This window comes from Neoarius graeffei, chromosome 24, assembly GCF_027579695.1.
Source record: "Neoarius graeffei isolate fNeoGra1 chromosome 24, fNeoGra1.pri, whole genome shotgun sequence".
NCBI lineage: Eukaryota > Metazoa > Chordata > Actinopteri > Siluriformes > Ariidae > Neoarius > Neoarius graeffei.
The window spans coordinates 14,345,210-14,465,307 of NC_083592.1; the positions used below are offsets into that span (position 1 = coordinate 14,345,210).

Consider the following 120,098-nt stretch of genomic DNA (forward strand, 5'->3'; position numbering starts at 1 on the left):
TAAATTGATTAAATTTTCTTTTTGTCCCCTATTCCAGATAATAAGCCATAATGACAAAGTAAGAACATGTTTTTAGATATTTTTTGCAAATTAATTTTTTTTTAAAAATGAAACATTCATTAGACCCTTGGCTAAGGCACATTTGTTAGAGAAAACAGGTAGATTAGAGATGGATGTATTCACAGAAAGAGAGTCTTTATTATAAAAGGCACACATGCATATAGTCCAAAACAGCAGGCTGAATCAAAAATGAATAAATAGACAAAGGGTCCGGTGAGGCCCAAACAGGCTAAACTGGGTGAGACAAGATCCGAATCAGAACACAGGACAAGAGTCAGGAAACCAAGAAGACAACATGATAAACAAAGGCTCTGTAATGGTGATTAGCAACACAATACTTCATAAAATCTAATTGTGTGCATTGTCCTTATATGTGCGCATTAATGGCGCCTTAATCCAAGGCAGGTGCTAGTCATTAGAGGGCAGTGCACCCATGGGTGAAAGTCTGTTGCACGTGCCAATGCAGACAGATGTGACAGAACCCCCTAAAGAGCTCTCTTCAGGGGCTAAAACCCATGTTTGATGGCCCCAGGGATGAGGGCCTGGCGCTGGATGTTGTGCCACTGGCGACCCGCTCTGGCTCTGGGTGGACATGGCACCGGATTCTCGGCTCAGGTGGGGGCTTGGGTTGGGCCTTGAATAGATGCAAGGACACAGACGGAGGCTTAGGTTCAGGACTAGACTTGGGCTTGGGCTCTGGACAGGACCTGGACTTAGGACAGGACTTGGGCTCCGGACTGGACATGGCTTCTGGGCAGAACTTGTGCTTTGGACTGGACATGGGCTTAAGGCAGGACATGAGTTTCAGCTCTAGACAGAACTTGGGTCCTGAATAGGCATGGACTCTGACATGGACTTGAGCATGGACCCTGACATCGGCCTAGGTGCAGGTGTTGGCATGGGCTCAGGGACAGGCATAGGTTTTGTCTGAGCACCAATCTTGTCCTTGCTGAAGCCGGGCAGCATGTTGGCAATTTCTTCCTCAAAGGTGGAATGGTGGCGACGTCTTCAAATCCAGGTGTCGGGATGTCTTCAAAGCAAGGTAGCAGGATGATGTCTTCAAAGCCGGGCGGCAAGAATAAGAACTCATCTGCACTGAAATCTGGAGCAGAGGCCACCTTGTCGGCCCCTGGCACAGGCTCGATAACTGGCAGTGGAGCAGAGGCCGTCCTGTCGGCCTCTGGCGCTGGCTCTGGAACTGGCTGTGGAGCAGAGGATAACCTATTGGCCTCTGGCACTGGCTCTGGAACTGGCAGTGGAGCAGAGGCCACCTTGTCAGCCTCTGGCGCAGGCTCTGGAACTGGCAGTTAAGCATAGGTCGCCCTGTCAGCCTCTGGTGCAAGTTCTGGAACGGGCAGTGGAGCAGAGGCCATCCTGTCAGCCTCTGGAGCAGGCTCTGGAACTGGCAGTGGAGCATAGGCTGCCCTGTCAAGCTCTGGCGCAAGTTCTGGAACTGGCTGTGGAGCAGAGGATATCCTATTGGCCTCTGGCGCAGGCTCTGGAACTGGCAGTGGAGCATAGGTCGCCCTTTCAGCCTCTAGCGCAAGTTCTGGAACTGGCTGTAGAACAGAAGATATCCTATTGGCCGCTGGTGCTGGCTCTGAACTTGGCAGTGGAGCAGAGGCCATCCTGTCAGCCTCTGGCGCTGGCTCTGGCAGTGGAGCAGAGGCCGCCCTGTCAGACTCTGGTACTGGCTCTTGAACTGGCAGTGGAGCAGAGGCCGTCCTGTTGGCCTCTGGCACTGGCTCAGGAACTGGCAGTGGAGCAGAGGCTGCCCTGTCAGCCTGTGGCACGGGCTCTGGAACTGGCAGTGGAGCAGAGGATATCCTGGTGGCCTCTGGTGCTGGCTCTGGAACAGGCAGTGGAGCAGAGGCCATCCTGTCAGCCTCTTGCGCTGGCTCTGGAACTGGCAGTGGAGCAGAGACAGCCTTGCCGGCCTCTAGCACTGGTTCTGGAACTGGCAGTGTAGCAGAGGCCGTCCGGTCAGCCTCTGGCACTGGCTCTGGAACTGGCAGTGGAGCAGAGGCCGTCCTGTCAGCCAATGGCACTGGCTCTGGAACTGGCTGTGGAGCAGAGGATATCCTGTCAGCCTCTGGCACTGGCTCCGGAACTGGCAGTGGAGCAGGGGCCACCTTGTCAGCCTCTGGAGCAGGCACTGGAACTGGCAGTGGAGCATAGGCTGCCCTGTCAACCTCTGGCGCAAGTTCTGGAACTGGCAGTGGAGTAGAGGCCGTCCTGTCAGCCTTTGGGGCTTGCTCTGGAACTGGCTGTGGAGCAGAGGCCACCTTCTCAGACTCTGGCACAAGTTCTGGAACTGGCATTGGAGAAGAGGCCGCCTTGTCAGCCTCTGGCACTGGCTCTGGAACTGGCAGTGGAGCAGAGGCTGCCCTGTCAACCTCTGGCGCTGGCTCTGGAACTGGCAGTGGAGCAGCGGCCGTCCTGTCAGCCTCTGGCGCTGGCTCTGGTACTGGCAGTGGAGCAGAGGCCACCTTCTCAGACTCTGGCACAAGTTCTGGAACTGGCATTGGAGAAGAGGCCGCCTTGTCAGCCTCTGGCACAAATTCTGGAACTGGCATTGGAGCAGAGTCCACCCTGTTAGCCTCTGGTACTGACTATGGAACTGGCAGTTGAGCAGAGGCCGTCTTGTCAGCCTCTGGCGCTGGCTCTGGAACCGGCAGTGGAGCAGAGGCCGTCCTGTCGGCCTCTGGCGCTGGCTCTGGAACTGGCAGTGGAGCAGAGGCCACCTTCTCGGCCTCTGGCATTGGCTCTTTAACTGGCTGTAGAGCAGAGGCTGTCCTGTCGGCCTCTGGCACTGGCTGTGGGGTAGAGGCTGCCCTGTCGGCCTCTAGTGCTGGCTTTGGAACTGGCTGTGAAGCAGAGGCCGCCCTGTCTGCTTCTGGCACTGGAACTGGCTGTGGAGCAGAGGATATCCTGTTGGCCTCTGGCGCTGGCTCTGGAACGGGCAGTGGAGCAGAGGCCATCCTGTCAGCCTCTGGAGTAGGCTCTGGAACTGGCAGTGGAGCATAGGCTGCCCTGTCAGGCTCTGGCACAAGTTCTGGAACTGGTTGTGGAGCAGAGGATATCCTATTGGCCTCTGCCACAGGCTCTGGAACTGGCAGTGGAGCATAGGTCACCCTGTCAGACTCTGGCGCAAGTTCTGGAATGGGCAGTGGAGCAGAGGCCATCCTGTTAGCCTCTGGAGCAGGCTCTGGAACTGGCAGTGAAGCAGAGGCCGTCCTGTCAGCCTCTGGCGCTGGCTCTGGAACTGGCAGTGGAGCAGAGGCCACCTTCTCAGACTCTGGCACAAGTTCTGGAACTGGCATTGGAGAAGAGGCTGCCTTGTTGGCCTCTGGCGCTGGCTCTGGAACGGGCAGTGGAGCAGAGGCCATCCTGTCAGCCTCTGGAGTAGGCTCTGGAACTGGCAGTGGAGCATAGGCTGCCCTGTCAGGCTCTGGCACAAGTTCTGGAACAAGCTGTGGAGCAGAGGATATCCTATTGGCCTCTGCCGCAGGCTCTGGAACTGGCAGTGGAGCATAGGTCGCCCTGTCAGACTCTGGCGCAAGTTCTGGAATGGGCAGTGGAACAGAGGCCATCCTGTCAGCCTCTGGAGCAGGCTCTGGAACTGGCAGTGAAGCAGAGGCCGTCCTGTCAGCCTCTTGCGCTGGCTCTGGAACTGGCTGTGGAGCAGAGGATATCCTATTGGCTTCTGGTGCTGGCTCTGGACTTGGCACTGGAGCAGAGGCCATCCTGTCAGCCTCTGGAACTGGCAGTGGAGCAGAGGCCGCCCTGTCAGCCTCTGGCACTGGCTCTTGAACTGGCTGTAGAGAAGAGGCCGTCCTGTCAGCCTCTGGCACTGGCTCCGGAACTGGCAGTGGAGCAGAGGCCACCTTCTCAGACTCTGGCACAAATTCTGGAACTGGCATTGGATCAGAATCTGCCCTGTCAGCCTCTGGTAATGACTCTGGAACTGGCAGTTGAGCAGAGGCCGCCTTGTCGGCCTCTGGCGCTGGCTCTGGAACCGGCAGTGGAGCAGAGGCCGTCCTGTCGGCCTCTGGCGCTGGCTCTGGAACTGGCAATGGAGCAGAGGCCACCTTCTCGGCCTCTGGCATTGGCTCTTTAACTGGCTGTAGAGCAGAGGCTGTCCTGTCGGCCTCTGGCACTGGCTGTGGGGTAGAGGCTGCCCTGTCAGCCTCTGGTGCTGGCTTTGGAACTGGCTGTGAAGCAGAGGCCGCCCTGTCTGCTTCTGGCACTGGAGCTGGTTGTGGAGTAGAGGATATCCTGTTGGCCTCTGGCGCTGGCTCTGGAACTGGCAGTGGAGCATAGGCTGCCCTGTCAGGCTCTGGCACAAGTTCTGGAACTGGCTGTGGAGCAGAGGATATCCTATTGGCCTCTGCCACAGGCTCTGGAACTGGCAGTGGAGCATAGGTCGCCCTGTCAGACTCTGGCGCAAGTTCTGGAATGGGCAGTGGAGCAGAGGCCATCCTGTTAGCCTCTGGAGCAGGCTCTGGAACTGGCAGTGAAGCAGAGGCCATCCTGTCAGCCTCTGGCGCTGGCTCTGGAACTGGCAGTGGAGCAGAGGCCACCTTCTCAGACTCTGGCACAAGTTCTGGAACTGGCATTGGAGCAGAGGCCACCTTCTCAGACTCTGGCACAAGTTCTGGAACTGGCATTGGAGAAGAGGCCGCCTTGTTGGCCTCTGGCACTGGCTCTGGAACGGGCAGTGGAGCAGAGGCCGTCCTGTCAGCCTCTGGCGCTGGCTCTGGAACGGGCAGTGGAGCAGAGGCCATCCTGTCAGCCTCTGGAGTAGGCTCTGGAACTGGCAGTGGAGCATAGGCTGCCCTGTCAGGCTCTGGCACAAGTTCTGGAACAGGCTGTGGAGCAGAGGATATCCTATTGGCCTCTGCCGCAGGCTCTGGAACTGGCAGTGGAGCATAGGTCGCCCTGTCAGACTCTGGCGCAAGTTCTGGAATGGGCAGTGGAACAGAGGCCATCCTGTCAGCCTCTGGAGCAGGCTCTGGAACTGGCAGTGAAGCAGAGGCCGTCCTGTCAGCCTCTTGCGCTGGCTCTGGAACTGGCTGTGGAGCAGAGGATATCCTATTGGCTTCTGGTGCTGGCTCTGGACTTGGCAGTGGAGCAGAGGCCATCCTGTCAGCCTCTGGAACTGGCAGTGGAGCAGAGGCCGCCCTGTCAGCCTCTGGCACTGGCTCTTGAACTGGCTGTAGAGAAGAGGCCGTCCTGTCAGCCTCTGGCACTGGCTCCGGAACTGGCAGTGGAGCAGAGGCCACCTTCTCAGACTCTGGCACAAGTTCTGGAACTGGCATTGGAGAAGAGGCCGCCTTATCGGCCTCTGGCACTAGCTCTGGAACGGGCAGTGGAGCAGAGGCCACCTTCTCGGCCTCTGGCAGTGGCTCTTGAATTAGCTGTAGAACAGAGGCCGTCCAGTCAGCCTCTGGCACTGGCTCTGGAACTGGCAGTGGAGCAGAGGCCACCATGTCAGCCTTTGGAGCAGGCACTGGAACTGGCAGTGGAGCATAGGCTGCCCTGTCAGCCTCTGGCGCAAGTTCTGGAACTGGCAGTGGAGCAGAGGCCGTCCTGTCAGCCTCTGGCGCTTGCTCTGGAACTGGCTGTGGAGCAGAGGATATCCTGTTGGCCTCTGGCACTGGTTCTGGAACTTGCAGTGGAGCAGAGGCCACCTTCTCAGACTGTGGCACAAGTTCTGGAACTGGCATTGGATCAGAATCTGCACTGTCAGCCTCTGGTAATGACTCTGGAACTGGCAGTTGAGCAGAGGCCGCCTTGTCGGCCTCTGGCACTGGCTCTTGAACTGGCAGTGGAGCAGAGGCCGTCCTGTCAGCCTCTGGCACTGGCTCTGGAACTGGCAGTGGAGCAGAGACCATCCTGTCAGCCTCTGGCACTGGCTCTGGCAGTGGAGCAGAGGCCACCTTCTCAGACTCTGGCACAAGTTCTGGAACTGGCATTGGATCAGACGCCACCTTCTCAGATTCTGGCACAAGTTCTGGAACTGGCATTGGAGAAGAGTCCACCTTGTCAGCCTCTGGCACTGGCTCTGGAACGTGCAGTGGAGCAGAGGCCGTCCTGTCAGCCTCTGGCGCTGGCTCTGGAACTGGCAGTGGAGCAGAAGCCACCTCCTCGGCCTCTGGCAGTGGCTCTTGAATTGGCTGTAGAACAGAGGCCGTCCTGTCGGCCTCTGGCACTGGCTCCGGAACTGGCAGTGGAGCAGAGGCCACCTTGTCAGCCTCTGGAGCAGGCACTGGAACTGGCAGTGGAGCATAGGCTGCCCTGTCAGCCTCTTGCGCAAGTTCTGGAACTGGCTGTGGAGCAGAGGATATCCTGTTGGCCTCTGACACTGGCTCTTGAACTGGCAGCGGAGCAGAGGCCGTCCTGTCAGCCTCTGGAACTGGCAGTGGAGCAGAGGCCGCCCTGTCAGCCTCTGGCACTGGCTCTTGAACTGGCTGTAGAGAAGAGGCCGTCCTGTCAGCCTCTGGCACTGGCTCCGGAACTGGCAGTGGAGCAGAGGCCACCTTCTCAGACTCTGGCACAAGTTCTGGAACTGGCATTGGAGAAGAGGCCGCCTTATCGGCCTCTGGCACTAGCTCTGGAACGGGCAGTGGAGCAGAGGCCACCTTCTCGGCCTCTGGCAGTGGCTCTTGAATTAGCTGTAGAACAGAGGCCGTCCAGTCAGCCTCTGGCACTGGCTCTGGAACTGGCAGTGGAGCAGAGGCCACCATGTCAGCCTTTGGAGCAGGCACTGGAACTGGCAGTGGAGCATAGGCTGCCCTGTCAGCCTCTGGCGCAAGTTCTGGAACTGGCAGTGGAGCAGAGGCCGTCCTGTCAGCCTCTGGCGCTTGCTCTGGAACTGGCTGTGGAGCAGAGGATATCCTGTTGGCCTCTGGCACTGGTTCTGGAACTTGCAGTGGAGCAGAGGCCACCTTCTCAGACTGTGGCACAAGTTCTGGAACTGGCATTGGATCAGAATCTGCACTGTCAGCCTCTGGTAATGACTCTGGAACTGGCAGTTGAGCAGAGGCCGCCTTGTCGGCCTCTGGCACTGGCTCTTGAACTGGCAGTGGAGCAGAGGCCGTCCTGTCAGCCTCTGGCACTGGCTCTGGAACTGGCAGTGGAGCAGAGACCATCCTGTCAGCCTCTGGCACTGGCAGTGGAGCAGAGGCCACCTTCTCAGACTCTGGCACAAGTTCTGGAACTGGCATTGGATCAGACGCCACCTTCTCAGATTCTGGCACAAGTTCTGGAACTGGCATTGGAGAAGAGTCCACCTTGTCAGCCTCTGGCACTGGCTCTGGAACGTGCAGTGGAGCAGAGGCCGTCCTGTCAGCCTCTGGCGCTGGCTCTGGAACTGGCAGTGGAGCAGAAGCCACCTCCTCGGCCTCTGGCAGTGGCTCTTGAATTGGCTGTAGAACAGAGGCCGTCCTGTCGGCCTCTGGCACTGGCTCCGGAACTGGCAGTGGAGCAGAGGCCACCTTGTCAGCCTCTGGAGCAGGCACTGGAACTGGCAGTGGAGCATAGGCTGCCCTGTCAGCCTCTTGCGCAAGTTCTGGAACTGGCTGTGGAGCAGAGGATATCCTGTTGGCCTCTGACACTGGCTCTTGAACTGGCAGCGGAGCAGAGGCCGTCCTGTCAGCCTCTGGCGCTGGCTCTGGAACTGGCAGTGGAGCAGAGGCCAGCTTCTCAGACTCTGGCACAAATTCTGGAACTGGCATCAGAGCAGAGTCCACCCTGTTAGCCTCTGGTACTGACTATGGAACTGGCAGTTGAGCAGAGGCCGCCTTGTCGGCCTCTGGCACTGGAACTGGCAGTGGAGCAGAGGCTGTCCTGTCAGCCTCTGGCGCTGGCTCTTGAACTGGCAGTGGAGCAGAGACCGTCCTGTAAGCCTCTGGCGCTGGCTCTGGAACTGGCAGTGGAGCAGAGGCCAGCTTCTCAGACTCTGGCACAAATTCTGGAACTGGCATCAGAGCAGAGTCCACCCTGTTAGCCTCTGGTACTGACTATGGAACTGGCAGTTGAGCAGAGGCCGCCTTGTCGGCCTCTGGCACTGGAACTGGCAGTGGAGCAGAGGCTGTCCTGTCAGCCTCTGGCGCTGGCTCTTGAACTGGCAGTGGAGCAGAGACCGTCCTGTCAGCCTCTGGCGCTGGCTCTGGAACTGGCAGTGGAGCAGAGGCCACCTTCTCAGACTCTGGCACAAGTTCTGGAACTGGCATTGGATCAGAGTCTGCCCTGTCAGCCTCTGGTAATGACTCTGGAACTGGCAGTTGAGCAGAGGCCGCCTTGTCGGCCTCTGGCACTGGCTCTTGAACTGGCAGTGGAGCAGAGGCCGTCCTTTCAGCCTCTGGCACTGGCTCTGGAACTAGCAGTGGAGCAGAGACCGTCCTGTCAGCCTCTGGCGCTGGCAGTGGAGCAGAGGCCACCTTCTCAGACTCTGGCACAAGTTCTTGAACTGGCATTGGAGAAGAGTCCACCTTGTCAGCCTCTGGCACTGGCTCTGGAACGTGCAGTGGAGCAGAGGCCACCTCCTCGGCCTCTGGCAGTGGCTCTTGAATTGGCTGTAGAACAGAGGCCGTCCTGTCAGCCTCTGGCACTGGCTCCGGAACTGGCAGTGGAGCAGAGGCCACCTTGTCAGCCTCTGGAGCAGGCACTGGAACTGGCAGTGGAGCATAGGCTGCCCTGTCAGCCTCTTGCGCAAGTTCTGGAACTGGCTGTGGAGCAGAGGATATCCTGTTGGCCTCTGGCGCTGGCTCTGGAACTGGCAGTGGAGCAGAGGCCGCCTTGTCGGCCTCTGTGCACTGGCTCTTGAACTGGCAGCGGAGCAGAGGCCGTCCTGTCAGCCTCTGGCGCTGGCTCTGGAACTGGCAGTGGAGCAGAGGCCAGCTTCTCAGACTCTGGCACAAATTCTGGAACTGGCATCGGAGCTGAGTCCACCCTGTTAGCCTCTGGTACTGACTATGGAACTGGCAGTTGAGCAGAGGCCGCGTTGTCGGCCTCTGGCACTGGAACTGGCAGTGGAGCAGAGGCTGTCCTGTCAGCCTCTGGCGCTGGCTCTGGAATTGGCAGTGGAGCAGAGGCCACCTTCTCAGACTCTGGCACAAGTTCTGGAACTGGCATAGGAGAAGAGTCCGCCCTGTTAGCCTCTGGTACTGACTCTGGAACTGGCAGTCGAGCAGAGGCCGCCTTGTCGGCCTCTGGCGCTGGCTCTGGAACTGGCAGTGGAGCAGAGGCCATCCAGTCAGCCTCTGGCGCTGGCTATGGAACTGGCAGTGGAGCAGAGGCCACCTTCTCAGACTCTGGCAAAAGTTCTTGAACTGGCATTGGAGCAGAGTCTGCCCTGTCAGCCTCTGGTACTGACTCTGGAACCGGCAGTTGAGCAGAGGCGGCCTTGTCGGCCTCTGGCACTGGCTCTTGAACTGGCTGTAGAGCAGAGGCCGTCCTATCGGCCTCTGGCACTGGCTGTGGGGTAGAGGCTGCCCTGTCGGCCTCTGGTGCTGGCTTTGGAACTGGCTGTGGAGCAGAGGCCGCCCTGTCTGCTTCTGGCACTGGCTCTGGAACTGGCTGTGGAGCAGAGGATATCCTGTTGGGCTCTGGCGCTGGCTCTGGAACTGGCAGTGGAGCAGAGGCGGCCTTGTCGGCCTCTGGCACTGGCTCTTGAACTGGCAGTGGAGCAGAGGCCGTCCTGTCAGCCTCTGGCACTGGAACTGGCAGTGGAGCAGAGACCATCCTGTCAGCCTCTGGCACTGGCTCTGGCAGTGGAGCAGAGGCCACCTTCTCAGACTCCGGCACAAGTTCTGGAACTGGCATTGGAGCAGACGCCACCTTCTCAGATTCTGGCACAAGTTCTGGAACTGGCATTGGAGAAGAGTCCACCTTGTCAGCCTCTGGCGCTGGCTCTGGAACTGGCAGTGGAGCAGAAGCCACCTCCTCGGCCTCTGGCAGTGGCTCTTGAATTGGCTGTAGAACAGAGGCCGTCCTGTCAGCCTCTGGCATTGGCTCCGGAACTGGCAGTGGAGCAGAGGCCACCTTGTCAGCCTCTGGAGCAGGCACTGGAACTGGCAGTGGAGCATAGGCTGCCCTGTCAGCCTCTTGCACAAGTTCTGGAACTGGCTGTGGAGCAGAGGATATCCTGTTGGCCTCTGGCACTGGCTCTTGAACTGGCAGCGGAGCAGAGGCCGTCCTGTCAGCCTCTGGCGCTGGCTCTGGAACTGGCAGTGGAGCAGAGGCCAGCTTCTCAGACTCTGGCACAAATTCTGGAACTGGCATCAGAGCAGAGTCCACCCCGTTAGCCTCTGGTACTGACTATGGAACTGGCAGTTGAGCAGAGGCCGCCTTGTCGGCCTCTGGCACTGGAACTGGCAGTGGAGCAGAGACCGTCCTGTCAGCCTCTGGCGCTGGCTCTGGAACTGGCAGTGGAGCAGAGGCCACCTTCTCAGACTCTGGCACAAGTTCTGGAACTGGCATTGGATCAGAGTCTGCCCTGTCAGCCTCTGGTAATGACTCTGGAACTGACAGTTGAGCAGAGGCCGCCTTGTCGGCCTCTGGCACTGGCTCTTGAACTGGCAGTGGAGCAGAGGCCGTCCTTTCAGCCTCTGACACTGGCTCTGGAACTGGCAATGGAGCAGAGACCGTCCTGTCAGCCTCTGGCGCTGGCTCTGGCAGTGGAGCAGAGGCCACCTTCTCAGACTCTGGCACAAGTTCTGGAACTGGCATTGGAGAAGAGTCCACCTTGTCAGCCTCTGGCACTGGCTCTGGAACGTGCAGTGGAGCAGAGGCCACCTCCTCGGCCTCTGGCAGTGGCTCTTGAATTGGCTGTAGAACAGAGGCCGTCCTGTCAGCCTCTGGCACTGGCTCCGGAACTGGCAGTGGAGCAGAGGCCACCTTGTCAGCCTCTGGAGCAGGCACTGGAACTGGCAGTGGAGCATAGGCTGCCCTGTCAGCCTCTTGCGCAAGTTCTGGAACTGGCTGTGGAGCAGAGGATATCCTGTTGGCCTCTGGCTCTGGCTCTGGAACTGGCAGTGGAGCAGAGGCCGCCTTGTCGGCCTCTGTGCACTGGCTCTAGAACTGGCAGCGGAGCAGAGGCCGTCCTGTCAGCCTCTGGCGCTGGCTCTGGAACTGGCAGTGGAGCAGAGGCCAGCTTCTCAGACTCTGGCACAAATTCTGGAACTGGCATTGGAGCAGAGTCCACCCTGTTAGCCTCTGGTACTGACTATGGAACTGGCAGTTGAGCAGAGGCCGCCTTGTCGGCCTCTGGCACTGGCTCTTGAACTGGCTGTAGGGCAGAGGCCGTCCTATCGGCCTCTGGCACTGGCTGTGGGGTAGAGGCTGCCCTGTCGGCCTCTGGTGCTGGCTTTGGAACTGGCTGTGGAGCACAGGCCGCCCTGTCTACTTCTGGCACTGGCTCTGGAACTGGCTGTGGAGCAGAGGATATCCTGTTGGGCTCTGGCTCTGGCTCTGGAACTGGCAGTGGAGCAGAGGCCACCTTCTCAGACTCTGGCAAAAGTTCTTGAACTGGCATTGGAGCAGAGTCTGCCCTGTCAGCCTCTGGTACTGACTCTGGACCCGGCAGTTGAGCAGAGGCCGCCTTGTCGGCCTCTGGCACTGGCTCTTGAACTGGCTGTAGAGCAGAGGCCGTCCTGTCGGCCTCTGGCACTGGAACTTGCAGTGGAGCAGAGGCCGCCCTGTCACCTGGCTCTTGAACTGGCTGTAGAGAAGAGGCTGTCCTGTCAGCCTCTGGCGCTGGCTCTGGAACTGGCAGTGGAGCATAGGCCACCTTGTTGGCCTCTGGCAGTGGCTCTTGAACTGGCTGTAGAGCAGAGGCTGTCTGCTGGCCTCTGGCGCTGGCTCTGGAACTGGCTGTGGAGCAGAGGCCTCCCTGTCTGCTTCTGGCACTGGATCTGGAACCCGCTGTGGAGCAGAGGCTGTGTTGTCAGCCTCTGCCACTGGCTCTGGAACTGGCAGTGGGGCAGAGGCCACCCTGTCTACCTCTGGCACTGGTTCTTGAACTGGCTGTGGAGCAGAGGCTGCCCTGTCAGCCCCTGGCATGTGCACTGGCTGTAAAGATGCAGTGTCCTCCGCTGCGCTGGCCTCTGGAAGGAGCTCTGGCACGAAGGCCCCCTCTTCTGCCACTCTTTTAGCCTCTGGCAGGAACTCTGTAGCAAAGGCCTCCTCCTCTGCTGCTGTGTTGGCCTCTGGATTGAGCTCTGGAATGAATGCCTCCTCCTCTGCCTCTGTGTCAGCCTCTGGAGAAAGCTCTGTAGTAAAGGCCTCCTCTTAGCCTCTGGAGGAAATTCTGGAACAAAGGCCTCCTCCTCTGCCACTACTTCAGCCACTGGAGGGAGCTCTTGAGCGAAGGCCTCCTCTTCTGCCACTGCTTCAGCCACTGGAGGGAGGTCTGGAATGACAGCCTCCTCTGCTGCCACTGTATCGGCCTCTAGCGTCTTAGCCTCATCTCATCTCATTATCTCTAGCCGCTTTATCCTGTTCTACAGGGTCGCAGGCAAGCTGGAGCCTATCCCAGCTGACTACGGGCGAAAGGCGGGGTACACCCTGGACAAGTCGCCAGGTCATCACAGGGCTGACACATAGACACAGACAACCATTCACACTCACATTCACACCTACGGTCAATTTAGAGCCACCAGTTAACCTAAACTGCATGTCTTTGGACTGTGGGGGAAACCGGAGCACCCGGAGGAAACCCACGCGGACACGGGGAGAACATGCAAACTCCACACAGAAAGGCCCTCGCCGGCCCCGGGGCTCGAACCCAGGACCTTCTTGCTGTGAGGCGACAGCGCTAACCACTACACCACCGTGCCGCCCACGTCTTAGCCTCCCCCCAAAAAAATTTCATGGGGATCCTCCTTCTCTAGAGCCTGAAACAGGTGCCAGAGCACGACACCAAATAACTGTGAGTTTCTGAGGCATGGGTGCTCCACTTGGATCAGGTACCCAGCCCATCTGTGTGCTCATCCCATGAGCCAGTGAATCATTCAACCGACCCAGACGTGCTCTAAAGGCTTGGGATCCAGCAAGTCAGAATAAAAGAACACACACTGTAGTAGGAGCCTATTTGGGGGATACTCCACCCCATCATAGGGTACCGGGATGTCCAACCCTAACTGCTGCAGGAAAAAATACTGTTCCAAGTAGAGGCACGGAAACCCAGGCACTGTGTTGGTTCTCTTCCATTACATCCATGGGTTGGCAGAGTATTATCTCAGAGAAGGCAGGTAGATTAGAGATGGATGTATTCACAGAAAGAGAGTCTTTTTTTAATAAAAGAAGCACACTTGCATATAGACCAAAATGGCAGGCTGAATCAAAAACAAATAAACAGGTAAAGGGTCAGGCGAGGCACAAACAGGCTAAACAAGATCAGAATCAGAACACAGAACAAGAGTCAGGAAACCAGGAAGACAACATGATAACAAAGGCTCGGTCATGGTGATTAGCAATGCAATACTTTGCAAAGTCTAGTTATGTGCAGCGCCTTTGTGTGTGCACATACTGATTGTGCCTTAATCTGAGGCAGATGCTAGTCATTAGAGGCGCGCGCTGTACAGAACGTGCATGAGTGAAAGTCTGTTGCATGCGCCAATTTGTGCAGATGTGACATAAAATTTCGCTCAGATGCCTGTTTGCTTTGCAAAAAAAAAAATAGCCATGAACTGTGAATTAACTTTCAATAGATCTCCACAAGGTCTGGGCAAGAGTATAAATCCATTTCTAAGATGAAGAAGAAACCTTTATTCGTCACATGCACACTTCAAGCACAGTGAAATTCATCCTCTGCATTTAACCCATCTGAAGCAGTGAACACACGCATACACACCCAGAGCAGTGGGCAGCCCAGAGTGCCCGGGGAGCAGTCAGGGGTTCGGTACCTTGCTCAAGGGCGCCTCAGCCCAAGGCCACCCCACATCAACCTAACTGCATGTCTTTGGATTGTGGGGGAAACCGGAGCACCCGGAGGAAACCCATGCAGACACGGGGAGAACTCCACACAGCAAGGCCCTCGCCAGCCGCTGGGTTCGAACCCGGAACCTTCTTGCTGTGAGGCAACCGTGCTAACCACTACACCACTGTGCCGCCCATTTCTAAAGCTTTGTAAGTTTTTGTGAAATGGAAAAACTTTGGAACCACCAGGACTGTTCCAAGGGCTGCCCGTCTGGCCAAACCCAGTCACTGGGATAGAAAAGCCTTTGTCAGGGAGATGGCCAAGAACCCAAAGGCCATTCTAACAGCGCTTCAGTGATTCTCCACAAAGACAAGAGAACCAATCAGAAAAACCCCTATCTAAGAAATCCTTCATCAATAAGGCCTTGATGATAGAATGGTTAAATAGAAGCCACATCTTAGTAAAAGGCATCTGGCAGGCACTTAAAGGACTCTGACTGCATGAGAAAAAAGATTACCTGGTTTGATAAGAATTTAACTTGTTGGACTGAAATCTATGTCTGTAAAAAAAAATAATAAAAAACATGTACTGCTAATATCCTCTCTAAAGTGAAGCATAGTGGTGGCAGCATCATGCTATGGGACAACAACAACCTCAAGGCCACAGCCAAGACAACACTGGAGTGGCTTCGGGACCAGTCTCTGACTGCCCTAGAGTGGGAGAAATTGCCCCAGTCCAGGTGTGCAAAGCTTGTGGCAACTTATTCAAGATGACTCCAAGCTGTAATTGCTGCCAAAAAGGCTAACAAAGTTCTAAATAAAGGGTCTAAATACTGATGTAAATGAGTTTTCAGTTTTTGATTTTCAATAAAAGAAAAGATTTGTGTTCATGGATTATTATAAAGTCAATGTGTCTATGAATGACCAAAAAAGCCAATTTAGTTGTTTGTAATTTATGACAATATATTGTGAAAGGGTCTGAATATGTTCTGAACCCACTCGACTTCTTCTGCATGTATTTCTGTACAGAGTTGTGCTCCTGTGTTGTGTTTATCTGGTGAGCTGAGTAAAACAGCCAAATGTAGCTTTTTTTTTTTAATGCGGTAATGTTGATGCTGCGTGATATGCAATATGACATCAGTCTACCATACACTTGTTTTATTGTAAAACACCATTGCTGATTTATTCTGCAATCAAATGTGTATAAAATCAACCATCACTGCATTTCATTTCTGTGGGTAGTTTGGAGTCAGTCATCTGGTACTTTATTCTATTTTCATGTTGGTTGGAGCTTATTTACTGAATCACTTTGCACTGGGAGCATTTTACATAAAGACATAAAGCAAGGACCATTATTGAGAAGTTCTGTGAGATACCACACACACACACACTTTTTAATTGCTGCGTGTGTGTGTGTGTGTGTGTGTGTGTGTGTGTGTGTGTGTGTGTGTGTGTGTGTGAGAGAGAGAGAGTGTGTAATTTGGTGCTCTTTTCTTCCACCATTTTTCAAGGTGACACTGTGGGGTCCTTCAGGGCTTTCTTTCCAATCCTTTTTGGGATTGAAATTATGATGGAGTAATTTTTCCACCGAAAATTGCCTCTGTCACTTGTGGTCGGTATCTCTCTATATATTTCTCAAGTGGATTTCTCTCTCTCTTTCCCTCTTTCTGTCTGATACTATGGCAATTCATTTCTACTCATTAATTCTTAGTATGATGTTGCCAGAGATAAGTTGATTTATCATGCAGCTTTTATAACATTATGGGTCTTTACACTGATTCTGAATAGCTCAATTATTCCTGACTGACTGATAATCAAAAAAAACAAAACAGAAAGGTGCTAAAGAAAAAAAAAACTCATACATGTGACATCAAATCTTACATGGGGAAAAAAAAGAAAGAAAAAACGTTTTGCTTGCAAATACACTTGCTTGTTTCCAGTGTAAAATAAAAAAAGGGTTGTGTCATTAGAGATTTACGGGCTGATTCCTCTGAGGAAACGTGCCCTCATTTTTATTTTCAATAGAAACTTCTCTAATTATATTGAAGTTAACTTCCTAGTGGTCGATTCAAGGGCAAAAGTGTTACAGGAGTGTGGTTTTACCTTAAAAACAAGGCTAGGTGAAATATTTCTGCTGCTATTTTTAGCACATGGTAGTATAATCACTGAACAAGCATGCCAATTCATGATGCAGTTGACAGTTACATGGGATTAAACAAATAAGAAATCATATCACGTTTAGACTGCAAGTGAAATGAAGGAAATAAGAGCATTTGACAGAGAATATAAAAATACAGAAAAGTAAAAAAGCTGAGATAGAGTAAAATGAAGAGAACAGTGACAAAAGATAAAAACAGAAGAAAAAAGATGATAAACTGTGAGAAAACAATGGCTGATAAACATACAGGAGTGTCAGAATGGATCATGGACAAGATTGAGACAATATGATGATAAGAAAAAAATATAAAAAGAGATTCTTGAAAACAACTAAAAGAAGAGAAGAGAAGGGAAGGGAAGGGAAGGGAAGAGAAGAGAAGAGAAGAGAAGAGAAGAGAAGAGAAGAGAAGAGAAGAGAAGAGAAGAGAAGAGAAGAGAAGAGAAAGCGCTTGGGTTTTAGTCAGTACAATAAAGCCTTTAGCCACTACAGACTTCTTTCTGCTTCAGGGTTTTTAGACACCATATGGCGCTGAGAGATGAATCATTCATCTCCCACTGTAATTCTGTAGTTCTGCTTCGCGTATGTAACCCTGGACAAATATTTTCATACAGCTCCTGACCTGCACGTATGGACTTTTTAGTCATTTTAGTCATTTGTACCCAGGTTTGTTGTGAATACACATACAAACTTGAATGAACACATCAAATTCACACAGCCATCCAAAACATAACTTTTTGACTTTGCAGGTGAGCTGACACAGATTTTTTTTTTTTTTGCCCTTTTGAATAGGAATACAAAAAGCTCCTTATTTTATCCAGCATGAGACCGTCTGCCCTGTCCAGCATACGTCCATTTGTCTGCTCTGGCTTATTGTCCTGCCTGCTTGCTTTGGTCATTACATCACATTTATGAGGGGAAAAAAGGAAACGGATGGAAAAAAAGAGAGAGATAGAGAGAGAGAGAGAGAGAGAGAGAGAGAGAGGGAAAAGACAGAAATTTAGGTCAGTGGAGATGAGCTCGCGGCGATCTGTCTACCATGGGAGGAGTATACACACACACACACACACACACACACACACACACACACACACACACACACGAGAAGGGTCACTCACTCGCATCCTTTCCTCTTTAATGAGACATAACTGATTACAAGTCCTTACTATACGATAATTGTCCATCATGGGCTGTAAAATAATTTCACTTAAAGCATTACAGAGTCTGCTTTCCTTAATGACTTGACTGTAACTAAACAGGAAGTGAATTTCCCAGGACCGATCAGTGTGTCAAGACTTACTGTACATCTCTCACGCTTCTCCGTCAATACATTATTTTCTTATTATTTTCACTGCAGTTATTGAATAATTCATAGTGGCTACTGAATAATATGCTTTAAAATGAATAACTGAGAAATAATTGAAAATTTAACATGTAAATTTACAGATTATATTAACAAGGCTTGAGATTAGATTTGGCACTGGCAGGTAGGTGACTTACCTTACAGTGCCACTTAACCATAGTATATGAAAAAAAAAAGTGTGTGTGTATTATAATCTGTGTTGAAGCACATCTCCTTATGAATGGTGCACATTTTCTTTGCTCATACTGAACCTTCTCCATCTGCTTTAACTCATAGCTATATATGGAATCTGTGATTTCTACCCCAGAGAGAGTTTAGTCAGGTCAATCGTGGCACTGCGCAGTCGTTTGAACACATCGGGTCAAACAGTGACAAAGCAGACAGTGAAAGATGAAAAAAGAGTGTGATGGAGACAAGTGAAAGCACAAGTTTTTTATGACTGTCAGGGTACAAATAAAGTAAAAATAAGGCTTGGTCAGAGCAGAATGCAAGTGAATGTTAATCTTGTTTTAAATAAACAACAAAAATCATCTATAAAACTGGCATAACTCTTTTCCATTTCTCTTTGGATTAATGCTATGTAACATCACTATTATCAATATTCTTTTTTTATTCCATCCATATTTGAGGTCATCTTGGATCTGTTTTAAGTTCTTCATGTTAAAGAAAAACATAATTGTGGAAGAGCAAGTGTGAGAAGGTGGTTATGTAGAAATGCATCATGCAACTTTACCTTCCATTAGTAATTCAGTTAAATGTTTATAGGTTAAACCTTCAGAAAAGGCAAAGGAAACAAATATGGATATTCCTTTAAAAAACAACAACAACAACAGAAACACAGCTGAGATTTACCTTCTTGTGGGCATGTGCACTCATGGTGAGACTCTCCAACAAGTCACAGAGTGACATATGATGCGGTATTTGCAATAAATCCTGTGGTCATGCAACTTACCTTTTTCCTGGAATCGTCTTTTTGTGTTCTTGCCATATCAGCTTTTTCTAAATGACAAGGTACTGGAGAACAATGTTCCAGTGGTCACATGGGGCTCATAGAACCACAATTAAATACGTAACCAGGGGTAGTGAGAACCACCTGGATCAACAATGTCAAGACGAACAGGACTAACCAAAAAGGTGCTCAGAAATGATCATGTTACCTTGTACAACCTGGAGAAGGTACAAGATGATGCCTAGGAAGCAGCAGTGCTGAACTTTTGGAGCTGAACACCTAAAAAGAAGGGATGCTCCTCATAAAGCTGCATTTGTCTGGCCCATTACAGGCTATGGCACTGATGTCCACCACCCAGTGGGAAACACACTGATTAAATGTAATAATAAATTTTTATGACTGATATACAGTATCTTGTTTGTTCAAAATACAGTGCATTTTTAAAAATGAAAAATGATGCATAATCAACGTCCTTTATCAATTTGAGCTAACATAGTCATACGTACGTTTTTTGCCAACACTGATATAACCATGTAATAAACATGTTGTATATAATGACATTTAACTTTTCTTGCATGCATTACCCAAATGTGTTTGCATTAACAATTTAATGCAAGAGTCGGAATGACGTTAGATTTCATGTGTACACTGTCAGAAATAGGGGTACAGTAGGAGTCCATTTCTGTCCCCCAAGGTACAATCTAAACTAATGTACCCCTTAGGCTCATTATTGGACTCCAAGGTAACAATGGTAACCTTTTTAGGGTCAAAAAGGTACATGTATGTTCCCAAGGAGTACATAAATGGGACAAATAAGTACCTTAGACGGTACTGCCCCAGTGACAAGCCATTGTACCCCTAAAGGTACAATGACACTTTATTTTCTGAGAGTGTACAGCAAAAGACAACACTAAAAATATTATTTAAAAAATATTCTTATTGACATTATATTACCACAAAAAATAGTGTGCTAAATTATAAAATAAAGTAGTATTTTACATAAACTATTAGTCAAAATTTTAGATAAATCTACTTACAGAATTTTTAAAACACTACTTTTCACATTAAAAAAAGAAAGAAAGAAAGAAAAAAAACAACTTGACATCTAACCGGGGGTTTAGCATGCATGGACTTATATATGCAGAGAAAAAAAAAAGTTTTGATCAAATCACAACAGGTTTGTCAGTTCTGTGAGTGTCATTTGAAGGAAGTTAAATATTTTAGAAACCTGTAAATACATTTGACTACAATTTCACTTTTATATGATGGCGCTGATGTTACATTTTTCTATTTATTTTATAATGGAAATAAATTTGAAGTCTGAAGCACAAAATATCTCAGATTTTTAGAAGATTATATTCTAATCTAGTTTTAAAAAAACCTAAAGAAACTATAAATAAAATAAACAAACAAACAAGCTGTTGTATAATATTATTTGTTCGGGACGCGCTTTGCGTAAGTAATTCACCGGAGTAATCGGAGAGGGGCGTGGCTTAGTGTCCGCCTGAGAGTGGGCGGGGCCGTGAGCGTCGGTCCAATCAGAGGCGCGCTCGCGTGGTGCCTCGCGCCCGGCGCGGTGAAAACCTCCCGGCCGCAGGTGTCATGTGAAACGCCGCATGCTCGCTGTGACCGGAGCAGCGATTGGGAAATGTTTCTGTTCTCGCGCCTCTCTACCGGACAGTGACAGCAGGCCAAAACTTTACATCCGGGGATCTTGGTTTTGTCTTTTTCTTTTCTGTTGTTACTTGTTTCTTTACCCTCGTGTTAGTGTGAGTGTGTGTGAGAGTGTGTGTGAGAGTGTGTGTGTGTGTGTGTGTTTCTTCATGCCTGCCGCGTCCGGGAGCGAGTCGCCACCACTATGCGAGGTAAGAACCCGGAGTGAGTGAGTGAGTGCGCGCGCGCTCCGTGTGTATTAACGGATAATTAATTATAGAGCAGATTCAAATGAATCAGGAATCATGATTCATTTGCACAGTGTTTGTTTATTTTCTCCTGTGTGTTTTGTAAACATGTTTACATTCACCGCCGCAGTGAATAACACACTTACTGTATGTAGTTCTAGTTATATAGATATATAATTATTTACTGCAGCACTATAACAGTGTTAATTCACTTCAACACTTTCAGTTTAATGATGAATCACCATACAACAGATTTTTACATGCGGTCAGATGAAAAAAAAAAAACACCGTGACTATAATTTATTATTTTATTTTCATTATCACCGGATTGTATTTTAATAGATGTAAGGGTTTATTATATTGGTGCCACATGCTGATTTGTACAGAAAGAAAGGCATTGTTTAAAGTTTAATATTAATAAACAGGTCATTCTGAGAGAAAATAATGAGCAGGTGTTATTTGAGGGATTACGTGTTAAGGAGTTATTGGTTTAAGTGTTAATTAATCGTTCACTGAGATGACTGTACACACTGTAGAGTAAACAAACAAACCCGCCTCTGAGAGAATGATGATGATGATATCGATGCTAACCGTCTTTAGCTTTCGTTTTTGCACTCTTCATGGCCTTACTCACTGTCTTTATAAACTTTTTCAGCTTTAATACAGTTGTTTACTTCTCCAACTACTTTATTTCCTACTTGTTTTTAATTCCTAGTATCTTCATTCTTTTCTTTTCGAGCCCAGAAACTAACCGTTAGCAGTTGCTAACTGACTGTGTTTATCCGCAGTGATATAACGCGCTGATGGAGAATGAACACAAACGGACAGTTTCATTTCACAAAAGTATAACTGTGAGGGGAGACACTGAAATATGGTACAAGAATATAACAAGATATTTATTATCTGTACTCACCGTCGGAAAACTTACCTCAAAACTCAGCTGAGATGTCGGGAAACAGCGGTGGCATGGTGATGTTGTCCACAAGGCGCCGCTTCGCGCCCAAATTCCTCACTGCAGCTTCCGGTCCGCCGCTTCCTCTCTACTTTAATCACTTTTCCTGCACTTTCAGTGCTGTATAATCACTTCTTCTGCTTTGTAGGTGTTTTGTCTGACGGTTTTTCTACATATAAACTGCGTTAGAATTATTCAGAAAAGCACACTGGGTTTATTTATTGATTTATTTTTAAGTCTCGCTCATTTCTGAGCCGCGTGGAAGGACACCAGATCAACACAGCAGTGATTCGGTTCATTTTCCTCAGAGCTCCCATCCATCCATTATCTGTAGCCGCTTATCCTGTTCTACAGGGTCGCAGCTATCCCAGCTGACTATGGGACAAGTCGCCAGATTATCACAGGGCTGATACAGAGACAAACAACCATTCACACTTACATTCACACCTACGGTCAATTTAGAGCCACCAATTAGCCTAACCTGCTTGTCTTTGGGGGAAACCGGAGCACCCGGAGGAAACTCTGCACAGAAAGGCCCTCACCAGCCGCTGGGTTCGAACCCAGAACCTTCTTGCTGTAAGGTGACAGTGCTAACCACTACACCACCACCGTGCCGCCCCCTCAGTTAAATGAAATGAAATGTCTCATTATCTCTAGCCGCTTTATCCTGTTCTACAGGGTCGCAGGCAAGCTAGAGCCTATCCCAGCTGACTACGAGCGAAAGGCGGGGTACACCCTGGACAAGTCGCCAGGTCATCACAGGGCTGGCACATAGACACAGACAACCATTCACACTCACATTCAAACATGCAAACGCTGCACAGAAAGGCCCTCGCCGGCCACAGGGCTCGAACCCGGACCTTCTTGCTGTGAGGCGACAACGCTAACCACTACATCACCGTGCCGCTCTTGAAATGAAATGGTCAGCCTGAATTCATAAACAACCAACGCATATGTTTTTTTATTTCTATCAAATTGAGCCAGACTAATTATCACTTTATCACTTAGAAACCTTATTACACTGTTCTATTTCAGCATACACACACTAAAACAACAACAAACAACCCCATATTCAGTATTATCCCAGACATCATTGTTTCAGGTTACAAATATACACTAATGAATGGTGAAGTTAAAAAGGGAAAGTCAAAATCTACAACAGCTCCAGCTTTCTTTTAACGTAAAAAAATGTGTTAAAACATAATAAGAGCTATGCTTTATTACAGTATTTTTAAATTATGGAGTTAGTATGATATTAGTGTGATCATCACAGTACTAAAGTAATACTAAAGATAAACCCTCAGTACAAGGGTGCTAAACAGGACCTTTCCTTATCCTTGAGGTGGTACCTGGGGTGCGTACATTGTAATGTTAATGTTTATGTGGTGTACCATAAATGATTTACGGTGCATATTCAAACCTTAAGGGTCACCCTTGTACCTTTAACCACCTCTTGAACCACCTCAATGATGAGGAAAGGTACACTTTAGTACCTTTTACCTGAAAACAACAGCACTGTGACACTAAGACAAAGATGGATCTGTCATAGCAGATGAAATAAAATGAAGGTGAATATCGTCAATGACAAGCTACAGTGCTGTGCAAAAGTCTTAGGCACTCTTTTTGTTCATATAAACTTTGTTATAGATTTCTATTTTATGACTTCTACATTATCGAGTCAGCACAAAAACATTTTAGAGTTCCAAACATTCATTTTCCAGCACAAAATTAAATGTTACAGAAAAAAATAGTTTGTATCTGAGCAGCATATTCCATAAGAGAGCACTTTTCAGATTAAAATAGAAAACATAATGAAGGCTACTGGGTTTTGGTGCAAAATTAAGAAGCAAGTGTGACAGTCAAAGTGTCTAGAAGAACTGTAAGATGCTCAGTAAAACCTACTGTACAGCTCATTTCCTTAGAAACCACTGTACCTGAGACTACTGTTTTTTTTAACCAAAGGGTCATCTCATACCAAATATTGACTTTGTTTCATTTATTATGGCTTATTGATTACAGTTTATAATTTTTTTTTTTAAATGTTGAAACATTTCATTTCATTATTTTAAGCCATTTTTGGTCTACAGCATTTCTTTACACATGCCTGAGTCTTTTGCACAGGACTGTAACATTGTTAAATCCTATATTTTTTCCCTTTTCGTATTCTGTAATATTGATTGCAACACTCTAAACATCAGCATAAATAAACCATAATCGATACTTTTTTTAAAAATTTCATCTGTCTCTTACACTTTTTCCTATAGTGCAAAAACCTTTGCAAGCTATAAAAATGATTTTCTGACGTATACAGAGAATCAGTTTGCATTCAGTTGTCTGTAAGGAGCCAATTATTTTTTGGCACAGGGATTTTTTTTCTTCTGCTTCTTAAAAAATGTATACATAACGTGAGCTTGGTGGTGTTTTATTTAATAATCACACCAATGAATTTATCTTTCAACGATTATTTTTATTAGTTACCATATTAGCTTTATAACTGACATAAGGATTGAGTGTAAATCTGTAAGTGAACAAAACCATTGTAATAAATTAAAATTAATGTGCAGCTTCTGACCCAGTGATTAAAATACGAGCAGCCTATAAAGTTTTTGAAGCACTTGCCATTCTAACATGTGTGAATATAGAGCTTGTTATGTGATTAGACATGAACTGAAGATTGATCTTTGTAAGGTTTTGGCGTAAAGTTGGCCGTTATTATATTTGTATGTTCAACATTATGATCATGAACTGACCGTTTAACTCATGGCTGTCTCAGAGTTTTTGCTATCGTTTGGTGGGAAGCTGGTAAAGCTTTATATGTGATTGATAACTATATTGTTGGTGATGTATTACATGGTGCTGTGAGTTGTACACATACATATAGTCAACATGTTTAGTATGTATTAGCACTTGTGTTGCATTTGTGTATTTATGATTGTGAGGTGTATTCGCTTGTGAAAAATCCTGAACAGTGTTCCTCTGTACAGCTTTTGCCTATCAGTCATGCTGCAGCCATTTGAGCGTGTTGTATAGTAGGAGACTCACATGTTTCAGTGTTCTGCAAGAATCAAAAGCTTTCTCTGGTTGCCAGATTGATTAAAAGTACACCGAAACAGCATCCGATCTTGTAACTCGAGAGCCAACTGCCTTCCAAAAGCCTTTCTCCATTTCACCAGGATGTAATGCTTATACAGAGAGAGAGAGAGAGAAAGAGATACACACAAAGAGATATTTGGAAATAATTGCAGGGGTGGTAAAAAAAAATGCAAGTGTTTTCTTTCTCCAAAGTTTCTTCCTCCAGATCAGGTGAAAGTGGGGAAATCTTTTTTTTTCTGATTCCACCAAACACTGAAGACCGAAACATCTTTGTTGGGCAATACAACACATGTAGACAGGACAAAAATTAATTCTATACAGTTATAAAGAAAATATGAGCTTCATTTGATATTAGATTTTTTTTTTTATTGGTTCTCATTGAGTTCTCAACAGTAACAGTGTTTAGGTAATGAACTTGCTCCTGGTCCTGGATCTTTGTATCAGAACTAAGAACTTAAGCACTGTGATCAGCGCAGGGTGTGCAAACTGAGAAACTTGCCAGTAGATTGTTATTTCTTTGAAATGTCACATTGAAACACATTGAACACATTGAAATGTGTTGTAGCAAATAAAGTAATCCAAAATAAATCAATCAAATACTGTCACTCAAGTCGACTATTTGACATTAAAGTCCTAAAGCAAAGGATGAATCATTTCAGAAATGAAGCCTGATCTTTATTTCTAACTGACATGTTTTTACGACAGAACTTTTTGGAATAAAAGTTCTCATTGGTGATTCTTATATCATGCAGAAAGTTCAGGAAGAGAAATAGTTTGTGTGAGGTTGTGACTGTTTATTCCCCATAATTTTTTTTACTGTTTCCAATTTTATATGACATTGACATGCAGTTTTATTTAATAGTGAAACCAATGAAATTGTATTTCAAGAATCTTTCATGTTACAACAAGGGCATTGGATTTCAATAATGGAATAATGATGTTTTCAAAGTACTGAGTCTCTTATTTGAGGCCAGAAATGTTCCACACATTCGCTAAATCTGGCTTTGAAATGTAGAGACGTGCATTACTTTTGATCACAGGATGAATTAATAACCACTTATTTAATCAGTATAATCAGGATCAATCAACAACAATGTTTCGTGTCTCAGTGTGGGATTAGGATTTAACTGGTTAATTATTTCTCTTTATTTTTCAGTTTCGACAAAAGAAATTATGACATTTAGTTTGTCCGGGATCAAAGATTTTGGTTTCTTCGTTAGAAATATTGTGATGTAGTATGTTTTAAAATATTATTCCAACTAAAAACACAATTATACCACTTCAAAAGCTTGCATCTTTCTGAATCTAATTCTCGTACTTTCTAGTCACTTTGTGAGGTACGTTTTCCCCTTTTTACCCAGAAATCATAGCAACGGAAACCTTTGCTCACAGGTCTATGATTTCTTATCTGCATGAAATGGCTAAACAAGGCAAAATAAATAATGTGCTTTTTCCACCTTCGGTCACTGCTCACTGTACATTAGCCATACGTGTGTGCATGAGTTTCCCTCAGCGTTGAACAAGAATGCGTAGCCGAGTGTTCATCTGCAGTTCAACTTCCACAAGAGTCGGGCTCAGAGAGGAAAAGGAAAAGCACGTTTGCTTCTTCGAGCAGGCGTGACGGAGGCTTTAGTCTCTGAAGCAGCTCCTGTGCTAATACAACGCTGTACATGCATGATCGTTTACCTGTGATGCTCTGGGAGGATGGGTTTCACCTATGGGAGCTGTTTCAGGCGATAGAAAGAATACAGAAGAATGCATACCTGTGCTGTGTGTTAACCTCAGAGTGCTATATAGTTTCTGTGGCGGTCTAAAGTTTCCACGATGCCACAGGAGTAGCTGAGAATAAGTGAAGGGGGGGTTGTACTTGAAGGAAAGTGGACAATCATGGTGATCATGTTGTGCGAGTAGAAACATGAGAGTTTTGTGTACAACTCAAATATGCATGGTTTGGAAACTTAGTTAAAGTAATACTACTAAAGGTACATTGAGTTCACTGAGATTAAAGTGAGAGAAAGAGAGCATTAACACTTTTATAACTGTCTAGAGGAGGCCATCCAATAAAATTCAGTGACTGGATAAGCAGGGAATTAGCCAGAGAAGCAAGCGAGAGGCTATCAGTATGATGCTGGCATCACCATGCTTCACCAGCCGCACTGTGGTAATTAAGGTGAGGGATTCCAATTAAATCTATTTTAGTTCCAGGTTCTAACACTAAAAAAATGTGAAAAAAAAACCTACAAAGGGGATCAGTACTTATGCAAGACACTGTAACTCAGAAATAATTTCCTGAGCTTTTGCACTTGAGCACTCTGTGTGACTTCCTTGTACCGCCTTCACTGTACACTTTCAATCCATTAACACACAATCCATAAACATTACTCGCATCCTTTCGCATACTCGTGATTATCCAAGATCCCTGGCACACGAAGACGTGGCTAAATATCTTTACGCATTCAATAAGAAGTTCCCGGCACGGATTGTGTTGTAAACCATAATCATGTTATAGAACAGTGTAAATATCGACGGGTCTGAAAGCGAACTGCTTTCAGCCAGGGTGTGTGTCCATTTACGTTTTTTGTCTGCGTGAAAGTGAGATCCGTAAATAGATTCCAAAGAAGGGTGTGAATGATGGGAGAGAAAGGGATAGATAAGCAGAGCCTAGGGAGAGGAGGAAGAAAGAGATGTTAGAGAAACACTCGGTAGATAAGAGTGTTAAGGTAGAACAAGGATGTGTGTGAAAGAGAAAGACAGCCAAAGATGTGAGAGGACACCAAAGATAGATGAGAATGTAAAGAAAGGCCAACGTGTGTGAAAGCATGAGAGAGAGAGAGAGAGAGAGAGAGAGAGCGCTCACGGGTGAAGAGATGTCTGTGATCGTTTTGCGTCAGGCTCATGGGGCCACTTTGGGGAAAAACCTCGTTATCCTGAATCAAATTGTGGCCCGAGGCGAGCTATTAACATTCTGCCCTGGGAGAGAAAGCGCACACAAGCACGCACACACTGATATTCGCTCACACACACACACTTTCTGCAAACCAGGTCCTTGTTCAGGTGTATTCTCAGCTGATGGTTGTTGATGATATTCTGCAAATAACAGTAATGTTTAACACCTAATGCTTTAATATGGCACCACTGAAGAATGGAAAAAAGAGAAAGGAAGGAAGAGAGGGAGGAAGAAAAATGAAACAGTTAAGCAAACATAAAAACATAAGAAAGAAATATAGGAAGGAAGAAAACAAACAAAAAGAGAGGGAGGAAGAAAGAAAGAAGGAAAGAGAAAAAGAAGAAACAGTAGAAACAAGAAGGAAGGAAGAAAAGCAAAAAGAGGGAGGGTGGGAGAAATCAGGGTTGGGTATTATTTAAATTTTATTGATTTCATTTCTGCTTATCGATTTCAGTTCTTAATGATCCCCTGTTTCGATTCCGAAATGGAAAAAAAAGGGCCAAATGTTTGGATAACAAAAATATCTTTTTTCTTTCAAGCATTAGCTGAACATTCACAAAGTAAATAGTTGTAGCAGTGCATCCTTCACGCTGTTCTGAGGTTAGCCATGGACGTTAGCTCGTGTCTAAACAGATGGACACACTGCTGCATTGAAGTGTGACGCAGATATGGAGCAGCTGTTTCCAATATTAGTTTTATCGCATTTAGAAACCGATAAACAGAATCAACATTTAAGGTTTTTACGTTTACCCAGTACTTGGCATTTTGGATTTGGTTCTAATTTGGAACTGAGTTTTGTATCGGAACCCTAGAAGAAGGGAGGTGAGGAAGGAAGGAAGGAAGGAAGGAAGGAAGGAACACAAAAACAAAAACTAACTAACCAAACAAAAAAGAGGGAAGAAGAAAAAGAAACAAACAAATAAACAAACAAAAATAAAAGATGGGGGAAAGAAAGAAACACAAAAACCAACTAACCAAACAAAAACATAGGAAAGAACAGACAGAAAGAAAGAAACAAACAAATAAACAAAGACCAACCAAACAAAAAGATAGGAAAGAAGAAAAAGAAACAAACAAAAACCAAAAAACCCAAACAAAAGATAGGGGAAAGAAAGAAAAAAAACACAAAACCCAACTAACCAAACAAAAAGAGAGAGAAGAGAAAGAAAGAAACAAAAAACAACCAACCAAACAATAACATAGGGAAGAACAGAATGAAAGAAAGAAACAGACAAATAACATAGGGAAGAACAGAATGAAAGAAAGAAACAGACAAACAAACCAAACAAACAAAAAGAAAGAAACAAACAAACAAACAAAGATAGGGAAGAAGAAAAAGAAAGAAACAAACAAAAACCAAAAAAAAAAAGATGGGGAAAGAAAGAAAGAAAGAAAGAAAGAAAGAAAGAAAGAAAGAAAGAAAGAAAGAAAGAAAGAAACCAACTAACCAAACAAAAACATAGGGAAGAACAGAAACAAAAAAAAATAAACAAACAAAACCAACCAACAAACAAAAAGAAAGAAAGAAAGAAAGAAAGAAAGAAAGAAAGAAAGAAAGAAAGAGATAGGAAAGAACAAAAAGAAAGAAGGAAACAAACAACCAAATTAACAAAGAAACAAAAACCCAACAAACAAACAAAAAGATAGGAAAGAAAGAAAGAACTTGGGCAGTTTGGATAAACACGCAAGAAAGAACCATAATGAAATTTAAAAGCAAGAATAAATATTTAAAAAACATGAACAACAAAATGGGAGGAATAAGAAAAAGGGAAAGGTAGAAAGAGGAAGAAAGAAAGAAGTAATTCCTCAGTGTTAATTTTCTCCCCTTCTTCTCACATGTCATCATTCACATCTCTCGTGTGTTAAACCTGAACACTGTAGAACGCTGTGTGTGTTGAACAGATGACATCATCTCCACATGTTCACGATGCAGAGAGTGAAATCGAGTTATGGGTTAAATAGTTAAATCCTGCTGCTGTAATGTGGAGTAACAGCAGAGTCGCAGCTTTTGCTTGTGATCTTTATCTAAATATAAAAGCTCTGGTGTGCTCAGGCTCTGGTATGTCAGCATGTGCCAGGAAGTGATTAATATTATTATCATAGCCATTTTAAAACATCACCACTACCCTGTTCCACTTAAGTCTAGGCTGTTTGGTTGGACATCTGCCAGCATTCGTGCTTCTGATAAAGACTGATTAAATCGCGAGGGAGCCGAAGGACAGCTTTCTTGTTCTTTTTGGACAAACCCAGATGTGTCCTTCAGAATTTCAAAGATAGTTTAAAAAGACAGAGGGACAGAACTGTCATCGTCTTCCTAATATTGGATAACGGTTTGTACCGAGGAGCATTTATTAATCAAAGCATGGAGTCTTTTATTTTCTGGACCAACATGGAGCGTTATGTAATGTTCATTTTTCTCTGGGGACCAAACGCCCTGATATAATTAGAATATGTGTCAGGTTGGATGCCCTGGGTGGTTGGTGCCCATGACAAAACTTTTTCTTTTTTTTTTTTTAGTTAGAAAAATAAACAACCAAAAAGATTTCCTTCGACTGTGTCAGTTCTCAAGTTGTATGTGTGTGTGAAAGAGAGAGAGAGGATGCTGTCCCACAAACATCCAGTTATGACACTGTTGTACCACCTCGAGGCAAGTGTCTTACTAACCTACTTAAACAGTTTACCCCCCCAACACACACACACAAATGCGCACACACACACACACACACACACACACACACACACACACACACACACACACACACACACACTATTTCAGTGAGGCAGGATGATATAGCATAGCCTTTGACATAGCCTCAAGCAAATTTAAGTCAAGAGGCTAGTATCACAATTAAGCTACTATTTAGTGAATTGTTCAAGTAACCCTGTAATAGGCAGTTTGGACTACCTTCAGTCATCCAGCGTACAGTATATCGGCTTGTTTTGTGAATTTTAAGACGTACCTTTGTTCAACTGTGTGATTTCAGCAAAAATGTTTTCCGTCTAGGCCACTGAAACAAGCCCAAAACATCAAGATGGTGTAAAAGGTCACTATAGTACACACGCATTTGTGATGGACAGATTGTCCACTCCATAATTCTCCCAGTCTTCTCAGTCTTCTCAACACATCTTACAGCAGGAATGGTTCTGTACATCATCGACACACTGTCTGCACTTTGTTTAGGCCGTGCTCACACTCCAGCTCACGATGGGTTTACAAATACTTGGCCATGAAAAATTGGTCGCATTGCCACCAATCATACGATGCATGGCGAACATTCTCTGAGCTACGCGAGTTGTTTTTTGGTGTGTTGCCGCCTTGTGAGTGGACAGAAACATTGCGAAAAATTTCAGTGCATGTATTGAAATCTGGTGGTGATGTTTTCGTTGGCAAACTAAGCAGCAAATACTTACAGATGGGTTTGGGAATACTTTGACACCAAAACACCTCATTTTCATCAATAACTCATCGCAAAGCATCACGAGCTGTAGTGTGACTTCAGCCTTTGATTTCATGTGAATCATTTGCTAGAAAACAAACTCTTAGTAGGCATATCAGATGCTCACTGGCCGTGCTGTGAAAATTGTGCATGCAGATGCTCAACTGAGTTTCCAAATCTGTCATTGCTTAACTCTTGAATATTTTCTATCGTGAATACTATCATTAAAAAGCGTATAATCTCTTCTTTCCAAATAAATTCAACTGGTTAAGATCTGTTCAGTACTTTGGGAGTAACAGTAGGTTGAAGTCGGTACAACAGAGTAAAAACTCTGCTCGTGTGACGTTGGGAAACCGCTAGTGCTTTCTGAGTCACGGGAAAGTGTTCAGGCTCTCTCTTCTGATCGGTTTCCGACTGGATTACTCGTGAATATCAATCAGATAACTTTTATAGGGATGTTCTCTCGCTCTCACTGTTTCTGATGAAGTATTCAGCAAAATTTTCCATCTGCTAGTTTTGATGTTACGATTCACGGGAGACTTTGAAGTGAGTTTTCATAGCTTTACCCACGTATTTTTTCAAATCAAACTGATTCATGTAAATAAATAACTATTTTAGAATATAACTGGAGTTATTTTGATGAAAAATATTGAGATCTTAGTGGTCGGGATGATATTTTAAAAAAACGGAAGTCAGAAAGGCGAGCATCGATTTCAGTTCAGTTAGTGTGAATTGTTTATTGAATGTGGATCACACAGTTTTTTCAAGGTTCGCCTTGAAAGCTGTGAACATTATCATTTATTTTATTTAATATAAACAGGAGTACACAGCAAATTCCCCAGTGTTGAATTAACACTTTCAGAGTTCATTTGTGTCCAATTGGACACATATAAGCACAGTAAGGTGTTAAATCAATACTCTGGGTGTTAATTCAACACTGGGGATTTTGCTGTGTAGGCCCTACTTTTGAGAAATACAAAAGCCTACAGAGCACAAAGAGGGTATTAGAAATAATATTTTATTACTTTTTTTTTACTGAGTGTACCGTTTAACGTTTTTACCTAATTAGCATAATTAATACTAATGAAATACTAATTTACATAATTTGTTTTTACTAATTTTTTTAACTTTGTATTCAGTATACAGCCATCCGTGTTCCTGCCAATTCCCATGTAAATATCTTGAAAATAGAAACATTATTAAGAAAAAACATTTGATCTCATTGGTTAATGAGGTCCATTTTGGACCATGTGATCCTCATACAGAGTATTACGGCAGTTTTCTAAAAATTAAGCCTTTTTTTTGAGTATGTTTAGCATTCAATTCTGAATTTAATGAGAGCCGTTTCAAGCAATTTGAATTGAATTTGAATTTTCACTTGATATGCCTAATCTTAGTGGTGGCAGAGAATTTTTAAAACTAGCCCCATTTGGCAAGCCTGTTATTAACTATCCTGTCCTCTCAACCTTCTTGTCTGAAAATATTCATAGTGTGAGCATGGGGCAGTGTGACTTCTGCCCCAATGGGCCTCTATTAGTGCTTGTTGTAGTAATAACTCTATAGCATGAAAAGGCCAGTGAGCACTCTGCCTGAGGATTGCACAACATCTAGAAAAGTAAGCAAATCAATTGAAATAACACTATCCAGTACAGTATGTCAAATTAACAACATTTTTTCAGTCATTAGTCACCTAAAACAGATTGATAACATTTCTATGGAGTTGTAAATGAGAATTTTATGAAGATGAACATCTGTCAAACAGCTGATATAATAGTGGGGCTCTGTCTCACCTCTGTCTATGGATGAGGCAACTATATAGTTTTCACTTTCACAAAATAATCTTCAGATAATTGCTTGTTAATCTTATGGAACACACAGGCCATATCCAAAACTCCACTATCAGAGAGTTTAATTCATTAGTTATCACTTAATTCGTATCACTAATATCAGTGAAAAAGTGTGGGGGGGGTTGTGTTACACGTTATAAATATCTCATAGAGGACATACATGTGCTACTGTTAACCCTCTGAACCCGACTGACGCAAATTTCATCCAAATTCACATCCCCTTCACATTCTCGGTTGAACTACTTACGAAGTCTTCATTGCAGTAAGATGGATCACATATCCACATGAAACTGGACGACTTGATCTTTCCAATGATGCTAGTTACTTGTCTATGTGACAAGTGTTAGCGAGAAAAATAATTTTACATTTACATCAAATTTAATTCTAGTTAGAACCTACCTACAGTTCTGTGTTCATCTGTTCTTGTTTGAAATACTCATGAGCTTGTCACTGCATAGATACGAAGCACGTATAGCAAGAAAGAGCAGAACCGACGCTTTGTAATGATCCTAGTCATTTTTGTACAGTATCTGAAGTAATAGCAATATAATACTGATCATACTTCTGCAAAGTAATACACTGCAACCACGTTATAATGAACTCTTTCTACAAACTTTCGCATCTAACGAACTAAGTTTGTGTCCCGCACCTTTAATGACAATGAATCGGAGTCTTCAAAAAAACCATCACTGAGCCTCTGTGTTCCTTTTCCCACCAGAAACAAACAAGAAGTAATCAAGTCTGTAGTCAAGTGAACAATACGTGTTAACGCCATCAAACAAAGGCTTAACTAGCCTCGCTTAGGTGTCAGTCACTAACAGGTATTGAGGACGGTGATCATTGACTTAAAAAAAATCCATTAAAAGGACTTTATTTTACAAGGTGAAAGCAGTTTTGGTAAAGCAGTCTTTACTCCATAAGCATTGTTGCCATGGCTACTCATAAACGTAAGATACTCTCTGTCAGAAAATGCAGGTGATAGATGGATGCAATTGCTGGAAGAGTTTTATTTTAAAACAGATCCAAACAGTAATCAAAAATCAGAGTCGAGAAACAGGCAATGGTCAAGTGAGGCCCAGACAGGATATCAAAGGCAGAGACAAAGGGCAAAATACAAAACAGAGTCGGAAACCAGAACATCAACATAGTGCTACAAAAAGGCTTGGTAATGTGAGACACAAAGGAGTGCGTGTATACATTATAAAGTCTGTGTGCAGTGAGAGTCCTTATAAGCGTGCTGTGATTGTGCTCTAATCTGGAACAGGTGCATGGTAATTAGTCGTAATGGTGGAACAAACAGTAGAACATACAGTACTTTTTTCCAAAATACTTGTTAGGCCATTATTAAAAAATGTTCTGTTTCCAGTCCACCGGCCGGGTGAGTGCCGTTTGTGCGGGTGAAATTTTTTTTTTAACGCCGGTTTTTCGACATTTTTTTCGGGCTCGTAAATCTAAACTCGAACTTGACATTTACGCATTCCCAGGGCTTTCCACTAAGGCTCATACTGCCTCCGCCGAGTGCGCGCACACACTACTGCCTCCGCCGAGTGCGCGCGCACACTACTGCCTCCGCCGAGTGCGCGCGCACACTATTGCCTCCGCCGAGTGCACGCGCACACTACTGCCTCCGCCGAGTGCGCGCGCACACTACTGCCTCCGCCGAGTGCGTGCACACACCGCATGTCGGGGCCGCGGATGAGTTACTCTCCCCTGATCAACGAAGTTGGCGGGGAATTTGTGGTTATTATCGGTACAAACAGCGCGAATCACAACTTAAATGAGTGCGGTTCAGTTTGACATTATTGTCAGTCCGTTAGATAAACATTTAATTTTATTAAAATCGAAAATTAATATTTAGAGCCTGTGGACTACAAAAATAGTCATTAAAGTAGCCGGCTGGACTTAATTGCGTGGCCGCAGCCGGCGCTTGTGGAAAGCCCTGTCGAATCAGCTCTGCGCATGCGCCGTGCGGCACAAAAAAATGGCAGCCACCATGAAGGAAGGAGATCCGGAGTTTTCAAACATTTGCTTAAGTGTGAAATCGCAAAATGGTATTCTAGCGAACAACAAAATAGTAAAGATTCAGAAAAACAAATCATTCAGTGATCATTTTAATAGTGTAATTTCATCCGAACTAGGCCTAATGGTCGATTTAGAACTACAAAAAGTCCATGTGTCGGACATTTTAAGTACCTTTGTAAAAGTTTTGCAAATGTTGCAGTCAGCATTTAAAATACTAACTTACAGTTTTTGTACAAGTTTCAGTTGATTAAACTGTCATATTGTATTAAATGTGTCTGCTTTTGTAATAAAAAAGTACTGAAAGAAAAAGCAAACACAGCATTGCAATTTCTTATCCATCCATATATAATAAAAAAAAAGTAAAAAAAAAATCCCTCCCTCCCGACTGAAAATTTTTTTGCTCACCCGGTGGACAGGAAACGGATTTTTTTTTAAGGATGGCCTTATTTCTCTGTGCACAAAGCATTGTCAAGTAACCTGGTTCTGAATTTACAGCAAATAAAACAATCACATTTATTAACATTGGGCACTAAAGACATCCATCCATTATCTGTAACCACTTGCCCTGTGCAGGGTCACAGGCAAGCTAGAGCCTATCCCAGCTGACTATGGGCAAGAGGCAGGGTACACCCTGGACAAGTTGCCAGATCATCACAGAGCTGACACATAGAGACAAACAACCATTCACACTCACACCTACAGTCAATTTAGAGCCACCAATTAGCCTAAACTGCATGTCTTTGGACTGTGGTGGAAACCAGAACACCCGGAGGAAACCCACGCAGACACAGGGAGAACATGAAAACTCCACACAGAAAGGCCTCTGTTGGACACTGGGCTCGAACCCAGAACTTTCTTACTGTGAGGCAACAGTGCTAACCACTGTACCACTGCACTAAGCACATATTTTTTGCAAATTGCTAAGTCATAGAGTTTTCCACCATCATGGTTCTGATATCACCAGATTCCAGACAGTCTCTCTTATACAATTATGAATTAATTTATCTTTCCTGCCAGCATTTTATGGTGAGATACATGTAAAACCATAATTTCATAAGACAATGTTTTTTCCCTTTATATAAAGATTAATATAAAAATGCGTAAGTATCATCATATCAAATGATGGAAGATCTGGATAGACTAGACTGGTCTGAAAAGAAAAAAATACAGCATGTATGGCTAGCCCTTATAATGGCCAAGCTAAGAAAATAAAAATAAAGGTAGTGAAATTACCTTGGAAATAGCCTAGGGTTGATATGGTTAAAAGAAAGAAACTTGGACGCTTTCTTTTCTTTCTAATCTATGCATTGTATATCAGCATACAAACAATGTAATAACAGTACTGAGCCCATACATTTAAATGTGCATATCATAGTATACTGGACTTCAGCCAGAAACACCCTTCTGTTAGCTTAGTGAAGTAGCCAGTCACAGCTTAGTGCTGCAGTTAGGCACAGATGATGCTCGGCTGGCAGGGGAATGCCCTCGGCATCATCAGCCATTACCCACAATGCCAGACGATCTCAGTACACAGGTGTTAGCCAGGGGTAGGTTTATACTAGCTGCCTGAAGCCACTGCTCTGCTGGTAACTTGTGGAACGACAAATTATTATTGGGCCATCATTTTCATGAGTTTTTTTTACATAGGGCCAACTTTTTCTGAGGGTTCTACATAGAGGTAACCTACAGTGGTGCAGTGGTTAGCACTGTTGCCTCACAGCAAGAAGGGTCTGGGTTCAGCGGCTGACGGGGGCCTTTCTGTGTGGAGTTTGCATGTTCTCCCCGTGTCTGCATGGGTTTCCTCCAAGTGCTCCGGTTTCCCCCCACAGTCCAAGGATATGCAGTTAGGTGAACTGGCTAATCTAAATTGCCCATAGGTGTGAATGTGTGTGAGTGCGCAGAAAGGACACACCCCCCCCCCCCCCCCCCCCCCCCCCAACTCGACCAAACATGATTTGCCTCAAGCCGGGTTCGGCAATGACGACGACCATTCTAACTGTGATTTTATTTTCCAGCATAGTTTTATTCTAGGACATTGACAACATATAATGGCTCTAGTAGGCTCGAGATATTTAAATAATATTGGCTGGCTTTGAGTGGTATATCAGATATATTCCATTCAGCTCGTGTGATATTGAACAAGTCGAAGACGAGCTGGTGTAGCATTCATCAGTAGTACTAGCGAAGGCTAACGGTAGCTTACCCGCGACTCGGCGCTATTAGCGCGGCAGTGCAATCACCTTCCAGACAGTGTAGCGTTCATCAGTAGTATTAGCGAATGCTAATAAAGTGGTCGAGAGCAAGTAGCACAGGGTAACGACCGAGAAACTAAGCTTTCTGTCTCCAAACTCTTCTTCCACACACAATCGCCACAGTATTTTTCACTCAGACTTAAGTATTCATTTCCCTGTGTAATTTACTTAGTTACTTTTAAAATCAACATTGATAACTACACACAGTAGAGCTACCTGTGAGCCAAAATTCTCTCAAAGTCTTCCATTTTTAATGAAGCAAGCCTTGTGGCCATGTTTATTTCCAAATTGTCACAGTCGCTCGCTAGCATGGAAGTTTTATGTCTCCAACATGTCTCTTTTCCAGTTATTTGATGTCTGTTGGGATGTTTTTCTGTTGCAAATATGCATGAAGAGTATCTAATGAAGTTTTGGTAGCCTTTTGGGTGTTCGGCGCATCTTTCTCTTTCCCGGCTGACACAGAAATTATAGATAGCTGCACTATCTCTGTGATTTCTATGAAGCTGAACAGTTCAAATGTCTGTTAAAAAGTGTTTTTTCATCAGGCTTGAGAGCAAACAATAAACTGGGTTAAATCCCACAATATGTGGCCCATTTTGTTGTCTTATATGAAACTTAGCCTGTTATCTGACTTTGGAGCAGCCTGAATGCCTCACAGATTTCACCACATTCATAATCTTAGTACTGGTAATGCCTGAAGATCCATCACCCATATCTGAGTGCCCTAAGCATGCGTCTTTGAATCCTACCCCAAGGCAAAAGATCTCAAACATGGATGAGCACCACATGCCTGTCCAATCTGGGGCCTCTTGGTCATATTTGTACAACCACCAATCAATTTGCACTACTTTATACACGCTTACTTTTTTTTTGACCAACAGGGATCAGGTTCTTGAACCGGTTCCGTTTAGGATTTGAACTTTGATGCCAGCTAGTGAGCCAACCACATTTTCAGCAATTTTGAGCGGAACGTTATAATCAAAGATGCATCATGAATGGACGACGTTGCACAATGCAGCACAACAGCAGTAAACAGTAGTAGCAAGATGGCAGAGTACATTGACTACCTCCAAGCTTTTGTTCTGTGATTGGAGATATTTGTTTTCATTCCATTTTTTCTGTAGATGTATCCTTTTCTGTTGCATTCTCCATTGCTGCGCTCTGCTTCCTCTCCAAACTAGTGACACAGCCACTGATGTTGTCACGGTTCATGCTGGGAAAACAAGCTATATTTAGGTTCCAGCTGGGAACCAACTTTTCAGTTTCCGAACCACTTTATTTTTGGTCCAAATGCTCTGAATGGTTCAAAGTTTAGTGCATGAACAAGAATGAAACCTGTTACCTGTTAGTGGGAAAGGTGTATCTGTCATCTAGTCTTCTGACAAATTCTTTACAAATGTTTAGTTAGATTTATGGAATTTGCAAAAAGTTGGTAAAGGAAATAAATTTTTATTTTCAGTTACTATTTTGGCTTACAACAATTATGAAACAAGATTACAGAGATAGAACAATTATTGTACCACATCCCTTTTCACAGTGATGCTGTCTTTTTGTTGTGTTATAAATCCAGCATCCACCTTTCCTTTACAGTGGTGTGCTTTTGCCCCTCCCTAAAAGCCCAAACTGGCAAAGTGGCATGTTGAGTTCAGCTTGAGGCAAGATGACGGAAACATCCAACCTTCAAACCCCAATAATCCCATTGCGTTTTGCGAAGCCATGGCCTAAAGGTTAGAGAAGCAGCTTTGGGACCAAAAAGTTGCCGGTTTGATTCCCTGGACCAGCAGAAATGGCTTGAGCAAGGCACCTAACCCCCAAGCTGCTCTGGGTATGTTGTATGTCACTCTGGATAAGAGCATCTGCTAAATGCCATTAATGTAATGTAATGATGTGACAATTGGAGGACAGGTAAGACCTGTACCTTTTCCACTTTATGTACCTAATGCTAGTCCACAAGCTAGCAAACTAACAGATTCATTATGAACTGAATGAGCACGTGAAGAGGTGCTGTACTATGAACGCTATCGCTACTGGGTTTCTTTTTAACAAAGCAGCTAATAATTACAACAGTATTTAAAAAGTCACTCATAAGAGCTGGAGTTGGCTGTGTGACCCTGTTTCATGAAATTCTTGGCTCACGAGGCATTCCCAGGTGGGAAGTGATGCTAAGTTTGTGCTACTAACACACCATACTGTACATAGCTGGATAACATAACCAAATTAATTAGCTCAGTTTTGTATTTCCTGACAATCTATCTCAATATTTACCAAAATAATCATGATTAAGGCGGCACGGTGGTGTAGTGGTTAGCACTGTCGCCTCACAGCAAGAAAGTCCGGGTTCGAGCCCCGTGGCCGGCGAGGGCCTTTCTGTGCGGAGTTTGCATGTTCTCCCCGTATCCGCGTGGGTTTCCTCCGGGTGCTCCGGTTTCCCCCACAGTCCAAAGACATGCAGGTTAGGTTAACTGGTGACTCTAAATTGACCATAGGTGTGAATGTGAGTGTGAATGGTTGTCTGTGTCTATGTGTCAGCCCTGTGATGACCTGGCGACTTGTCCAGGGTGTACCCTGCCTTTCGCCCATAGTCAGCTGGGATAGGCTCCAGCTTGCCTGCGACCCTGTAGAACAGGATAAAGCGGCTAGAAATAATGAGATGAGATCATGATTAAGATTTTTGCCAAAATTGAGCAGCCCTAGATCAGGGGATCTCAAACTGTTTACTCTCATAAAACAGTTTTAGTGTTATAAAGAAATCACAAATCATCTCAGTACAGATTAATTTGACAAATTATACACATTGTTTAAATGACTACAGTGTGGGAAATAAGGCCAGACCAGCAGATATGGACCGATAATTTTCGCATTTGTCTGTCTGTATTTCAAAAGCATCAAACCGGATGGCCCATGAAAAATTGTAAAGATATGGGTCTAACCTACTGCTAATTTTCTTCCAAATGTTACACTGGGCAAATACATTATGCCATAACACGGCCCGTGATTGGCCGATCGCAGACACTCTCGATGAATGACAAGTCGCCTCTCATCAGCGAGTAGGAGTGCATTCTGGCATGACACCATGCGATGCTGTTATCAGCTGGGTAGGTATACCGGTACCACTAATGTTAAAAGAAAATAGACTACTTCAGGTTTTGGACCCTGACCAAGCGTTTTTTCCATCGTATTTTAACCTTCTGGGGTCGAGAGCTTCTCCGACGACGCTCGGCAGGTTTAGAATGAGTAGGTCATGGATTTAGATAAATATCTTTGCAAGTTTTTTTTATCATGCAAGCATGATAAACATATTGACTGAAACTTTATACTTTACACTTTCCTATGTGCCCACTGCCAAATAATATTGTATTTTTTAAATTACCAAAATTAGATGAAACATAAAACTTGTCACCTTCCTCAGTCACACCGGACTCGGTGCGCTGAGTTCGCATTTACTCGTTCATAAAAGACTATTCACATGGTAACGGCCTGATAATCACTTTCACTGTTTCGGTTTCGATTGGTTTCTCTTTCGTGGTGTTTTCTTCTATTTTCACGTCCTAGTGCAGCGGATTTTAGTCTGAATGCCAAATGATTTGACCATATCTAGTTTTTAATCATTTTAAAAGTAATTTTGTTGCAAACTTACTTGGAATCTCATACTCAAAATTTTAACTATATTATGTAAGAATAGTTGTATCATTAATTAATACATTTCTTATAGACTTACTATAAACATAGTATAAAATAGTCATTGGTGGCATAATGTTTCATGAGTATTATTATAGTACCTATATACAAGTACCAGTAAGTTGTAACCAACTGGAACATCCTTGCTCCCCATACTTTTTTTCCAGACATGGAACTGACCTGTGTGTGCTACTGTTTTATTGGGTATAACTTTAAGCATATTTTTCTTGAATCTTCTGACATTTTCTTGTAAATTATATTCAATTTGTAGTGTAATTAGCAACTAATGTCTAATGTAATTTGGCCTTTGAAGATCAAAAATGTGCCTGGAAAAAGCTGAGAAGCCATCTCCAGGCATCTAAAGCCCTTCAGCTTTTGGGGTCCTAATGCGGGCCCCAGACCCCCAGCTGCATTGTTCCAGGTCTTTGGCCCGTCATTCAGACAGGCTGAAATTTGGACGGACAGACAACATTTCAGACTTGTCTGTCCTGTGACAGTCTGCTTAAAATTCCTTATTTCCCACACCGTGACTACGATGAGATTTTGTTTTTTATTAATCTATCCCATACATAGAACCCATTTTTTTTATTATCATTAGATTCCAGTTGGCATTAGTTATAGACATCATAACTTTAATAATGGTGGGTTGTGGGTCGCACCACTGTAAACATCGTTAGAAAATCACCGACCCCTGGAATAGGCTTGAGACGACTGATGAAAGATTCCGACTATTGTTAATGTCTGTCATCAGGTCAGATGATTTAAATGTCTCTGGGGAAACATGGTGTCTGCAGCTTTAAGACTGACAAAAATCCATTCTCTGATCCATCTTAACTGCACTCGTCCCTACTGCCTGGAGGTCCCCAGAACCATGGACTTATATTTAATCGAAACAAAGCAAAACATACTGCAAAATGGTCTCTTTGAAAATATCAAGAGGAGGAACTACAGCATCTTCCTGCAAGTAACCAAGCAGCCTGATCAAATATCTTAAGACATTTGAACAGACCATGATGGCGGCCAACAGAGCAATATCAGTAAGCATGGTCATGCTCAAGCTTTCTTAAGTAGCTGCACGACCCAACTCTGAATACGAGGAACTTTCCCTGTGTCAGTATTGACATAATATTTAATAACTATGTAAAAATGGCGATTTTTTCCATGTGATTAATTCACATCTCATGGTTGCTTTTTCAGAGCTTTCGCACCATGAATGAACATGTCAAACAATCACATTTTGCAAAACGGACGTGACCATAGTAAACAGAGTTTTGTCCTTCTTGGTTAACTGTTATAGCCTACGGTATTAGTCAAAACCCTAGTATACCCCTACTCGACTTATTCATAAGGTTTTCTGTATTTTGATTCTGTATTTTCTATATTGTCAAACAATATTGAAGACATCAAAACTATGAAATAACATCTGGAGCATATATGGAATTACGTGGTAAACAAAAAAGTGTTAATAAAAAACCCAAAATGTTTCATATTTTAGATTCTTCAAAGTAGCCAGCGTTTAACTTGATGACGCTTTGCACACTATTGTCATTATCTTAACCAGCTTCATGAGAGAGTCACTGGGAATGCTTTTTGATTACCAGGTGTGCCTCGTTGATGGTGTAGTGGTTAGCACTGTCACCTCACAGCAAGAAGGTTCTGGGTTCGAGCCCAGCGGCTGACGAGGGCCTTTCTGTGTGGAGTTTACATGCTCTCCCTGTGTTCGCGTGGGTTTCCTTGGGTGCTCCGGTTTCCCCCACAGTCCAAAGGCGTGCAGGTTAGGCTAATTGGTGGCTCTAAATTGACCATGAGTGTGAATGATTGTCTGTGTCTATGTGTCAGCCCTGTGATGACCTGGCAACTTGTCCAGGGTGTACCCCACCTCTCGCCCATCGTCAGCTGGGATAGGCTCCAGCTTGCCTGTGACCCTGTAGGACAGTATAAGTGGCTACAGATAATGGATGGATAATGGATGGATGGGCGTGCCTCATCAAAAGTTAATTAGTGGATGAATTTCGTGCCTTCTTAATGTGTTTTGAAATCAAACAGTAAATAGTAAATAATAAAAATACCCTAATAAAAAATAGCCCTATTCCACACCACAACTGTAGTAATCCATGTCAATTGTGCCCAGAACTGCTCAACTAAGTAAAGAGAAATGGCATCCATCATTACTTTAAGACACAAAGTGTCTTTTAATTAATAAAAATAAAGAAAAACCATTGAATTAGAAGGTGTGTCCAAATTTTGACTAGTCCTGTATGTTTCAGTGATTATGTGACAAAAAACATTGACAAAATGATGTTGAAGTGCGTACCAAATGGGCATTACTTTCGACCCCTACAGAGGGACCCTTTAGAGTTTTCATTGTGATGGATGGAGAGTTTGGAGGGAGGAGAGCGCAGTGAGTTCCTGATTGCACATGCGCATGCACAGTGTTGCAGTGAGGGAACGATAAAGCGTGAAGGGTGTGGCTTATGAACTTGATTTGTATATGGGTCTGAGGAACTTGAAAACTGATCAGGATGGACTGATCTTCCACCAAAGTGCTGGAAGTCTTGAGTACAGTTTTATCAGTGATAGAACACCTCTCAACCAGAAACATGGATTCAACACACTGTGTGTGTGTGTGTGTGTGTGTGTGTGTGTGTGTGTGTGTGTGTGTGTGCGCGTGCGTGGGGGGGGGGAATAATCCCTTGCCTACATAGTGCAAATCTGAGCCTCTGATTAGAATATTCATACACAGCTTTTGCATGTCAACAGGCAAACAGCCAAATAACACAACACTGGAATTAAGCTCTTAAAAATTCCTGAGAAACTGAGCTCAAGTTCAAAGCATTTTTTTTTTTTTTGCAAGCTTCGGTGTCAGATCCATTTTTAAAAACGTTGGCTTGCATACTAAAAATTCTTAGGTTATTTGATTTTTGTGTACTTTATTTTTCACCCTTTAGATTTGCTATCAAATGCATCATTCTAAGAGTGCTAATAATAAACAAAAGTGAGTAGTAATCATTATTATTATTAACATTAGCTTTACAACATTGCAGAGATCTTTTCTAAGGTTTAATATGGCAGGCACGGGATACTGAGTATTTTGTGTGTGTGTGTGAGAGAGAGAGAACTACAGTACAAGCCATGCCTGTATCACATCCACATTAAACTGCAGTATGCTAACACAGTGTGCTTCAGTGGAGCAACAGTATTTAGCCTACATGCTAGCAGCTAGGCTAGCTGGTGTGCAGGCATTACAGTGTCATCTGTCCTCAGCTAAGCTGAATTAAGCATGGAATCGCCAGCACTGCATTCCCTGTCGTATATAATCTAGAGATAAAGAGGCCCTCATGGTTAATAGGCCCTAATGCATGCAGACGCGCCTTTATACACACCAACACACAGCAGAGTCACTTCAGATTTTGAAACTTCTCTTAGGAGGTCTTTGAGAGAGAAATGTAAAATAATGTCCATGTTGTGGAAACACACAGCCCCCAAAATCTGTGTGGAGTTTTTCCTGAATCTCTGTGGAGTCCAATTCAATTCAATTCAATTCAATTCAATTTAATTATATAGCACTTTTAACAATGGACATAAATTTGGATCTCATTTTTACATCCATGAATTTATGAAATGTATCTCTAATGAGCAAGCCTGAGACGACGGTGGCAAGGAAAAAGTCCCTGAGACAACATGAGGAAGAAACCTTGAGAGGAACCAGAATCAAAAGGGAATCCAGTGCAGGCTCCCAAGTGGCGCAAAAAAAAAAAAGTGCGCCACTTGGAGATTGTAAGTTCAAATCCGTGGCCGGGAGCCTAAGAGAGCAAAATGGTGCTCTCAGAGAGGGAGGCGTGGTATACTCTGTCTGTCCTGTCAATTACAGTGATGCTAATCAATCATGGCCATCCATGAGCTCATGCATACAGAAGTGGGCGGATAGCACTTTCCTCCAAGTGTGTTACCCTGTCCTGTAATGTTGCATAAGCTTTTGTGTTATAAATTATATTACAGTTGCCAGCTACTACTAACTGTTTATATCATACAGTATAATAAATTACTTGACATGAAGCACAGTGACTTTTTGCCTGAAATGTTATCACGTAATAATTTATTTAGTGTGTGGTTTTAAGATCTTTGCCTGTGTATGTGTGTGTGATAATAAAAGCAGGGATTAAACATTACTGATGAAACATTCTGAGGGTTGGGGGGTCATGCTGACATCACATCCTGCCTGAGTGTGACGGTGGTATGGATGATTGCAGTGACAGGCTGACTATATGCGCCTCCTACCCACAAACCCCAGGGAGGCTCTGGTCGCCTTGGCAACCGAGGCACAGACACGGACGTCTTCTTATTTTTTATGACAGGCGTACGCACGTAGAGCCTCTGGCCATTCTAACACACACACGCACACACGCACACACCCCCTTACAAAGCATCTTCATGTTCTTCAGCATCCCACTACCACACTCATAATCAATGTTTTTCTTATAGATTGAAAGATTACATCACTGAACACTGATATAAGCCTGACTGTCCTGCTTTTAGGAGGATAAAAATAGACAAAGGCCTGCATATGGACAATTTGGACTTGACATAATTTTACACAACACTTACATTGTTTGACCCAGTTTGGCTCTGGCTCTAGACAAACTGGGTCAGTGCTCCTTGATGGCAAACAGCTAGACATAACTGACGTCTGTGTGTTATTATTACAAAATTGATTCACTAAACCTCAAGTCCGAGTCCAGTCTTGAGTCCCCAGTGTTCAAGTCTGAGTCAAGTCCAAGTCATTTAAAAAAAAATTTCGAGTTGAGTCCAAGTCAAGTCCACTATTGATCCGAGTCGAGTCCGAGAACAAGACTCCAACTGCACCATTTGACAGTGGCTGTTTTAGCGCCATTAACATTAGTTTGTTCCTGAACATGACGTATGAACAGGTGAATGTGCATTCTCTTTGTCAGGGAGTGCGAAGTATTCTGTCAGAGATGGTTGGGAGACGAATGTAAGTCCAGAAGGTGTGTCAAGTGAAGACAGGTAAACAAGCCAGAACGGCAGGCAAAATCATAAAACAGTGAAACAGGCAATAGGTTGAGTGAGGCACAAACAGGCTATTGTAGACTTGGCAGAATCAAAGACGAGAAACAGGAAATCAAGGATCAGGAAACCAAACAAGGAAAGAAGGCTCGGTAATCTGTCAGCAGTGCAACGCAATACTTCGCAAAGTAAGTGTGTTTTCACAGTTTTTATATAGGTGTACTGATTGTGCCTTAAACCTGTGCAGGTGCGGGTCGTTTACGGTGCACACCCGAGAGTCCGCTTGACACATGCACTATCTGGAGCGTGCCCAAGAGTCTATCTGATGCACGCGCCAAGGCGCGCAGGTGTGGCACTCTTGCACGAAATAAGTACAAAAATTAATGTAGTTATAAATATCTTATGCCAAATTATAATGGCATGTTATGAAAAATAAAGAAAAAATCCAAATCCTCATCTCCAGTTTATGAGTCCGAATGCAGTTAATGCACGAGTCCGAGTCATCAGTGCTCAAGTCCAAGTCAAGTCATGAGTCCTTAAAATTAGGGCACGAGTCGGACTCGAGTACTACAAGCCTGGTTATAAACATGTATTGTCCTGTGAAAATGATTCTTTTTAAAGATTCACTACAGTGAAGGAATGTGTATCACTTGCTGCCACTTTCCTTTTCTTTCCGTACACTTATTGGACATAAACTGACTGACTCTAGTATATATATATATATATATATATAGTCTCATCTTTAAAAAAAAAAGAAAGAAAGAAAAAAATGCACACCAAACATACATTGGCATACATATCCAGAACCAATATCCTGATCAATGACAGTAATAAACATGGACAATGTAACAGGTCTAAACTGTTCTCATATCTACAATGTTTAATTTGTACAGTTAGTTGCTGAAATGCACATTTTTTCCCTACAGAAATTAGTATTAAACCATTATTCTGCTATATCGTAATAAGGCGTGGCTACACTTGGGAATGAAGTGATTGACAGCCTTGGCTGGAAGAGTCCAGGTGCAGCACCTACATTGTGCCCTGTCAATTCATTACATGGAGTAGCTGAGTTTGTAGTTGAGTTTGTCAGGTAACCTATTCTAATCTAACTGTTAAATTCAAACATTTTGACAGTCATGTCGTGTTGTGCTGTTGGTTATAGGAACAGACCCTCTGTGCCAAGTTCTTTGCAGAAATGGCCAACGTGTTTGAATTAGTTCTCAGCCAGCCAGCAACTGCACCACAGAATTTACCATCAAATACCTACTTCAGTGAAGACATTTTTCCATGTGCTGGACTTGGTATTGGGAGAAGGACATGAGCCTACGAAATGAGTAGGTGTACCTGACTTCCACTCTTGTCTCTACAGCGTAGGCTCTGGCTCCAAATTTGGCACAGGAATTTTGGCTTCATTTCTAAAGAATGGAAGGGCATAGGGCTGCACCATCCATGTTTTTTAGTCATTGGGGTATAGGTCACCACAGAGTCACGCCGTTATGCCACTATATACATCTGTATATTATATAGACACAAGCATTTTACTGGGAAATACGCCACTCATACTTTTTATACGAGCTCCATGCAGGACACAGAGAACCAAAACCGTGACATAAATCTCTATAGTTCAATTGTTTTGATAAATTTGTGTACTTTTTGTTTGTGAATGTGTCAATATAATAAAAAGAAAATCACACGTTGGCTTGAAGATATCAAGTTTATCTTCTCGTTTTGAAAAACTCGCATTTTTCATATGAAGTACATCGTGGATCTGAGTGACATGTTTAAATAATATTGTTTGGCTTTTTTTCAATATTATTATTATTATTATTATTATTATTATTAATATTGGCTGGCATTTTTTCAATATTATTATTTTTCCCAATATTATTATTATTATTATTATTATTATTATACATTCCTTTTGGGTGTTCAACGCGTCTTTCTCTTTCAAAATTCTCTCAAAATCTTCCGTATTTAACGAAGCAAACCTAGCAGCCATGTTTGTTTACAAATTGTCCTAGTCGCTCTCTAGCACGGAAGTTTTACATTGGTTGGAACCTTTATTTAAACAACAGCAGGGTAGTCCAGTCAGTGGCAAAATGCGTTTGCTATCAAAAGGAGCCCTGTTATACACACATATACATCTTACAACAAACAAAAAACAAAAAAAAGACCAATTATAATAAAATTTGACTACATTATTTACAATATATATTCAATATTCAATCTAACAATAAATACAAAAAGGCTAAAATATAAAAGGATTATTAAATGTATAAAAATATAATTATATTGGAATAGACCCCTCCCGAATTTGCCCGGACGCCACGAAACAAAGGCCAAAAGCCAAGACCGAACCAACCATCCATCAAAGCCGACCTCGACCCGTGACCACCGCTCCGCGAGCATCCAAGCGAATCCGGGAAAGGTCTAGTAATCATCAACTACAATTGTAACCTATTAAAAATTATACATCCATGATAATAAAATGATTTCTTAGCCAGCTCGGTTCTTACCCTTGGTAAATGTAACATATTGCTTTGTCTAGTGAACCTGTTGTGTATGGCATTATTAAAAGTAAAATAATTTCTAAAAAATTGCAGGCAACTCCCATTAATACATTTCTTAACAAGTTTGAACACATGGTCGTCACGCCTACTTTGTAGGGTGGACCAATGAACTGCATCTAAAGCCCTATCACTCTCGCCTATTCTAGTAACTATCCTTGCAGCACATCGCTGAAATCTTTCTAGACATGTAGAATTTCCGATACCACAGCACCCCCATACATTATCACAGTATTCAAGAACAGGGCAAATGAAAGATGTATACATAATATTCACACAATGTAACGTTAAATTATTCCTTATGCGCCCTAGCATACCCAGCCTTTTACCAGCCTTAGATAATATATACTGGACATGGGAATTCCATGAAAGGCATTCATCAAAAATAATTCCCAAATATTTGAATTCAAATGCACATTTAATAGGGTGACCACTGAATAGTATATTAAAATCAGAAACCTGTGAAAGCTTAACATGAGTTCCAAATAGCATGGACTCGGTTTTTGTGACATTTAGAAACAAGCTATTTTCATCAAGCCAAGATCCAACCAACTCTAGGTCAGCATTAAGCTTTCCTTCAATTTTAGATGCAGTTGAACCAGAACAAAACAAAACAGTATCATCTGCATACATAAGTATACTGCATTGCCTAATGACAGCTGGTAAATTATTGATCCGGATAACAAAAAGGAGAAGACCGAGTATTGAGCCCTGAGGCACACCAGAAATAATGGGCTCAGATTCTGATAGTACTTCTTGAAATCGAACAATCTGAGTTCTACGGAAGTTTTACATCTCCGACATGTGATGTCATGTTGTCTTGACAACCATGCAATATCGTAAACCATATTCAACGTGCATTCTCCATTGGGTAGAGTGAAATAATACACGTAGGATGAGCGATATGCTAACAATATTTCATGCAATCGAATCAAATGAATAAAACCCACTAGAAGGGAAAAGAACACATTTTTTATTCCATCGAAAAAGTGTCCTGTATGTATAATAATTCTATGTCACTCCAGTGACGTCACCCCTAGTGTCTTCCCGCTGAATAGACGCGTGTTGTGAAAATTGCAAACCGGTTCAAAATCAAAATTCTTCTAATTAATTTGCATTTGTGTGTGTGTGGGTGTGTCTATATAATTTAAAGAACATTACACAGTGGCGCGAAGATATGTTGAAAATATTTTCACTTGTTCGCCTCACTCACTTGTGAATATATTCACCACTTGAAGATAAACTTCATATTTTTCCGCAGTCGTGTAACATCCTCTGTATATGTCTCCGCATTCCCAGCAACACTAGCACCAAGTACAATAAGAACAGTGGAGGACTACTGGATTAAGCAGAGTAAACACTACACTAGTTTTGTTTTGTTTTTTAATTAAATGGAGGTTACAATGTTTTAGTTGGTCTTGTTGATCACAATAATCCCACCCCCAGCCCCTGACACAAGCACTTCTTGGTTCTCGACCAGCAAAGTGTTGGTCCACTCTCTAACCAGATTTTCTGGCTGAGAGCCGGTTCTTTGTCTGTCGAAACGAGATTAGGCCCCGGCTCCGAACCAGCCCTCAAACTGCCTTGGTGAAAAAGGGGTAGTCTTGGCCTTGTCATGGATGTGACAAATGCAGTCTTGACTACAGCCCTGCCAGCCAGTGACACAGTGTCTGACTGGATCCTCAGTACTAACATACTCTTTATTCTGTTGTAGCCTTGTATTCAACTGCATGCTAATTTTACTGTTGCTTGGATTGTGGAAAACAGTAATAGCAGAAAAAAAGGTTATACCAACGGCTATGGATATGTTATCGAATAACTTAAATGGTTTCACAGCATTGCAGTTGCTGTGGCAACCCGAACAAGTGTTTGATTGGACACTTGGTTTAATTGCTGTTCTGTTTGTTTTTGTTTTGACTGCAGGACTAATAGAGTGGCGGCTATAATTATCAACACCGTAACGATCTACTGGACGTTGCAAAAGTAGAAAAGACTTTCAATACATAAATTGTGCATGAATAATTACTCAGACTTCCACTGGAAAAAAAACCCGAGTTGATTCCCGATTACTTAGCATATCAGATCACGTGACACCATTCCACAATTATCGACACCTTTGTCCACAGTTATCGACACCATTCCACAATTATCGACATCCAGATGATTATTTATAAAAATAATTGGTATGTGGTATTAAGTGAATAAAGCATAGTTTTTCTTTAGAATTTGTTTTACACAGACTTATATTTAGTACAAAATATATTTTATATAAATATATCGATATTGGTGTTTACATAAATGAGGAAGTAATTCTAATGTTTGTAAACAAATGAACTGATAATGTTGAGTCTGTGTCAGAAAATCTTTTTGTTCCACTTTCTACCCACTTTCTAAGTATTTTCGTAGATTACATTTTGTTAATGGGGCGGCACGGTGGTGTAGTGGTTAGCGCTGTCGCCTCACAGCAAGAAGGTCCTGGGTTCGAGCCCCGGGGCCGGCGAGGGCCTTTCTGTGTGGAGTTTGCATGTTCTCCCCGTGTCCACGTGGGTTTCCTCCGGGTGCTCCGGTTTCCCCCACAGTCCAAAGACATGCAGGTTAGGTTAACTGGTGACTCTAAATTGACCGTAGGTGTGAATGTGAGTGTGAATGGTTGTCTGTGTCTATGTGTCAGCCCTGTGATGACCTGGCGACTTGTCCAGGGTGTACCCCGCCTTTCGCCCGTAGTCAGCTGGGATAGGCTCCAGCTTGCCTGCGACCCTGTAGAAGGATAAAGCGGCTAGAGATAATGAGATGAGATGAGACATTTTGTTAATTATTCGTCGTTGTTTGTATTAATTTCTAGTTTTGTAGTTTACCAATACTGTAACCACATGAAAATCCAGGTCAAAGGTCGCATGTCATTCCTCAAACCAAAATATAAAATGTCTAGTGATATTGTAATATGTGGTAGATATTTACAGCAAACTGCAAAAAAAAATTCTGAATGGAATAGAAAAATCTGAATATTTCAAGCATGTAATTTTTTATATGCTAGGAATTTAATTCTGGTCTAATTCTATTTATTTCAATAGGATTCCAAATACTCTATAAACATTCCATTCTGTTATGAATCAGAAAAAAATTATTATAAATCACAGCACTTTTATTTCTTTAAAATATTTCATCTACTTCAACAATATTACACAAAGATCGATCCACAACAGTTGTAAATGTTACTTAATTCCACAGGGTGTTGATAATGGTGGACACCGGTGAAAGTGATCACTATTATCGACACCTCACGTGACTTCTCAAACGCACGTTTAGATACAAAATGTCGACTGTCAAATGAAAGAGTAAGAAACAAAGTAGGTTTTGACAAGGATATCATGAAATATTAGTGAATTTGATAAGTAAAAACATGTCCATGATCTTTCCACCATGCTTACCTGCAATGATAATGTCCGGGTTTTCCTCAAATTGCTGATCGTGCTAAAAAAAATTCCATCTCAGGTAACAAGCTGCATCAGACAACAAGATCAAAGGGCGAGGGCATGATCTTCCGGTTGATTAATTAACCAATAATAACTGTTGTAACTGAAACTCACCTTTGTAAAATTGTTTTTTATTGGTAAGTCTGAAAAGGTGTCGATAATTATGGACTGTCAATCATTGTAGCTGCCGCTCTAGTGACTGACCTCAGGTAGTTCAAAGTTTTAGGGCAATAATGAGCATTGTGCACTTCTTGTTTGCACAAAGAAGCTGTAAACTTTGGTGACGAAGGTTTGAGTTATCAGTGTGACACGACTGTTGTATTCTTACCAAGATAATTGGTTTTGGTGATTGTCCAGCTTTAATTATGTTCTGAATAACTACTTGCCTAATCGAATCGTTAGTAACTCGAACGGCACTTGGTAGAGTGTATAGTTCCACCAAGCCATACATTCAGATTTGCATCAAAATCTAATCAATTGTTCCTTGGCCCACTGGAAGCCAATAGAGTCTTTGCACCATCACATAACCCCATAGCAACAGTAACTAGGGCGCCATGACAGGGGGCACACTTGTAGTGTTTCATTAAAACAAGTTAGTTGTTATTGATCAGTATGGGAAGGTTTTCCTGCATTTTTGGAGATGCAAATCATTTTGAATGAAACAAAGACACCAGATTTTTTTAATTTACCAAAAGTAATTCATCATCGGGGGAAAAAAGCTAGAGAGATTTCTAAATGTAGAAGGGAAAAATGGGGGGGGGGACATTCAGTGGGACTCGGTGTTGAATGGAGAGGTCAAAAAACCTATGGTATGCTCATTTAATTTCCACAAAGGTAAGAATAAAATTATCTCATCTCATTATCTCTAGCCGCTTTATCCTGTTCTACAGGGTCGCAGGCAAGCTGGAGCCTATCCCAGCTGACTACGGGTGAAAGGCGGGGTACACCCTGGACAAGTCGCCAGGTCATCACAGGGCTGACACATAGACACAGACAACCATTCACACTCACATTCACACCTACGGTCAATTTAGAGTCACCAGTTAATCTAACCTGCATGTCTTTGGACTGTGGGGGAAACCGGAGGAAACCCACGCGGATACGGGGAGAACATGCAAACTCCGCACAGAAAGGCCCTCGCTGGCCACGGGGCTCGAACCTGGACCTACTTGCTGTGAGGCGACAGTGCTAACCACTACACCACCATGCTGCCCAGAATAAAATTATATATATTTCACAACTGCAGCACGGTGCTCATTCTTTTACATTGAAGTGAGCATGAGCAACACAGCAGCTCTGCAGAGCCTCACCTGCACCGAGACTTAAAAAGTGCATTTACATTTGGGGATCCTTCGGAGTGTGTTGTGTGCGCACTTGGGACCCAGTCATTAGGGGAAACATCTGATGCTGATTTGAGTGCAGATAAGGACGCTGTTTTCACAGAAACTTTAAGTCCTCTGTCAGGTATGCAGTGGTAGGCGGGTCTAAGTGCAGGAGAGTGTTTATTAGCAGGTGTGATATTTACAAAAACAAAACACAAACGAAACTGAAAGCAGTCATAAACTTGGCTAGAAACAAATGTGACAGTGATGATGATAATACTTCCCAAAGCCTCTGTGTCCTTATATGCATGTGCTGACTGCACTCAAATCATCATCAGATGTTTCCCATAATGAGTGGGTCCCAAGTGCGCGCACAACACACTCCGAAGGATCCCTGAATGTAAATGCACTTTTTAAGTCTTGGTGAGAGCCGCTGTGTTGCTCATGTTCACTTCACTGGATAAGAATGAGCACTGCGCTGCAGTTGTGAAATATATATATATATATATATATATATATATATATATATATATATTTTTTTTTTTTTATTCTTACCTTCCTGGAAATGAAGTGAGCATACCATAGGGTTTTTGACCTCTCCGTTCGACACCGAGTCCCACTGAATGTTTTTCCCCATTTTTCCCTTCTACGTGAATAAATTTCTCTACTTTTTCCCCCGATGATGAATTATTTTTGATAAATTAAAAAATCTGATGTCTTTGTTTCATTCAAAACAAATTGCACATCCAAAAATGCAGCAAAACCTTACCATAATAACTTGTCTGAATGAAGCACTACGAGCGTGACCCCTGTCATGGCAGCGTAGTTACTGTTACTATGGGGTCACGTGATGATGCAAAGCCTCTATTGTTCCTTGGTCTCCAACAAAGTTGGTGGAGGTAATCAGATACTAGCCTCTCAGTTTTGTCTCTCTGAGTGATACAAAGTACTGATACTGGAGACTCCTTCCATATTAATTTATATCTTCTTCTAGAAAACTTCACCATATCAATGATTGTGTTTCTTTTACTCTGTTTATTATTAGCCTTAGATTACGTGCATCGTCCACCATTCAAGTCCCTGTGAATGAGCTGTTACTATAGAAACGATAGCGTATTATCATATTACTAATTAACCCTAACCTTAGAATTACAGTGGGACCTGACAAGCTGTCAAAGTTGCTGTTATAGAAAACTAATCAATGTCTTCAGATGAGAGAATTCTACAACAGTGTTGTATAAAATGCCAAAACTTTACTTTTTGCAAAAGACAAACACGTTTCCATTCAAGAAAGTGTTTCAGTTTGCATATTTTACCATGAGAAGGGTTTTCCTAAGTTGCCACACATGTTGTTGAAGACTTGTGTGTGTGTGTGTGTGTGTGTGTGTGTGTGTGTGTGTGTGTTAATCTCATTAGATTACTCAGTGTACACACATTTAATACACATATATTTATATAAACCTATAGGGAATACTTATACAGATAGGTTATGTGCATTGCAAAAGAAATGTTCATAAAGATATTATGTGCTTTTACACATCACACATACGCGCGCACACACGCACCAGCTACTCTATAAGCATAACACAGATTATCGGACACATACACGCGCTGACACACACGCACGTACATGCACACGCGTGAGTGTGCGTGTCTGCTGTGCTTTCAGGAGAAAATGAAATCAGATGTTGTCGGTAAGTGAAGTGACTTTGTCTAATTTGCGTCCAGGAACTTTTTTTTAAAACGATTCTACTCTGAAAGTTCTCGACATTTCTCCACTGTAGGTAACTTCTCGTTCTGTTGTTCCTTCCCTTTTAAACGAACTAGTTAAATTGAATGTGATCTGAAAGAGGAACGCTTGAACGTGAGGGTTACTCATGGTTCAGCAGAACCGAATGAAAGTAATTCAGTATGTGGAACGTTTTGTAGCTATTTTTTTTTAGCCTCTGTGATGCAGAGAAATATGCAGAGAAATTAATTGAGAGCTGCTGCATCAGATAAGCCTGTGTAGAAGAACGTGTGTAAAAATGATTTAGGATTAGAGTGGGTTGCTAATCTCTTTATAGTGAGCGTGCAGCCTCAGCATGCATCTCTCTCTCTCTCTCTTTCTCTGTGTTTCTCTCTCGCTCTTTTTCGTCTCGCTCATCTTCTTCTTCTGTCTTGGTCTGGTCTTCTTCCCTCATTTTAATTCCCATTTTTCTGTCTCAGATAAGGAACGAACATCTGGATTGTGTATCTCTTTGTCATTGCGAGAGCTTGTCCTGTAACCTGAATTGGAACAGTAGTTTTCAATATTTCTCCTTCTGATATGAATCAAAATGTTATGCTTTACTATAAAACGGGTTCCTTCATAAATCATCCGTAGTGCATTTTTGCTTTAAATGATTAATTACAAATATTCATGTAGTAATATCATATATTAATTCTGCAGAACTGTTAACCATTACATATGTGCAATAGAGCTCCATGTTTTAACACCATACTATTCTTCTTCTTCTTCCCACTTTTATATGAGGTCAATATGGATAGGTTGAGCTAATAAGGTTAAGGGGTTAAGAGCCTTGCCCAACCCCCAACCCTCTGATCAGTAACCCAGAGTTTATCCATTGAGACCCTCCCTAAAAACATACTATTATTATTCCCCAATGAAAGCAGCAGATGTGCCGATCAGCATGTGAATATGAAATGATTGACAGCTGTGCAGGTGTTTTTGCATTTGGTGGACTCCATTTTCATGCTTGAATGAACACACAGTGCTCTCAACAATTATTTACCTCCTTCTTGATTTCTTCAACATTTGCATATTTGTCAAAGCTAAACGGCCTTTCAATTTTATAAAATCGGTGAAATTTAGTTCCCTCTGAAATTTGGTCATTGTGATATGTTTATTTATGTAATATCTAAAAAATAAAAACACCCAGGCCATTCTGTGGCTGGGAAGTTATTTAATTTGATGGAATTCCTGAGCAAATAATGTGCATGAAATCACTCGCTTCGCGCAGTCAAGCAGACAGAGGAAGGGAAATCCGTGTGAGCATGCGCAGGTTTACCTTTGACCGTACACTGACAGTTCCATCATTCTGTCACTAAACGAACAGCTGATCACACCGAGTTGCTCGCTGACCGCCGATATTTATTAGTTTAGTCCTGCGTTTCCTTTCCTTTGCAACATAACATTTTTTCTTTTCGCTTTCCATTGCTGTAGTCGGTCTTTCATGTTTCATTCGCACACTCACGTCCTCCATTTTTCTCTCCTGTTTCAAATTTGTATCCCACAATGCCTTGCACGAACAGGGAAAGCCCACCATGTGATGCATGACGTAGTATCTTGAATTGGGTCATGGTGAAGCAGGAAAAAAATAGCAGACAATTTAGGGCCATGTGGCCCTAAATTCATTAATTGTTCTATTAGAAAAAAACTAATAAAATTGGAAGTCTGTGAGTCGAATTCAGTAGCTTTCGGTCCACGAAACAAAAAAAATTGGGTGTCAGGGAAAATTATTTTTATGACCTAAACTTGAAAAATCTGAACGGCAGTTAATGATTTTAGATCTTCAAGCAAAATTTAATATAAGATAAAGGCAACCTGAGTAAGCATAAAATACCGTTTTTAAACAATCTTTTCATTTATTAGTTCATCCGGCCGACAGGCGATGAGTTTATGCCATCATGTGTTGTCTGTCGTTCATCTTCCATCCAGCATCGTCTACATTTCATGAAAATCGCTTCTTCTCTCTCAATTCTTCACTGATTTTTTTTTTTGGGCAGGAAGGTGGGTTTGTTTGGGGTGCATGTAGCTTCTACCCAGATTTGCATAATTGCAATTAATAATGAAGGTATGGAGTAATTAAGCCCTAACAAGCAGTTTCCACACAAATCACTTCCTCTCCCTCAATTTTGATTCTTTCTGGCATGAAGGTAGGGGTACCTAGGGTGCATATAACTTCTACCCGGATTTACTTCATTACAATTATTAATGAATTTATGGACTAATTAATCCTTAATGAGCAGTTCAACAAAAATCATTTCTTCTCGGTCAATTCCTTGCCGTTTTGGATTCTTCCTGCCAAATAGGTCGGTATTCCTAGGGTGTGTATAGCTTCTATACAGCAAAAGTTTGGGCACCCCTGGTCAAAATTGCTGTTACTGTGAACAGTTAAGCAAGTTGAAGATGAAATGATCTCCAAAAGGCATAAAGTTAAAGATGACTCATTCCCTTTATATTTTAAGCAAAAACAATTTTTAATTTTCATCTTTTACATTTTCAAAATGACAAAAAAGGAAAAGGGCCCAAAGCAAAAGTTTGGGCACCCTGCATGGTTAGTACCTAGTAACACCCCCTTTGGCAAGTATCACAGCTTGTAAACACTTTCTGTAGCCAGCTAATAATCTTTCAGTTCTTACCTGGGGGATTTTCACACATTCGTCCTTGCAAAAGGCTTCCAGTTCTACAAGTTTTTTGGGCTGTCTTGCATGCACTGCTCTTTTGAGATCTAGCCACAGATTTTCAATGATGTTTAGGTCAGGGGACTGTGAGGGCCATGGCAAAACTTTCAGCTTGTGCTTTTTGAGGTATTCCATTGTAGATTTTGAGGTGGGCGGCACGGTGGTGTAGTGGTTAGTGCTGTCGCCTCACAGCAAGAAGGTCCGGGTTCGAGCCCCGTGGCCGGCGAGGGCCTTTCTGTGCGGAGTTTGCATGTTCTCCCCGTGTCCGCGTGGGTTTCCTCCGGGTGCTCCAGTTTCCCCCACAGTCCAAAGACATGCAGTTTAGGTTAACTGGTGACTCTAAATTGACCGTGAGTGTGAATGGTTGTCTGTGTCTATGTGTCAGCCCTGTGATGACCTGGCGACTTGTCCAGGGTGTACCCCGCCTTTCGCCCGTAGTCAGCTGGGATAGGCTCCAGCTTGCTTGCGACCCTGTAGAACAGGATAAAGCGGCTAGAGATAATGAGATGAGATTTTGAGGTGTGTTTTGGATCATCGTCTTATTGTAGGACCCATCCTCTTTTTAACTTCAACTTTTTTACAGATGGTGTGATGTTTGCTTCCAGAATTTGCTGGTATTTATTCGAATCCATGCTTCCCTCGACCAATGAAATATGCCCTGTGCCACTGGCTGCAACACAACCCCAAAGCATGATTGATCCACACCCATGCTTCAGAGCTGAAGAGATGTTCTTTTCCTGGAATTTGGCACCCTTTTTTCTCCAAACATACCTTTGCTCATTGTGGCCAAAAAGTTCTATTTTGATTTCATCAGTCCACAGGACTTGTTTCCAAAATGCATCAGGCTTATGTAGATGTTCATTTGCAAACTTCAGATGCTGAATTTTGTGGCTAGGACACAGGAACAGTTTTCTTCGGGTGACTCTTCCATGAAGGTCATATTTGTTCAGGTGTCGCTGCATAGTAGAACAGTGCACCACCACTCCAGGGTCTGCTGAATCTTTCTGAAGGTCTTTTGCAGTCAAACAGGGGTTTTTATTTGCCTTTCTAGCAATCCAACGAGCAGTTCTTTCAGAAGGTTTTCTACACCTTCCAGACCTCACCTTGATCTCCACTGTTTCTGTTAACTGCCATTTCTTGATAACATTACAATCTGAGGAAACAGCTACCTGAAAACACTTTGCTACGTTCTTGTAGCCTTCTCCTGCTTTGTGAGCATCAATTATTTTATTATTCAGAATGCAAGGGAGTTGCTTAGAGGAGCCCATGGCTGTTGACTTTAGGGACAAGTTTGAGGAGTTAGAGAATTTATACAGCTTTGAAATCTGCATCATCTGACCTTTCCTAATGAAGAATTTGAACAAGCCACAGTTCAATAAGCTAATTAAGGTCTGGAACCTTGGTAAAAGTTACCTGAGAACTCAAATGTATTGGGGTGCCCAAACTTTCGCATGGTGTTCCTTTTCTTTTTTCACTCTCCAATTGTACAAACAAAAATAATACAGAAAACGCTGAAAAGAAATGTGTCGTCTTTACCTTTATGCCTTTTGGTGATCAGTTCATCTTCTGCTCACTTAATTATTCACAGTAACAGACATTTTCAGTAAGGGTGCCCAAACTTTTGCATGTCACTGTATATAGCTTGTATATAGTGTATATAGCTTGCAACATTTATTGTGCGAGGTGGCCCACTTTAGGTCGTTCCTTCTGGACTAGACGGGGCCGGAGTGAACTACACTATCCTTGATGGTCTCTTTAAAGGTTACATCTGGCAAAACACCAACACAGCATTCCACAATAAGAACATCATACCAACAGTGAAACATGGTGGTGGTAGTGTGATGCTGTGGGGATGCTTTGCTGCTTCAGGGCCTGGACAACTTGCCATAACTGATGGAACCATGAATTCTGCTCTCTACTAGAAAATCATCAGTCTGTGGTCTGAAGCTAAAGCACAATTGGGTTATGCGGCAAGATAACAATCCAAAATCCAAATCCGAACCCTACCGAGACACTGTGGCAGGACTTTAAATGGGCAGTTCGTAATTGAAAACCTTCCAATGTGGTTGAATTAAAGCAGTTCTACCAAGAAGAAGAGTGCATGTTTAATTGTAGTAATTAATTTTAGGAAGGCAATGCAAATATTTTTTCCACAATCTATCTGATATGTGTTATAAATGTAAAAAAATAAAAATAAACAAAAGGCACTGTAGTGTTTTTCCTCTCATTTTTAAATGAGTTCTATCAGCCACTGTACTCCATTACAGAACAAGTAAAGAGGTTTCACTCTGTTCAGTTTTTTTCAACAAAGACAGCCAACAGCGGCACCAAACAAAGAGGTGATCTTTGTATTTCCTTCATGTTTTTTTCCCTGGCACAGTCTGTTCCTGCCATATGCTGGAGAGGTCGGCGTACACGTGGAGCAAATGCAAGGCACCTTTTCACTCTTCCCTCTCCTCACAGCAGGCTTTGATGTCGTCAGCTTTTGTGAAAAGGGACACCCGTGTCAAAATTATTAGAGAAACAGTGTGTCGGGTGTGAAGTGGCCCTTCATGATGTCAGCCTTTATCTAACCATGAGCGATTGCGTAACACGCTCTTTCACCGCCTCATTTCTCTTTCTTTCTCTTGGCAGCCCAAATTGAAGTTATCCCATGCAAAATCTGCGGAGACAAGTCCTCAGGGATCCATTATGGGGTCATCACATGTGAAGGTTGTAAGGTGAGAAAGCGTCATTTTTCTGTTGCAGCTGGTTTTCCCTGATCTGATAATCAAGGGTTGCAAATCTGTATTTAGTTTAGAGCAGATGAGTTCTAGACATGTGTTTGTAGTAGACTTGAAATAATTGTCATTTGACATGATTATTCTGCTTGTTGAGTATTTTGTGTGATGTGTGTTTGTGTATATATGTATATGTATATGTATAAACAAAGTGTTTTACTGGGAAATACACCACTCATTTTTTCCCTACGAGCTCCATCCGGGACATGGAGAACAAAAACCGTGACATAAATCTTTATACGTCTCTCATGAGGAAATCAATTAATTGTTTTGATAAACTTGGGTACTTTTTTGTTTGTGAATATGTCAATATAATAAAAAGAAAATCACACTTTGGCTTGAAGATATGCAGTTTATCTTCTCGTTTTGAAAAACTCGCATTTTTCATATGAATTACAGCGCAGATCTGAGTGACGTTTAAAAGTAATTGCACGAAATTGAGTTGTACATGAGCTGACAGCCGAGGAGATGCGTAGCACCAAGTCGGCTATGAGCCATGTACGACGAGATTGAGTGAAATAACTGTTTTATTCTATCCACATTCACTGGATTTTGAGAAACAGAGCATTTTTTTATTTTTATTTTTTGCAAATTCGATAAATAAAAACTTTATATGAAACATTCGACAAAATCACTTCCGCTAGAATGTAAACAAACCTGCGAAATGATAGGAGCAATTTGTGAAAAATGTGATAATAATAATTATTGAAAAATAAAAAAAGATACATTCTTACCACCAAATACTTTTATTCCATATTTTGTTCCTTTTTTGTATTTTTTGGGGTTTTATTTTGGAGTAGAGTTTTTATTTAATCCTCAGTTGGTTCAGTAACATACTCCGCCATTTTGTTTTTCTCTACTCACAGTACAGTGGCGCTTGAAAGTTTGTGAACCCTTTAGAATTTTCTATATTTCTGCATAAATATGACTGAAAACATCATCAGATTTTCACACAAGTCCTAAAATATGATAAAGAGAACCCAGTTAAACAAATGAGACAAAAATATTATACTTGGTCATTTATTTATTGAGGAAAATTATCCAATATTACATACAAGTGAGTGGCAAAAGTATGTGAACCTCTAGGATTAGCAGTTAATTTGAAGGTGAAATTAGAGTCAGGTGTTTTTGATAAATGGGATGACAATCAGGGGTGAGTGGGCACCCTGTTTTATTTAAAGAACAGGGATCTATCAAAGTCTGACCTTCACAACACGTTTGTGGAAGTGTATCATGGCATGAACAAAGGAGATTTCTGAGGACCTCAGAAAAAGTGTTGTTGACGCTCATCAGGCTGGAAAAAGTTACAAAACCATCTCTAAAGAGTTTGGACTCTACCAATCCACAGTCAAACAGATTGTGTACAAATGGAGGAAATTCAAGACCATTGTTACCCTCCTCAGGAGTGGTCTACCAACAAAGATTACTCCAAGAGCAAGGCGTGTAATAGTCGGCGAGGTGACAAAGGACCCCAGGGTAACTTCTAAGCAACTGAAGGCCTCTCTCACATTGGCTAATGTTAATGTTCATGAGTCCACCATCAGGAGAACACTGAACAACAATGGTGTGCATGGCAGGGTTGCAAGGAGAAAGCCACTGCTCTCCAAAAAGAACATTGCTGCTCATCTGCAGTTTGCTAAAGATCATGTGGACAAGCCAGAAGTCTATTGGAAAAATGTTTTGTGGATGGATGAGACCAAAATAGAATTTTTTGGTTTAAATGAGAAGCATTATGTTTGGAGAAAGGAAAACACTGCATTCCAGCATAAGAGCCTTATCCCATCTGTGAAACATGGTGGTGGTAGTGTCATGGTTTGGGCCTGTTTTATTGCATCTGGGCCAGGATGGCTTCCCATCATTGATGGAACAATGAATTCTGAATTATACCAGCGAATTCTAAAGGAAAATGTCAGGACATCTTTCCATGAACTGAATCTCAAGAGAAGGTGAGTCATGCAGCAAGACAATGACCCTAAGCACACAAGTCGTTCTACCAAAGAATGGTTAAAGAAGAATAAAGTTAATGTTTTGGAATAGCCAAGTCAAAGTCCTGACCTTAATCCAATGGAAATGTTGTGGAAGGACCTGAAGCGAGCAGTTCATGTGAGGAAACCTACCAACATCCCAGAGTTGAAGCTGTTCTGTACGGAGGAATGGGCTAAAATTCCTCCAAGCCGGTGTGCAGGACTGATCAGCAGTTACCCGAAATGTTTAGTTGCAGTCATTGCTGCACAAGGGGGTCACACCAGATACTGAAAGCAAAGGTTCACATACTTTTGCCACTCACAGATATGTAATATTGGATCGTTTTCCTCAATAAATAAATGACCAAGTATAATATTTTTGTTTCATTTGTTTAACTGGGTTCTCTTTATCTACTTTTAGGACTTGTGTGAAAATCTGATGATGTTTTAGGTCATATTTATGCAGAAAGATAGAAAACTCTAAAGGGTTCACAAACTTTCAAGCACTACTGTATATGAGCTGCTAGCCTAGTGGTAGAGTAGCCAATCAGAGCATGCAATTGCTCATATCCAGTGAATGTGAATAGAATAAAACTCGATATTTCACTCCGATGACGTCACTCCCAGTGTTTTCCTGCTGACTTGACACATATGGCCAAAATGGCGAACCGGTTCAAAATTAAAATTCTTTTAATTAACATTCTTTTTTTTGTGTGTGGATGTGTCCATATAAAGAACATTACACAGTAGCGTGAAGATATGAAATTTATCTTCTCGTGTTGAAAATATTTTCACTCGTTCACTTCACTCACTCATGAAATATGTTCACCACTCAAAGAACAACTTCATATCTTCATGCAACCATGTAAGATGTTTTATATATATACCCTTGAATAGGGACACAGATACACCTGCTCATTTATACAGTTATCCAGTCAGCCAATCATGTAGCTGCTTCACAGGTCAAGAGGTCCAGGTAATGTTCATACAGGGATGTGATTTTTCCGCGAATTCGCGGAATTCCGCTTTTTTCACCTCAAAATTTGAAAAAAAAAATTTTTCCGATTTTTCGCTCAAAAATCCGCATTCATATCCTATTCGTTCCGACTTTCAGTAATTCCGTCATTGAGATGAAACGAGGTACGTGATTGGCCCATCGCTCTGTAACAACCAATGAACGCGCTTGTTAGATAGCTGTACGTAAGCTCGCTTCAAACAAAGAGTTGAAAGATGGCAGCCTCCGTGATCGAGCGTAAAGATGCACCTGATCATCAGTTTGGTGTGTGTTTTTAAAGTAAATAAACATGGGGAAGAAGAAAAAACAACCCAGCTCATTTCTTTCCCCATAATAAACCTGTGAGTGGTGATGGTGTCACTGCACGTGCGACAGTTTTCGCGGGGTGACGAAGGTTGCCGTGGCAACGGGGCCTCGCGCCATCTTTTGCTTCCTGGATGCGCATGCGCACGCTATGAAAGCTGTGGTGAAAACGTTAGCATCGGAGGCTAAACCTTCTGAGGAGAAAAGAAGGGGCAGTTTTTATTTCAGTTTGTTTTAGTTACGTCCGAAGAAACAGAAGTTTAAATCACGGCTCTAGTTTACAAATCAAAATGGTTACTCAGTGAAAACAAAACAAAAGCTAGAGCGAGGGGGAGCGGTGGGAGTTTAATCCGGGAAAGTGAGTCTGTGAGGCGGCAGTGATGCTTGACCCCTCCCCCCTCCCGCCTCCTCTCACTTTACCTCAGAGTCTCTGCCAACTTCATCACAGATTATTTCACCTTTTTCACTCGAAGTTAGTTTTAATTTTCGCTCAGAACTTTTCCCACAGCGTGGATGTAAGGTAATTATACACAATTTTGATTTGTTTATTCAATATTAAAATGTTAGTGCAAATAATACATACTTGCCAACTTTTCAAAATTCTCATGATGGAGAAAAGTGCATGAAAGACATTTTCAATTGGCCGAGGGTCTGATGCGCGGTTGAAATGATAAAAACAGTGGAGCCCAATTAATTGCAAACACATTTTTTTGTGAATATTGTTTAGTGAAAAAGTGATTTTTATTCTTGCATATGAAAATCCTCAAGTGAGTGAACACTGTACAGTTCTGTATATGAGTCAATTTCACAGAAAACTTTTTTTTTTTTTTGTCCGGACGTGTTTTGTTTACATTTTGAGATTTCTAAAACCTTTTTATGGTCTCATATAATAAAACATTATCAGTTCTACCTTGCATTTCAAAATTTGACTACTTTGGTTCATAAATGTGTATTTTGTAGCAAATTTTAGGGTCGAAAATGAGCAAAAATGGCTGTCCCACTGAAAAGAGACTTTTTTTCAGACATGATTCTTAATGTTAGCCAAAGGTGGAATTGAAACTTTTTCATGTTCAACGACAAGACTGTGGAAACCACAATGGACATATAATGTCACAAATTGAAAATGCCATTAAGAAAAGAGATTTTTTTGATGTTTTGTTAATTTTTGTACCTGTCCCAGAGGTTTGTGTCAGTTCTGTTACCGTGATTAATCACATAACAAAAATAAATGCTCCCAAAAGCTATTATTGAAATTATTTGTTGCCAAGGATCTACATATTCTCACCTTTTATATGGATGGCAGAATGAACTGAATCTGAGAATATTTACTTAAAAATTTCAGTTTTGGTAAGTAGTCTATGCATGACTAATTTTTTTGTGTCACTCCTGTTACCCTGTCTAAACGGGGTGTGCAGTAACTTAATCAAATATTAGAAGTTGCCATACATAAGAAGCAAACCGGGAGACTACCAGGAGCAATAGAGTTTAATAAATAATGGTGGATGAATTCTTATGTTGCATCATGTTTGTTTGAAAAGGCACAATTAGGTATGTTCAACTTCTACAGTAATTGAAAGTATAAATTTTGTTTTTCCTTATACAGTTTTCTATTTATTCTAATACAGATGATTTAAGGGCGGCACGGTGGTGTAGTGGTTAGTGCTGTCGCCTCACAACAAGAAGGTCCTGGGTTCGAGCCCCGGGGCCGGCGAGGGCCTTTCTGTGTGGAGTTTGCATGTTCTCCCCGTGTCCGCGTGGGTTTCCTCCGGGTGCTCCGGTTTCCCCCACAGTCCAAAGACATGCAGGTTAGGTTAACTGGTGACTCTAAATTGAGCGTAGGTGTGAGTGTGAATGGTTGTCTGTGTCTATGTGTCAGCCCTGTGATGACCTGGCGACTTGTCCAGGGTGTACCCCGCCTTTCGCCCGTAGTCGGCTGGGATAGGCTCCAGCTTGCCTGCGATCCTGTAGAAGGACAAAGCGGCTAGAGATAATGAGATGAGACAGATGATTTAATTTAGAATGACATTTTTAGGTTTCATGTTTTGGCTTTTTGTCAGTTAAGAATCATTGAATTTACTATAGGGGCTCAGAGTTGCATGTTGACCATTAAATTGGCTTGAATTTGTTAATCATGACAAGTTTTTTCTTGTGTGTTTGCTTGCCATTTTAGTAAAATTTTTAAGTCAGAAAACCCCAGAACCCAGGAGCTTCGGGGGGCTTCGCCCCCCTTGTCCCCCCACCAGGGCGCTGCCCTGGACCAGCTGGGGGCCTGCGGCCCCCAGACCCCCGGCTAAAATTTTCAGATCATTTCACCAGCCCCAAATCACATCCCTGGTTCATATCAAACATCAGAATGAGGAAAATTGTGATCCCAGTCTGTGTTCCAGCTCACTTTCCAAGAGGGCAAGGTGCCAATGATTATCACAGGTAATTTTTGGTGCATCTAGGGCAATTTTCGCACATCACTATAGACAAAGAATCTATCACGCAAAATTCGCTATACTGGACAACTATGCAAGGTCAATTACTTTTGTTAAATAAAGGAAGCAAATCTGAAACTTTAGTTAACCAGTTTAATACAGTGATTCATCATAGTATTATAGGATTATTAATACTGTATAGAACTACACACACACACACACACACACACACACACACACATACATATAAAGTGACATTATCCGAATTGACTAATAATTCTAACAAAGGCATTTGAAGTGATTGTCTCTGCAACAGTTTTACATAGTGCATACATTCGGGAATGTCATGTCTCTACTGTTCTCGACTGTCACTATCAATTTTATGAATCTCTAAAGAATCCCTGCATTCAGCTGCAGACCTGCTGAGAATAAATGGAATAACCCTAGTTGTTTTTCCTATACAGGCTGACTATTTATAAAATCTTGCAAAGCAGTGCAGGCCATTTTATATAAAAACTAACTAATCCTGAATGTAGACCTTGCTGCCAGTTAACATCTCTGTTTATCGTAGGCCCAGTATAACTGTATTACATTTAGCATTATTATTTCTGGTTAATACAGTATTATTAAAGAAAAATACACCATGCTAAATGCTGACGCTACATCAAAGACAGACAGCTTTGATAAGTCCAGCAAAACATTTCCGCATTCAAATAATCAGTCGATTTGTGCAAAACTTTTCAATACATTAAACTGATTTAAAGGAAAAGTTTAAAAGATGATTCGTGCTGACTTGTCAGTGTTGGTCTAATAAATTTAGCTTTGATCATATTCCTGTATTTTGCACAAATCACCGATAACATGACGCACTGGGATTCTTAGTTTTAATTAATGTTAGCACAAAAATATTTCAGTGATATTGGCTGCCTTCTTTCGTGGTATATCAGATATATTCCATTCAGCTAGTGTGATGCTGCATGAGTCGAAGACGAGTCATGTGATAGACCACGAAAAAAAGGCAACCAATATTATTCAGATGGCTAAATGTAGAGAGGAAATTTCACAAGTGTGTGATGAATAAAGTTGTGCTTTCTTTCTTTCTTTCTTTCTTTCTTTCTTTCTTTCTTTCTATTATAATTATTATTATACATACACATGCTCTTTTCCAGTTTTTCAATGTCCGTTGGGATGTTTTTCTCTTGTAAATATGCGCGAAGAGTATCTAATGACGTTTTGGTAGCATTTCAACGCGTCTTTCTCTTTCCCAGCGAACAAAGAAATGGTTCTGTACATGCGCAGCAAAAAAACCTTTCTCACTGGATAGTCACATCAGCTCCGACATGTGATGTAATGTTGTCTTGGCAACGTGCAATATTATAACAATATTGCACACTCATTCTCCATTGGGTAGAGTGACATAATACATGTAGGATAAGTGATATGCTAACAATATTGCATGCTATCGAAGCAAATGATTGGAACCTGCTAGAAGGGAATTGAACACATGTTTTTATTCCATCACAAAAGTGTCTTGTATGTATAATAATAGAGATTATTATACATACAGGACACTTTTTCCATGGAATAAAAACATGTGTTCTATTCCCTTCTAGTGGGTTTATTGATGCCATGCAATATTGTTATCATATCGCTTATCCTCCATGTATTACGTCACTCTACCCAATGGAGAATGAGTGTGCAATATTGTTACAATACTGCACGTTGTCAAGACAACATGACGTCACACATCAGAGCTCATGCGAAGATCCAATGACAAAACTTTTCTGCTGCACATGCGCAGAATCATTTCTTTGTCTGCCAGGAAGGAGAGAAAACGAGGCTAATCCAGTGCTACTGCTAGGATTAAGTACTAAATAAATATACTGAAACTGAAGACGTGCTGAACACCCAAAAGGCTACCAAAACTTCATTATATATTCTTCACACATATTTACACGAGAAAAACATACCAACAGATATCGAAAAACTGGAAAAGAGACACGTTGGAGATGTAAAACTTCTGCACTAGCAAGTGACTGTGACAGTTTGTGAACAAACATGACCACCAGGTTTGCTTCGTTAAAAGCGGAAGATTTTGAGAGAATTTTGGCTGTCGGGTCGCTCTGTTGTTTGTAGTTGTCAACATTGATTTTAAAAGTAATTAAGTAAATTACACAGGGAAAATAATAATAATATCTGGCTTGACTACGTTAGCATTGGCCTTTGCTAACACTACACCAGCTGGAAGGTAATGGGACTGCCACGCTAACAGCACCGAGCCGCAGGTAAGCTAGCGTTGGCCTTTGAGAATACTGATATGAAGAGAGTGCGTATGTATTATAATAATAATAATATTAGCTGGCTTTTTTTCATGGTCTATCAGATATATTCCATTCAGCTACTTGTCTTCGACTTGTTCAATATCACGCTAGCTGAATGGAATATATCTGATATACCACGAAAAAAAAGCCAGCCAATATTATTTAATCATCACCAAGGACCAAATATAAAGCCATAATGTTAGGCCTGTTGACATACAGCAACCAAACTGTAAAGATCTAACATTTGGCTTTATTGCTGTTTTATAATATTAAAGGCAGACCTAACAGTTAGGTCTATTTAAAATTAAAAATTAAATGGTTGCATAGGTTTAATATTAGTTAACAGTAATAATCATAATAGTAATGCTAATAGCGTTAATCAATAATTAATATTAGTCCAGGATAGTAATGTCAGATTAAATGTAGTTTAACATATTTACACATAACATTAATGTTAGTGACTAGATTTTCTATAGATCTATATTTAGGGTCTTGATCTATCAGTCCTCACTTTGTGATTGAATTTGTTTAGTCCTACAACTTCTAGATCTACTTACGTTCTGGCAAACAGAGATGCTCAGTTCTCTGAGCCTGTTGCAGCTTTAACCAACTCGTTTCTCTTTCATGTGTTTGTAGGCTTTTTACGCTTGCATTTACCTTACTTCACTGACTCGTTATTGTAATATATATAACAGTTATTTCACAAAATCGAGTCGTACATGAGCTGAAAGCCGTCAAGACGCGTAGCACCGAGTTAGCTATGAGCCATGTACGACGAGATTGAGTGGAATAACTGTTTTATTCTATCTACATTTGCTGGATTTTGAGAAACAGAGCATTTTTATTTTTTGCAAATTCGATAAATAAAAGCTTTATACAAAACGTCCAACAAAAATCATTTCCGCTTAGAATGTAAACAAGCCATCGAATGACAGTAGCAATTTGTGAAAAATGCTATGATAATATTTCTTGGGGGAAAAAAATACATTCTTACTATCAAATACTTTCGTTCCATATTTTGTTGCGCTTTTTTTGTATTTTTGGGGGTTTTGTTTTCAAGTAGAGTTTTTATTTCGTCCTCGGCTGGTTCAGCAACACGCTCCGCCATTTTGTTTTTCTCTACTCACAGTATATGAGCTGATAGCGTAGTAGTAGAGCAGCCAATCAGAGCACACGATTGCTCATATCCAGTGATGTGGATAGAATATTTAGTCAGTGCCTAAAAGCGGAGCTCCTGATGAGTGAGTGTATGAGCAAAATAATTGCAAGGGCACAAAATGAACCTGAATAAAATAATAAAAAAAATAATATTAATAAATAAGCTTAAATAATCCAGTTTCTCTACAAGACTTGAAAGTTAAACTTGAGTAAGCTTAATTCATTCACAGGCATGGAGAATTCTTGCATTGCAATGTCAAAGATTGAAAAGTGATAACTCACCATTTCGTTGCAACTTTTCTTCAAACAATTCCAAAATGGTTACGGACTTTTATTCTATTGTATCGTTGTGATTGTAAGAACGCAAGATACTAGAAGTGTTTTAGTCCCACACTTATAAATACGAAAACAAAAAGTAGCAAAAATACTCAAAACAAATCATGTTAGTGACCTGGATACACATGTGTGTTGGGGAATCCCGCCAAAACCACAGGGTCTTGAGAGTTTTATTTTTTCCGCCAGCATAGCATCTTGGAAAGTTGTGAAGGAAAAACTGAAACTCAGGTTAATAGTTTCTACAAAATGTATTGGCAAATAATCCCACTTTCTTTTTTAAAAATAACAAGGAGCTCCACTAATAAGACAAAATGGTTGACAGACCATGATTATGACCCATGCTGTGTGACTGGTCAACATGCGTTACTTTCACTAGAATTCGGCATCGTTCATTAGTACTCGTTAGGGCACACTTTATTTCTGTGGCAGAACGTATGTCAAGGGTGCTTTTATGAGTCAAGTCAAGTCAAGTCAAAGTCCTTCTCATGCCAGAATCTGGTCTTCCCAGGCAGTCTCCTATCCCAGTACTAACCAGCTCTTTGAGGCGTATGGGTGTGGCACCGATCTCCATTTTGATCGATAGCCCTCGGCCTCTCGCCTATACAGCTAGAGTGGGGGACTAGTCCTCTGATAACCACAAGAGTTTGACTTCCCCATTCACATCTGTATTGCAGTGTGCCTTGCCAGAAGGTAGTAGGTACCATTTTTACGATGGTCCCAATTGATTGGCGGACACGCTAACCACTAGGCCAACTCGCGGTCACTTTTATGAGTAGGGCACATATAAATTTGGGCAGGGCATAAGTTCTGGAGGGTAGGGCGTGGTGTCCTGGGAAAATAAACTGACTGGAAGACTGTCAGTGACTTTGACCGTGACATGGTGTTTGGAATATTTCCGGAAGTGCTGATCTCCTGGGACTTTCACACATAACAGTACCCTGAATGGTGCGAAACAAAAAATCCTCCAGTGGGTGGCAGTTCTGTGGATGGAAACACCTTGTTGATGAGAGAGGTCAGAGGAGAATGGCCAGGTTCGAGTTGACAAGAAGTCAAATAATCATTCTTTGCAGCCGTGGTGAGCAGAAAAGCATCTCAGGACACAACATGTCGAACTTTCAGGTTAACAGCAGAAGACTACATCAGGTTCCACTCCTGGAAGCCAGGAACCGGAATCTGAGGCTACAGTGGGTGGAGACACACAGACGAACCACTCTTGAGCTGTATCTGTATGATTTAATGCATTGTGCTGTTGCCACATGATTGGCTGATTGCATGAATGAGCAGGTATTCCTAATAAAGTGGCCACTGAGTTATACATATTATGAGTTTCTGCAAATTTACGTTTCATGTTGATTATAGTAGGTGGTATTTTAAACATCATCTTAGTCGAATCATGACCATGTATTTGTGTTGCACAAGTAAATATTCATAAGGAAACATGACACTGATGAAAATTTAATGAATGATCCGATATTAAAATGCATTCCTGGTTCATATTTTTAACCATGTTTGGTTGCACTCTGTGGTGATTTAGAGCTTATTTATTTTTATTTATTTATTTTAGTCAGGTTTCAGATCACAGATTCACTTTAAAATTGTTCATGGTGCACTTATTTATTTATTTATTTATTTAACTCTCTGGCTTCTCAGCTGAAATAAAATGACAAACTGACAATGACACTGCCTTCAGATTTAGCCAGAAGAGGCATCATTTATTTCGAATGCACTTAAACACAGCTTAACATTTTTCTTTACTCAGGTGAAAAAGGAGTAGTGAGATTGTTTCGAAAACACATCCTTATGGTCTGTTGTGTTGCACTGCAGGGTTTTTTCAGGAGAAGTCAACAGAACAACGCCTCGTATTCGTGCCCTCGGCAACGCAACTGCCTGATTGACAGAACCAACCGTAACCGCTGTCAGCACTGCCGCCTGCAGAAGTGTCTTGCTCTGGGCATGTCACGTGACGGTGAGGCAGTCACTTCCTCTATCACGATTGCTACTAATACTAATAATGTGCAATGTTAATGATGCATTATTTATAGAGTTATTATAGAATTGAAACAGTATTAGCTCTTTGGAAAAATTGTGCACGTCACTTCTTTCCGTATACTTGGGTTAACCCACCCCACCCCAACCCCCAGCTCACACAGATTTGGCCCAATGCACCCTACAGTTGTCATCTACAGTAGACATATCAAGTGAAAATTCAAATTTAATCCAAATTGCTTGAAACGGCTCTCACTGAATTCAGAATTGAATGCAGAACAACATACTTTTTACAGAATTAAAACTTTTATCCGTTCTTGAGATATTACAAATCAAAGATTGAAAAAGCGACTTAATTTTTAGGAAACCGACATAATATTCTGTATGAGGATCACATGGTCCAAAATGGGCCTCATTAACAAATGAGATCAAATGTGTTTGGTTTTATTTCTTAACTTTTTATGTTCAAGATATTTACATGGAAATTGGCAGACACATAGATGGTTGTATACGGAATACAGAGCTTGAAAAATTAGTAAAAACAAATTATGCAAACCAGTATTTAATTAGTATAAATTATGCTAATTAGGTAAAACCGTACACTTAATAAAAAAGTCATAAATGATTATTTCTAATCCCCTCTTTGTGCTCTGTAGGCCTTTGTATTTCTCAAAAGTAGAACCTACTAGTGTTTATATGAAAGAATATAAATGATAATATTCACAGCTTTAAATATCATCCCGACCACTAAGATCTCAATATTTTTCATCAAAACAACTCCAGTTATATTCTAAAATAGTGATTTATTTACATGAATCAGTTTGATTTGAAAAAATAAGTCGGTAAAGCTATGAAAACTCACTTCATAGTCTCTCATGAATCATAACATCAAAACTAGCTGATGGAAAATTTTGCTGAATACCTCATCAGAAACAGTGAAAGCGAGAGAACATCCCTATAAAAGTTATCTGATTTAATATTCACAAGTAATCCAGTCGGAAACCGATCAGAAGAGAGAGAGCCTGAGCTCTTTCCCGTAACTCAAAAAGCACCGTCAGTTTCCTGACGTCCCACGAGCAGAATTTTTACTCTGTTGTACTGACTTTAACCTGCCATTACTCCCAAAGTACTGAACAGATCTTAACCAGATAAATTTATTTGGAAAGCGGAGATGATAAGCTTTTTAATGATAGCATTCACGATAGAAAATATTCAAGAGTTAAGCAATGACAAATTTGGAAACTCAGATGAGCGTCTGCATGCACAATTTTCACAGCACGGCCAGCGAGTGTATGATATGCCTATCTACAGGAATCTACAGTGCCAGTCTTGTGTTCTTCTGGGACACAAAGCACAAAAAGCAACAATTGGCCACCAATTTAATTTCTTGCATTTTATGCAACTTCTCTTCATCCAGGTAGGCGACACATCATGATCGATTCACTTCCTGCAGTCGAATCAGATAACTTTCTCACTGACTGAGACTACCTCATGCTCAGACCTGTTGTTTTGGTCCAATTCCTTTGTCCTTCTCACCTGCCTAAAGAACTGCACTCACACCCAGATCTGTTTGAAGACCAAGATTAGACAAGTGGAAACTGCTTTGCTCTGGATTTATTGGAAAAGCCCAGCTTTTAGTGACCCATCATCTAAATGGCAACTTTCATGATGTTAACTTTTTCACGTGTCTGGTGGGCACAGCTTTTGTTTTTCCTCTCTCACACATTCTTACTCTCTTTCTCTTCTGTTTCATTCTCTTCAGCGGTAAAGTTTGGCCGCATGTCGAAGAAGCAGCGCGACTCACTGTATGCCGAGGTACAGAAGCACCAACAGCGGCTGCAGGAACAGCGGCAGCAGCAGACGGGCGATGTTTACTCATCCAGTCTGAGCACTCTCGGGCAAGACCTGGGTGGTGCCTACACCAACGGACATGTCATCGACATGGCCAAGACGCATGCCAATGGCGCACCCGCTGCCTACTACAGCATGGACTCAACCCAGCCGAGCCCTGACCAGTCCGGTTTGGACATGGCGGGTATGAAGCCCATCAAACAGGAGCCTGTCTACGACCTGACGCCTGTGCCCGACCTCTTCCCCTACAACTCGTACCAGGACAGCCAGCTCGCACCCGGAGTGTCCATGGGGGAGCTTGGTATGACAGAACCTCACTTTTATAGTCTGGGAAATTTTCAGCCAAGTGAGCTGGATCAGAATGAATCAGTTCACTTGGAGATAGCCAATCAAATAAACATCATGGATGTACTATAGGTTTATGTAGTGAGCTCATGGAGACTCATGAGTGTGTATTATGTTAATAAGGTAAATTTGAGTGAAAACCTTTTCAAAGGCTCTGTTTAAACATTGTTGTTATCAGATGTAAGAATGTGCATGAAAGTCTAATATAAAGCAACTTTACCACAGTGACATTTTCAGAAAGATTTTGAGAAATTATTTTGAGATGCGAGAGCATAATTAAAATAAATGTTCTTGTTATTAAGTCAATGGTATAAATGTGCTGTTTAATGCAAACAAACTTGAGCAAAGTTAAAACATGCCCTTCAGCCATATTAATTTGCACCCACGTGATCTGTTTCTGAAGTGACTTCCAGGCTGAGTACACTGCATTGCACTTACAAAATGAATAATTTTACATTGACCGCTCTCTGTATTTTGTTCCTTTTGGTAGAAGCATCCAAATTGCATTAAGGCAAACAGGCAAAAGGGACAAAACATACGATTTTGCTCATGTATTAGTACAACCCCAATTCCAAAAAAGTTGGGACACTGTGTAAATGGTAAATAAAAACAATGCGATATTTTGCAAATCATGGAAACCCTATATTTCACTGAAAATAATACAAAGACAACATATTAAATGTTGAAACCGAGAAATTTAATTCTTTTTTGAAAAATATATGCTCATTTTTTTGAATTTGATATTAGCAACACATTTCAGAAAAGCTGGAACAAGGGCAACAAAAGACTAAAAAAGTTGTGTAATGCTAAAAAAAAACTTATTTGGTTAACTGGCAACAGGTCAGTAACATGATTGGGTATAAAAAGAGCATCCCAGAGAGGCGGAGTCTCTCAGAAATAAAGATTAGGAGGGGTTCAGCGCTCTGTGAAAGACTGCGTGGGCAAACAGTGCAACAATTTAAGAATAACATTCCTCAGTATAAAATTGCAAACAATTTGGGGATCACATCATCTATGGTACATAATATCATTAAAAGATTCAGAGAATCTGGAGAAATCTCTGTATGCAAGAGACAAGGCTGAAAACTGACATTGGATGCCTGTGATCTTCAGGCCCTCAGGAGACACTGCATTAAAAGCAGACACATGTCTGTAGTGGAAATCACTATATGGGCTCAGGAACACTTCAGAAAACCATCGTCTGTGAAAACGGTTCATTACTCCATTCACAAATGCAAGTTAAAACCAGATATAAACAATATCCAGAAACACCGCCACCTTGTCTGGACCCGAGCTCTTTTACGATGTCCTGAGGCGAAGTGGAAAACTGTCCTGAGGTCTGACGAATCAAAAGTAGAAATTCTTTTTAGAAATCATGGACACCATGTCCTCCAGGCTAAAGAGGAGAGGGACCATCCGGCTTGTTATCAGCGCACAGTTCAAAAGCCAGCATCTGCGATGGTGTGAGGGAGCTTTAGTGCACATGACATAGGTAGCTTGTACATCTGGGAAGGCATCATTAATGCTGAATGATATATACACGTTTCAGAGAAATACGCTGCCATACAGACAAAATCTTTTTCAGGGAAGGCCTTCCTTCTTTCAGCAAGACAATGCCAAACTGCTTTCTGCACATATTAAAACTGCATGGCATCATAGTAAAAGAGTCCGGGTGCTAAACTGGCCTGCCTGCAGTCCAGACCTGTCTCCCATTTAAAACATTGGCGCATTATGAAGTACAAAATACGACAAAGGAGACCCTGAACTGTTGAGCAACTGAAATTGTATCTCAGGCAAGAATGGAACAACATTCCTCTTTCAAAACTACAACAATTGGTCTCCTCAGTTCCCAAACATTCACAGTGTTGTTAAAAGTAGAGGTGATGCAACACAGTGGTAAACACGCCCCTGTCCCAACTTTTCTGAAATGTGTTGCTGACATCAAATTCAAAATGAGCATATATTTTTCAAAAAAACAATAAAATTTCTCAGTTTCAACATCTCATATGTTGTCTTTGTACTATTTTCAGTGAAATATAGGGTTTCCATGATTTGCAAATTATCACATTCTGTTTTTATTTACAGTTTACATGGCATCCCAACTTTTTTGGAATTGGGGTTGTACTTCAGCTCACAACGTTTTTGCAGGTGTTACGTTGTTCTTAAATGCACACACTTTTAGGAAATCAGAGCCTCAGAGCAATCATCGGAAGAGTCATTCATTCTTTCCAAGACAAACAATTTAAATGTTTTAATAGATTTTTTTTAAATAAATGTAATGATTTATAAAGCAGCCATAATATCTGTATATACTGTAAATGTACAACTGGCCCATATAGTGTTTATTGCGAAGTTTCACTTCTCTTGCTTCAGTGAATAATCTCACCTGGATGCTCTACATTTATATTTTACACTTAAAGACTGCTGCTGTAATCATAAAGACTGTCCTGTGCTCATCCCAAGACTCTTATTCACAATCTGCTCATTATTACTGAACATGCTGTAAAAACACTCAGTACTGTTTGGCTCGTATACAGTTATAGAAGTGTAAAGAAGAGGATTTGTGACTTCCCTTTTGTGTCTTGTTGATCTCAAGGGTTCTTCCTCGTGATCTCAGGGAGTTTTTCCTTAACACTGTCACCTCTGGCTTGTTCAATAGGGATCTAAAGCTACATCCACATCTGGATTTCTGTGAAACTTTTTTTGTGACAGTGTCTCTCTTCTGTTACCCCAAGCCATAAACACGTCTTCGTTTTCTGCTAATGAGTCGGGATCTGTCTCTTTTTTTTTTTCTCCAGACCGAATTGCACAGAACATAATAAAGTCTCATCTGGAGACGTGCCAGTACACGGGCGAGGAGCTGCAGCAGCTGTCCTGGCAGACACACTCATATGAAGAGGTCAAAATGTACCAAAGCAAGGTGAGAACATATATATCACGCTCATTACTACAAAACAGCCATTTTTATTCAGATTCAGTCAGTGCCAGAGAACGAAAATAGATCATGGCAGTGTCATGTTTATTTTAGTGCTATAGTGCACTGTTAATACTTGTACTGACACACTGACTGATTCATTTTCTATAACCGCAGCTCTGACAGGCTCTGCAGACGGACGCAACATGTAATCTGAGACTCATAAGAAATTCTTTTTTTTATAAAACACACATAACATCTAACAGTCAAGTTTTTTGTAAGGAGATGTTTATTCTCAGTACAGTGACAAGCTGTGAAGTTGATTTGACATATTATTGTAGAAAAAAATAAAGATGTCATATTTTTAAGCACGAGTACATACTCACTGGCCACTTTATTAGGAACACCCATTCATCCACCTGCTGTTTGATGCAGTTCTCTAATCAGCCAATCCCTTGACAACAGCACAATGCATCAAATCATGCAGCTACAAATCAAGAGCTTCAGTTCAGTTCATATCGTTCAAACATCAGAATAGAGATCTTGCAGTCACGTGACCGGAAAGTACACAGCCGCCATCTTGCCAGTAAAAAACACAGCTGAATACTACTGCACTTGTGTACAGAATGGATCAATTTCAACCGACGGACTACACGGCTCATTTTTCTAATGAACAGATAACTAGATATATGTCTAAAATAAACGATCTACAGATTAGTGACCCTTATGGCTTACCGGACGTAGTTTTCATGACCGTGTCAGTGGATATTGAACTGCCAGCGGAATACCCAGACGTGTATAATTACCTCATTAACTTTCCCTCGCTGTTCAGTGGTGAAGCACTGCGTGCTTATAAATCTCTGGACAGTTATCTTTACAGAAATTCAGGATTTGTCACCCGCGGCATCTTGTAAACAAGAAAATAATCCTCATTGGACGGGTAAGTCACTTAAGTATTGAGTATAGCACTGACCAGCCGATTATAGAATAGAATAAGGTAATTCCAGCTGTAATTCCAAATCGTCCGTCTTGTTTACCATGGATCTGGCGTTGGAGAGGTAGAGGCTTAGCAGTGGAGATTTGAGTGGCTGTTTTCTGAGCTTAGTCAACAGGCCGGCTCTGCCTGCAGCCTCGCTTTTGCTTCCGCTCCCAACGCCGCCTCCTTCGCTTTGCTTCCGATAACAATCCACGGAGACCCCGCTGGTCTCGCTATCTCGTCCGGAATGTTGTGCATGCGATGGAAATCGCTACAAACTGTCATTTTCTGCTGGAAACCAATGTCCAGTAAGTCCATACGGTTGTAGTGGATATTGAAGTCCGGTACAGACGAACAACACGCAAAAATACACACAAAAAACATAAAAAACGTGCAAAGGTAGGGAGAGCTTGTAGCCGCAGCCGTTGTAGTAGAATTGTATATAGAAGGGTTTTCCAGAAGAAAAGGTAGAACCAGAAGTAGAAGTAGAAGGCGGAAAATGGCGTTTGACCGACAAGATGGCGTCTGTCACAATCTGGATCGGCTGTGACGTCACATGCAAGTGCTCTATAGGAAAGATTGTGATCTCAAAGTGTGACTTTCACTGTGGTATGGGTGTTGGTTTGAGCCAGATGGACTGGTTTGAGTATTTCAGAAACTGCTGATCTCCTGGGGGTTCATACACAGCAGTCTCTAGAGTTTACACAGAATGGTGCAAAAAACACTGAGTGAGTGAGTGAGTGACAGTTCTGTGGGTGGAAACAAACACCTTGTTGATAAGAGAGGTCAGAGGAGAATGGACAGATTGGTTCGAGCTGCCAGGAAGGATATAGTAACTCATATACAACCGTGGTGAGCAGAAAAGCATCTCAGCATGCAACAGCAGAAGACGACAATCTTCTTCTTAGAATCTTAGAATCAAGAACAAGTTCCTATTAAAGTTGGCTGGTGAGAGTATATAATAATAATCTCATCTCATCTCATTATCTATAGCCGCTTTATCCTTCTACAGGGTCGCAGGCAAGCTGGAGCCTATCCCAGCTGACTACGGGCGAAAGGCGGGGTACACCCTGGACAAGTCTCCAGGTTATCACAGGGCTGACACATAGACACAGACAACCATTCACACTCACATTCACACCTACGGTCAATTTAGAGTCACCAGTTAACCTAACCTGCATGTCTTTGGACTGTGGGGGAAACCGGAGCACCCGGAGGAAACCCACGCGGTAATAATAATAAGTGACAACTCATTTCCTTTAGAGAGAGAGAGGTGAGCAAAGGCAGGAGACATAGCAAAAGCTCTTCTCATTTTCCCGGTATTAAATGGATTATGGGTAATTATCAAGCAGCCCTTTGAAAGGCTGTTTATAAAGATGCAGTACCCAAGGAGAAAGCTGTAGCGTGCACAATAGCAATTTGCTGACACGAGTATGTTTAGTTTTGTCTTCTGGATGTGTGATAAATGGAAAACTTCACAAACTTTTCCTGTTGTTACACTTTCCTCTGGGGAGCGAAGGGAAATTGATTCAAACAGAGCATCAGACGTTTAATTAAAGATCTGTACAGTTTAAAGGAATCAGGGATTTTTTTTTTTTCAGTGTAATATACAGTATAAAGCAACATCAGGAAATGAAATGCTGCAGCTTGTAATTATTTGGACAATGAGACAAAACACTCCAACACTTGGGAAAATGATTTGACAAAAAATATTGCGTTTTTCAGAGGACTGTATGCAAATGAGTCCTCTATGTACAAAAATTTGTGCACCCTCAGGACAAAGACGTGTAGTTTATACCACCACCAAGACATTGAATGTATTAATAGCTAAAGAACTGTAAATGTTTTGAATGTGATGGAAAAATTATCTAATTTATAACCATCTCTGTGCTGTAGTATCCTCGAAGTTGGAAATGCTCTTGACATTTTATATACACTGCAAAATGTCTTCTTAAACTAATAACAAACAAATGATTTTGTCAGTAATTCTGTTTTTTTTTAATAGAGGTATATTTTCTTTCACTGAAAAACACTGGGGATGCCAATGTTTTTGTAATGTAATGTTTCTTATTCTATTGCTTTTGTGCACAACATATACATTTTTCAGTACATCTGCTTATATGATAACACACTTGGGTTCATGCTGTTGTAGGAAAATAATCACTACAGGGTTTTTTGTAAACCCAGCATCATGAGGGTGGTGTAATGTGGAGCGGAGTTACTGTTACTACTCCAAATGTTATTATTTCCCAATAACAGCATGTATACAAAGTGTTTTGCTAATGACTTTGATTGATGAAAGAATGACACCTATTTTTGTTATTGTTACATTTAATATTATGGAGCGTGCACAAAACTGGTGTTCTTTGACCAGCTTCTATTTCTTTCTCTTAAAGTGAATTCTGCAAAAATATAAATATTTGATATTTGTGTGATGCTTTAAAGTATAAAAGAGTATCAGAGACTTGATTCTCTCACTTTCACATGTATGCTTGTTTTGTGTTTAATGTAAAATCTTCATTGTCGAACTTGATAAAAGACAATCGATAATAACCAATGCTCCGTGTGTCTGTCTGTGTGTCTGTGTGTGTGCAGTCGCGGGAGGCGCTGTGGCAACAATGTGCAATTCAGATCACTCACGCCATTCAGTACGTGGTGGAGTTCGCCAAGCGTATCACTGGCTTCATGGAACTGTGTCAGAACGACCAGATACTGCTGCTCAAATCAGGTCTGAACCTTCACCATCAAACCCATCAGACATATTTTAGATTCCAAATAAAATGATACACATTTGTGCATTTTATATGACTTGCATAGTGCTACAGCTGTCTGAGTGGAACATCTGGCAAATATGTAGCACTTTGTCTTAAATTATAGAGAGAAATGAAGTCAAATACAATGTTGTAGTCGAGTCACTAAACCTCGAGTCCAAGTCCTGCCTCGAGTCCAAGTCCCCAGTATTCAAGTCTGAGTCATTAAAGAAAATTTCAAATCGAGTCCGAGTCGAGTCCTCTATTGATCCAAGTCGAGTCCATCACAAGCCCTGCTATCAACAGGGCAAATAACATGAGAGAGGGTTAACACTAGCTAGTTCATTGGTCAGCAAGCCCCAACAGAGCAATGAACATAGCGTGTCACTTCCTTCTCTGGGTGGAGTCTTGCCAAATGACGATTGAAGTTCGAGTTTGTCCCCGTCGTCTCCTCGATAGTTCTTCTACATATGGAACACATAGCAGTGCATTTTTTCCCACTGCATGAGAAGTCTGTATAAGCAAAGCAGACAATCGTAGGGGCATTCTATCCAGGTATTTTAGTGCTATTAACATTAGTTTGTTCCTGAACATGACGTAGGAACAGGTGAATGTACATCTTTTTGCACAAAATTAGTATAAAAATTAACATAGATATAAACTTCTTATGCCAAATTATTATGGCATTTTACAAAAAATAAAGAAAAAATCTGAGTCCTTGTCTCCAATTTACGAGTCCGAATGCAATTAATGCCCGAGTCCAAGTCCGAGTCATCAGTGCTCAAGTCTAAGTCAAGTCAGGAGTCCTTAAAATTAAGGCATGATTCGGACTTGACAAGCCTGGTCAAACATCATAAATGTCATGCAAAACTCAAACACTGACTCAACCTCCCCCTAGTTTCAAAGCACATTATTCTGTAACAGCTATGAATTAATCAGTAACTGCAGTAAACTGACAGTGGAAAGTATGTATTTATGAGGGTAAGGGATGCCTGCCTGGGTCTGCCCATGGATCCTGAGAGATGAAAGGGTTAAAAGTACAGTTAACAGTTAATCCAGAAACGCTAGTACTCCTTTAACCTCGGATTAGTATTAACATGGTTGCTACATCAGCTTATACATATACATATATATAAAATTTTATGGACACGAGTGTTTTACTGGGAAATACACCACTCATATTTTTCATACGTGCTCCATCCAGGACATGGAGAACCAAAACCATGAGATAAATCTCTATATGTCACTCGTGAGGAATTCGATGAATTGTTTTGATAAATTTGGGGACCTTTTGTTTGTGAATGTCTCATCTCATCTCATTATCTCTAGCCGCTTTATCCTGTTCTACAGGGTCGCAGGCAAGCTGGAGCCTATCCCAGCTGACTACGGGCGAAAGGCGGGGTACACCCTGGACAAGTCGCCAGGTCATCACAGGGCTGACACATAGACACAGACAACCATTCACACTCACATTCACACCTACGGTCAATTTAGAGTCACCAGTTAACCTAACCTGCATGTCTTTGGACTGTGGGGGAAACCGGAGCACCCAGAGGAAACCCACGCGGACACGGGGAGAACATGCAAACTCCACACAGAAAGGCCCTCGCCGGCCATGGGGCTTGAACCCGGACCTTCTTGCTGTGAGGCGACAGCGCTAACCACTACACCACCGTGCCGCCCTGTTTGTGAATGTGTCAATAAATAAAAAGAAAATCACACATTGGCTTGAAGATATGAAGTTTATCTTCTTGTGTTGAAAAACTCACATTTTTCATATGAAATACATGGCAGATCTGAGTAACATATTTAAATAATATTGGCTGGTGTTGAGTGGTATATTAGATATATTCCATTCAGCCAGCATGATACTGAACGAGTCAAAGGCGAGTAGCTGAATGGAATATATCTGATATACCATGAAAAAAAAAGCCAGTCAATATTATTGTTATTGTTATAATACATACACACGCTTCATATCAGCATTCTTGAAGGCCAACACTAGGTTACCCGTGAGGTGGCAATGTCAGCGCAGCAGTGAAGTCACCTTCCAGCCGGTGTAGCGTTCATCAGTAGTGTTAGCAAATGCTAATAATAAAGCAGTGCTATTGAGAGCAAGTAGCACAGACTCATGACCGAGAAACTAAGATTTCTGTCTCCAGATTCTTCTTACAGTATTTTTCACTCAGACTTAAGTATTCATTTCCCTGTGTAATTTACTTCGTTACTTTTAAAATCAACATCAACAACTACACACAGTGGAGCGACCTGGCAGCCAAAATTCTCTCAAAATCTTCCATTTTTAACGAAGCAAACCTCGCAGCCATGTTTGTTTACAAACTGTCACAGTTGCTCACTAGCACAGAAGGTTTGCATCTCCGACTTGCCTCTTTTCCAGTTTGTCAATGTCCATTTTCGCTTGTAAATATGCATGAAGAATATCTAATGATGTTTTGGTAGCCTTTTAAGTGCTCGACGCATCTTTCTCTTTCCCGGCAGACAAAGAAATGGCTGTGCACATGCGCAGCAGAAAAGTTGGATAGTCACATCAGCTCCAACATGTGACGTCATGTTGTCTTGACAACCATGCAGTATCGTAAACCATATTCAACGCTCATTCTCCGTTGGGTAGAGTGACGTAATACACGTAGGATGAGCGATACGCTAACAATATTGCATGCTATCAAACCAAATAAATGAAACCGTTAGAAGGGAATAGAACACATATATTTATCCCATGGAAAAAGTGTCCTGTATGTATAATAATTCCTGATATTTCACTCTGATGATGTCACTCAGAGTTTTTCCACTGACTAGACACACATTGTCAAAATGGCAAACTGTTTTGAAATTAAAATTCTTTTAATTAACTTGTGTATTTTTTTTTTACAAAAGATACTGTAGCACATACTGCTTAAAAAATTTACTGCTGGCTAAAACAGAAAGGTGTCTGTTACCTGACACTGTATTGATTTTTTGCGAATACAGTGGTGCTTGAAAGTTTGTGAAACCTTTAGAATTGTCTATCTTTCTGCATAAATATGACCTAAAACATCATCAGATTTTCACATAAGTCCTAAAAGTAGATAAAGAGAACCCAGTTAAACAAATGAGACAAAAATATTATACTTGGTCATTTATTTATTGAGGAAAATGATACAATATTACATATCTCTGAGTGGCAAAAGTATGTGAACCTTTGCTTTCAGTATCTGGTGTGACCCCCTTGTGCAGCAATAACTGAAACTAAATGTTTCCAGTAACAATGATCAGTCCTGCACACCAGCTTGGAGGAACTTTAGCCCATTCCTCCATACAGAACAACTTCAACTCTGGGATGTTGGTGGGTTTCTTCACATGAACTGCTCACTTCAGGTCCTTCCACAACATTTCAACTGGATTAAGGTCAGGACTTTGACTTGGCCATTCCAAAACATTAACTTTATTCTTCTTTAACCATTCTTTGGTAGAACGACTTGTGTGCTTAGGGTCGTTGTCTTGCTGCATGACCCACCTTCTCTTGAGATTCAGTTCATGGATGGATGTCCTGACATTTTCCTTTAGAATTCGCTGGTATAATTCAGAATTCATTGTTCCATCAATGACGGGAAGCCATCCTGGCCCAGATGCAATAAAACAGGCCCAAACCATGACATGTTTCACAGATGGGATAAGGTTCTTATGCTGGAATGCAGTGTTTTCCTTTCTCCAAACATAATGCTTCTCATTTAAATCAAAAACTTCTATTTTGGTCTCATCTGTCCACAAAACATTTTTCCAATTGAGGTATTTCACCTGACGTCACAGGGTCATGTGACGCCCCGGTGTCCACCATTTTGGACGGCAAGCTAGCTAATGTCAACAACAGTAGCTAGTATGTTACTGTAGCAATATTTACGTTCAGTCATTTGGATGACTGTTAAAACCTTTCAGTCTCAAGTTTTTCCTTTACTGGATTTACTAGTTTACTGAGCTAGCGCGCGCTGGCTCCCGGCTTGGCCGGCTAGCGCGCGATGGCTCCCGGCTTGGCCGGCGAGCGCGCGCTGGCTCCCGGCTTGGCCGGCGAGCGCGCGATGGCTCCCGGCTTGGCCGGCGAGCGCGCGATGGCTCCCGGCTTGGCCGGCTAGCGCGCGATGGCTCCCGGCTTGGCCGGCGAGCGCGCGATGGCTCCCGGCTTGGCCGGCGAGCGCGCGATGGCTCCCGGCTTGGCCGGCGAGCGCGCGATGGCTCCCGGCTTGGCCGGCGAGCGCGCGATGGCTCCTGGCTTGGCCGAGCGCGCTAGCTCAGTAAACTAGTAAATCCAGTAAAGGAAAAACTTGAGACTGAAAGGTTTTAACAGTCATCCAAATGACTGAACGTAAATATTGCTACAGTAACATACCAGCTACGATGTTGTTGACATTAGCTAGTGCTAACAGCTAGTTGCTAATACACTGCTACAACTACACCGACCCTAATAATACAGTTCTTGGTCATTGCCTGGTAACAGCAAATTTATAACGGGCCATGTCTCAACAGACTAAGAAGTTATTTCAATGACATTTAATAACATTTTGTTTATCCTGAGGACCGAATGTAAATGAAAATGTGAACAAACCTTAGCTGTAATCAGATGGCGACCACCGGCTCCAGGGACGACCCGCTGATGTAGGCATGTTACCCAGCCTGACACAAAATATTTGTAGGCATCCAAACTCGTATACGCTTTCAGATCAATACCTGTGTATGGCGATGGGTTTTTAACGACATAGGTATACAGATCATGTGGGCCGAAGTCAGGTAAAGACGAGGGCTTCGTGTACTTCCGTACGTCAGTGAACAATCCTGGTGGAAGCAGGTAAACGTCATTCTCTAAGCCTGCTAACCTCAATTTTTGCAAATACCTCTCCCTCTGCTCGCCCTGTAAATGCCCTACATCACTGGATAGTGAATGTGTTTTCTGCATCTCGCTCCTTTTTCTTTTATGTTTTTCGTTTGTCACCTTCCTCACATTCAAACTGATTTGAGCCGTGCCGTCCAAAATGGCAGCATCACATGACTTGGTCACGTGAGTGAAATACCTCAATAGCCTTCTGGCTTGTCCACGTGATCTTTAGCAAACTGCAGACGAGCAGCAATGTTCTTTTGGGAGAGCAGTGGCTTTCTCCTTGCAACCCTGCCATGCACCACCATTGTTGTTCAATGTTCTCCTGATGGTGGACTCATGAACATTAACATTAGCTAATGTGAGAGAGGCTTTCAGTTGCTTAGAAGTTACCCTGGGGTCCTTTGTGACCTTGCCGACTATTACACGCCTTGCTCTTGGAGTGATCTTTGTTGGTCAACCACTCCTGGGGAGGGTAACAATGGTCTTGAATTTCCTCCATTTGTACACAATCTGTCTGACTGTGGATTGGTGGAGTCCAAACTCTTTAGAGATGGTTTTGTAACCTTTTCCAGCCTGATGAGCATCAACAATGCTTTTTCTGAGGTCCTCAGAAATCTCCTTTGTTCATGCCATGATACACTTCCACAAACATGTGTTGTGAAGATCAGACATTGATAGATCCCTGTTCTTTAAATAAAACAGGGTGCCCACTCACCCCTGATTGTCATCCCATTGATCAAAAACACCTGACTGTAATTTCACCTTCAAATTAACTGCTAATCCTAGAGGTTCACATACTTTTGCCACTCACATATATGTACATATTGGATAATTTTCCTCAATAAATAAATGAACAAGTATAATATTTTTGTCTCATTTGTTTAACTGGGTTCTCTTTATCTACTTTTAGGACTTGTGTGAAAATCTGATGATGTTTTAGGTCATATTTATGCAGAAATATAGAAAATTCTAAAGGGTTCACAAACTTTCAAGCACCACTGTAAGTAAATAAATTGAATTGTGCCTAAAACAGTGTAAAGTATTTAAATAGCCTCTCACCTGAGGACACTGGGGCTTATTTAAATAAAGTAACATTAAGTTCAGGTGAGCAGCTTGCTGATGACAAGTGATCAATCAATAATAGTAAATGGCCTTATATATACACATATCTCATTGAAAAAAACTAGTGTTCTTACTAAAGAAATCTTAAAAGCTTATAAGCCTTTGGACGTATATAATTATGTCCTTTGTGGACATGTTCATGGACTTGTATTACTGCAAGGGGTCGAGCAAATTTATAATAGCGGCTACATTAATAACAAGTTTATTGTATTACTTATTAGATCTGTATGAAAACTGCACTGAAATGCTTACCTGATATAAAATGAGCACCGCAAACACAAGCATTTTTAAAATTTATTGGTCTAGTTTTCCCAGTTTATTGCATGTAGCCAAAGTCAGTGCCGATTTTGATGAAAAGGATACGATCCTGCAGGGATGCAATAGAATACTGTGCCTGGTCTGGTTTTACTTCTATTCTGGCAGCGGACAACACAACAAGACAGCATAGTTCTGGCAAAATCAATGATAAATGCCAGGCAACTTAACGATAACTTCAACAACCTGAATGTAAACAATACTGAACAGAGATTTCAGTATTGTTCAGTGTCCTTGCTTTCTGAAATCAACTTCCCTCACAATTTTTGGACGAATTTCATGTAATTTGGCAAAAAGTTTTGGGGGTTTTTTTTATTTGTTTTTTTATCCCCGTTGGCCAAAAGACCCAAAGGGGGATTATATCGTGACGATGTCCGTCCCGGGAAGGGTACTCACCTTCTGAAATCAACTCCTCTCACAATTTTTGGAGGAATTTCACGAAACTTGGCAGGATTCTTTGTTATATGTCGGTAATATGCATATTGCAATTTCATTCAATTCAGTTGCATTTTACCAGAGTTATAGCATAGTTGTTAGCGGGGGATTTTGTGGTCTCAGAGCACTCTTGTTACTAATCTTTTACAAAGGGTGCCAAGAATTGTGGAGGACACTGCGTACGTGTGTGTGTGTGTGTGTGTGTGTGTGTGTGTGTGTGTGTGTGTGTGTGTGTTCACACACACACACGTCCATGAATCACCACCTTTTTTGGTGTAGGTGTCCGAGTGCCTAGTGATCCTCGGAGCTATATTGTCAGAAGCAGTTTGCCCCTGTGTTGTCTGAAGTAAGATTCTCTCAAGGCAAACTGGTCCTCGGTGAGGGGTCAGACTAAGTGCAATTACTCAGACTCCTATGAGCAGGAAAACAAGGAATCTTGATACCTCACCTGGAATAGGGATACTGGGGCCCTGCCCTGGAGCCAGGCCTAGGTGAGGGGCTTTACCTATGGGGCCCATCCTGGCTCAGCCCAAAACTGGCTTTAGGGACATGAAATCCATGACTTTCCTGCGAGAGACAACGGGGGTCACCATGACACCCGCCTCTCCCGGATGCCAGGCTTTGATTTCTGGTTTATCCAAGCAACTGAAGCTGAGGGAGCCGAACATAGCCGAGCGGAGCTAGCTACGGCAACCATGTTTTAGTCAGAGGATAACGTCTTTTTAAATTGTGTCTTTTTCTGGTTCAACGTGTGCCATCGTCGGGTGCACAAACAACTCACGTAAACTTAAAGATTTTATGAATGGAATCTGTTTTGAGCACAAACAGACTCACAAAACGTGTTGTCCAGCACCATCTGCGCTGCTCATCTGTACATGCAATTCCTGTCTTTCACTAAGCACTGCATTTTGGATCTGAATCAACAACATTAATTCTGTGTAATTGTAGTTTAGAGCTTGCACATTATTCAAACATTACACTACATTACAGTCATTCAGCTGACTTTTTTTATTCAAAACGACGAACAATAAGTGCAGGTAGCCAAGAGAATCTAAGAGCAACCAGTGCTGAAGTACGAGTGTAAACAAATAGTCTACAAATACCATCCAATATCTGGAATGATCAGGGGTTGGTTTCCCAAAAGCCTCTTAACACTAAGAGAATCTTAACTAGGAGAGAGAGCGTTCATTGTGCTGCTCGCTTTACCATTTAATATCGATCTTTGTTCTGCGATGTTTTTAGAAAACTCAGGCCAGGGTAGTTAAGAAGTTGAAGAAGCTTGGGCAAATACATAGACAAGGAATTATTTAAGTATGGTGTGTTTATTGTTTCCAAAATTTGGCAGCATCTGCATTAAAATGGTTAGGTTCTCTGACCTAGTTTTTGCTTCTTGAGCCTATACATATACATATTGAGCCTATATGGTATTTGGCAGATGCTTTTGTCCAAAGCGACTTACAATATATAAACACTACATTATTAGTAAACCAATACAATAATGCAATCACTCTACTCTGACAGAGCCTATCTTCCAGATGATAGCTACTGCATGACTGCAGGATTTCCCTTTATTTGCTCTGGCTAGGCTCAACCTCAGCAAACAAACTCGCCCTCTCTTTTACACATAATTTTGCCAATGTTATTACTGTGTAGATAACATTGTACGCCTCTGTGCTTTGGTAGTTCCTTAGCTCCTCACCATCAATGCCCTCGCTAAGAATAAAAGAATTGACAATGTCAACATAGCTGACGTCGGGCCACAACTTCATGTCATCTATACATTCCATGAGGGTAGACGGGTGGGGCACTTTGATCGTATTATCCCCAGACCCGTGTAACCATCTTTTAGCCATCTTTGAGCATAACTACATAGCAGTTAGCATTAGCTACAAATGTCAACACAGTGGAGCAGAAGAAAGATCCCGGCTTCCGCTATGACACAGCAATGAATCATGGGAAACGTCAGAGTTCAGGAAAGTTCTGGACATTACCTCTCTGCTGGGAAAGGAGCCTGAGCTTGTGTGGGAGGTTGAGAGATACCAGCTAGATATATTCAAGCTCACCTCAACATATAGCACAGGTTCTGGAATCAATCTCCTGGAGACGGCTGGATTCTGTTCTACTCTGGAGTTGCCCTAGGCGAGAGGTGGTGGGCAGGTGTGGGTTTACTTATATTCCCCCAGTTCAGAACTTATACTTTGGAGTTTTCCAGGTAGTGAGAGGGTTGCTTCCCTGCAACTTTAGGTTGGGTGATGGGCTCTGACTTGGCTGGCTTGGTAATGCCTCGATATGCCTCCGGAAGGACTGAAGGAGGTGGCAGCCAAAAATTGATAGATGGATGGCTATCCAGTATTATATCCCTCATCAATAAATTCCTGTGTAGGGATTGGCCAAGGATTGTTCACATGACATAAAATAGTTCCACCATTGATTAAGGAATGTATGTCATGGCGTCAAAAATTTTAAAAAATGGATATGGTCTGAGTCAGTCATAGTATATTCTGGATATACCATGAACTGAGGTCACAATGTCAAGCTATACGGCCAACTCGAGTCTTTTTTTTTAACAATAAGGACAGACAAAAGTAAAAGTAATTGATACAACTGAAACAAAAACATTAACATTTCAGGCGGCATGGTGTTGTAGTGGTTAGCACTGTCGCCTCACAGCAAGAAGGTTCTGGGTTCGAGCCCAGTGGCCAACAAGGGCCTTTCTGTGTGGAGCTTGCATGTTCTCCCTATGTCTGTGTGGGTTTCCTCCGGGTGCTCCGGTTTCCCCCACAGACCAAAGACATACAGGTTAGGTTAATTGGTGGCTCTAAATTGACCGTAGGTGTGAATGTGAGTGTGAATGGTTGTTTGTCTCTGTGTGTCAGCCCTGCAATGATCTGGCGACTTGTCCAGGGTGTACCCCACCTCTCGCCCATAGTCAGCTGGGATAGGCTCCAGCTTGCCCACGACCCTGCACAGGATAATTGGTTATGGATAATAGATGGATGGATGGACATCAACATTTCAGCCAGGGGGATTTTTAACTGAACACATTAAAATAACCACACAAATCAATAGTTTTAACAGCTTTCTGATTTTGTGAGTCAGGAATTGTTTTTATGTACTGCTCTTTTTCAAATAACAAAAATAATGGTTTAGTAACCAATTTGAGTCACAGCTGTGGCTCCGCAAGCATTTCTGTGTGTCTACGTTGTGGGTGCAATCAGTTAATTATTGATATTAAGTGATCAATCTCGTTAAATCAGTCTCATTAAATTTTGAAGGTTAATAATTAAAATGAATCAATCCCATTGAATCGTTTAATTTGACTCGTTTGAATTGAATCATACCATAGAATCAGTCTCATTTGAAGTGAGTCATTCAGTGAATCGTTCAATGAATCGTTTAGTGAATCATTTAGTGAATCGTTCAATGAATCATTTAGTGAATCATACCATTAATCCTGGTGCTTAATAATAAATTACCAAACAGCTAAATTATGGTATATTTCCAAATTATTACAATCACTTACCACATTACATAACTTTTATATATGCACCCTTTTGAATTCGAGGGAGACTGGGGACTTCATATTGTTCACACAAATAAACACAGTTTGTTTAATAAATGAATTTATTATAACAAAGATAAAAATAATAAGCCAATATATACAAGCAGTGAGGTGTGTGTGTGGGTGTGTGTGTGTAGGACTTGACCATGTGTTTAGCCTCGTGTAGCTAACTACACGTGGTGGAGGCCTAGCTTGTTGGTAGCTAAACAAAAGAATGTTATCTAAACAGAACAAAGGATTAGCTCTGTGTTTAGCCTTGTGTTGCTAGTGTGAGTTTGCTAAAGGCCCTATGGCCTAGCTAAAGTGTGTTTGTTAGGCCTGGTGAGGCCTACTGAGCACGTGTTGCTAAAGACAAGGGTATTAGCCGTAGCTAACTAAAAGCTAACTTGTGGATTTCTAGCTGAGGTGTGGTTTATCAGGCCTGATGGCCTGCTGAGCACATGGTAGGCCTTGATTAGCTTTGTGTTGCTAAGCAGACAAAAGGGAAGCTGTAGCTAACCCACTAGCTCATAACCATACTGAATCCACTGAAATCTTGAGATCAAGAGGTATAATAAGAGAACTATATGTTAGCAGTAAAGAAAAGCATGCACAGCCTATCTATTAAAAAAAACAATTGAGAGAACATAGAACAAAATAAATCAACACGCTGCGTGTCTAACAGTGTAACAGATAAACCTGGGTTTAAATTCACACTATTTCAATAAAAGCAAGTTCCTAAGACTATCCTAATTATGCCCAAATGCCAAAATCTTACTTAATCCTGCCTTTAGCAAGATATGAAGAACTATTCGCCGGTGTAGTCTCGGGCCTCGCCGTGGGAGCACGTGAGCCGCTCGTGATGGAGGCGCAGAAAACTTTCTGGTCCAGCGGAGCACTTGGGTGGGTCCCGTGGAAAGCAGAGGATTCTTGGTCCGAACCTCAGCGTTCGTGAGGAAAAGTCTCTGATCAGAATAAGATGCACAGCGCTTTTGAGTTAAAAAGGATTCAATCGCTTCTTAACTTTTAACTGCCTGGGCTGCAGTCGTGACGTCACTTCTAATGCAAGTAAACCGGTTGTAACTCAGGTTGAGTTTAAAGATCGCGCGACTCTAGAGTTTACCTTTGCCAAGGGTAAGAAAGAAAATCGCGCTGAGTGATGGATCTTGCAAGAAAGAAGACGTCTTTTGGGTGGAGAGCGCCTCTTTATACGTCCAGATTCATCGGAAGCCAGACGTGAGAGACAAAGATGGAAGCGTTGTCCCATTGTTTTATGTTTCCTTGTATGATGACGTAGATGATCCCGCCCACGCGTGACGTAGGTCACACGGAAGTGGACTGGGAACTGTAGTTCTGACACAAGATGGCAGCATGATACCTACAACGTATTATGATCATGCCTGGCAAGGCAGGTGATAATATGGCAAATAAATAAATGAATAAATGGTTAAAAAAAGCAATAGCGTGGTACATTGCACATATGCGGGTCAAAGGTCGCTCCGACGTAAACAACAAACATGGCTGCCTCCAGTGAGTTGATGCTGAGATTCAATCTCATGGACGAAAGTTGAAAGTTAACACTTTTAGTTTGGAATTTTTGATCAGGGATAAAAATCAAATATACCATGCAGTGAGAGGCTCCAGGAATTATGGTTTATCTTTGGTGACTGGCATAGTACGATTTTCTGAGGGGCACAGCCACCTCAGAGAAACCATAATTCCAACTGGAGCCTCTCACTGCATGGTATATACAATTACGAGTTAAAAGTTTGAACACACCTTCTAATTCAATGTTTTTTCTTTATTTTAATAAATACAAAGATGCTTCATGTCTTCAAGTAATGATGGACTGTCGATTCTCTTGACTTAGTTGAGTGGTTCTTGGTATTTGATGGTTTTAAACACATTAAGGAGGCAAGAAATTGCACTAATTAACTTTTGATCAGGCACACCTGTTAATTGAAAAGCGTTCCAGGTGATTACCTCATAAAGCCGGTTAAGATAATGCCAACTGTGTGCAAAGCGTCATCAAGTGGCGACTTTGAAGAATCTAAAATATGAAACATATTTTGTCTAACACTTTTTTGTTTACCACATAATTCCATCTAGAGCAGCGGCTACAATTATTGACAGTCTATAATTATTGATGCCTTTTTAGATTTACCAATGAAAAAGCAATTTTACAAAGGTGAGTTTCAGTTAAAACAGTTATTATTGGTTAATTAATCAACCGGAAGACCCCCCACCACCCTTTGATCTTGTCATCTGATGATACAGCTTGTTACCTGAGATGGAATTTTTTTTTAGCATGATCAGCAATTTGAGGAAAACCCAGACGTTATCATTGCAGATAAGCATGGTGGAAAGATCATGGACATGTTTTTACTTATCAAATTCACTGATATTTCATGATCTCCTTGTCGAAACCTACTTTGTTTCTGACTCTTTCATTTGATAGTCGACATTTTGTATCTAAACGTGCGTTTGAGAAGTCACATGAGGTTTATCGACTAGTGATCACTTTCACCGGTGTCCACCATTATCGACACCCTGTGGAATTAAGTGACATTTACAACTGTTATGGATCGATCTTTGTGTAACATTGTTGAAATAGATGAAGTACTTTAAAGAAATAAAAGTGCTGTGATTTTATAATCATTTTTTTCTGATTCATAACAGAATGGAATGCTTATAGAGTATTTGGAATCCTATTAAAATGAATAGAATTAGACCAGAATTAAATTCCTAGCATATAAAAAATTACATGCTTGAAATATTCAGATTTTTCTATTCCATTCAGAATTTTTTTCAGTTTGTTGTAAATATCTACTACATATTACAATATCAGTAGACATTTTATATTTTTAGATGTGAATTTAAAATTTCAGTTAAAAAAAACCCCACTTGTTTGAAAATACTGAAGCTTCACCAATCTGAATCTGATTGCAACAAATTAGAGCACTGTTTGAATTATTGGTAAACTACAAAACTAGAAATTAATACAAACAGCAACGAATGATTAATAAAATGTGATCTACGAAAATACTCAGAAAGTGGGTAGAAAGTGGAACAAAAAGATTTTCTGACACAGATTCAACATTATCAGGTCATTTGTTTACAAACATTAGAATTAATTCCTCATTTATGTAAGCACCGACATCGATATATTTATATAAAAGATATTTTGTACTAAATATAAGTCTGTGTAAAACAAATTTTAAATAACAAAATACCACATACCGATTATTATTATTTTTTTATATAAAGAATCATCTGGATGTTGATAATTGTGGAACGGTGTCAATAACTGTGGACAAAGGTGTCGATAATTGTGGTGCGATGTCACATGATCTGATATGCTAAGTAATCGAGAATCAACTCTTTTTTTTTTCCAGTGGAAGTTTGAGTAATTATTCATGCACAATTTATGTATTGAAAGTCTTTTCTACTTTTGCAACGGCCAAAAGATCGTTAAGGTGTTGATAATTGTAGCCACTGCTCTATATTCCATATGTTATTTCATAGTTTCAGTGTCTTCAGTATTGTTCTACAATGTAGAAAATACAGAAAACCCTATGAATGAGTAGAGTAGGGGTGTCCAAACATTTTAATTAATACTGTATATACATATTTACATACATAACCCATTAACAGTATTAACCAGGATGTAAAGTGATAATAATGAGTAATAAACGATAATCTGTGTCTCTCAGGTTGTCTGGAGGTGGTGTTGGTAAGAATGTGCAGAGCGTTTAACCCTCTCAACAACACGGTTCTGTTCGAGGGTAAATACGGTGGCATTCAGATATTCAAGGCACTCGGTATGTCCAGTCCCTTTCATGCTTTTAATAATTTCTTTTTTTTTCTCTCAGCCTGCATGTGTCTCATCTTAGTGTTTGCTTTTCTGTTTCCTGAAGGCTGCGATGATCTCGTCAGCACCATGTTCGACTTTGCTAAGAGTCTGTGCTCCCTGCAGCTGACGGAAGAGGAGATCGCACTATTCTCTGCAGCCGTTCTCATTTCCACAGGTCAGGCTTCCTGCTTAAAGGTCAGCAGGAGATACTGACCTGAGGTCAGATCAGAATGGATGCATGTGGAAACTGTCTCCGATTGGCTAGTTTAAGTGTCATCAGTCCAAATGTCCTGTTCAGGGTGTATTCAAGGCTCATATACAGTGTGCTCAGTGAAGATCATTTAATGAAGGAATGTTTTATGATTTCAGAACGTTAACAAATAACAACTGGGTGTTTCCTCAGATCGGCCCTGGCTAATGGAACCAAGAAAAGTCCAGAAACTTCAGGAGAAAATCTACTTGGCCCTCCAGCACATTATGCAGAAGAACCACATGGATGAGGATGCGTTGACTAAGGTACCACTGCGTTAAATTCTCTACCGTTCACCATTGCTGATAGTTTTAAAACAGTGGTTTTCAAAAAGAGTCCATGTTTTTGCTCTGTCACAACTAGTGGTTTCAGAATCACTGATTTACACCAAAAGGACATGATACTTGTTCTGGTCTGTATCTGGTATCTATAGTGTTCTGTACTTCTTATGAAACACTCACTGTGTCAGGTGTTCGATCATAACTCAGATCATCTGTGTAATGTTCTTTATAATATAACAGTGTTTCCCAAACTTTCTTGAGCCACGGCACATATTTTACATTTGAAAAATCCCACGGCACACCACCAAACAAAAATATCATAAATATATAAATATATATATATATATATATATATATATATATATATATATATATATATATATATAAAATGATAATATAGTCTCAATTTACTCACAATTTCCTTAGTTGGAAACCTGTTTAGTTGAACACAAAGCTGATATACTCGTAGGAATTGAAGAAAGACACAGACGAAGATCTTCAACAGCTTTGAGTCACTCTCCTTTTTTAGTTTTTATAGCAGTCATGCTTGAAAATCCCAGCTCGCATAGATAGGTTGTGGAAAATCACCTTTTTTGCTTTCTTCTGACCTCTACTCATACTAGGGCCTTCATCTGGGTCAGAATTTTCTCCAGGGCCCAGTTTGGATTGTGTGCTTTTTCTTTTTAAATATTTATCTATCGCTATCACCGCTGTCACACCTGAAGCATTACTAATTCTATTGTTTGAATGGCAACAGGTAGATATACAGGTTAATTAGCTACCTGCTGCCATCTATTTGAAGAGTATTTAATTGTTCTGCCAGTCACTATAGACCCTTTTCAGTCACGTGACCTTCGTAAACGCGACCACCATTTTGGACATGTAGCGGACTTCGGCTCGAATTGGTTTGAATGCGAGGAAGGCGACAAACGGAGAACATACAAGAAAAAGGAGCGAGATGCAGAAAATACCTTCGCTATCCAGCGACGTAGGGCATTTACAGGGCGAGCAGAGGGAGAAATAACAACAGTAACGACACATTAGCAACGCCGTACAGAAATAACGGTTTATGGCACAGACCCTTTCGGTTCTCGCTCATCTAGCTGCTACAATGACTTCTTAGACTGCAACAATAATACCTAACACACATTTAAGTATCCGTCGTAAAGACGTGAAACTCGTCGAGTGACGAGTGTGTTCATTGATAAGCTAACACAATCTAAAAGTAGACATACCATCACACTGCCCTGGCGCTGTGTACAGTTTACCTTCTACGGTTTGTGCACTCACTATTTGCCATTACTTTCTCCAACCGTTGTTACAGATTACAGGGAATGGCCTGGATTTAAGAGACAAATACATGTTCCTCTTGTTTTGAACACTTATTTGTAGGCAGTGCTTAATTTGTAAAGTGGGAGGTCCGGAGCGCAGAGGATGAGCGGCTCCGGTGCGGAAAAAAAGAGGGGGGGAGGGGGGCGCGGCGCTGCGCTACGCTTCTGGGCATGTTTTGTAATAACACTGCAAATTAAGTTCATCTGCAAATATTTTGTGGATGTCGTTTCATGAGAGAAATCACCAACAAGACAGATATCAAAATCAGACATTAACACTAAATAAACTTGTATTTTTTAATTTAATTATTTGGGGGTTTTTTTTGCTACATAGTCAAAAGAGGTGTCGGATCACCGGATCCAGTGTAAATAGCTGCCGGAGCCAACGCCCGAGGTTTCGGAGCGCGCTCCGGCTTGCTCCCCCTCAAATTAAGCGCTGTTTGTAGGACACTGCCTCTGATCTGTCCTACAGTCTACCAACAGCAAAGGAACACAACGCTAGCTAATGTCGTTAGCTAATAGCTACTACAGAAGAACAAAGAGGTTACAATGGGTTATTTTAGCCTATTTGGTTACACACTCGCCGCCACAGAATGTTAACAGCAATGTAATGCCTTTTCTGGCTAATTTTATTCGTCTTACCTCCAACAAAGTGGTCACTACACAAGCGCTGGTATGCCGAGGGCTGCCAATCTTTCCTGTTTATGGCCGCTATCCATCTTCTCCGTCGGGATCCGATAAAATGATAACCCTTGCCTTGTTTGTTGATGGTTACTACATCCAGGTGCACAACAATATAGTAGCATGATGGAAGTCTTGTTGAAAATAAACACTTTCTTTGCTGCTGTTCCTCAATGCTGGCTGTGGTAAACTACTGGTAGTACATGTCCAAAATGGCGTCCGCGTTTGTCGTGACGTCACGTGAAAAAGGTCTATACGTCACTGGCATAGATGAACGAAGACAAAATTATTTGCAGTAAATAAATAATTTTCGGAACAATTAAGTGAAATCCCACGGTACACCTGATGATCTCTCACGGCACACTAATGTGCCGCAGCACAGTGGTTGGGAATCACTGCTTTATATTATATGGATACATCCACAAAAACAAAAATGCAAGTTAATCAAAAGAATTTAAATTTTGAACTGGTTTGCCATTTTGACAACATGCGTCTAGTCCGCGAGAAAACACTGGGAGTGATGTCATCAGAATGAAATATCAAGAATTATTATACATACAGGACACTTTTTCCATGGAAAAAAAACGTGCTCTATTCCCTTCTAGCGGGTTTCATTCATTTGGTTTGATAGCATGCAATATTGTTAGCATATCGCTTATCCTGTGTGTATTACGTCACTCTACCCACTGGAGAATGACCGTTGGATATGGTTTACAATATTGCATGGTTGTCAATACAATACAACGTCACACATCAGAGATGTAAAATTTCCACGCTAGCGAGTGACTGTGACAATTTGTAAACAAACATGGCCATCAGGTTTGCTTCGTTAACTACGGAGGATTTTGAGAATTTGAAAGAATTTTGACTCGTCTTAGACTCGTTCAGTATCATGCTAGCTGAATGGAATAGATCTGATATACCACTCAAAGCCAGCCAATATTATTTAAATATGTCACTCAGAACCGCGATGTATTTTTTATGAAAAAGGCGAGAAGATAAACTTAATATCTTCAAGCCAATGTGTGATTTTATTTTTGTTATATAGACACATTCACAAACAAAAATTACCCAAATGTATTAAAACAATTCATCAATTTCTTCACAAATGATATATAGAGATTTATGTCATGGTTTTGGTTCTCCATGTCCCGGATAAAGCTCATATAAAAAATACAAGTGGCGAGTGGCGTATTTTCCAGTAAAAAACACTCATATCTATATCATACATACATATTTATTCTATCCACATTCACTGGATATGAGCAATCATGCGCTCTGATTGACTACTCTACTATTAGGCTATCAGCTCATATAATGTGAATAGAGAAAAACAAAATCACAGAGCATGTTGCTGAACCTGTCAAGGACCAGACAAGAGAGGAGATCAAATGCACTCAAACCACAGTTTAATAATAACAGGGGAAAAGGGAGAATGTGGGTGAAGTTCAGTGACAGGAGGACTGAGAGGCAGGGATGGCTGGTGGGAGCATGGTGGTGACATCTGAGGTCTCCCATCCAAGTACTGACCAGGCCCAACCCTGCTTAGCTTCTGAGATCAGACAGGATCAGGCGTTGTCAGAGAGGTGTGGCTATAGGCTGGCAGCACTTGGGTTTCAGGCAGTCTCCCAGCAGTAGTCCCTCAGCAGGCTGGAGTTAGTGAGCAGGCTGGAACACAGAGTCACAGATCAGATAGCAAGATAGGGGACAGAAATGCAGGGTCAGGTTACCGGGGCTGAAGAGTAGGGCTCCAGGCAGGGCTGCTCACACCAGGCTGATGGAGAGGCAGGCGAGCAGCAGGGCTGGGCAAGCTGGAGATCAGGCGAAGGTACAGGAGAGGCAGGCAAGAGGCAGAGTCGACAGGACAGAAGGCAGATCAGGTTACCGGGGCTGGAGAGCAGACAGAGTCAGACGGAACAGAATATCGTCAGGAGTCAGAGTAGTAGGAACACAGAGCAGGTTATCATGCTGGAAGTTGCAGACGATCTGACACTGAGGCTTGGGAGAACTGCAGCTTAAATTTACACAGGGGGGAAGCAGGTGATCGGCAACAGTCACTGAAAGTTAATAAGAGGAAGTGAGAGCGGGCGTGGCCGGTAATGCTGAGTGGAGATGTTACCTGAAGAGAGAAGCCCACAGGTAGGACCATGACAGAACCAACCGAGGACGAAATAAAAACTCTACTCGAACAAAAATACAAAAACAAAATATGGAATGAAAGGATTTGATAGTTAGAACATACCTTTTTTTATTTTTCAAGAATCATTATAGCATTTTTCACAAATTGCTACTGTCATTTTGCCGGTTTGTTTACATTCTAAGTGGAAATGATTTTGTCGGATGATTTGTATAAAGTTTTGATTTATCGAATTTGCTAAAAATAAAAATGTTCTGTTTCTCAAAATTCAGTGAATGTGGATAGAATTAAAAGTTATTCCACTCAATCCCATCGTACATGGCTTATAGACAACTCGGTGCTACGTGCCTCATCAGCTATCAGCTCATGTACGACTTGATTTCGTGGAATAACTGTTTATATATATATATATATATATATATATATACACACACAACCCCGATTCCAAAAAAGTTGGGACAAAGTACAAATTGTAAATAAAAATGGAATGCAATGATGTGGAAGTTTCAAAATTCAATATTTTATTCAGAATAGAACATAGATGACATATCAAATGTTTAAACTGAGAAAATGTATCATTTAAAGAGAAAAATTAGGTGATTTTAAAATTCATGACAACACCACATCTCAAAAAAGTTGGGATAAGGCCATGTTTACCACTGTGAGACATCCCCTTTTCTCTTTACAACAGTCTGTAAACGTCTGGGGACTGAGGAGACAAGTTGCTCAAGTTTAGGGATAGGAATGTTAACCCATTCTTGTCTAATGTAGGATTCTAGTTGCTCAACTGTCTTAGGTCTTTTTTGTCGCATCTTCCGTTTTATGATGCGCCAAATGTTTTCTATGGGTGAAAGATCTGGACTGCAGGCTGGCCAGTTCAGTACCCGGACCCTTCTTCTACGCAGCCATGATGCTGTAATTGATGCAGTGTGTGGTTTGGCATAGTCATGTTGGAAAATGCAAGGTCTTCCCTGAAAGAGACGTCGTCTGGATGGGAGCATATGTTGCTCTAGAACCTGGATATACCTTTCAGCATTGATGGTGTCTTTCCAGATGTGTAAGCTGCCCATGCCACATGCACTAATGCAACCCCATACCATCAGAAATGCAGGCTTCTGAACTGAGCGCTGATAATAACTTGGGTCGTCCTTCTCCTCTTTAGTCGGAATGACACGGCATCCCTGATTTCCATAAAGAACTTCAAATTTTGATTCATCTGACCACAGAACAGTTTTCCACTTTACCACAGTCCATTTTAAATGAGCCTTGGCCCAGAGAAGACGTCTGCGCTTCTGGATCATGTTTAGATACGGCTTCTTCTTTGAACTATAGAGTTTTAGCTGGCAACGGCGGATGGCATGGTGAATTGTGTTCACAGATAATGTTCTCTGGAAATATTCCTGAGCCCATTTTGTGATTTCCAATACAGAAGCATGCCTGTATGTGATGCAGTGCCGTCTAAGGGCCCGAAGATCATGGGCACCCAGTATGGTTTTCTGGCCTTGACCTTTACACACAGAGATTCTTCCAGATTCTCTGATCTTTTGATGATATTATGCACTGTAGATGATGATATGTTCAAACTCTTTGCAATTTTACACTGTCGAACTCCTTTCTGATATTGCTCCACTATTTGTCGGCGCAGAATTAGGGGGATTGGTGATCCTCTTCCCATCTTTACTTTTGAGAGCCGCTGCCACTCCAAGATGCTCTTTTTATACCCAGTCATGTTAATGACCTATTGCCAGTTGACCTAATGAGTTGCAATTTGGTCCTCCAGCTGTTCCTTTTCTGTACCTTTAACTTTTCCAGCCTCTTATTGCCCCTGTCCCAACTTTTTTGAGATGTGTTGCTGTCATGAGATTTCAAATGAGCCAATATTTGGCATGAAATTTCAAAATGTCTCACTTTTGACATTTGATATGTTGTCTATGTTCTATTGTGAATACAATATCAGTTTTTGAGATTTGTAAATTATTGCATTCCGTTTTTATTTACAATTTGTACTTTGTCCCAACTTTTTTGGAATCGGGGTTGTATAGACACATTCACAAACAAAAATTACCCAAATGTATTAAAACAATTCATCGATTTCTTCACAAATGACATATAGAGATTTATGTCATGGATTTGGTTCTCCATGTCCCAGATGAAGCTCGTATGAAAAATACAAGTGGCGAGTGGCATATTTTCCAGTAAAACACTCGTATCTATATCATACATACATATTTATTCTATCCACATTCACTGGATATGAGCAATCATGCACTCTGATTGACTACTCTACTATTAGGCTATCAGCTCATATAATGTGAATAGAGAAAAACAAAATCGCAGAGCGTGTTGCTGAACCAACCAAGGACGAAATAAAAACTCTACTCGAACAAAAATACAAAAAAGCAACAAAATATGGAATGAAAGGATTTGTTAGTTAGAACGTACCTTTTTTTATTTTTCAAGAATCATTATAGCATTTTTCACAAATTGCTACTGTCATTTTGCCGGTTTGTTTACATTCTAAGTGGAAATGATTTTGTCGGATGATTTGTATAAAGTTTTGATTTATCGAATTTGCAAAAAATAAAAATGTTCTGTTTCTCAAAATCCAGTGAATGTGGATAGAATTAAAACAGTTATTCCACTCAATCCCATCATACATGGCTTATAGACAACTCGGTGCTACGTGCCTCATCAGCTATCAGCTCATGTACGACTTGATTTCATGGAATAACTGTATATATATATATATATATATATATATATATATATATATATATATATATATATATATATATATGTTAGTTAGTTAGTTAGTAAGTATGGTGGTGTCAGATTCACCAACATATGCCAGGCTTTTTGTGTTCAAATGTTCTGTTTTTTTTCTCTGTGCCTATTCCATTTGTCTTGTTGTGACAGCAGATTACTACCGGTATAACAATGTTCCTGTTTTTTTTATTATTATTTTTTTTAACAGCTGATTGGTCGAATACCCACACTAGCAGCATTGTGCACCCTGCACACGGAGGAGCTCCAGGCCTTCCAGCAGTTACACCCTGAAACAGTCAACATGCTCTTCCCTCCACTTTACAAGGAGCTTTTCAATCCTGATGCCGCCAGTGTAATGTCCAAGTGACAAACACTGTTGTTGTTGTTTTTTTTTTTAAATGAAGGGACAGGAGCACGATGGCAAAACTTCCAGGAGGCTTAGCCACTGAGACAGAAGAGGCGGAGCTAACTAGGTCACCTCAACAACACAGCGATGTTGGCGTCCAGCACCCTGAGGCGACAATATAATGACAAAACTTCAGGAATGTCCAGCACTTCAAACACCCGACTTCATTTTCACCGATTCAGTCAAAAAGAATGTATATACATACACGCCTGTTAGTGAGGATCTGACCAGAAATGTACAGACTTTAGAGCAATCATTTAATAAGCTGTCATTTTTTGGGGTAAGTTTATTTGACCTTTTTTTTTTTATACAGAATTGTGATATGAAAAAGGGGGATATGATAAGGGTCAGAGAAAGAGGATCACATAGTTATTCCCTAGTTCTCATATATTCCAGTATTAAACCACATTCTGTTTATATTCTAGTCCTAATTTATAAGCAGGAACCTGAGAGGCCGGTACTTTGTGTAAATCTTTTCCTTTTGGTTTATAGTTTGACGTGTACATACAGTAATTTGAGAGAAACTTCTTAAACCATACTCGAGACAATTTCATTTTGGGTACGTTTAAAAAGCCTTGTCTGGGCCGTGTAGATATGTATAGATGCTGCAACAATGTTTAGAAATGATGGAAATGTAAATGATTTTCTAAGAGAAGAACAATAATTGATTACTGATCTTTTTCCATAAGATGATATAGATATATATAGATATATATAGATATATATTTTGCAAATGCTTACGGTTGATCATCGTGTCATCAGTCAACGTTGCAATAATGTCAATAAGCACTAGTCATTCAGTCAAGATCAGTTTATGAAAGGCCCTTGGGAAAAAAAACAGATATGCATCTGAAGTTAAAATTATTTTTATTTCTGCCAGCACAAAACTGAGAAGCAAATCACACTAGCTCAATATGAAAATGTCATCATCATCATCATCATCATCATCACACATAATACCACTTTAAGCTTTGTAAACCTTCCCTTTAAAGATGCACTGTGGTATTTTCTCAGCAACGATGGCCAAACTGACATATTTACAAAAAAAAAATCAAATAACAATTGTAATGCTAATTTAAGTGAAAAAGTTCCTAAATTGAACACTAGGTGTCACCATTATGGAAAATCTGAGCTCATGCTAGTCTTGAGCATTAATGTAATTTTGCAAGCAATATTTCTGTCACTAGAGGAAATGCCTACTATCGCATGTCGAACCTGAAAACGTAAACAACTAATATAAGTAAAAGGTTACTATAAACTGTTTCAAACGAAACTCTTTATGCCTTAGTCGCAAACACAAAGTGTTTCATGATAAACCTTTTCAGGAGAGGATAAGGACTTCTTTTCCTTTAGTCTGGAATAACACACTTAACTAGCGAATGCTTTTTACAGTACATTAGGTTACGGTCTCACTCTAGCTCGCAATGGGTTTGCGAATACTTGGTGATGAAAAATTGGAAGCATTGCCACCAATCATGCGACGCACGATGAGCTTCACGAGTTGTTCTTTGGTGTGTCTCCACCTCGTGAGTGACCAAAAACATGGCAAAAAATTTCAGTGTATGCACTGAAATTCAGTGGCGATGGTTTTGTCAGCAGACTAAGTGGCGAATACTCACAGATGGGTTTGGGAATACTTCCTGAAGTTCAAGGAACCTTCGCAGCCAAACGCCTCATCCATTCAACTATTATCCATAACCGCTTATCCTGTGCAGGGTCGCGGGCAAGCTGGAGCCTATCCCAGCTGACTATGGGCAAGAGGTGGGGTACACCCATGGTACACCTTGGCCACCAATTAGCCTAACCTGCATGTCTTTGGTCTGTGGGGGAAACCGGAGCACCCGGAGGAAACCCACGCAGACACAGGGAGAACATGCAAACTCCACACAGAAAGGCCCCCGTCGGCCACTGGGCTCGAACCCAGGACCTTCTTGCTGTGAGGCAACAGTGCTAACCACTACACCACTGTGCTGCGCTGAACGCCTCATTTTCATCGATAACCCATCGCAAAGAATCATGAGCTGTACAGTCAGAAATAGAGGTACAGTAGGAGTCCATTTCTGTCCCCCAAGGTACAATCTACACTAATGTACCCCCTAAGGCTCAAGGTAACCATGTGGACCCTTTTTGGGCCAAACAGGTACATATATGTTCCTAAGCAGTATATAAAGTGTACAGATAAGTACCTTAGAGGGTCCTGCCCCAGTGACAAGCTGTTGTACTCCTAAAGATACAATAATGTACTTTATTTTCTGAGAGTGTAGTGCAACCGTACGGTAGCTTTAGGTAACACCAGTCAATTAGGATTCCATGCAACCAAATCACAGGGACTGGACAGCACACAGGAGCTTTTCCTTTCCCAGTGGGCAAGCTAATGACTCGCATTTGCCTACAATCTGTAATTAGATTACACTGTTTCAGATCTTGAATCTTTTGACAGCTAAGTGTACAAAATGCATCAGACTCTCTACATATGGAAAGTTTGATTGTTAGCAAAAAACAGTTAATGGAGGAAAATTCAAATTCAAAACAAATATCACAACGTTTAAAGGAAACTTTGCTAATCAGTCGTAATGAAGGAAGAATAGGATCTGCACAAGCATTACACAGTACAGGCTTATTCATTCAGTTTAAAGTGTCTGTCTATGCGTCAGCCCTGCGATGATCCAGCGACCTGTCTTAGCACCTTAAATTAAAAAGCGAGATAAAACTAGCAGTGATGGAGACCAATTATTTATTTATTTATTTGTTTGTTTGTTTGTTTGTTTGTTTTTACAGAGTCAAATTTGCCGTCATTACACATGCAGACTGTTGAGGAAACACATCAGTGAGGACGAACTATTAATTCTTTTGTTGTTGTTAAAGGTTCAGGATATTACGCTGTTAGGTTTGCAAGCTAAATGTAAAGAATGGATGCTTTTTAAAAGCAGCACAGATGGTTACATGAAAAAAAAGCTTGCTAAATACCGTAGCTTCAAGTATTATAGCTGTCTTTAAATATTCAGTTAGATAACTTGAATACCAGTTGCTCAGTAGATGTTGATGAGAAGAAGTATCTATTTAATTTGCATCAAAATAATACTGGTCAATGACACTGTGTTGTTTAAAGTTACACAGGTCGATGTGCTGGTTCAGGAATCATTTAATTCACTCCCCTTTCTGAAGTGTTTGAGCTGATATCCATCCCCATAGCTGGTACGCATTATCTTGTTTCAATACATTTTATTGCCTAATGCGGGGCACCCTAACCACGCGTTAGTCTGTTTACAAACCACTTGCTTAGCAGCCAGTTCAGAAAAGTCACGTGAGGTCATGCGCGGGTCAGAGGTCGCAACCGCGGAGCCTCAGCAAACATGGTGGATCACCCAGATCGAATGAAGACTCCTAAATCGAGACAAAAAAAAGACGATTTTAAGGAAGTATCTGCCATTGTCAGAGGCAAAATGCACCAGAAAAGAGAGGGGAAAAAACATGGCAGACAAGCCGAGTAAATATCGCTGGCCAGCTTTCCCAATGGAGGGCCGAAAAGGGAAAAACAAACGCGGCATCTGATGCCAACTTTGCCAAGATGCTGCTGGACAGGGGAGTGACAGACAATGACAGCTTACAAAATAATGCTAATTGGTATCTTTACTTATTACATCAATGTTTATACAGGTTAGAACTGAAATATTCCAAATCTAAACGCACCTGTGAGCTTGAAGGCTCTCGAGCATGTGTTTCTGCATCGGAGGCCACCAGTTCCACCATGTTTGTTGTGACCTCGCTTATAATAATATTATAACGAGGATAAACTTCGGCCATTTCCGTACTCAAGTGTAAACATTAGCGCACAGTGTTTTTCCAGCTCATTATCCTTCACAAGCATGAAGCAGTAGGCAATACAGTGTGTGATTCAAGTACCTAGGGATTATTCTTGCTCCACAGAGTACTATTCACATCTTTTTAATACATTGACCTGTGTCACTTTAATTTGCCCAGAATTATACTCCTAAAAACAAAAAGGAAAAAAAACACACCACCATCTTGACTTACACTCATACAAAAAGCTTCGGAACACGTCATCAAATCAAACGGAACGCCATGCTTGTTGAGTCTTTTGAAGATTTTTCCAACTTCAAATAATATTCTGTAGCGCCGGCCGTCTTCTGGACCCTCGCCACTGGCAATATTGTAGCTTTGACAATCATGTAGCTTTGTAGACTTGGATTTTTACAATCCTACAATCCGTCCTACAAAACTGAGCAGGTCCGGGTCTCATCTGTAAATTTGTTCTTGCAATATTTACAGTTTAGGATATTCCTGTTTCTCTCAGGCAAGAGCATTTTCACAATAAACCCCCTTTATTTACGTACCTCAAAGAGCCAGAATTAAAAAGCAATCTCACTCCACTCGATGGTGATTTCAGTGTTGTAGTTGAGTCACTAAACCTCAAGTCCAAGTCCAGTCTCGAGTCCCCAGTGTTTAAGTCTGAGTCAAGTCCGAGTCATTAAAGAAAATTTCAAGTCAAGTCCACTATTGAGCCGAGTCGAGTCCGAGAACAAGACTCTAACCGCACCATTCGACGGTGGCTGTTGCTGCCTTTATGTGAAACCGTCTCTGCTACTGTGTTGGACTAACATTACTGACTGCCCCATTTTAGTTAATAGGCTACAGATAAAAAGCTTGTTCATCGCTCGGCAAGCCCGGCCCACTATCAACAGGGCGAATAACATGAGAGAGGGTTAACACTAGCTAGTTCATCAGCCAGCAAGCAAGCCCCGCTATCAACAGAGAAATGAACATAGCGTGTTACTTCCTTCTCTGGGTGGAGTCTTACCAAATGACGATTGAAGTTCGAGGTTGTCCCCGTCGTTTCCTCGATAATTTTTCTACATATGGAACACATAGCAGTGCATTTTTTCTCACTGCACAAGAAGTCTGCATAAGCAAAGCAGACAATCCTAGGGGCAGTCTCTCCAGACATTTTAGCGCCATTAATGTTGGTTTGTTCCTGAACATGACGTATGAACAGGTGAATGCACATTCTCTTGCACGAAATTAATATAAAAATTAATGTAGATATAAATATCTTGTGCCAAATTATGGCATGTTACAAAAAATAAAGAAAAAAATCCAAGTCCTCGTGTCCAATTTTCGAGTCCGAATGCAGTTAATGCACAAGTCCGAGTCATCAATGCTCAAGTCCAAGTCAAGTCACGAGTCCTTAAAATTAGGGCACGAGTCTGACTTGAGTACTACAAGCCTGGGTGATTTGAAATAAATTTCCCTTCCAGACACTTGGGTTGAACTTTTCGAAGACCAAAAAGCCATAATGCCAACTTCCATTCAATGTAATGCACTCTTGAATGCAGTGGTTCTCAAAAGTTGTAGCCAGAAGCCTCTTTAACTCTTAAATCAATTCCCTTGAATCAATAATTGAAATATTTCAAACCATAGAGATTTCTATTCCTGAACTTTCCGCTGATATTAGGTCCGAGTTGACGTTGGTGCTTGGACCCCTAATGATGATAACTTAATGGACACCACTTTGAGAAACTTTAATGAATCTAAAATTGGTAGCATTGCAAAATTGCTGTGGTATAAGTGGAATAAAACCCCGTCGTTGATTATTTTTCGATAACTTCACACCTTGTTGTGTTTGATGACTGATATTGGGTCCAACCTCTTTCGAACAGGCCAAAAGCCATAGTAGTGATTTCCCAGGTTTCGGTGGCTGAAACGCTGTTCCATTCCCATTGTAAGCAGATACTAGTGCGTCATGCAATCAGTACATCGACATGAAAATGAAGGAACAAACGAATAAGAAAGCACTTACAGATTACACACTGATGGTTGCAAAGGAAGTGCTGAGAATACACACACACACACACACACACACACACTCTTTCCTTGCTGAAATATTCTACGTTAGTTAGATAGCTGATGTTCCCTCAGTAATGTGCTTTGGTGGGGTTTCTTGAGGCACTACAGTTTTCTTCTTCAAGACAATCATTTCTGGATGTGACCTGAAAGCATCCATCTCAGGGACTTCACCTTTTGTTATTTTCAATAGAAAGAGACTCCTATTTTAAAAAGAAAATGGACATTTTTGAGGAAAAAAGAAAAAAAATCTATACCTAATCTTTAAGATTTCTGAAATACTGCCTGAAATGAGACCAACCCAGACAAGGCTTTGGCATGCACGGGTGTGTGTGTGGGGGGGTGCTGCTCACAGGATAAATACTCAAAATTATTAGGCCCTACTCGTGAAAGGCCCAGAAGCCTGTAAATACTGATAAAAGGGATGAAAACACTTGATAGAGAGAAGAGCGAGGTTGAATACATAGAATACTGTAATTATTATTATTATTATTATTATTATTATTATTATTATTATTATGCTTTTCCTATGATCTCTATGTAAGTTAGTTTATTTATAGAGTGTATGATTATGCTGAATAAGGTCCAGATCCATTTCAACGCTCAGTAAATGTAGCAAGGAAGGGGTTTTTTTTCCTTTCTTTCTTTCTTTCTTTCTTTCTTTCTTTCTTTCTTTCTTTTTTTTTATTTCAAGCAAACGTTTTAACACTGTTTTAGGTAACTGTAGCAATAACTGGACACTGACTTTCTGTCTCATTTGCATTGTAAGATGATTTTTATTTTGTTATTATCCTGATTTTGATATGATATTAAATCCTAGCCTGTTCGGTTATCGTTGCATGCTGTTTCATGGAAATGGAACGGGGGAAAAAAACTGTTGGGCTTTTGTGTTTGAGCACATGATGCTCTCGGGCTCGGGGTGGGGTTTTGTTGTGAATGTTATATAGTAAGATTGGATACATGTTACCCTGCTCAGTCCCATACGAAAAAGAACAGTAAAGAACTTATAAGAATTTACCACTGTCTTAGTAGTAAATCCTTATAAATATAAGGATAAATCCTTATAAGGACTTATAAATAAATATATATGCCATGTATGATTTACTCCTGAAAGTGGCCCATTTTGCATTTTCCTCATACAAATTTTTTATGAAAATCTAGTATGTATGAAGTGAACATTGTGCATGGTTTTTACAGATAATGTGTATGATGAATTACACCGTCTTTGTATGCTTCATGTAATGTTTGTAGTTTTAAATTATATTTTACAGTTTAAAATGTACATGCCTTTTATATGTAAATCCAACACAAACATATGTGGATTTACATATAAAAGGCATATACAAGGATTTACTACTAAGACAGTGGTAAACTCTTATAAGTTCTTTACTGTTCTTTTTCGTATGGGGTCTACTGTCTCACACACACACACACACACACACACACACACACACACACACACACACACACACACTCTTTCATGTGAAATGAACAGAACAGGCACTTAACTATTTTTATGAAGGACTCGAAAGCCTGCAATGAGGTAGGTTGTTGTGGGGTTTTTTTGGGGGGGTTCAATAGTTATATATATTTTGAAAATGAAGTGTCGTGTAGAACAGGAACCAAAAGTCATAGTGCGCTACCAAGAACTGTTTCTATTTTATCATCGTTAAGTGATCAAACTTAGGCTGTCTGAATATTCACTATAGCCATCATTTTCGTATTAACATAAGAAAAAGGGGAAGCCATGGTCTAGAGGTTTGAGAAGCAGCTTTAGGATCAAAAGGTCACCAGTTTGAGTCCCTGGACCAGCAGGAATGGCTGACGTGCCCTTGAGCAAGGTACAGTACCTAACCCCCAACTGCTCCCTGGGTCAGGTATGTCAGGGTCCTGTTGTACATCACTCTGGATAAAAGCATCTGCTAAATGCCTGTAATGTAACATAGAGGCAAGAGAAGATTTTATTTATTTATTTATTTTTTATTTTTTTTTTAAACAAGGCGGCAATATTTTTGTCCATTTCTGCTTTAGAATAGGTGCGACTCTTTACTAACCTTAATGTTTATAGAAATTTATACCATGGCATTATTGAATTCTTGACTGTGATTGGTCAGTGTGTGTTAATTAATTAATTGTGCTATGACAGAGATTTATGGAAGGAGTCTCCAGTTTTAGTGCTTTGTACAAGTCAGAGGTAAAGCTGTACCTTTAAAGCTGCATCTGTTTATATTGTTTATAACTGTAATGGCTCGTTCTTTAAACGACAAAAATGATTTGCATTGGCAAATTTTGGTGGTGTAAAAGGAATTGAAGACAGTCAGTGATTATGTTCCTTTCATATAAATATGCAGGTGATTGTGGGCAATCGTGCACACTGATTGGTCAAGAAATTTGGGATATTTAACAATTATTTGCTGAAGGTGATGTGAATATCAGTGAATAATAACTGAGACAAAGTTGAGGTTATTATTCACCGATATTCACTGAGCCTGAGGCAGATAATTGTTTAAGTATAAATACACAGGTGATTGTTTAAAAAAACATATTTAAAAAAAACCATTTACTTCAAATTTCAAAAGCAGCATGCAAATGTAATGCACACAGGCTCGTGTCACTTATCTACCCCGACTCATCCTTTGTTTTGAAATCAATAAAATAAATCACAATTCCACCTTACTTTTGAATAGTTTTAGACCAAACTTTGTCACATCTTTAGTGCTTTTAGGAACAGCATTTTCTTTTATCATTTGTACAAGTGACTTACAGTGACAAAGCAATTGGCCGCCACTTTGCCCAGTCGCTCGAGGTGGTTATCGAGAAATAGTCTGAATCTCTTGACCAATCACAGCGCATGATTTTCTATAATCAATTACATCAGCATGCTGCTTTTGAAGTTTGAAGTAAATGATTTTTTTAATCCAGTTTTTTATCCCCCGCTGGCCAAAAGGCCTGAAGGGGGATTATGTCGTAGCGACATCCGTCCCGGGAAGGGTGCTCACCTTCTGAAATCAACTCCTCTCACAATTTTTGGAGGAATTTCACGAAACTTGGCAAAAGGCATTGTTATATGTCAGTAGTATGCATATTGTTATTTTGTTCAATTTGGTCGCTTTTTACCAGAGTTGTGGCCCTTGATTAACAACCTTGTACTTTCACAATTTCAAGGTGTGTTTTCCTTCTGAAATCAACTCCTCTCTCAATTTTTGGATGAATTTCTCAAAGCTTGGCAAAAGGCCTTGTTATATGACGGTAATACGGATATTACGATTTAATTTTGTTTGTGAAAATTTTACCAAAGTTTTGACCCTTAATTAAATAACTTGTACTTTGACAATTTCATGAGGGTGTACGTTCTTCTGAAATCAGCTCCTCTCACAATTTGTGGAGGAATTTCACCAAACTTTGCAGAAGGCTTTGTTATATGACAATTATACACATATTGAAATTTCGTTTAATTTGGGCAAATTTTACCAGAGTTATGCCCTTGCTTATCAACAAACTTGTACTTTGGCAATTTCATCAAGGTGTGCTTGCTTTCTGAAATGAACTTCCCTCACAATTTTTATCCCCCGCTGGCTGAAAGACCTGAAGGGGGATTATGTCGTGGTGATGTCCATCCCAGGAAGGGTACCCACCTTCTGAAATCAATTCCTCTCACAATTTTTGGATGAATTTCACGAAACTTGATAGGATTCTTTGTTATATGTCGGTAGTACGCATATTGCAATTTCGTTCAATTTAGTCGCATTTTACCAGAGTTATGGCATAGTTGCCAGCAGGGGATATTGTGCTCTCAGAGCACTCTTGTTTAAATAATTACCTCTGTATTTACACTAAAACAATTATCCACTTCAGGCTCAATGAGTATCAGTGAATAGTAAACGAAACAAAGTCAATTCCTTCGGTGAATAATTATTCAATCACAGCACACCTGCCATGTTTTATTCTTTACATACAGGACATGATTACTCGTTATTCCATTGACACTAACATTCATTCATTCTCAAAGTGCTGAATCTAAATTTCATGTCTGACATTTTTGGTCTCTGTAGCACTTTAGTTATACTTGAGGAAGATTTAGCGGTTAAAACGTTTCAAATGAACACAGTGTGAGCTAGTTGTTGGTTGATTTAATCAAAGTAATGTGTTCTTGAATAAAAATTATCCATTTTATAGCATATTTGAAATATAAACAGTTCTTGGACGTGGATTTTTGGAACTCGAGTTTGTTTCAGTACAAATCAAAGTGATTATAGTGTTTATTTTTTTGTTCGTTTTCCACGGGTGTTCATAACTAATTACAAATTTGTCCAACAATGCAAGCTACATCTTTTTTCTGTCACTACACACAACAGAAGCCCAACATGAAGAAACGTATTACACAAATATGTTTGTGTTTGTATACCTGTGGAAGTGAAAAAAAGCTGTTCTCAAAAAACAACAAAAAGAAAATTGGAAATCATATTTATTTTGTGTTTGTTTTACAATCAATTATGGATTTATGAATGAGAAAGTGCTGCTCACTGGATTGAACAGAAAAGGAAAGCATTCTTTTTGTTTGTTTATTTGTTTGTTTATTTGTTTGTTTGTTTGTTTGTTTTTAAAGTGCCATAGCTGGGGTGCAATGAAGCTAATTGGCACTTGAGTTAATATAAAGAATGCATTGTTTACTTGTGAACCAATCAAAACTGGGAATTCAAAAGACGACGAGTTTGTCGTTTATAACGATGCGTCCTTGATGACACAATGCTGCAAAGACAGAGGGACGGGTGAGGGCAGGAAGAACAGGGTAACTTGCCAAGTGTGTGTGTGTGTGTGTGTGTGTGTGTGTGCATGAAGTTTAAAATGAAATGTGTGGAAAATGACCTGAGTGCAAAATGACTGTGATTGTGTGCGTTTTATGGGATTTAACCACAGCTTTGTGAAATAAGGTGTGAAATGTAGTCAAGCTCTTGAATTGTACATAGCCGGCAAAGGACTTTTGTTAAAGGATATTTTATCGCTTTTGTAGACATTTCTTTGTTGGGGGAAAAAATTAAAGACAATTTTATGGACACAACCTTTGACTCCTTTTAATTTGACCATTTCTGTACTGGGCTGGTGTTATACGAAGAGATCTACAGTTGTGCAATGTACCAGTATTTAAAGTGATCTTTGTAATAATAATGTGTAAATTTGTAACTGGCACAGAAGTTGTCATGTCCTGCATTTATTTATTTACTTACTTATTTAAGGTTTAAATGACATGGACAATGCAAATTAATTAACATAAAATGTAAATGTGCCAGAATTAGCCAAAATGGCTATTTTGCATCTGTTGTCCATGGACTGAAATTAAAAGGTCAGAAGGCTTCTCCGATACTTTTACCTTCAACAACCAGAACTCCATAAATGTGGCATGAAAGGTAATAGTACTTACTTGTGATTTGTAATTTACACCATTAGTAGGCGTATCAGATGCTCGCTGGCCTTGCTGTGAAAATTGTGCATGCAGACACTCATCTGAGTTTCCAACTCTCTCATTGCTTAACTCTTGAATATTTTCTGTCATGAATACTATCATTAAAAGGCTTACAATCTCTGCATTCCAAAGAAATGTATCTGGTTAAGATCTGTTCAGTACTTTGGGAGTAACAGCAGGTTGAAGTCGGTACAACAGAGTAAAAACTCTGCTCGCGGGACGTCGGGAAACCACTAGTGCTTTTTGAGTCACGGGAAAGTGCTCAGGCTCTCTCTCTTCTGATTGGTTTCTGACTAGATTACTTGTGAATATCAATCAGATAACTTTTATAGGGATGTTCTCTCACTCTCACTGTTTCTGATGAAGTATTCAGCAAAATTTTCCATCAGCTAGTTTTGATGTTATGATTCACGGGAGACTTTGAAGTGAGTTTTCATAGCTTTGCCTACTTTTTTTTTCAAATCAAACTGATACATGTAAATAAATAACTATTTAGTGTTATGTTTAGTGTGACTATGAGTGTCAATTTCATGTTAGAGTTGGTGGAGCTATGGTGAAGTTAGGATCCAAAAACAGAACACAGACAGTAATCCAATGAATAATGGCCCTTTTCCACTACCCTTTTTCAGCTCACTTCAGCTCGCTTCAGCTCACTTCGGCCCGACACGGCTCGCGTTTCGACTACCAAAAACCAGCACGACTCAGCTCGTTTCAGCCCTGCTTAGCCCCTAAAACTCGCACCGTTTTGGGGTAGGGCTGAAGCGAGCCAAACCGTGCTGACTGAGGCTGGGGGCGTGAGCAGACACTCCCCTGTGCACTGATTGGTGAGGAGGAGTGTCCTCACATGCCCACACACGCCCCGCGAGCGCGCTGGGATCTGTAAACACCGCAAACCCGGAAGAAGAATAATTACGAGAATTTCTGAAGCCTTATGCGCCTCGCCTCATCTATACGCTCTTGCCAGTATCTGTTGGCGTTGTCAAGCCACAGCACCAAGACCAGCAACACTAACGACTCCATGTCCTCCATGTTTATTGTTTACTATTCGGGTCGTGAGACTACCGCTTAAAAGATCACTGAATCAGTGACATACAGAGCATCGTGGACGAGTTCGCGGAGCGCAAGGCTCGCCGTATGCCCTTCAAATAATGCGCGCAGTAGGCTATTGATGTTTTATTATGAGCCATGTACAGTATGTCGCCGAATGTTTTTTTGTTTCTGAGTTACATGCTCGTTTGAAGGACTTAATGTACAAAATAACATAGTTGCACCCCGTAGTGTTGAAATTGGTAAACACAGTGCATTCAGTGAGGTTTGCACCGCCCTCCTTTTATTTCTGACTCTTCCTGTCACCACTCTGAGCGCTCATTCGTATGCCCTTCAAATAATGTGCGCAGTATAGGCTATTGATGTTTTATTATGAGCCATGTACAGTATCCTAATGTTTTTTGTTTCTGAGTTACATGTTCGTTTGAAGGACTTGATGTACTAAATAACATAGTTGCACCCGGTAGTGTTGAAATTGGTAAACACCGCAGTTGCGGACATTTTGTAGCCTAAAATGATGTTATGATAAGCTTTAATAAAGGGCCCGGTCATTTGCCCCGCCCCCGGCCCGGCTCTGACTTGTTCCGCCACTGTCACTGATGTCACTGTTTGCGCTGCTTAACGACATCACATGACGTCCACCCACTTTCGCTAACTCCACCCAATGTGTCCACCCACTTCCAGCCAGCACGGTTCAGCGCGGTTGTAGTCGAAATGCAACTCTAACAGCCCCGCTCAGCCCGACTCAGCTCGACTCGGCACGGCACGGCTCAGCCGCGTTTGTAGTGGAAAAGCGGCATAAGATGATTTAATACAGGGAAGAAAGGGTGTGGCAAAAGATAAACAAACAGGACGAAAAACAAATAGCAAAAATAGTCCGGGCAAAATGAGAACAAACAACTTGACAAAAACATGGGACAGGCAAAGACAAAAAAGTTAGCACAAAAAACCATAAACAAGAAAAGACCCTTAGTGCAAGAAACCATGAACCAGAAAACCCTTAGTGCAAAAACCACGAACCAGAAATAACCCTTAGTGCAAAAAAACAAGAACCAGAAAAACGCTAGTGCAAAAACCATGGACAAGAGAAAATCACTAGAGAGAAAAAAACATGAGGAGCGAGAGAGGCACAGAAACAGCTAGAGAAGCAAACGAGACGTTCTGGCAAAAACAGAGTCTGAGAATGGCCTTTATATAAACAGCAGTGAAAACCAGGAAGTGAGTTCAGGGGAGAAGGAATTCCTGTCCCGGATCCGGATCGGCGTTGGCGTGAGAGATCCGTAATCCCCGGAGTGGATGTCCGGGGCGGAGCATGACAGTACCACCCTCTGGTGGGTAGCCCATATAGGCGGAAGACATGGTGGATGAGTAATTCTGTGGTTTCTTTGGCTGAGGGGAGCTTGGGCAGAGGAATGAAATGGACGGTCTTGGAGAAATGGTCAATGACAGTGAGGATGCATGTGTTGCCACCTGAGTTGGGGAGTCCTGCGATGAAGTCCAGGGCGATGTGAGACCAAGGTCGATGTGGAGTCAGGAGGGGTCTTAGCAAGCCGGCAGGGGGTCGATTGGTTGTCTTGTTCCGGGAGCATGTGTCGCAGACTGCCATGAACTCCTAGATGTCCTCCTTGATAGATGGCCACCAAAAGTGCTGCCGGATGAGTGCCAGGGTTTGGGCGGCTCCCGGATGACAGGCCAGCTTGGAGCCATGACCCAACTGCAGCACCTGGGTTCGCATAGGACAGGGAACAAACAGATGGTTAGGAGGAATGTTGTTGGGGTTACCTTCACCGGTGTCCTGCTCCAGGCCCTTCTGCACGAGCTTCTCAACCTCTAGAATGGCGGCTCCTACCAGGCAGTGTGGAGGAAGGATGGTCTCGGGTGGCTTAGGCTCCTCTTGGTGGGAAGAAAACATCCTGGACAGGGCATCGGGTTTGCCGTTCTTGGAGCCTGGGTGGTAGGAAAGCGTGAAGTTGAACTGGGAGAAGACGAGACCAACAGACTTGACAGGAATTAAGGCGTTTAGCAGACTTGAGATACTCCAGATTCTTATGGTCGGTCCAGACTAGGAAGGGGAGCTCCGACCCCTCGAACCAGTGCCTCCACTCCTCCAAGGCTAGTTTAACAGCCAGTAGTTCTCAGTTGCTGATGTTGTAATTCTGTTCGGCTGGGAATAGCCGGCGGGAGAAGAAGGACCATGGGTGGGCCTTGTCGTCACTGGCCCTCTGGGATAGTATAGCTCCGACCCCTGACTCGGAAGCATCGACCTCGACAATAAACTGCTTGGTAGGATTGGGTATGGTGAGAATGGGTGCTGTGGTAAACCTGTGCTTGAGCATGGAAAAGGCTTTCTCTGCTTCCTCCCCCCACTTGAATTGGGTCTTGGTCAAGGTCAGGGCTGAGAGAGGTCCGGCCACCATGCTGAAGTTGCGAATGAAGCGCCTGTAGAAGTTGGCGAATCCTAGGAAGTGCTGGAGCTCTCATCTCAAAGATGGGGTGGGCCAATCAGCAACTGCCTCGAGCTTGAGGGGGTCCATCTGGATCCTTGCTGGGGAGATGATGAATCCCAGAAACGAGACAGAGCTCTGGTGAAATTCGCTCTTTTCCGCCTTGACGAACAATTTGTTCTCTAGCAGGCACTGGAGGACCTGCCGGACATGACCCCTATGTTCCTCCAGGGAGCAGAAGAAGATCAGGATGTCATCCAGGTACACGAAAATGAAGATGTTTAGGAAGTCCCTTAAGAAGACGTTAATGAGTGCCTGGAAGACTGTGGGCGCGTTGGTCAGGCCAAAAGGGACCATGAGGTACTCGTAGTGACCAGTGTTGGTGTTAAAGGCCATCTTCCACTCATCCCCCTCCCTGATCCTGACGAGATGGTATGCATTGCGTAGATCTAGCTTGGTGAATACCTTGGCTCCCTGGAATAGTTCAAAGGCCATGGTCATGAGCGGTAGTGGGTAGCGGTTCTTGACCGTGATGGTGTTGAGACCCCGATAGTCAATGCAGGGGCGGAGCGACTTGTCCTTTTCCAAAAAGAAGAATCCTACCCCTGCTGGGGAAGAGGAAGGACGGATGATCCCAGCTGCCAAAGATTCGGAGATGTACTTCTCCATGGCTTGTCTTTCGATGGAAGGGAGAGAGTAGAGTCGTCCTTTGGGTGGTGCTGTCCCAGGTAGGAGGTCGATTCCACAGTCATAGGGTCTGTGAGGAGGGAGGGACACTGCTCGGGTCTTGCTGAAAACAAGTTTGAGATCCAGATATTCCAAAGGCACATGAGAGAGGTCGGGGAACTCGCTGGCTGAAGGCTGCGGTGGTTTAGTGGGAGGCAGAGCGAAGTTCAGACAGGAAGCTAGGCAGGACTGGCTCCAGCCTAGGATGGTGTTGTCAGCCCAGTTAAGGTGGGGGTTGTGCTGCATTAACCATGGTAATCCTAGGATGATGGGTACGTGGGGGTTGTTCATGATGTGAAACTGGATGGTTTCTGAGATGCTGGATGCTGGTCAAGCCGGTGCCATTGAGTGTCAGGACAGTGAGAGGGATGTCGAGAGCAAGTAGCGGGATTCCCAGACGCTTGGCAGTGGTGGAGCAGATCAGGTTCCTGTCTGCCCCTGAGTTGATGAGGGCCTGGAGGTGGTGATGCTGGTTGTCATGGATAATGATGACAGGAAGTAATGGATGATTAGCGGGGGACTGGTTCCAAGCATTGCCCACCAGGGCCCCTTGATTCACTGGTGGGCTTGTCCTTTTAGCGGGCAGGCTCGGCAGATGTGTCCCAGCTGACCGCAGTAGAAGCAGGCCCCCATGCTCCGCCGGCGACGTCGTTCCTCAGCTGACACCCGAACCCGGTCTACCTGCATGGGTTCGATGGACCCGGTGGAAGGTGAAGAGGAGGTGAATCTGGGGCGGTTCTTCTCTCTCCTCCGTTGCTGGATCCGAACGTCGATGCGGTTGGCGAGGTCCATGAGGCTGGAGAGGTCTTATGGCAGTTCCCGCGATACCAATTCGTCCTTGATGGCGTCGGACAAGCCATGCAGGAACGTGGTGATCTGGGCATTCTCGTTCCAACCGCACGAAGCCGCCAACATCCGAAACGCGATGGCATAATCCAAGGTAGACTGGGACCCCTGCTGCAGCTCCATGAGCTTTCTGGCCGCCTCCCGGCCGGACAGAGAGCAGTCGAAAGTTCGCCTCATCTCCTCAGAGAAATCCTTGAAACTGGAACAAAATGGTGCATTGGCATCCCAGACCGCAGTTCCCCACTCTCTGGCCTTGCCGGTGAGGAGTGTTATTGTATATGCTACCCGGGAGCGTTCTGTGGGGAAGGCCAGAGGTTGCAGTTCTAGGATCAACGAACATTGAGACAAAAACAATCTGCAAGTACCTGGTTCTCCATTGTAGGGCTGAGGTGCTGGAAGTCTCGATTCGTGGAGAAAGGCAGTGGCAGGAGCTGAAGTACGAGATGGCTGAGCAGGGGTAGGCATGGCTTGACAGTGCTGCATCTGCATGGTGAGAAGGTTGAGTGTGTTGGACAGGGTGGCGAGGTTCTGGGTAATTTGTTGTAGGTCTTGTTGGTGGGTCCCGAGGAGAGTCCGTTGCTGCTGGATGGCTGTTCTGAGATGGGCGAGTTCCGCTGGATCCATGTTGACCAGAACGTACTGTTAGGGCTGGTGGAGGTATGGTGAAGTTAGGATCCAAAAACAGAACACAGACAGTAATCCAATAAATAAGATGATTTAATACAGGGAAGAAAGGGTGTGGCAAAAGATAAACAAACAGGACAAAAAACAAATAGTAAAAATAGTCCGGGCAAAATGAGAACAACTTGACAAAAACACGAGACAGGCAAAGACAAAAAAGTTGGGGCAAAAAACCATAAACAAGAAAAGACCCTTAGTGCAAGAAACCATGAACCAGAAGTAACCCTTAGTGCAAAAAAAACAAGAACCAGAAAAATGCTAGTGCAAAAACTACGGACAAGAGAAAATCACTAGAGAGAAAAACCATGAGGAGCAAGAGAGGCACAGAAACGGCTAGAGAAGCAAACTAGACGTTCTGGCAAAAACAGAGTCTGAAAACCAGAATGTGAGTTCAGGGGAGAAGGAATTCCTGTCCAGGATTCCGATCGGTGCTGGCGTGAGAGATACGTAATCTCCGGAGTGGATGTCCGGGGCGGAGCATGACATTTTAGTTCAGTTAATTGAAATGATATTCT

At 42.0% G+C, this 120,098-nt stretch overlaps 1 protein-coding gene across 2 annotated transcripts; it reads left to right on the forward strand.

The window, feature by feature from the left end:
- Positions 1 to 20,069: 20,069 nt before the first annotated feature.
- rorb (RAR-related orphan receptor B) lies at positions 20,070 to 102,565 on the forward strand. 2 transcript variants are annotated; one of them, XM_060907610.1, is made up of 10 exons: positions 20,070 to 20,315; positions 60,047 to 60,132; positions 71,534 to 71,675; positions 73,458 to 73,847; positions 76,690 to 76,811; positions 80,377 to 80,509; positions 94,525 to 94,632; positions 94,729 to 94,839; positions 95,068 to 95,180; positions 102,319 to 102,565. In XM_060907610.1, the coding sequence occupies exons 1-10, from the start codon at positions 20,309 to 20,311 to the stop codon at positions 102,475 to 102,477; spliced, it is 1,371 nt and encodes a 456-aa protein (XP_060763593.1). In that variant the 5' UTR covers positions 20,070 to 20,308; the 3' UTR covers positions 102,478 to 102,565. The 2 variants fall into 2 exon arrangements, with proteins under 2 accessions (XP_060763593.1, XP_060763594.1); XM_060907611.1 differs by lacking the exon at positions 20,070 to 20,315 and adding an exon at positions 54,642 to 54,660.
- The last annotated feature ends 17,533 nt before the right edge of the window (positions 102,566 to 120,098 follow it).

Excerpts from the sequence above, each read along its gene's own strand:
- rorb (XM_060907611.1), top strand. Across the intron at positions 76,812-80,376 it reads TCAAAATGTACCAAAGCAAG|TCGCGGGAGGCGCTGTGGCA; the intron begins GTGAGAACATAT and ends GTGTGTGTGCAG. Across the intron at positions 94,840-95,067 it reads AGCCGTTCTCATTTCCACAG|ATCGGCCCTGGCTAATGGAA; the intron begins GTCAGGCTTCCT and ends GTGTTTCCTCAG.